At 36.9% G+C, this 131,499-nt stretch overlaps 4 protein-coding genes and 1 long non-coding RNA gene across 11 annotated transcripts; 2 read left to right on the top strand and 3 right to left on the bottom strand.

The window, feature by feature from the left end:
* Positions 1–13,251: 13,251 nt before the first annotated feature.
* Positions 13,252–23,152, bottom strand: LOC121326243 (ciliary-associated calcium-binding coiled-coil protein 1-like). Its single transcript, XM_041269471.1, has 3 exons — positions 23,016–23,152; positions 15,488–15,560; positions 13,252–13,458 (listed from the first exon to the last, which is right to left on the bottom strand). Exons 1-3 carry the CDS (start codon positions 23,111–23,113, stop codon positions 13,300–13,302), a joined length of 330 nt encoding a protein of 109 aa, XP_041125405.1. The 5' UTR covers positions 23,114–23,152; the 3' UTR covers positions 13,252–13,299.
* Positions 23,153–24,868: 1,716 nt separating this feature from the next.
* LOC121326244 lies at positions 24,869–25,850 on the bottom strand. Its single transcript, XR_005951439.1, has 2 exons — positions 25,626–25,850; positions 24,869–25,035 (listed from the first exon to the last, which is right to left on the bottom strand). It is a non-coding gene; the product is annotated as an uncharacterized LOC121326244 (long non-coding RNA).
* Positions 25,851–32,647: 6,797 nt separating this feature from the next.
* Positions 32,648–42,676, top strand: LOC121325466 (transmembrane protein 26-like). Its single transcript, XM_041267958.1, has 6 exons — positions 32,648–33,118; positions 37,954–38,062; positions 39,443–39,520; positions 40,405–40,616; positions 40,813–40,889; positions 41,856–42,676. Exons 1-6 carry the CDS (start codon positions 32,931–32,933, stop codon positions 42,116–42,118), a joined length of 927 nt encoding a protein of 308 aa, XP_041123892.1. The 5' UTR covers positions 32,648–32,930; the 3' UTR covers positions 42,119–42,676.
* A 23,527-nt stretch (positions 42,677–66,203) lies between these two features.
* On the top strand, positions 66,204–114,213 carry LOC121325978 (rho-related BTB domain-containing protein 1-like). 5 transcript variants are annotated; one of them, XM_041269086.1, is made up of 11 exons: positions 66,204–66,335; positions 76,106–76,190; positions 89,744–89,946; positions 90,720–90,823; positions 101,087–101,272; positions 101,707–102,671; positions 103,136–103,254; positions 106,389–106,539; positions 107,752–107,840; positions 108,370–108,475; positions 111,916–114,213. In XM_041269086.1, the coding sequence occupies exons 2-11, from the start codon at positions 76,127–76,129 to the stop codon at positions 112,083–112,085; spliced, it is 2,157 nt and encodes a 718-aa protein (XP_041125020.1). In that variant the 5' UTR covers positions 66,204–66,335; positions 76,106–76,126; the 3' UTR covers positions 112,086–114,213. The 5 variants fall into 5 exon arrangements, with proteins under 5 accessions (XP_041125020.1, XP_041125022.1, XP_041125021.1 ...); XM_041269087.1 differs by lacking the exon at positions 66,204–66,335 and adding an exon at positions 70,999–71,135; XM_041269088.1 differs by lacking the exon at positions 76,106–76,190.
* An 8,508-nt stretch (positions 114,214–122,721) lies between these two features.
* On the bottom strand, positions 122,722–128,870 carry LOC121325792 (cyclin-dependent kinase 1-B-like). Of its 3 annotated transcripts, none has more exons than XM_041268834.1 (8): positions 128,799–128,870; positions 127,962–128,015; positions 127,244–127,400; positions 126,798–126,921; positions 126,308–126,478; positions 125,766–125,929; positions 123,387–123,528; positions 122,722–123,154 (listed from the first exon to the last, which is right to left on the bottom strand). In XM_041268834.1, exons 2-8 carry the CDS (start codon positions 127,996–127,998, stop codon positions 123,038–123,040), a joined length of 912 nt encoding a protein of 303 aa, XP_041124768.1. In that variant the 5' UTR covers positions 127,999–128,015; positions 128,799–128,870; the 3' UTR covers positions 122,722–123,037. The 3 variants fall into 3 exon arrangements, with proteins under 3 accessions (XP_041124768.1, XP_041124770.1, XP_041124767.1); XM_041268836.1 differs by having other exon boundaries at positions 128,636–128,842; XM_041268833.1 differs by having other exon boundaries at positions 128,787–128,805.
* Positions 128,871–131,499: the final 2,629 nt, after the last annotated feature.

The raw sequence follows: 131,499 nt of genomic DNA, 5'->3' as shown, positions 1-131,499 counted from the left end.
GATTTAAATTCAACACTTTTCATTGTATATCCAAGTATCTTGTTGGCCTTTTTTATAGCTTCCCCACATTGTCTAGATGAAGACATTTCTGAGTCAACATAAACTCCTAGATCTTTTTCATAGATTCCTTCTTCAATTTCAGTATCTCCCATATAATATTTAAAATGCATATTTTTGTTTCCTGCATGCAGTACCTTACACTTTTCTCTATTAAATGTCATTTGCCATATGTCTGCCCATTTCTGAATGCTGTCTAGATCATTTTCAATGACCTTTGCTGCTGCAACTGTTTTTTCCACTCCTCCTATTTTTATGTCACCTGAAAATTTAACAAGTTTGCTTACTATACGAGAATCTAATAGGACTGTGATCATCTGTTCACCTTGAATAGTTTTCTTTTTTTTTTTTTTAACTTTGTTGTTCCCTTCCATTTTCTCAGGTGTTTGCAGTCAGTTTAAGTGTTTCTTATTGAATTACTCAGATATTGGGCTTCTTTTTATTTGTAAGTCTGTGTTAATGTGACTATCAGTTCAGGAGTTGGTCATCAGTATTAGTTGCCTGCAGTGAAAAGTAAAGTGTCTTCATATCAGTAAGCATAAGCACCTTCTTGTGCACCGCAGTGTATTGCTGATCTAGCCCTTGTTACTTTACTGTGGCAGAAAAGAAGAGCTTAAGAGCAGATCCTAAACTCAGACTTATTGAAAAAAATGTAAAAAATAAATAAAATCAGCTCAAATATATTTTTGTAAGCCTTTTTTTTTAAATTATAGAGTGGCGGTAATTACATCTGCCACAGATCATATTTTCCCTTTAATTAAATAAAATAAGAATTTGTTGTATCCATTCCTATTATATTATCACAGTCTCTAGTTTGTAACACATTGTGACAAAGTGGCTGAGTGTGGGTTAAGGGAATCTGCCAGTACCCCTTTGTCAGGTCCAGAGTAGAGATAAACTTTGCCTTTCCCAGTTTATCTAGAAGTTCGTCGACCCGAGGCATAGGGTATGCATTGTACTCGGCAATAGCGTCCAACTTCCAGAAGTCCACACAGAAGCGATTGGTGCCGTCTTTCTTGACACAATGACAATTGGACTGCACCACTCGCTCCTGGAAGGCTCAATCAAGTTCGAGCATGTCCCATACCTCTTTGCCACGGCCACTTCATCGACTTTCTGAGATCCGCTAAAGTCTCTCTTGTACTGTGACACTTGAGGGAGAGACTATGACAAAAACAGTGCTGAACTCCTCAATAAGCTTACGTGGTTTCCATTGCTGATCTAGAAACAAATTTTCCCCCATCAAATTGATTTTAGCGCTAGGAGTCTCTGGACAGGGGCCAAATCATCAAATCGTATATTGGCTGGGGCTATAAATAAGACCTCCCTTGCCTGCCAGGGCTTTATTACATTTATATGATAAATGTCACATTCATCACAGCGATCGGGTTGTCTAATTTCAAAATTCACCTTTCCTATAGCCCGAATCCCTTCATATGGCCCCTGCCATTTAGCACATAAGTACCACATGTCCGGTATATTGAGAGGGGCTGGAGCAGCATCTGCCCTGGCCCAGTAACCTCGCCCTCTCGGTCACACTGCATTCCAACTCCCTCTGACTGGCGTTTGTTACCACCTGAGCACTCTCCCACCAGACCCCAGTTTCAGTGATGCTCCCTCCCATTTTATGGTCCTTCTCTCTTTATTGGTTTTTCTAGGACGAAAATTAGGAGTAAACATTTCAGCTTGAAAAGGAAATCATCACCAATTTGTTTCTTTTTTTCTGCCACGTTTACATGTGCAGCTGAGACTGACATTATTTGCATTAATTCTTTGAATTTTGGCCAGTCTCGGCCTAGAATAACTGGGTCTGGCAACCTTTCCACCGCCCCGGCTACCAGGTAATGTTTTATCAGTCCTACCGATAAGTATACTTTTAGTGTGGGGTATGCCACCGTGAATCCATACATACAGGAGATGGCCATCTGACCTCATGGCCGCCACGACACACCTCCCAAGCGAGCTGCTTAGTGCCCTCACAGGTCGTGAGGGTGATTTACAACCAAGAATCATTGTATTTCTGTCACACACATGCATTTTAATGACCACTAACCTGTGGCAATGGACAGTCACTCTATCTCGGGATTCAGGTAATCTTTTATCAATAAGCCTGTTGGGTCCTTTTCCACTAACAAGATGAATGGACAGATACTTGCCTGAAAGTAAAGAGTACTCTAGAACTGGCAATGCATTGCCAAATAGTTATATATAAACACTGGGTAATAAATACACATGATTGCATAATTCATTTCAATAGATTTATTTTGTATATTTCCAAATGACAAAATATACACATTTTTTTTAAATTGCAAGAGTGGAAAAACAAGCAAGTCACAGAGCGCTGAAATTTGGTTAGTCATTAAAGCCCATAGAGGGCGCTATGTGTTTTTTTTTTTTTTTTTTTTTTTTTACTGCAAGTTGCATTAACTAGCACCTGCACAGTATAAAAGGCAGTTCTTTGTGCAAACCCCTTCCTGATGCAAACAAGAGCAATGCTGCTGCAGGTTTGAGAGCTTATTGCTGTGAATCAAGAATTCCACAAGACATGGCAGTGTGCTGATGCTCTGATCAACTGTTTGCAGCATCCTACCAAGAACAAATGCTGTAACTGAAGCAAATGGAATGGAAATGGATGGAAACCTGTGAATGATGGAAAACACCGCTCCCTACAGGCCAGAGGAAATACTGACAATGTGTAGCATGTAGACCTGACAGTGTCTATAATAAAGGGATAATAGATTCGCTGCAGCATGTTACAAGGTTTTAATGTAATTCTTGAGTCAATAAAGCCTGAGATTGGTGGTCCAGGGAACTATTTGTATGATGGAGTTTCATTATCACTAAGGAACATGCCATTATCACATGAGAGTAGGGCTTGTGAGTCCTTATGAAACTTTTAATCAATAAGCAGTGCTTTTATAACAGATTTAGTTAATCTGTGTCGTCTTTTCTGTTATCGAGTAATACAAGAATGGCTGACATCCATAGCAAACAATGGGAGAGCAGTGTCAGGTTGTTCTATAGAATCTGTTAAATACTATTAGATTAGCTCTGTGACAGATCCATTACTCTATATTCTTCTGCTTCTTCTAATATAGTCCACTACTAGATTATAATATGACCACAAACCTTGGTCACCATGGGTAGCCAGCAGCAGCTTTGATTCAGCATCATTTGGTGTTGGTCATGTATTATGTTACATAGAGCTGTTCTCTGTAGCAAGTCGGTTTCAGTCACTGTGGGGCAAGCAAGATAATCTGAACGCTGATGGTAGGGGGTTGTAAATTGCACCTAGATAGAGAAACATTTCCTCAATTATTACACTCCCTAATTCTTCCTCAAATTTTAAGTTAAGTGTGTACTCTCATGTTTATTAAGAAGCTCAATATAAAATCATACACGACCAATAGCAAATAAATAAGTCCTGTGAGGGACCTCAGTTACTCCAAAATGTGTGCTACATATGGCGAGGATTTCTAATTTTGTATCCAAGCCCCTGTCATTGAAAGCAATTGCATACAAGCATTAGGCATTAGAAATGTATTATGAATAAAGAATAGCTGATATACTGTGCATGTCTCACAAGGTTCTTCAGAGACTACAATGAACTTGCAAGGTCAAAGCAGCTGGTTTTAAGACTTGTTTTAAAGAGTCGGAGATCAACAATTCCCAGATGTTCTTGAAATATTTTACCATCTGTCTGCAAGAGATTTAAGACCGAGTATGTATAGCACAGATCTTTTCCATTATTTTAATTACGTTGTTGGGAGAGTGGATTGTTTCCACTGTGTGTTATAAAATCAAAGGTTAAATAAAGCATTGTTAATGTGATGTTTTGGCTACTATTGTACATTTTGTTTTTGTTTTTAACAAAGTAACATTATCATTTACCTAACATTTCACAAACTCTGATCAACGCTAATGACGGATATCCTAATGCTACCTTAGGTTAGTGCTATTCAAGTCTGTGAAACCACTCCATAATGTTGTTGCCCCATAGACCTATATTCACACACATTTCTTTTATTATTTATGATTTCAAACTCTTGATTAAAAATGTAAGGTCAATAATAAGATCATATAGACAAACATCTGTGGTAGTGGCTCATCAATATATATATATATATATATATATATATATATATATATATATATATATATATATATATATATGTGTGTGTGTGTGTGTGTGTGTGTGTGTATTACCAATGGTTTTATATAATGTGCTGTATATTAACACAGTTTTTTAAAAGGTTTCTGTAGTGTGTAGTGTACATTGCTTTTAATTGCACTTCGTCTTGGCTTTTATCCATGAGGAAGTCTGTTATCGCCTTTGTCTGTGTGATACGATAAGTAGTTATCTTTTAGGTATTGTAAAATATTTTATATGCCATCAGTAACTCATCCAGAACTTAAACACTTAGTCAAAAGCGTTTCTATATACTGTAACAATATTTGTCAATGTATACGGTATACCGGAATACATTGTGAAATATATTTACATACTGCATATACAGTATTTGGTAGGGTGATGTACCCTACCAATATGTAATGTAATGTATTAGCACACTATTGTTATGTTTTATATAATGAAAATAATATAAAACCATGATGTGAAACATATCATGCAATGTGTTAGTCATTATAAGCAATAGCTCTAGTCTATTAATAAAATTGACAGTTTTTAATAGTTGGAAAATATGCATGTAAACATATCAAATGCTGTTCACAAATGACCCAGCAGAGGGTGCTCCAGAGCAGGGTCTCCACTTGAGATTTTTCTGCAGACTCCAAAGAACATCTTCACAGCCCCATTCTGGCTAATTAAGTTGCTGACACTGACTTATAGATACAAAACTATTTCCGAAACAAAGCAAACGTGTCTAAATGACAAACTGTCCAGTAAAGTTTTAACCGGATACCGAATACATCTGCTAAAACAGTCCTTTGGGATAAACTTGTATCTTAACAAGTCTGTGGTTCTTCAGTAGTATTGCCACATTTTGTTAGGTCTTTATAGTGAGGTTTAACAATTATTTTCTAGTATACAGATCAAAGTTTTTAAATAAAATGACCTGGGTTATTATTTTGAGTTTACCAGTATGCTTCCCAGGGTTTTGCTTCTTCTTTCCTACTGGTTGGCTTTGTGTCAGCCACTTTCCCTTGGCACACCCTGATAGTCCAGGTGTTCATGGGATGTTTGAAGTGAATCATCAACAGCAGTACTGTAATTAAAGGATTAGATTGTATTACCCGTTTAAAATCAACTTTATCATACAGTTTTTGAGGTTTATAAAGCACACTGCTGTTTTTCAATAGACATAAAGGTTTTTCTGGTATATGGATGTTTCAGAGAATATACATATCTTTCAAGAGGAAGGTTATGTTTCATTTCTCACACAGTGTTTAAATAATCTGAACAAAGGCCAATGCATAATGGTGTTTAACGATTAGTTTTTTTTTCTTTTTAACTACCAGTATTTGTCCTTTATTGCTATATAATGATGTTCTGTTTTGCTCAATCCCAGGAACTTTTTTCTTTAGTTAGCATTATTTGGGAACATAGAGTGTTTTTTTTTCTGATCTGTAATTAACACCCATTATTTCAGAGGAAGGGAGTTCATTTCAATGTTTCAAAATGTGAATAAACAGACTGATAAAGACCATTATAATAACAGGACATGGCTTAGCACTGTGCATGCACACTGGAGGTGCCTGTGTATAATTAGATCACTGGTGCTGCTAGGGAGAGCTTTAAACAACTGATAGATGATCATTTACTGCACGAAAAAAGGGCATTCTGAAATGGACAAAAACATGCAAAACATACAATACATGCCCACTTTAAAAGGACTGATATTAACTTTATGGATATCCTAAAGTTTGCAGATTATTATGCTGATGAAGGCACTAATAGTTCAGTGTCTTTTAGTTTAACCTTTTCAAGTGTTTTGAAGGTATGGATGGTCCAAAACCATAACTATAGAGAGCAGGAGCTTTAAATAAAGGTATATTTTCAGGGAAGTGTACACTTTTTTTTCATGAATACCAATCTTTGGACCCTGTTTTGAAGCATGTGTTTTTCAGAGATGATTTTAAATCATTTCAAACCGAGGAATACTGCACTATCTTACACAATTTACACAAAGACCTTCCTGTGGCTAAGTTGTTTTTAGCAGCTATTTTTCATTTTCAATTGTTTTACTTCTTTGTGAAAACGTCTTTCTGTAATTGCTTCAGGACAGATCATTTTATTTTAATCCAGTAAACACATTAACACCTAAATTAAGTTATATAAGACTAGCAACAAGCACATTTAATCACTCAACAACAAACTATCTAAGCTTGTTAATAGTACTGTAACATTAACTGTTTGATTTGATCCTCACAAAATAGTCAACAGTCACCTTCTAGTGAGGTTGTTAAAAGCTGCTATAAATATAAAATCTGCTAATATTCAAAAAGAGAAGTTATTCATCTTTAGTTAGAGGTTGTTTAATGCTGGTTTCAACTCCTCTGACATAGATTGGAGACAGAAGCCAATTTCTTTGGAGCACTGCTTACTGTAAACAATATAAATGTACTGCAGTTTGCAGATGGCTAACTGATCAAAAAGCATACTTTGGTAAAACGTCTTACAGCCTAGGGAATGCAGCCTATTGTTCATGTTAATGGATTTAATGCACAAAGCATAAAATGCCTCCACTGGCAATGTTCTCAAAGACACTGAGTTATATAAATATCTCTGAATTACTGTACTTTAAACCAGTTAAAGCTGTAAATAGGTTAACTATATATTAAAAACAACATATAACAATAGTCAGATTTCCAGATAGCTTTAATTATAACTGAGCCCAAGCACTTTTTTCAATGTAGTCTGGCTGCTTGCCCTTTGTGAATATAGCCCCTGTGACCACGCTGAAAATGTTTTCACTAAGAACACTAGATGGCTCCAGTTCAAAGGGTTAGACTGTACTAAAAACACAAACACAAAAGACACTTGAAGTAGGACAACTTCACTGAGCCCACACAGCTCACAGCATTCTTGTCACATTTTTTAATGGTATAGTTTCGTTTAAATTATTAAGGTACCGTCAATTTCACTGTACAGCTTGTTTTTATGTCCAGTAATAACGTTTTTCAAAGTAAAAAAAAAAAAGCATAAAAGAACAGTAATTAACAAAAAATAAAAAAGCCAGTATGTTAGTTAAGATAACTGTTATGTGGCAGATCTTCCATTCCATGGCATAGACATATGTAACCCAGGCTAGATCAGCCCAGTGTCTTAAGAGCCAGCGCCATCTAGTGAACATGTATTAAGGATCACGTTTTTTTTTTTTTTTTTGCTGCTGAAAATACAGCGCTGTGCACCAGACAGTTCTGGCTCTTACATCTATAAAGACTTGGCCGATCTAGCCCTGGTTACATCATAAAAATAAATAAATAAATAAATAATGTATGTATTTGACTCATCGAATAAAAAACACTAAGGATAAAGGTAAACACCTTAAAAAATCAAGGGGACAGTAAAATACACTTTTCAAATGCAATTTGGAGCAGCATACTCTTAAAATTGCTGTGAGTTAGATATTTGTAAAGAAGAATCACAATAACAAAAAGACAAATATTTTTTACTAACAAATATGAACAGATTTTATTTTATACAGTATAAAAAAATGAGGGGAAAGAGCATTAACCCAAACGTTTGTTGTTTCGAGTGAACTCATAAAATATGATTGAGTATTTCAAGTTCTGTAACATCAGTGGCGTTTAATCACATTTTCACAGCTTGACTGTGAATTGTTTAACAAATGGCATTATGCCTCCTTTCAATTTCCTCAACAGTTAATTGGTTTAGGAATTCTTAAGTCTGTCCATTCTCACAATGTAGGTTTCCTCCTGCGCTCGGACCTTCTCACTGATCTCCGTCTGTCAAGAAAACAGAGGAAGGGTCAACAAAGTGAGATTACATCAGGCTACACAGTCTCTGTCTACTGCTCCTGACAGTCCTTAGAAGCTGGTCAGTATCCTACAGCACAATCATATCCTGTTAGCAGAGGTTTGGTGGCCTGCCCTCTCCACTCTTGATATCCTCTTATCACGTTACAGTGGCAGGACGGACGCATTCACAGGGTATTGTTTATGAACAGCAATGTTTCCTTAGGGTATTGTTTAGATGATATTGCTTTATTTATCTAACATACATGGGATTCAGCGATTGTTAATTTGTTTCAGGCAATGCAATCAGGGATGCTAGAATCTGTTTCATTTCCTAAACTTTATGTTTAAAAGTTTAAATTTGAACATACTGAGATTTTTAATATCCATGTAAAATATCTGATAGCCCTCCACTGGAGAGCTGTTTTTAAAGATATACTGTAGGCTACAACAACATTAATGTGGATTTGAATACATGTGTACAGGGAATAAATATTGAATAAATAAACATGCACTGTACACATACTACTGTGTACACACACTGCAGCTGACCTTTATTATTATTGTTGGCATGACAATGGTTAAACGTTTATGACTCTGAACTATTAACCTCCCTAAACAAGAATATAAAATAAATTATATACATTTATTATATTAAAATAGTACAATTGTACTGTATATTAATGCAAAATTGTACATTCATCCCAGATATGGGTTTTGTATTAGGTCACATTATCAGTGTGCTGATTGGAAATTTAACTATTAATTAATTTACAAGGTTTAACCTTTAGTATGAAGCTGCTTTGAAGATTACGTTTCCTACTTTTTATAATACCTGACCCATTCCAGTCAATACCCCTGGGGCCCTCAATTGGATTATGGAGTTTCATTATTAGATATTGTTGAACTTTAGCAGCTGTTGCATTGTATCATGCGTGGTATCCTAGTGATTAGTCACCAGAAATGTATAACACATGTCTCTCACAGTTCAAGCATATCCGCTAAAGTGGCTGTTTGATCAATGCCAATTCATTTTTAACCCACTGCATTTGAGCGTTTTGAACTTGGACACTGGAGTTTTATACAAGCCTCTTTCATTTACAACTGAAACCAAGTAACCAAAACACAGCTATTTTAAACTAATCTAATTTTAAACAGATTTGCAGTATATATTTGAAAACACACTGCATTTTAAGACAAGGCCAAATACAAAAAGTGCAAAGAATAATAGTTTTTATGCTGGAAATAGTCATTTGACTGCAGGTAGTACACCAGGAGTTAATATAAAATGACACTTATCCATGCAATTGCCAAAAGGCTGTGTACATTTATTTTACATGTTTTTGTTTTTTTGTTTTTTTAATTAAATACAAATCCCAAACCACTTATGACTTAAACAATCCAGTAACAAAAAAAAGGACAGCATTCCTAACCATACTGGCCTATACTGATCAAACCCACATGTGTTTCTGCTCCGCAGGCAGTTTTCACATCCAGGATATGCTTTGGGAAAGCTGATGTTAGTATTACAAGCATCTCTTACAGCAAAAAGACTAATTTCAGTGGTAGTACACATTTATTGCAGTATTTAATTTTTATTTTTTTCAAAGAAATTGTGTTATTTGTGAATCAGGATAAACCTATGGTAAGGTAAAAATGTAATATACACAAGAACATGAACAAAGAAATATAAATCGTGATTTGATAGATATCTGTAAAGCCTACGTTCTTGTTGTAGCCAACTCCCCCCTCATTTATTACAGTGCATTAATACTAATTGTTGTCATAACACCTTCACGTTTTGACCAAAATCAAATTTGTTTGACCAAAATCTAAATCCTACGATATGAACCCCATTTTTTTAAATCTCAAGAGGTCTGTTTTTTTTTTCTCCTTAACTCTTAACTTTAACCCTAAATTCACGAACATTAAATAAGGTCTGTTGTTTGTCAAGATTAGGGTACGCTCTCTGTGAACTGGGGAAAACAGCGTCACATATCCTGCTTCTGGTCCATGGAAAGCAGGATTTTTTTTTTTTAGCCAAGTCAACTGTATTGTGTTTCTGTTTTAACTGATTTAGGACTTCAACTGTACTCCATTTGGTCAAAGATTTCAGACAGCTAATTACAATGTACAAGAGTTTTGGGGGTCACTTTGTTGTTTTTTTTTAATTTTCTTACATATTTTTATTTAATTGTTTTATGCTATATAGCAATTCCTTCGTGTAAGTTGTCTAGAATTAGATATCTCATTTTGCACAGTCTAAGCAGCCAGAACAGCTTCACTTACCCAAACTGCAGAAGGTGAAAATGTTACTGTGACCCATACCCACTGTAAGCACTCAATATGTAAGTTTGACTTACAGACACATTGACACATACCTTACTATAAGTCCAGATTGTGATACTATAAATAGCTAAAGCATGTACAGACCAATTTTTATCACAATTCAATAAGCGACTCCCTAGATATATGTGGAAATATAAGTTTAATATACAGAGATGGAGAGACACCTTCATAGAACCCTAGACTCCGACACTCTCAGTAACTTAAGCTAAAGCGCGTACAGACCATTTTTTAAAACCACAATTCGATACACTCTTAATGTATATATTTGTGCTAAAGATATATGCAAAACTCTAAAGAGTTTGCCCTGGTAAGTAATTAATCCAATGTATTATTTTTATTTTTTTCTTAAAAGCAAGGTGTTAGCTTTTCATTTGGTAACTTCAACATGGAATTTTCTCATTAAATAAAAATTCTGTGTAAACACTTTGAAAATAATGCCCCATACACACCTTTTTTTTTTTTTTTTTTTTACTGATAAAGCTATGGTTTGGATACTTATTTAAGCAAATAAAAAAAAAACCTTTTCTTGTTCAGAAAAGGTTGAATGAAATCACACCTCTGAAGTACAATGGAAGGAAGGGGGGTAGAGATTGTTAACATACCTACAGGTTTTCAATGGTGTCTCTTGTGACAAGCCCCAACACTGACTTTACATCTTCCATGGTGTAGCCTTCCAGAGGATCTTTGACTTCTGCTTTAGTTACAGGTCTCTCATCATAATCCTGCTTACCCACATGTGAAAAGAAATAATACAGATTTTAACAAACATCACCCAGATAAAGAACTTTTTTTTTTGCACTATCAAGATCTATTTTATCTATTTTATTTTATTTTTTATTTTTATTTATATTTTTTTATTTTTTATTAACACCAGGACAGATATTTTGATTACAGTTTTTTATTTAACTTTTTGACTGCCACACAAATAGAATGCGAGTAGGAATTCAGAAATGGGTAGGAGCTGGGTGTCTTGTTTCAAAAACAGCACTTTTAAATCCTGATCCTTTAATGTACGCATCTGTACATAACAAATTGCACTGTGTGATTTCTAATACGAGTTTTATACTTTCAAATGGGATTTATTCATTGTTATTCATTTGTATCCATTGTAGACTCATAGCGTAATTACTATATTAAAAAGCACATTTTATTGTTTTTTTATATAATTTTACTAGCACAGTTTTGTGATCAAATTAAATAACTACTTGCAAAACATTATGATTATAATCACTGCAAGATATGTGTTTTGCAAGAAAGAAAATAAGGAAAGTATTTTTTTTTGTGCAATACTCTTCTGGCTTCACTGAACTATGCCGTTTAACAGTATGTATTTTAAATCATGTTTTTTTTTTTTTTTTTTTAATACCATGGTCAATTTGTTCCACTCTTTTACCATGTGATTCAACATCCCATCACATCTGTGCTTTTCTTTACTAAGCTTTTCCATGCTTTTCACTATGCTTTACAATGCACTTACTGTGCTACCATAGTGTACATCCATACTTTCACACTCTCAAAACACAGAGGCCAATTATGTATTCCTTCCATGTGAAGGTTGGTAAAATATTGCAACATTTTAAGTAGACCAACTAGTAAATTAAACTAACTCTAGAAAATAACCCCAAATCTCTCTTAGAAACAACTTTCATGAATACCAGCGTGAAGCACATACACACTCAGCATTTTTACCTCTATTCAGATATCAATCAAAAATAAAGCACACTACAATTTTAAATAATAATAAAAACGACACAGTAACCCCTCCCCCATGCACCACCATTAATCTGTTCTGTTCCATGCTGACATCTTCTAAACCAACATGAATATTTTCCAGGTTAAATAAATACAAGACAAGGTGGTTCTTATGCCACTTGACCAGTTCCTGGATATGTCTGAAAAAAAGCAAGTGCTGTACATCAATGAATCTGGTGTTGTATGTGTTTTGCTGGTGGTTGGCAGGGATGGATTAAATCCTGTCTCTGCCAAAAACAAGTGAGAATGTCACTGTTCCTAATGGAATAATTAGGAACAGCCACGTTCTATAAAAAGAGAGCCCACAGCTTTATTAGAGGGGACCAGGGACCAGTTCTTCTGTCCTGAGTCTCCTTTCTGCTTCCTGACCACCAGACACCCAACCGCTCTACCACAGGCAGACTATGGGGAATGGTGGTATAGTTGATAAGCAAAGTCTATACACCAATGTAATTGGTAACTTATGTTGTTTTACAAAATGAGTAACAAACAATTAAAGAGGTTGAGGTACCTGTCATGCGCTGCTATTTGCTGCATATAGTAGGTCTCAAATGTGCAGGGTTGAAAGAAACACATGTTCCAGCAAACAAATATTTTCAATTAAAATCATGCTATCTGGTACAACATGAGGTTCAAAAGAGTTCTAAGTTTCCATACCTCATTCTCAGGATACTGCACCTGTTACTGCTTCATTTCATTTCACTGGTCATTTTACAACAGTAGTGACTTCTGGGTCAAAGCATGTTACTGCCTTAAAGCATGTCAGTACACAAGGAAAGCACTTGGTTGGTAAAAGGCAAGAAGCTGCTCTAGGCCTGAAGCATGCCTTGCAAACAGTGATTTCTTTAACCTAGTGTAGTACCAGATATTGGGTTTTAAAAGACCAATTTAATAAATAAAAACATGTAAGATTGATATAATAATTGTGTTAGCTACAACCTCTTGCTGTATTCTGAATTAATTTATACTGTTTTGTTTTCATTGAAACCTGATCCTTAAATCAGCCCTAACATTTTTATATATGCTATTAATGCAAGTAAGCATCCTTCAATGGCTACTGCATGTGCAGTAATACACACTTTCAATATACAATAGTCGGCAGGATTGTCTGGCACAGTTAATACAAATTTCTGATGATTATTTTTTTTCTGCTCACTTGAAATTTGTCTTAACGAGAACTGACTGTAAGATAATGAACTGATCTCAAAGGACATCCATTCCTACTATTTCTAATAATACCTCATCGGCATTTTGTTCTGCTGGGGCCGGTGCTATAAACTGAGAGTAGATGTCAGAGGACAGGCCTTCCTCAAGTGGAGCTGGGAATGGGAACTCTGTTGACTTAATAACCTCAACGTTTTCCTTGCAAAAAAAAAAAAAAGAAAAAGATAAGATACAGTAAGTCATAAGAAAATTAATTGTAAAACATTGGTTATTCTTCCTTTAAAGGGACACTTTATAACACCTAAGGTACATGTTCCTACAATTCCCAACCTTATCCTCTTATTTCTTCCGTATGATTCTCTAGTGTTGTGTTTGCTAAATTCATTATTTACCAAGCTTGCTAACTTCCAACAACTCTTACTTCTGGAAAGACTGCTCAAGGAAGACTGTGAGGTAAAGTGGAGAAAAAATAACAGCGTGGAGACACAGACTTCAGTCCACAGCACAACACTTATATGCTTCCCCCATATAATCAGCCTGTTCCGAAGCAATATTTTGCTGGAATTGTTAGTATGCATGGTAAATAATGATCTAATCAAAAATAATATGATGTTAAACAGCAAAGAAATATTAGGAAAATGTAGATGATATAGAGTATGCTTTCAGATCTGAAAAGACCAAGCTGGTTGCCATGGCAGACTGTTTCTGTATCAATTTTCCTGGGAGGTTTGTTGTTGTCTTGGAAACCAACACATCACTTAGCTTAGCTAAAATTACAAATGTATACCGACTAGGAAATTAGGATGCAAATCCAACAATGAAGTTTGAGTACAGATTGCACGATCTGGCCTTAAATACTAATTTAGTACTACATTTTACTGTGGAAGGGGCCTTCCCTGTTTCACTGTTTTTTCAATATTTCATGTGTAAGTCTGATAGAGCAATAAGTGAGCACTGTACTGTATGTTCAATGTATTTACAACATTACTACAGTAAACTGCGGGGTGGTCTATTTTACGAGAATTGAGTGACTTTTTGGTATACTAAAATCCATCCATTATGGTTGGTACTTTTGGAGAATGTTCTGTGTTTATGTCTATTCTCTTTCCTTATTTTTGCTTTTGTTGTTGTTTGGATGCATGACTCATACAACATGTTATCTCTTTCTTTTACAGATCATTAAGCACAGATTCCTCTGTTGTGGCTTTTAAAAAAAAAAATGGAATACTCTATAATACAAACTTTTTTTCTCAATGTAATTATTTACATTTTTGTAAAGACAGTTATATAATTTTCTAGTTAGACATTTTATAAGAATTCTATTAGAGCAAAAATGTCTTTTTTCAAAAGATATGCATTTATAAAATATAAACTCTACTCTAACTTTGTTCTGGTCACATTTGTTATGCTTTTTATAATTTTGCCCTGATTAAGACCGACTTCTAAAGACAATTGGTTGCACCGGAGCTTATTTAGGTGTGTCATAGCAAAGGGGGTGAATACTTATGCAATCAATTATTTTCTGTTTTGTATTTGTAATTAACTTAGAACAATTTGTAGATTTTATTTTTTACTTTGACATGATGGACTTTTTTTGTGTTGATCAGTGGCAAAAACTCCTAATTAAATCCATTTTGATTCCATGTTGTAACACAATAAAATGTGGAAAAGTCCAAGGGGGGTGAATACTTTTGAGAGCCACTGTACACTGTAACAAACGCAGGAAAAGTCTGTCCTTTTTCAAAGATCACTGCCCTTCCTATAATTAAAAGACAGTTTCCTTTAAAAAAAACAGTGTTTCCGTGCCTCTATTTAAAACGACAAACTACCCAAAGCATAACTAAACTGTTGAATCTAAAACAAAGTATCTTGAAAACGAACCTTGTTTTTTTTCTGTCCTCTTCTCCTATAATAATGATTGCAGTAATTCAGAGTGGTTCGTAGTTGCAGGTATACTGTATTATTTTGACAAGCCTGTATGACAATACTTTTCATTTCAGGAGCTGCTCACCAGTTCTATTGCCTACCAACTATATCAATTGCAAAAATAAATCTAACAGAGCACCTATTGTCGGTTGTCTTTCAGTCTAGAATGCATGACTGTATATCAACCACAACGGACAGGCTGTTTACACAAAAGTTATTGCTGTCTATTACAATATTGCAGTTGTTAAACTGTGTGTGTTACTCCTGTATTGTTATAAAACAAGAGGAGAAAAACACTTACTTCCCGGTCTAGAACAAGCTTGTCTTTTGGTTGGCTGAAGAGAAATTCGTATAGTTTATAATGTTGAAATAAACTGAAAACAAAACAGTCAGGGTTAAAAAATATACAAGACTAGTCTTCAATGTACAGCAGTTGCATTTGACATTTCACCAAGATGAACACTTTTAACACACAGCTTTAATTATGATATATGAAACTGCTTAAGTTATGGCCCAAAGAACTTGATTGCACTGCTGTTCAGAACTGCTGTCCATGATATGAAATAGCCTGCATTTAAATTATTCCCACGTGTCCATGCACAGCTAACCAAATCTAATAGGCATCTGCATAGACTCTGTTTAGACTTGTGGCTCTTCCAGACCATTCCAATCCAGAGCTGTGTTCCAACCAGGTCCTCGCTAACCAGGCTCAATTTATACAATTAAACCACTGGAACAAGGCTGGACAGTTCATAATAAAGGACATTGTTTGAACAAAATGTTGACTGAATGCACTGGCAAATTCATAAGTGTGAAACACTGACTTAGACTATGAAGCTGGAAGAAAAATGAATAATGTATTTACTGGCACTATTTAAACTTATTTGTATTTACTTCTGCTTTATAGCCTAACACAATACACCACTGTTTGGTAATTTCCAGTACACTGCTGTCCCTGTTAGGAAGCATATTTTTGTTCATATGTAAGCATCAATTTTGGTCCAGCATTTCTAATATATTTAGCTTGACTGGGATTTTGTATTAGTTTACCAGATGTTAAGAAGTAGTGGCGACTGATTCATTTATACATACATACACACACACACACACACACACACACACACACACACACACACACACACACACACACACACATATATGTACCTGTATCTCCTGTATCACTTGTATCTCCTAGTATTGCCAAGTTGAAAGAATCTTAACACTAAATATTTATTGTGGTGAGCATTTTGTTAACCGTATCTTTAGCACAAGTAATAATCTCTCAAGGAGGATTGTGGATTATTTAAATGGAATAGTTCAAAGCTTTGCATTTTGTGTTAATAACCCTTGAAGTATTCTTGTTTAACTCTGTTTTAAAAGCATAATGCCAAAGAGGTTTGTGTCAAAGATTCCAATATTCTCAAGAATTTGCTAATGAACATCCATATTACTAGTTCTTCTGCTACCTGTATATCTACAAATGTATGAATGCATGTAGTAAAGTACTGTATGTGTAATCATTTGCTTAGCAGTACTAAACACTGACAATTTTGCCGAATGCATAACTACTGTCTGTTTCTTTTAATGTATAGCTTATGATTACGTGCTTAAAGTTATTGATGGAACAACCTGTAATACAAAAACTTGAGCTCAGAAAAAAAAAAAAAAATTATAGTTGGATAAGCACTGATCAATTTTAAGTAGTGTGATATATATACACACACACACACACACACACACACACACACACACACACACACACTACCGTTCAAAAGTTTGGGGTCACTTAGAAATTTCCTTGTTTTCGAAAGAAACGCAAATTTTTTGTCCATTAAAATAACATCAAATTGATCAGAAATACAGTGTAGACATTGTTAATGTTGTAAATGACTATTGTAGCTGGAAACGGCTGATTTGTAATGAAATATCTACATAGGTGTACAGAGGCCCATTATCAGCAACCACCAGTCCTGTGTTCCAATGGCACGTTATGTTTGCTAATCCAAATTTATCATTTTAAAAGGCTAATTGATCATTAGAAAACCCTTTTGCAATTACGTTACCACAGCTGAAAACTGTTGTGCTGATTAAAGAAGCAATAAAACTGTCCTTCTTTACACTAGTTGAGTATCTGGAGCATCAGCAATTGTGGGTTCAATTACAGGCTCAAAATGGCCAGAAACAAAGAATTTTCTTCTGAAACTCGTCAGTCTATTCTTGTTCTGAGAAATGAAGGATATTCCATGAGAGAAATTGCCAAGAAACTGAAGATCTCGTACAACGCTGTGTACTACTCCTTTCACAGAACAGCACAAACTGGCTCTAACCAGAACAGAAAGAGGAGTGGGAGGCCCCAGTGCACAACTGAGCAAGAGGACAAATACATTAGAGTAGTTTGAGAAACAGACGCCTCACAGGTCCTCCACTGGCAGCTTCATTAAATAGTACCCGCAAAACACCAGTCACAACGTCAACAGTGAAGAGGTGACTCCGGGATGCTGGCCTTCAAGACAGAGTTGCAAAGAAAAAGCCATATATCAGACTGGCCAATAAAAAGAAAAGATTAAGACGGGCAAAAGAACACAGACACTGGACAGAGGAAGATCGGAAAAAAATGTTATGGACAGACGAATCTAAGTTTGAGGTGCTTGGATCACAAAGAAGAACATCCGTGAGACGCAGACCAAATGAAAAGATGCTGGAGGAGTACTTGACGCCATCTGTCAAGCATGGTGGAGGCAATGTGATGGTCTGGGTGTGCTTTGGTGGTGGTAAAGTGGGAGATTTGTACAGGGTAAAAGGGATCTTGAAGAAGGAAGGCTATCACTCCATTTTGTAACGCCATGCCATACCCTGTGGACAGCGCTTGATTGGAGCCAATTTCCTCCTACAACAGGACAATGACCCAAAGCACAGCTCCAAACTATGCAAGAACTATTTAGGGAAGAAGCAGTCAGCTGGTATTCTATCTATAATGGAGTGGCCAGCACAGTCACTGGATCTCAACCCTATTGAGCTGTTGTGGGAGCAGCTTGACAGTATGGTACGTAAGAAGTGCCCATCAAGCCAATCCAACTTGTGGGAGGTGCTTCAGGAAGCATGGGGTGAAATCTTTTCAGATTACCTCAACAAATTGACAACTAGAATGCCAAAGGTTGCAACGCTGTAATTGCTGCAAATGGACGATTCTTTGACGAAAGCAAAGTTTGAAGGACACCATTATTATTTCACTTAAAAATCATTATTTCTAACCTTGTCAATGACTATATTTCCTATTCATTTTGCTATATTTCCTATTCAAACTCATTTCATGTATGTTTTCATGGAAAACAAGGAAATTTCTAAGTGACCCCAAACTTTTGAACGGTAGTGTATATACACAGTACCAATCAAAAGTTTGAGTACACCTGCTTGAAACCAGGTTTTTCATGATTATCTATGCTTTTAACTGTATAAACTTGTCTATAAACACTTAATATTTCATTATATGATACGTGTACTTACATAATCTGATAATCATAAGTGAATTGCATTCAAAAATTTAATTTTTAAATGAAACTGTAAATCTTGTCAATTTCAATGAAATGGTCACCCAAAACAAGGGGATTTCAGTCTGAAGCCCAAGTCAGTTAAAAGTTAGTTAGTTAGGTAGTTATAACTAGTTAGGTAGTTATAACTTTGTTAGATGTTTTCTGAGTTAACTAGCATATTACCTAATTAACCTTTTGTTACCAATTATTGTTAACAGGTGAGGGTCCATGATTACTATAAATATAGGTAGCATAGGCACAAGTTTGTCATTCCTGAATGTAAGGGAGCAGAAAATGGCAAAAAACGCTCAGTTAAGCAAAGAATTGAAGGTCAATCTTTAAGACAAATCGCAAGAACTTTGCAAGTGTCTGTAACTGCTGTGGCCAAGACCATCAAACAATTTGAAGAAACTGGCGCTCATGTGGACCGAACAAGGTCAGGCAGGCCAAGGGTGATCTCAGAATCAGAGAACAAGTTCATTCGAGTCACAAGTCTGTGAAACCGGCGATTAACTGCCCCTGAAATACAAGCTCAGCTAAATGCTACTAGAAGTACAGATGTTTCAACATCAGCTGTTCAGAGGAGATTGCATGAAGCTGGCCTAACTGGAAGAATTGCTGAAAAAAAAAACATTGTTAAGAGTGCAGAATAAGAGAAAGAGTCTTGCCTGGGCCATAAAACACAGAACCTGGACGTTTGAGGACTGGAAGTCAGTCTTATGGACCAGTGAGTCAAATTTTTTAATATTTGGGTCCAACCGCCGAGTATTTGTAAGACGCAGAGAGGGTGAGAGCATGAGTTCCGCATATGTGGATCCCACTGTCAAGCATGGAGGAGGCAGTGTCATGGTCTGGGTTGCTTTGCTGGTGACAGAGTTGGTGATCTTTACCAAGTCCATGGCAAGCTCAATCAGCATGGCTATCATAGCAAACTTCAGAGGCATGCCATTCAATCAGAATTACGGCTAGTTGGGCAGTCCTTCATTCTTCAGCAAGATAATGACCTATATATATATAGACACACACGCACACACACGCACACACACACACATATCTATTATAGCTGTCCAAGGAGACTATAAACCATGTATTTCTGGGATTTTTTTGGTTACAGACTCAGATTTGAAGATATTATATTCATGAATTACTAGAGGTCATTGTAGAGTAGGTCATATTGCCTTCACTAACATACAGACTAAGTAATGTAACTAATTAAATCAAGACTACACATTCAGAGATACTCTTCATGATCTATTCATGAACTAAATGACAACAGCACATAGCACTATACAGTAAACCTTCACTTCATTGAGAAGATCTCTTGACAAACTGGATAATGATCCAGACTCCCTGGTCCTCAAAGGTCTGGGAAAGGCTAAATATGTAACCACAGTAAATGGTAAAGATATTTTGGAAATTAAACGACTTCAAAACAAAATAGGTCATACAGAAAATCCATAGAAATTAAGAAAACAATGAGACTAAATAAAGCTATCCCAAAACAAACAGACCAGCAATAAATAACATTAAGAATAACTACTGTAAAATTAAGTAATTTAAAGCCTTGATCTGCCTGAAATGAACCCTGAGATGTTCTCTACCAAAGAAATGTACATTTTACAGGAATATATTAATAAGATCTAATATAAACTAGGAGTGATATGGCAAGTTGTATTGCCTTAAAGTAATAAGCACTTATTTTAAGAAAGATGATTCTTAAATTCACACAAAGGAGATGGTGCTTAACATCTTTACTGAAGGACGTGCCAACTCTGATATGAACTAGGCAACCAGAGACTTCTCCTAGCCCCCTTTGTTCAAGACCACATAAAATCAAGAGCTTTAACACACTAAATGTGCTTCCAAGCAGTTAAGTTGTACTATTGATCTAGGTCTTCAAAAACAGCTGTTAAGCATGATACTGTTGCACCAGTGTTCAAGCTGCTTCAAACAGGAAGAACCCAATCTTTTTGTAGTTCTTACTACTTTAGAGTAAAGTAGTTCTTACTACTTTAGTTCAAAGAATGCTAATTACACAAGGGAAACTTCACCAATGTATTACGCAAGGTTAATGCTTATTAAGGTTACCTAAGTCTATGCGTGCACATGTGATTAGATACCAAATATCTTACCGTATAAATGTTAGTTTAAAAAGCTGTTCTACAAATAATCAAGGTACTTATTTTATTAATTTGATTGCATTCAGTACAATATGATTGGTCCATGAGAAACCTCAAAAAGAGTTCCCATTGTAATTGCTGTAAAAGTACAAAGTCATTTTTCAGAGAATTCTTAAATACTATAAGAGTTGCTTCATCACATCCCAGTGGAAAATATCTTCGATACGGAATCAGATTTTCCAGGTATGAAGCATTTCCAAAACTTAACGTTTGTTTCTTTAATGGGGAACTGAGGAAGAGTCCTTGTTGTACTGCACGTAACTTACAGTTTTATTGCCAAGTGATTTGGAGAGAATATCTTATATTTAATACTAAAACAGTTGTTTTAACTTATTAGAATCCTGTTATTGTTTGTGTATGAAAAAAATCACTATTGTTTAAAGCAAATGGAGGAATCTTAATTGTAAACTTATATATTAACCTCAAGCTGGAACTTGAATCAAGGGTAACATACTACTATTAGTTACAGCTTTTAAATCTGACATTGTTTTCAGAGGATGACATCACAAAGGGATTATGTATTGTAATAAACACCATTTATTACATTTCCTAATAATTACAGTATGTATTTAATTTAGCTATATATCCTCATTGCATCATCCTGAAAAAAAAAACCCACTGTTGAGGATTATTTCAAATTAAACAGTAGTTATTTCTACCACAATCTGTTTATAAATTGATTTTGTGTTATTTTAGTGAAATCCTACAAAAAAAAAACCATTTGATCTATAACAAACTATTCTTGTTTTACACATTCTCCTATTCATTTAAACCAATAATTTTAAACTTGTATTTTCTGGGATAGATGCAACATGGACATCAGATGGCGAAACACCTCTACATCTTATAAATCCAGCCAGGATAGCAGATTCAACACGACAAAACTATAAAAGTGCTTATCTCGAGGGATGCAAGGCCATTCACAGATAACACTATGTAACACAATTTTTGTTCCTGGGTAATAAGTGTTATTTCCTAATTGCTTATGCCTCAAAAGTATAGAAAATGGCTATTATTCCCCACAAACTTTGCTTTTGTGACCAGGACAGTGATATTTCAAAATATCACTATTTCCAATGGGAAAATGGGAAAATGTGTGTCTTTTCGTTCACATAAAGTCAGAAAAAAACAACATATGAATCCAAATTAACATGTATTTATACTAAAGTAATACAAAGATGACCACAAAAGATTTAGATTTACAGTATAATTGTAAATCTCAAAAAACTACCCACTTGGATGGCTCCATTTTTTGGCAGAGACAAACAACTGCAGTGGGGTAGATTACTTATTTTTAAAGTGTTTCTATCTCAAAATGCTTTTGGTAAAAACTCTAGATGTGTTATAATCATTTGTAACACCTTTGGAGGTTTACTAAGTTATGTGAACTGTAGACATACATCTAACGACATATATCTTTTAATAGTTTTGCTGTATGTGCCAAAGTAAATCCATGGCGGATTTGCACAGGATACTCCAAGATTCCAAGTTCAGTCTCATTTGTTTAAATAAAAATTTCAGCTATAATTTTAACTATTCAAATCACAAAAAATACAGGAAGACAACATGTATTTCAGTGTATATTCAACTGCTCGTGAATCGCTGCTTGACTTTAATCACCTGACTTTCAACAAAATATTAAAACTGTACAAGGCGATGGCTGTGAATTGCCAAGTTAGGTAAAAAAGAACCTGACAACTGAAAAAGACAGTACAGCTGACACATCAGTGCCTGTCTTTTAATCACTACTTGACTCATCATACACAAAGTTTGTACTAAAGGTCTTTCATCTCTACGGTTACAATTGTATTGTGTCAGAAGATGAGATCACAAAGAGACCCATCCATTCTTATAGTGTACCTCTGACTGTAATACTCTTGTGGGTTTCAGCACAGCAGGATGGCAAGCTATTTCACACTGGGTTTCTGCCCAGTTAGATATACCAGGTGGCGAAGAAATAAACTGCAGCCACTAACGATTTTAGTATCTTTCTTCAGAAGACAATTTCAAGGGCTTTCCTATCAACAAATAAGAGATCCAAATCAACCAGATACCATTCCTCTCACAGTGGCAGAACAGCTACATCTCAGAAGATATTGAATCTTGAAAGTCACAGTACCTGGGCTTGAAATAGTCAATGATGGAGATGGCCTGGTCCACACTGAAGAATTCGATTCCACCTTTTCCCGTTGGACTGGACCGTTCAATTCCAGTCATTGTCTCTGCAGATTCTTTCGTTTTCCACAAGTGACATGTGTTTTTCTTTATTAAAATAAGTAAGCAATCATGTCAATAGTATTTATTGAAATAGTAGGTTAATGTTAATGGTTGAACAGGTTTATTATAATAATTAAATTCCACACAATAACTGATTCTCAAGAGATGCCAATATATTTAGTGAAGTCAGGGTAGAGTTGTGCACAGGCAATATTGTAGATTTTTTGCTACAGTTTTGCAACAAGCAAAGGGAGTGGGTGCATTTTTCCTATCTCTTTGCAGTTAAAACATTACTTGTGGCATGTCTGCTCTACTATACTGTAGTTTTGAATGACACATGAAGATTATTATTTCAGCAAAGGTATTCCAACAACATTATGCAACTGGCTTACTTGTGTGTAATATTCCAATTAAGACCTCAAGCTAGAGGAGATGTAAATACATTTTTAGCTCTGTTTCTGACAGATGGGATTAAACACGTAATATGTGTTATTTTACAACAGTTTATTGTTTGTATATGCCTCCTTTACATCCATGCGCCTTTCACAAGGGACATGTACTTTACTAGTGTGGGGTTACACATACAGCATGACTGCATGCAGAAATATGTGGGAAAGAGTTTACTGTAATTTGTGTTTACTACAAAAGTTAAAAAGTGTAAACCGGAAATTCCAGTCCACTGTTCTTGTCCTAAACCACTGAAATTAGGAGGTTCTATCAGTAAGTCACTTGATCTACTGTATACAGGAAGTTCTTATTTTCTAATTCACTTAATCTAGCCTTGTGATTTTATCATACATTTCCAGAGGCAGGAACCATAGCATTATTTATTAATTGAGTATTCATGTATAGTATGCATTACATTAAATCAGGATTTATTTATAAAATAAATTCAGAAATAAATAATAAATAGATAAATACTATGTACTTCATAAAATATTATTAAATACAGGAATGCAGAATCAATACAGAAAAGGTTAAAGAGTAAGTCAACAGAAAAGCCAGACCACTTTGTCATGTTTTTTTTTTTTTTTTAATCGCTCTTCCTGCAGTGATTTAGAGGACAGATCTCAAACCCCAAAACACTGCAGCAGACATTTTGAAAAGAGCTTTGAAACAGACTCTAAAGTTATAAGTGTAAAAAGTTGTCAAGATGTTAACAATGAAAAGAAAAATTACAGGTACATTATTTAAACAGTTGTAGCAACACGTGGGGACGTGTAACGCTATATTTTTCAGAACCTCGCTGTTTACTCTTTAAAGAAGAGTTACATTAATTTTGGAAGTTTATGAAGGGAATAAGTAACGGTATAACTCCACAAATAGAAGGTAGGAGAAGTTCATTTATTCTTCTGCTTGTTTCAGAAAACTGGGTCTATTCAATTGATCGAAATAATACTACTGCTTAGTAAATTACGATAGTAGATTATGATAACGTAACATCTAACATCACTGTAACATCATTATGTGCAGTTTGTGGAGAGAATCACAAAGCAAAGCTGAGCATTCTGGCAGCTCAATCAGCTCAAACTTTGCGAGAGGAGGTCTCTGGATACATCATACACACTATGTACAGTATTAACGTCAAACAACACTATTAACTAAATTGTACTCAGCAATTACTATTAATACGTTGTTGTTTTTTTTTTACTTTAGGAATTGAGATGTATGTTCTGTGCATGGGATGATGTCTTCACACGGGATAAGAAGGAATGTTGACGAATGTGTAAAAATTGAAATGGAAACTCTACTTACTGGCATTCTGCAACAGGATGTGTAAGACGGTCATGAAACCTGATATCTGCTGGCTTGTAAAGTTCATTTCTTTGGCCCACCAAAACCCAGAGACATAGCAATCCAATAAAGCTGTCTCTTTTAATTACGTCTGATGGTTTTTAAACTGGATGATGTCTTCCATTTTCCTATTAAAATAGTATATGTGTTATTTTAAAATATATAAGCAAAACAAAACAAAAAAAAAATGTTGGAAGAAAGTGGATTCTGCCCTCTTAAAGAGCAACTTTGTACATGTTTGAAATAATGTAATTATCTTAACCCATATTTAACAGACAATAAATTGTAATGCTTAACCTTCCCCCCGTGTTGTACAATCCAGTGAGACATAAGTGACTCTGCACTGATGCATAGCTCACACACCCTAGCCTCCTATCTTGTAAAGCGCTTTGTGATGGTGGTCCACTATGAAAGGCACAATATAAAAATAAAGATTACTATCATTACTAAGATGCCCCATACAGTGTATATAAAAAATTAAAAATCACTACTTTTTGGAGGTTTTTTGTATGTGTTTAAGTAATTCTGGCACATTTCTGCAAGAAAACAATGCAATTAAAAGTTTTTGTTTGTTATATATATATATATATATATATATATATATATATATATATATATATATATATATATATATATATATATTGCACACCCACACTGACACTGCTTTTAAGAAACTTTCACCAGCTATAAAAATACTGCCATACTTTTAAATACTTACTTTTGCACTTCTACGCTCAGTTCTGACAACATGCTAACTTGTGAATGCGATAGAAATGTCCGGGCAAACGTTTGCTCCTTTTCACCCGCTTCATTATCCTGATCTGTACATAAAAAAGAAACAAATACACAAAATACAAAAAATGCATGCATGTTAAATCTGCAGTTTAAAAAAAAAAAAATGTTAATAGTAGCACTGCTGTAACAACTTGTGTTGTATACAATATAAAAGTGTTCACATTTTTGTTTATACTGTAAAAAAAAAAAAAAATTACAACACTGTAGTCTGTACTAATTCATTACAGACACCAGAGATCAGGAGGTGACACAGAGTCACAATATACAACAATAATACTGTGGCGATCTCGCGATTCCCGCAAACAGCGGTATTTCACAGGCAAAAGTGGGATGCAAACCGGGGAGATTCCGCTGTGAATCATACAGCCGATACCGCTGAAGAGTAGGCTCCCTAGCAGGAGCTGGTAGATGGCTTATGTACTCATATTTGATTGCGTCACTTACCAGCCCTAACTCCTACCCCCGTGCACGCTACACTACAGCAGTTTAATCATTATACGTTTATGTTTGAAAATGTGTGAATCATAAAATATACCCATCAGTTGTCAAGACTAAGACGTTTTTATAAACTATAAGTGAATACAGTATACTGTAAGTGCTGCAATGCGCATTTCTGCATTGCAACATGCTTCTGTTGCAACAGATGTGTGTGTGTGTACAACACAACGAAAATAATGGCATTAATGGCACACACAGAACATAAATATGTTATAACAACAAAAAAAAGCAACTCATGAAAACCCTGCTGAAATGCTATTAATTTCAGTTACTTTTTGTCAATTTAACAGCTGACTTTAAAAGCACACAGACATGGTTATCCTTTTACTTAATGCTTATGGCTTAATTTGTTGGTTTTGAGAGGTAGCTGTATACCTTCTCTGTGACAAAAAAAAAAAAAAAAAAAAAAAGGATTTTAACAGATTTTTAAAAAAATGTGATTTCAGAAGAGGTTTCATTTTGTCTTTCCCAGCCATGTTTCAACTGTTTGGCTTTCTGTTGCTGTGGGAACCGAATACCTGCCAAATGTGTGGAGCCACATTAACATGAGTGATTTAGACTTGTCACTCTTCCAGGCCATAATACATTACAAAACGCACACTTGATTCGAAAGTGAAAAAGTCGAAAGCAACTTTAGCGTTTTACAATTGCAAACACATATGTAATTAAATACTGAATAAAATGCATGATTTCATGCGCTAACACAACATTAATTGAATGCATTCAGAGTTGGACTGAATCATTGATTATAATAAACAATGGTACAGTAGTTAAAGTCATCTCGCAATGTCTATTTGTTGATGAAAACAAAATACGAGAGACTTTTGCAAGGCATAAAAAAATGTGAAAAAATAAATTAAAATAAAATAAATCTTTGTGATTGAGTAATGGGACTGCTATGCCACACTGTGCCAGTGAGTTCAAAGAAAGTGTTTGATACACTGGCCATGTTAAATTAGCTAAAACACAGCCAGATTAGGATTTTAAGGGGCTTGTAACTCTTGCTTGTCCCACTAACTCAATTAACCACAAATATAAGTCATTCTTAAATTAAACAGTTTATGGTATAGGGCTAGGCAACAGTAACAAACAATAGGTATACTTAAAGGGATGAGATGAACATAAGACCATATGAAAGGTTACAAAGGAGAGGAGGCATTCAGCCCATCTTGCTTGTTTGGTTGTTAGCAGCTTATTATTAGTAGCTCATCAAGCAGCTTCTTGAAGGATCCCAGGGTGTCAGAAAAAGGGCCTCTTATTTTCTGTTCTGAATGCCCCTTTAGCTAATCTCCATTTGTGACCCCTGGTCCTTATTTCTTTTTTCAGGTTGAAAAAGTCCCCTGGGTCAACACTGTCAATACCTTTTAGAATTCTGAATGCTTGAATCAGATCACCATGTAGTCTTCTTTGTTGAAGACTGAATAGATAAAATTATTTTAGTGTCTGCATATGACATGCCTTTTAAGCCCGGAATAATTCTGGTCGCTCTTCTTTGCACTCTTTCTAGAGCAGCAATATCTTTTTTGTAGTGAGGTGACCTGAACTGAACACAATATTCTAGATGAGGTCTTACTAATGCATTGTAAAGTTTTAAAATTATTTCCATTGATTTAAATTCAACACTTTTCATTATATATATGAGCCTTTTTTTCATAGCTTCCACACATTGTCTAGATGAAGATGAAGTCAACATAAATTCTTAGATATTTTTCATAGATTCCTTCTTCAATTTCAGTATCTCCCATATGGTATTTATAATGGACATTTTTATTGACTGTGTGCGGTACCTTACACATTTTTATATTAAATATCATTTGCCATGTGTCTGCCCAGTTCTGAATGCTATCTAGATCATTTTGAATGACCTTTGCTGCTGCAACAGTGTTTGCCACTATTTTTGTGTTGTCTGCAAATTTAACAAGTTTGCTTACTATACCAGAATTTAAGGCATTAAATGAAGTTTATAACTTAGGTTCGGGGGGATGGACAAACCCTCATTCACCAAGTCATTCAATTATCACCTATTCATTCCCTACTGATTAATCATCACTATTATAAATACCCTGTGTACTCACTGACACTTTGTTTTTGTTTTGTTTTCGCAAACCCATCTCCCGTCCCTGTCATCCTCTTCCATTGCTCTTATTCTGAAAGAATCCCAGGATACTGTTGTCATAAAGGTAATTTTCCATTTGGGATCTTATTAAAGTTTCCATAAGTTTGCATATAATAGAAGTCGGGCTTATTGGTCTGTAGTTACCTGGTTTTGTTTTGTTTCCCTTTTTGTGGATCAATATTAAGTTTGCAATTCTTCAGTCTGTCAGTACAACCCCTGTCTCAAGAGACTGTTGCATGATCTTAGTTAGCGGCTTTCATTTCTTTGAGTACTATTGGAAGGATCTCATCCAGCCCAGGGGATTTGTTTATTTTAAGAGCTCCTAGTCCCTTTAACACTTCTGCCTCTGTTATGCTAAAGTTATTTAAAATTGAATAGGAACATGTGGACATGTGGTGCATGTTGTCTGTATCCCCCTTTGTAAAAACTTGGTCTCTCTCTCTTGGTCTTTCTAACTTCCTTTTTTATTTGTGTTTGCAGTTTTAAGTACTCTTTCTGTGTACTTTATTCTTGGTCCCTTTTAAACGCTCAGTAAAAAGCCTTTTTTCTCTGAATATTTTTTTAATTGATCTATTAAACCATTTGGCATTTTGTTTTAGATTTTGATTTGTCTACTTTTGGAAAGTAATTGTTTTGTGCCTCTGTGGATGTTTTCTCTATTTTACTCCAATCTACCTCTGTTAGTCTCTTTTTCATTCCTTCATAGGCAACCCCAGGCAATGCAGAGCTGGCAGCGACCCCAGGCGAAGTAAAGCCGGCAACCCCAGGTGAAGAAGAACTGGCAGCGACCCCAGGCGAAGCAGAACTGGCAGCGACCCCAGGTGAAGCAGAGCTGGCAGCGACCCCAGGCGAAGCAGTGCTGGCAGCGACCCCAGGTGAAGCAGTGCTGGCAGCGACCCCAGGAGAAGCAGTGCTGGCAGCAACCCCAGGCAAATCGAAGCTGGCAACAACACCAGTCGAAGCATCCAAAGCCCAGGATGGAGCTGCACCAGTATCCACCAGCAGAGGAAGATTGCCTGCTGTTTCCACCTCCACCAGCAGAGGAAGATTACCTGCAGCTCCCACTTCCACTACCATAGGGAGACTACTTGCAACTCCCACCTCCACTACAAGAGGATGACTGCCTACAGCTCTTACCTTCACCACAGGAGGAAGGATCAGGATGTGAGGCTGGCATTCCTCAGCAGCCATTGTATAGGCTGCTGAGGGGAGCACGAGGAAAAACAGCCTGGCTGCAGCAGCCTCAAAGAGGGCCAACAGAGCCACAGCCGCTCCCAGTGTGGCCAACCCCAGCAACATGACTAGTCCTGACTGCATCACCAAGGGGAGAAGCAGAGTCCCTCTGACGCCTTATAGGCCAGGGGCTCCCCTCCTGCCATCACCTCCCAAGGATCCACACCTGTTTTTACCTTATGAGGGTCTGCTGCTGCTGTCACCTTCAAAGGGCCTGCACCTGTCCCACACCGCCTGGGGTTGCCTGTCTCGCACCACCTGGGGTTGCCTGTCCTGCACCGCCTAGGGTTGACTCTCCCCAACGTCAAGGGCTGCTGAGTCTGCAACGTCTAGTGCTGTCGAGCCTGCAAAGCCTAGGGCTGCCAAACCTGCAAACCCTAGGGCCTGCACCTCACCACCCAGGGGTGTCTGCACTTCATCACCTGGGGATTCCTGCACGTAAATTCTAGGGCTGGAGCCCCAGAAAAGGGAGCTGCCAGCTACAGAGAAAGAGGGATAAGAGGAGCTCACACTGCCGCCTTCTTGGCCAGGGGCTCCCCTCCACAGTTCGAAGGGTCCAGAGCTGCTGCGGGTTGGGGATCCGGCATCGCCGTCCCCTGGGGTCACCAGCTCTGCCTCGCCCGGGTTGCCAGTTCTGTTTCGCCTGGGATCGCCAGCTTTGCTTCGACTAGTGTCGCCAGCTCTGCCTCGTCTGGGGTCGCCAGCTCTGGTTTGCTTAGGGTCGCCAGCTTACCGTCGCCTGGGGTCATCAGCTCGCCATCGCCCGGGGTCGCCTGCTCGCCATCACCTGGGGATGTCTCCGCACCGGGGTTGCCAGTGTGCCATGGCCCAAGTTGCAACTGGTGGGCCAGTGGAAGCCTCCGTTGTTTTGTGTGTTTTGGATCGGCAGGGAGGGGATTAAATTCCTCCCTGCCAAAATACATGTGAGAATGCGGCTGAAGCCTTAATTATGTAATTGTTAATTAATGATTAATTGGGCTCCAGCTACAGAATATAACTCAGAAGAAATCCCTTGTCAGAGAAGAGTGTCTAGAAACAGAGAACAGCAGCAAGGAGGTAAAGAAAAATAATTGAAACGAAACTATTGCTATGCATCCTGGCTCAAAACCAGCATGACACTTATTTGCTCTTATAGTTATTATTTGGCTGTTTTGTTTTGGCCAACGAGCCATTTTGTCTTTGGTAAAGTGTTTTGTTTTAGTTTAAATCTTAAATCTTAGTTTAAATGTGCAAGCAGCTCTTTGCATACCCCAGCACTGCCCTGCGTTTCTGTATCTTCTGGGTCTGTGACTTCATCTACCAGCCATCCTTGTGACAGGTATATACTGTAAACCCTGGTAATTCTATTCATCAGGTGCTGTTGCTAAATATTACAGTAAAGCCATTCTCAGTAGTTCAAGCCTGTTTATATCAGAGAGAGTGTAACTTGTTTCGAAAACTGACACATCAAGACTCATGTGTCTTTAAAGAGCATCTTAACAGATGTATTGTGTGAATTGACTACAGCGCTTAATTTATCACCCGGCTACAGTACATAAACACACACAAATATTGTTTTCACTGCCAGTAAAAACAAACTTATATTAGGTAATCAGGTTAGGTAATGCTTTGATAGTTGGTAAGGTTGAGTTGAAGTTTATGTTGTCTCTGTTTTTTAGTAGGGAACATCAAAGACGGTCATTGTACATTTAAATTGAAAATGTTCCAAAATGTGGGGTGTGCATAACGTCCATCTGCACCCTGAAACCAGACTGTGGAACTCAATGGCCTATGGATTCTGTTTTGTTATAATTGCTATTTATAAATTAATTCACCAACCTCCAATATTTCCCTGGCAGTTTAATATATTCACAGTCCTCTGGTTTTACCTTTATATGTTATTTTCTGCAGTCAGTTTTGTGAAGAAATGTAACTTCCATAATAAAACTAATTGTGGATACAAGTCCAGATTGGTCTTTGTCTTTTATCCATGCAGTATATCTATAAATATATTTTCTTTTTTGTTAATTAAAACTACCGAGTAAGTAGATTCAAAATCCTCTGGTACTGTCAAATTGTCTAAATAGTGTGTGTTTTTTTTTTTCCAAGGGGTATAAGTTAATCAAATCAACCACAAAGAGATCTACACAGAAGAAAGGCATCCTTACCAAATGATCTTCAATGGCAATGGATCTGTATCGCAATTGGCACAATGGCATCTAAAGTGGTATTAGTCAATGGTACAATGGCACTGGTAACATTCATATTTTGACATACAAATAGCATCACAATTGTATGTCAAGACAAACTAATAATACATTTCAGTACAGCACAATACCAGGATCATTGTGCAATATGCTTGTAATACTGTGGTCTGCTAATGGTTCACGAGAATCAGGTCATTACATATTGTATCATAATGGCATTTTTCATAGGTTTTCCTGCTTGACTAAAATGTTTCTTTAGTGTTGTTTATGTCTTATAAATAACAAAGTCGGCACCGTCCATTTTTTTTTTTTCACAGATTAAGCAAATTAGTACAAGTAGCTCATTTTTCAATAGTTTGTATTTTTCAATACTTTGAGATGGGAATTATGACAAAGGGAAGTTTTCCCTTACTCATTTTGTTTTTAAAGACACATCTAGTGCTGCAATTAAGCTGTATAACCTCCTTCTGCTGCAAGTCCTACCTTACAGCTAAAACATATACATTAATTTGACTTGCAATTTTCTGGAAGAATGTAGTATAAACAGATATATTTGTGTTAAATGTAGCTTATTCACTGTTTTCGAACAATTTAAAACAAGTACAAATTTAGTCTGAACAATGAAAACACTAAAGAATTAAACTGACAAATTGTAGTATTGTTGGTTTAGATGCTTCTTTTATGTACAGTACCCAAATATCTGTGAAAAAATCCAGATACTGTTATCATGGTAAACTGTCGGGAGACAGCTTGTGTCTCAAGGGACAACGTGACCTCAGAGACTAGCAGACTAAACGGGGCCCCAACACTGATGAGCTGGAAATCAGGGGCGTCGTCCTGGGTTTGGCAACAACTTTTCCAACTGTGTTACAACTTTCTTTGAGCCATGACATCACAACATTCAAATTCAACAATACAGTATTTGACAAACTGCTCTGCTGCAATCATACAGGACTGGGACTGTAAACGACAAGCCCTCCCTATTTGTTAGGAACTTTAAAAGGCGGCGCTTTGGTTAGCGGCATTATTACTTGAGAAGTCTGGGTGATGGTTCTTTGTGTTGTCAAGAAAGGAAGTTTAAGATACCCTGTTGATATTCCACAGTTTGAATCGCCTGCTGCTAAACATTCCGAAGACTGTTATTGATTGACATTTTTCATATCATAAACTTGAGTACTTTACACAATTCTAAACCATGACGTTTGTTCAGATTGTGTGCGCTCTTATTGCTAGACTGCTTTTCATTCTTCACTCTTTGATAGCAGTTGGCCGGGTTATTTTTGTTAAACATTCTTGGTATTCATTTCTCACCCTTCTAAATCTGCCGCTTGTAATTGAAATGGTCATAACTCTGAAAAGGAGGAGAGGCAAAGATTACAAATGGTAAGTTAATGTGAAATATAATTTGAAAACTCACCGTAGTATTTATTTATTTAAAGTTGTGAAAGGTTTAAAATCAGTTGTGCTTAAAACCTTTGTGGTAATGATCTATTTGAATTGGACACAATGTAGCATATCATAACATCAATGTAGCATTCATAACACCTATAATGCAAAAACATTATATTTTAATAGATCTCAGTAATAGCAATGTCATATAGTTCCAGTCACATATGCACTTAAAATGCTGACTTTTCATTTTTCAGTACATTTGGTTTGTAACATGTTGTCAAAGTGATTATGATGAATTGTCCACGTAGTTATAAAGTGATATATTAGCAGTCTGTACCAGGTTTTGTAAATGCCATATAGTGCCTAATTCAAATAAAGGATAACCTACGTAAACCTTTTGCAGATACATGTACAACCACTTCCAGGAACCAGGGTCAGTAATCTCGATACATTGTGTTTATGATACAGACTATCATCACTCAGCAGTTTGTTAGATATTTTGTACCCCATACAGTTTTAAAAGTGTATTACCAGCTTCTTCAGATGCTATAAAACGTATTCTGCAGTATTAAACAATATATTATATATATTATATATATATATATATATATATATATATATATATATATATATATATATATATATATATATATATAGATAGATAGATAGATAGATATAGACCACTTATGTTAAAATGCGTATGTTAATAACCAACAAATTAAATTACGGAATGAAACTACTTGTGGATTAAAGTAGTTAACAGACACTAGAATTCTTTTTTTTTCTCTTTTTTTATAAAACTGAACAGAATTGTGGGAGACTAAATATTTTTTTTTTTTTATAGTACTATAAAAAATTATAGTTATAAAAACTACAGCTTTCGTCACTTATATATCCACAAATATGTAGTATTTTTGACACAATAACTATAGTTAAATGCAGTACACCAACAGTTTTCTGCAGTGGTATTAGAAAATACTACAGTGCTTTTTTAAAAGGTGCTATTCCCTACTATTGTACAATTATACTGCTCTCCCATGCAGGTCGGCCGTTCCGTTAGTATTACTCAGTAATGGTCTCCACTGGGATGACACACATTAATGACACGGGCTCTAAAGCACCACTGCTTACTGATGAAACCCGTTACTGGGACACTCGAGTCTGCCTCTCAAAAAGTTAACTCTCAGTCAAACAAATGTAAATAAATAAATAATGACATTGTCATACCTGTCAACATTGAGTTTTCAAAATAAGGAAACTTTTGTAAACTGAAATCTTAGTGGCCTAACAAATGCATACAACTATTCCACTTTATTATTTGGTAGCATGATAGACTGTGATACGGTGCTCCTTCCAATTGTTTTTTATAAAGGAAAAATATCAAACAGAAAGACAACCATGACATGCTTCACAATCAGATTATGTGGTTCTCACTGTACTGTAGGTGGCTGTTTTGGCAGTAACCAATATATTGTAAACCAGTCCACTGTAGTTGATTTTGCACCACGGCAAAACATACTCAGTTGGCATTGTAACTTTCGTCACACAACAAACCTAAAGCTGAGTTTGGTACTGCACATTGACCTCGTCATCAAAGGATGAGCTATGGCACCTATTTTATAGCAAGAAAAAAACTCAAAATTATATATATATATATATATATATATATAAAACCAAAATACACAACCACGTGGTATTACAACGTTACTACACTGCACATTGTTATGTATATGTTTTGATGTTTAGTGCTGACTGCATTCTAGCCAGGCACTGTTGACTCTGTTTTGGTTTCACAGCAGTTGCTGTTGAGCTCCTGCTTTACTGCTGTTGTACTGCACTGTATGTTTTAACAGAGTCTAACTGCCATAAGTTGGGTGGATGTACAAGAGTCAGAGTGAGTGTAATAAATATGTTGTTGTTGAAAGAAGCATCGTCTGTGCATGTTTATATACATAACATCCGGCGACAAGGATGGCAGATTTTTCGCTTACCCAGCCACCTCTGTTTCTAGCACTGTCTGGAGACACACCGGTTCCTTGGAATCGTTGGATTAAATCTTTTGTGACTTACCTAATCACCACGGGTCTTGATGTGGTGGAAGACGCTCGAAAGTGGGCGAGCCTCACACTCTGCTTAGGAATGGAAGGTCAAAGGGTCTTTGCCACACTTGGCACAGTAACCACTTATGCTATCATCACACTCACGGCTCACTTTGGATCTACTCAAAGCATCTTCCTTAAGCGATTCCAGTTTAGACAGCGCTCGCAACAGCCGGGTGAGTTTGTTTCACAGTATATTCCCTCGCTATGTGAACTCGCAGCCCCATGCAAATTCTACACTGTATGAAGAAATGATCCGTGACCAACTGATTGAAAAGACCTCTAGTCTTCAGCGGAAATCCTTCAGGTCCTCTCATCGTGGCAGCAATGCTGGCCTGCCATTTTTGATCTAGTGGGCCTCCTCACTGACTTCATTCACCACCAAAAGTGGACCCCACTGTGACACTCTGTTGTGCAACCTCTGTGCCGTGGTCCTCTCTCCCTCTGGGACGATGTCTCTGCTGAGTTACAGCATCTACAGACAGCAGGTATTATTGAACCTCACAATGCCTCACCTTGGATATCAAACCTGATTATTATCTACAAGAAAACAAGTGGCCTGCACCTCTGTGTCAACCTTAGAGCTGTCAACAAGGCCATCATTCACAATAGATATCCCTTGCCAACACCAGAAGAATTAATGGCACATTTTTATGGTTCCACCATCTTCAGTAAGCTAGGCCTGGGTCAAGGGTCTCTTGAAGTCCCCCTCGCCCCAGTCAGCAGAGATTTGACAGACTTTGTGACACATTTCGCTACAGACGGATGTCATTCGGGCCCTGCTTTCAAAAAATAATGGCCTCCATCTTTGCTAGCATCCCTGGGGTTTGTATTTACCTTAATGAGAAACAGTCTCACAACTGGCCTCATTCCTGGGCATGACTACACACAACCTTCGGTTCCTTCCCCAGTTTTCGACCATTACCTCACCGCTATGCCTGCCAGCTACTAAAAAAGGATGCATACTGGGTCATGGCTGCCCCAACCCTTGTTATGTGTGATGCATCTGCAATGGCGCTGGTGGCTGTCTTTTCACAGGTTCAGGATGGCATTAAACGCCCTGTTGCTTTCTCATTTCGAGCACGGAGCCCAACTGAACAAAAGTACTCTGTTGGGGAGAGGGAAGCATTGGCATGTGTCTGGGCCTGTGAGAGATGGTATTTATATGGTTGAAAGCTCACATTAAAACAAATCATGAAGCCCTAACTGCTCTGTTGGCAACATCAGGAACTGGACACGAGCCCCTCAGACTATACAGGTGGGCAGACAGTCGACAGCAATATCATTTCCAACCAGAATTCACACCGGGGTACAACAATTCAGTAGCAGGTTACGGTCTGTCCTACCTTTGGAGCAGGAATCTAAGCCCAATGACACAGAGCAAGCAATAGTAAATATGCTCCAGGGGCCCATCACAGAAGTGCCAATGCAAGAATGGATGGCCACCTAAAGTGGATGAAGTCCTGGCACCATGCCATCGGGTGTGGAATGAGCTGTCCTGCTGGGGTGATGTCTGCGTGGCAAGGGGCCACATAACTGTAGTATCTACTGAGTTAAGAGCTCAGGTGCTACAGATTGCACATGAGGGCCACTTGGGAGTTGTAAAGCTGAAACAGCGATGCAGAGATCTGGTGTGGTGGCCTGGCATTGACAAAGAGATCGAGCACCTTGTCAAGGACTGCACAGCATGCTTTATTAGTGTGAAGTCCGGACAGCTGATTACAGCCCTGTTACATACTTAATGGCATGCCATCTCATCAGTGGTGGTCATATATGAACTCCTTGCATTCATATATATATATATATATATATATATATATATATATATATATATATATATATATATATATATATATATATATATATCTTTTAACAGGAAGGCTTCTCATACACAAACAAAGCCGTACACTGAATGCATGCCTGCTACAGCGGGCTCCGCTAGGTCCTAAACCCTGCTAGGTACAGACGTGGATTGTAGTAATCACTGGCTGTGACTTTTGCAGAAATGAAAGGTTTGCTGACATAAAGTGGTTTAACAGTAGTTTTTAGCAAAATAAAAAATCTGTCCCAGTGTCCAAAACAATGGGAGAGTCCCAGCAAATAAGGACGAGTTGACAGGTCCGCATTGCAGGTTCTTGTGTCTGGACTGGGGCTTTATTGAATGGGAAGTTCCATTATTACCCATAACCCACAACACCAATGCTACTATCCCTTAATTGTTTCACAGAATTGTATTTTTGAAGCAGTTAGACTAATGTAACTCGCTGTACTTCATTAATACACTCAGTGTGTCCATTAGCATTAATCACCCATTAGAAATCTGGAGGGGCTTGTACTCTCACTGCAAGCGATAAGTTTATGACTATCCTGGGACCCAAACATTACATTATATTATATTATGCTGTACTATATCAATTAGCATTTTCCAGCACAGTGCAATTTGTTTGTTATATATAAGTCCAATGCTTAACTACTAAGGTTTATATTTCTGTATATTTCGCCTGTATCAGTGTATGATATTGATGGAAGTTTAACATTAATTGCATTATGATTTTAGCAGATCATTTTGTATAGGCTTCCTTTTTTTTCGCTTTTTCATTAGAACACATTTCAACAGTTCAAATACAATTTCTAATGGTTAAATAAAGGCTTTTTTTTTTTTTTTACCTGATTTATTGATACCAACGTAATTGTTTGAATGATTAAAAAGACTTTCCTCTTAAAAAGGTTTTCTCCAGCAATCCTGCTTTATCTGATCAGTGTAATCCCATCCATTTGGATTTTGGAGGATCACTATTACCACCACGATATAAAAGACACTACAAATCTAACAAGGGTAAGTGTTTTCAGAAATATATTGAAAGCACAGTTTACACTCATGAAGACACGAGCAAAAACGTGTCTACTTGATTTGGTTTCTTAAAGGTTTTACCTTTGAACCATTTGTTATTGATACAAATATATCGAGCATCAAAAGAAATGTATCACAATTATAAAACATTTAGTTTGGAAAAAAAAGGTATATAAATGATGGACATTGACGAAATGATTTTGGTTTCTTTTTAATCATTCAATCATTCATCCTTGTCCACGACACGTTTGAGTGACTATGACTGAAGCATATGCACTTAATCACCTAATTAGTGAGACAGTTGAATGGACTCTGGATATGGAGTGATTTCAGCTGTTGAATTGCAAGCTTGAATAAAAGCAATAAAGAAAATTACAGAAAAAAACAAACCAATATGCCACATCTGTCAAGAGAGCAGCACCTTCGTGCAATCAGTATGTTGGTAGCTGGACTAGGGCAGCGTACTGTGGCTCGCGGTCTTGGGCGCTCACAGCCTGCAATTTCAAACCTGTTGAGGTGGTATAACCATACAGACTCTGTCAATGACAGGCCAAAAACTGGGAGAGCAAGAGTCACAACACCTGCCCAAGATCGACAGATCATTTTGTAGCATCTTTGTGATGTTAATTGTTAATCAACACAATAGAAAGTCATTGCACCTGCTCTAAAACAGAGTTTGTCATTTTTCAATCACATCTAGTGAATTGATCCAAATAGAAGTGATATATATATATATATATATATATATATATATATATATATATATATATATATATATATATTATATATATATATATATACGGCAAGCAGGGGTTAGACCAGGGCTAGTTGTAACAGGTAAGGGACAAGCAAAGGTACAAGACAAGTCACTGCCTAGCCCAGGTTATGTTTTTATGATTTTGAGCTACCTAATTCACCTTTTAGATTTTAGTTCAAGTTCTAGATTTTGCAATTTATATATAGAGGCATTCAGTATTGACGTTTAAACATTTTGGGTATTGACTTTAAACATGACTCTTTTATTGTTTACTAGTCGTGTTGTTTTCCAGTGCTAACCTCTGTTTGTATTCTCCTATTGTGTTTCGGGTCTATTAGACTTGAAAAAAGTTTCCAATTACAATTTCACAATTAAAGTGTTGTCATCTTCACATTTTATAACATTGTGTAATGAACATATCCACATACAGTCCTGCAATGTTTGATATTCCTCTGGACTAATTATCAGTATGAATACAACACATGTACATTTGTGGTCTGCATTGTATGTTAGGGAAGGTCTGATAGCAAGCTGAAAACACAAGTTTTGTGCACAGTTTTATGCACTTTTAAGTGTGTTTCTGAATTTCCTTTTTGACCTGTGTTTAGAAGTGTCAAGAACTGGATGAACCCAACATATCTACAAATCCAGGAAGTCAGACCGGAGGAATTCCACACCTTGACAAGGTACAACTATAAAACACCAAGGAGTGGTGTCAATAAAAAAAAAAAAAAAAAAACTTTGTCAAGGTGCTTCACTGCAAGAAATGCAATATAATCAAGATTTGCTGCAGCCGTTGCTATACTTTATGATGGCTACCATAGTTTTGGCAATGACTTGTTGTGTATATTGTTTATAAAGCCAGAAAATATGTATGTATGTATAATATGCATTGTCTAATACACCCATGAAACGTGACAAAAATATGTATTAGACATTTATTAGTTTAATTAGCCCAATGTGTCCTTTATCACAGGTTTAGTTATACTGCTAACACATAAGAATAGTTGTTTAGTTTGTCTGTAAATTGTAGTTAATTGTAATTATTTTTATGTATGTTATACAAAATTAGCTTTAAAATAAAATGAAATTACATTTGATTTAAAAAAAAGCAACATTTTTGGCTTGATTTATGATAGCAATTTAATAGACTGAATTATTAAGCATACTCAACCCATATAAATTTTTCATACCTTCTATATATTGGCCAAATGTTTTTTTTTTTTTTATTATGTTCAGGAATTAATGTTTGGTGTATAGTGGGTAGATGAAGTAATCTAAAGTGAAGTCCAATAATTGTATGTTTTAAACTTCTCATCAATAAGTGACTGATGAATAAAGAAGAATGCTTACCACTGGGGTGAAGAAGTCAAGAAGGAGACTTGTTTGAGTCTGTACCACTGCTGGTTGGCTCTCACGTTGACTGTGAAAGCAGGCTTTATTTATTTGTCACACCACTGTTTGTTTCCATACTGCCTGTTTCAGCATGTCTTGTTTGCAATGTTGATTTGTGTAGGCCCAGATTGGTTTATACTAGAATGCTGATAGTCCTTTTTCCTTTCGTGTGGAGGGTCTTCGTCTGTTGAACTCCACGTGCTCTGATGCTTGGAAATTAGGACTTCACCAGACTTTATTGCTGACACTGATCATCGGAAAGTGGCTTCTTCCAGTTGGAATTGGCATCTCCAAGGACCAGTTGTCACAGCTCCTGCTTATCTTTGTTGGGATTGCGGCGGATATACTTGAATTCACAAGTGAAACGCTTTCTGAGGACAAAGTCAAGTGAGTTACTTAATATGAGTTTGAGGTGTAATGCAAGAGTAATGTCTGTTATGCTTGTATGTGATTTAGCATCACTGTTGTATACAGTGTGAATCGACTTTGTGTCTATTTAAAAATCCCACATGTTAATGTCAAGTATATAATATATTGGCGGTGTGTGCATTGCTGAGTACTGTCTTCACTCCTTCCAACTTAGGACAAACACAGTTCTGGTGTATACGATTCTTGCTGTATGGACATGGAGTATGTTACAGTTTCCTCTTCATGTTGCAGGTGAGTTAGACTTGTATTTGATTTAAAAAATAATATATACTGTATAGGCTGGGTCACACTAATAAGGACAATTATGGATCAAATTCAAACAAAGTTATAAAGTTTAGAGTTTAGATTTATAATCAAGTAAAGCGCACCAAGAAAAAAATATATGACGTCTCTCATTTCCTCTGTCCTCCAAATTCAGTTATGTATCTTTGAAAACACAATATATAAATGCACATGTATATTCAATTAATTTTGCTCAACATATTAGTGATGTAAAAATAGGCCTTTTCCCTACCATTTAAAAACTATGCATATATTGGTTTTTATTGGCGCCTATGTCATCTGCTTTATAATAATAATCCATGACCGATAAATAACAAACAAGTGTACTTTTGAAAATTATTTATAAAGCCTTGATTATCACTTTGCAATGTTTACAAGAAGAACGTATTACATAACCTCTGCTGCCTCCCATGTTGTCCATTTATTTTGAAACATAATCCTGACACTGTTGATATTATCATTCCTACATCTTGGGTCATAAATCACCTGGGAAGTACTGTACATTTCTCAATTTTTACTCTGGAGAGAATTCCCCTTATGAACACAACTTATACGCAGTATATGTATCCAGATCATGCTCTTTTCTGCAATAACGATTATTTTCTGCAACTACAAAGAAACCACTCATTTCAATCAGAGCACCAACACTACTGCAGGATGGAGCTGGATTCGGATACAGTACGATTCTTATAAGAGAAAGTCTCTTTCTCCTGACAAAACCTCTCCCAACTACAAGCTGAGAAATGTAATCCCCCAAAAGACATTGCTCCGATTCAGTCAACGCAGGATACAGCGAAGGGAAAGTAATGCGTTTCTTGTAAACACTGCATGGGGTTCTGTAACACTTTCTGTTGAATGCACTGAACAAGTCGGTTACACAGTTTTAATTAACATGTTGTGTTGTTTTGTAAATAGTAATAAACACGGAGTCTTCAGATGCCTGCCAAAACCCACTATCTTCATCGCTGCTGTCCACCCACATGGCAGACATATGGAACATTATAATAAGCCTCTTTATACACGATGGTCCATTCTTTGTAGTGCGCATGGTGGTGATGTTCTCATACGGAGTCATACACCAGATGCTGGTGTTCTTCACTATTAAAAACTGCTTGGTGGTCACACTACAGCTGTACCGCCTATACGTGATTATTGAAGAGTACCGGACTTCTAACTAGAGCAGCATGAGTACCAGAGGAACAGAGCTTACTTGTTGTTCATTTCTTATTTCTATGTATATGTAACTGTAGGGAGGTGCACTTTTAATTGTATAATGCAATTTTTTAAGTGTTGTAAACTTTAATTTGTGCACTAGTGTATAGAAAACATGGCAATAGTAAATGCATGGAAAAAGCATGGCATAACTAAATGATGATGCATAACAATTAAACACAAACGTAGTTAAACTGGAGGTGTTTATACTTGGTGCCATCTACTAATTTCAATATTTTGATTCTAATTTCAATAAAGGCTGGTTATTATTAAATGTATTAACATTTGGCATGCATGGAATGCTGATTTCTCACTGGAGTGGAGACATCAAGGTTCTTGGTTCATATCTCCAGTTCTGAATCCAGTCGGGCGCTCCTGGATCAAGGTTAAGGGGAAAAGAAAACATCTTTGTGTACTGAGCACGAGTGTTCTATTGACATTGTACAGTCTGTGCTATGACAAGTCATGTAGAAGCTGTGATGAATTCAATGCAGGTCATAACCGGTTGTAATAAAGATACACTGAGTGGGTGTCTGCACTACTTTTCTTTATAAACGTATCATTGTTGATTGAATTTCTGAAACCACATGATATCAATACTTCTGGACACCATTGTAAGTAGCAATCTCTTGGGTAGCACTTTATCTTAAAGCACTTTGTTATTAAACCAGTAACTTAAGAGTAGCTAGTTTCAAATATCTTTCCCTTCCTATTTTATAGGGTTTGCATTCATTCTGAGTGGCTCTGGGTTCTGTTTCTCCAATATTGAGCTATTATCTTTTTGTCTAAATCTGCATTTCCCTTGCTTTGCACTTGATTGGAGAATCCTAAGTGGCAAGACCCTTCCTCAGTCCATTCAAATCATGTGACAATGTAGCCTTTTCTCTACATACTCTGCCTAGATTTGTATTTGTAAAGTTCCTAGAACTGGTTGAAAAGTGATTATGCAACATGGCAATGTTTATTTTTGTTCACTGATTAGTGCAATTTATATTATGTAATGTTTAAAGGGGACAGTCCTTCTTCTTGAATCTAAAGCCCCTTTTACAATGGCAGTGCTACCCGGGTCTGGACCCGGGTTCTTGCTACCCAGGTAACAATCCCAGGTAGTGTGAAACCACATACCTGGGTTTTAACTTGGGTCCTAGCGACTCACCTCAGGATGTGGGTTAACATGCTTTGACCCAGGTTGAGCGAGACAATATGCATGACTGACAACTAAATAATAAACAGCTACACCTGCGTGAAGGTTTCACTTCTGCAAGGGATGTTTTAGTTTTTTCTGTTTAGCTGTATTTTTTATTGATTGAGACACACCAGGAGTCAGATTGCAGCAGGGGTGAAGAAACATTTGCTCTAATCAACATTTGGGCCGACAGTTCAATCCAGAGAAGCTTGGGTGGAAGCGTCCGTAACAAGCTGCTTCCGGGGCATTGATGAGCGTACTGTTTACTTGCATCTGTCACCCAGGTCAACCCTGCTTTGTCAAAAGCAACGTAACATCATGTAGCCGACATGCATGACACCGGTTCCTGACCTGGGTAGTTTCCGACCTGAGTAGAGCATGCCAGTGTGAAAGGAGCTATAGTTTCAAATCTTTATTAAAAAAAAAAATTGTAACATGGAAAATACTTCATTATTAATCCCTCCCAGAAATAAAAATAGCATTCATTTGTTCAAATATGTATGCCTTTTCAGGCCAGGTACCACAAAACAATGCAGTTGTCATCTTTAATTGCATTTTCTGTCATCAGTGAAGTAGTTAAACAATGCTAAAGGTTAGTATTTCCTGGTCGCAGGGAATAGGATATTTTGAACTGATGCCAATCGCGTTCATTGAAACAATGATGTCTCTGCATAGGACAAGAGATAAGTGAATATCTGGACCTTCACGCTTTCATGAAGAAAAGATAAAAAGGTAATTGGATAACTGGCAAGAGATATAAAAACTAATTGTGGATACAGGCCAGATTGGTCTTTGTCTTTTATCCATGCAGTATGTCTATAAACATATTTTCTTTTTTGTTATTTAAAACTACTGAGTAAGTAGACTCAAAATCCTCTATTACTGTCAAATTGTCTAAATAGTGTGGTTTGTCCCAAGGGGTATAAATTAATCAAATCAACCACAAAGAGATCTACACAGAAGAAAGGCATCCTTACCAAATGATCTTCAATGGCAATGGATCTGTATCGCAGTTGGCACAATGGCATCTAAAGTGGTATTAGTCAATGGTACAATGACACTGGTAACATTCGTATTTTGACACAAAATCATGTAGGAACTGTACTGCTTTGACATCTTCCTAGATAACACTTTGATAAAGGTATGTCTAATTAATGTGGCCAATCCAAATCCAAGTCTATAAAGAAGACTGCATAAAATATGATGTAGTACATCAATCTGGACCACAATAGTTAAATTATGTAAAAAAAACATTCAAGCAATTACTGTACAGCACATAATAAATAATTCCAATTGTTCTGGATATAAATAACATTTCCTAATGACATTATAAATTCATTTATCAAAAACAAAATAAAGGAATCTGTTATGAATTCTGCTTGTTTTTTCATAATGAACCGAAGCAAATTAAATCCCACACGGAAAAAACTAAACAAAAGCTGAATGAAACCACTTCAAAGTACTCTCCAGCAGCAAGCACTTCACTCCCCAGCAGCTGCAATTCATTTGTCTCTCTCATTGTCCAGGTCAACTGTGTCACGGGAAGTGCGGAGGATTTGTCCCAGTTAGTTTCTAGGGTGGGATGCACACACACTAAGAGAGGAGTTCATTTTCTCTGAAATGTTTATCTGTGGATTCTCCAGGCATCCACTGGATCCACCTAATGGCTATTCTATAAAGGCTCGACTGAGCTATGGAAGGCAGGCACATTTTGCTCTCTTGAGATGGTCACACATTTAAATGAGATATCAGACAACAGGCAGGAAAGGGAGAGAGGGAGACAGATGAAAATCATAAGACACATCTATATTAGCCAAGTCATTATTACTCAGTGTGACTTTCGATGCATTAATAAAACTGTTGTGTTAGTGCTGACATAAACACTGCTGCCTGGCTACAAAGGCATTATTGCATGTCCTTTGTTTTTTATACAGCTCCCTTACCTTTAAGGATGTTTCCAATCATTCTGAGTGGTTTTTAATGTATGCAGCAACTGCTTTCAGCAGCTGCTCTTCATTCCTAGCTGCCATAGTTTTCTGTAATGTAAGCTAAATCAGCCAAAGTGTCTATCCCTATATTAGTAAGTGCAAGCTGCATCTAATGCACAGCAGTGTAGTGATAGATCACAAGATGGCGCTGGCTCTTATTTTAATAAAGCTGATCTTGCCTATGAGATCAGATGAAAGCACCTAAAAAGTAAATTCAAAACAACAGTATTTGAGTCTTTGCAATAAGAGCCACCCAGAATTACTGTAAACATCATAACTAGGTAAGGGACAGTAAGAAAAAAAGAAATCTGAAACTGCTTCTATTGCAATACGAACCATTGAACAAAAGAAAATTACACTTGAAGCCAATTACTATTATAGGGAGGACTTTTTTTGTACAGCTAACATTTTCCTCTTCATCTGATCTAATTCACCTACATGAGGTCTGAAGAAAGAGGAAATATTTGTATTGTATTGAATCTGAGGCATACATCGAATAAGTGAAAAGGACCAAAGTCATATGACACAGAGCTTCCTTTATTAGGGGGACAAGACAAAACCGAATGATCCATTGACAGTTGCATAACTAGTCTAATTTTATTAATTAATACATATTACAAACACAGTACCAGTTGTACATAGGTTCTGTAATAAGCAGTGACCAACTCACTCACATCGTGCCAAGACAGATTAACGCTTTTGGTTGCCGTGACTACCAAGATCCCATTGTCTGACAGAAAACAGAGAATGCAAATAGAGGCTTATAAGCTTTTATTGACTAAAATATTTTCTAGTTCAGTGGTTCTCAAACTGGGGTCCAAGGAAAGGTTGCCGAGGGGTCCCCTGGAAATCCCAGAGACTTTTCTTTTGTAAAGCATATTTAATGTACATATTTTTTTATTTCACTGTTGTGTTGAGATACAGGCCTTGTGCTTCTTACAGTACAATAGGCATAAAACATCACTGCAGTACAGTTTTGCTTTCTCATTTCTGGTTTGTTTTTTCCTCCTTATTCAATTTTTTTAACCTCAAACAAAAACATTTGAGAACCTCTCTTCTAGTCAGCAACATTTAAAATCTACAGTTTGACACTTACATATAATATCTTGGAGCCTGTTTACTACATTCTTCCATATTTTAGCCATCTGTACACCCTAACTTGTCAGAAAGTTGATGGCCCAGTTTTGTTTACAATCCCCAGTGGAACTTTAAGCTGTCATCAATTTCTCTTTGAGCCTAGGAAGCAAAACATTAATTAGAAAGGGGCGGGGGGGTTTGTTTGTTCTTCTTCTAGAATTAGAAAAATCTTGTATATACTTTTCTGCTCATCATTTCCTGGTGACTTTTGAAACACTCCTGTGGCCTCCATAGGCCACCCCTGCAACACTCTGCTGCCAGTGGTTGCACTAATACATTAATTAACAAAAGGGAGAGCATTGCTGCTAACAAACAGTTTAAAAATATATGTAAATTGGAAAAATAAAATCCCTTGGTGTAATACAATTCTCTCAATGACAGGAATTAAACTGCATTGAACAATATGTTCCAGAATACATTTTTGATCTAAGATTGTCATTCTAATTTCTCTTAAAGTTCTATTGCCTTCCTTCTAGTTGAAATGTTATACATATTTAATTTCGAGGTGTTATAGTAGAAATAGAGGATGATTTGTGGTATACAATTCTTATTAGCCGCAGGAGGATGTCCCAATCACGAGCTCCGACAGGGGCATCGTCCTGCAGCGAATAAATAAATCAAAGTATACCCCAAGCGATCATTTAATGTCCTCTGTATATTTAACCCAGTCTCTTAAGGTATAAGTGTGTCTTATTCTGAGTACTTTGGGTGGGCAAGAAGACTGCAACATGTTTACCTTCTTACAAATATTTAGTTTAGAAAACAACAACCTACCCAATGATCAAACTTTAATAATGGCTTTTAAAATAGACCAATAATAAAAGCTAGGATAACTGTATGCAATTATGAAGTGCTAACTCTGTATATAATGCTAAGACACAACAGTTATCTTTATCACAGTTGTTGTTTTTGCTATTTGACACTTTTAATAATATATAATTAAAATGTAATTATAGGGCTAGACTAGAGGGAGCGCTGTCTGCCATTACAACATTTGGCCTCCAGGTTGTGCTCATTAGAGAAATCACGTGGTTGAACATCTGCCATCTATGTACTTCTGTATCCTTTACCAACAGATTTTCAGACAGACAGACTCACAAAAGATAATGACGTACTGTCACTTTAAAACACACTATTTACACTTGACAGGTCCTGCAAAGAGAGCATATTTATAAGTCCTGATCCTTTAAATACCACAGTCCCGTGCTTGACCCGTCCTTGGCAGCCGAAAGGCAGGAAACAGCTCTGCTTAATCTGACGAAGAAACACACAGAAAGGTTAAGGCTTTTCACCAGCACCTGCACTCTCTCTCTCTCTCCCCTCTGTCCCAGGAACACTGTCCCGAATGGTGGAGAGGCTGCCCCTTTTGTACATATTGGCTCGTCCCGTATCGGATTGCCAGGGAATTCATTGGATTTTTAAACTTTTGGAAGCTTTTGACCATGAAGGCAGGGATGGGCAACTCTGGCCTTAAACAGCCATTCTACACCAGACTTCACAGGCATAATGAACCAATCAATTGGTTAAGGGCTTGGACAGAGTTTTTGTGGTTTAATGAAATGAGTGCACAGTTTTGAATCATTATTATTATTTTTTTTTTTTTAGTATCCCAATATATATTTCTTTCAATGATATTTGCAATAATTTTGAGTGGATCTTGCTGCAATTACTGAAATATGTTTTTAATAGTATTTCTGTGTGAGTCCAGGAGCTGCTCTTTAGTTGTAGTCTGCTCTAGATAAATGTAACACCATGGATGCGCACTAGGTGGTGCTGGCGCTTACTTATATAAAGACACATGCACCCCCTCACAATAGTTTTGCACTATATGCCTCAACTCCAGTTTGTATTTGTACATTATATAATTGAGCTCAGCACTTATGACGTCATTCCTTGCTTTGTACCCTTTGTACTCAATCTGCTCCGTGAACGTCCATACTGACTCCTGAACCTGAGTGCAGAGGGAGGAGAAGGCAAGAACAGTTTGCTCATGAATACTTTTGCTGTATGGCAGTGGAAATGTAGCTTTTGTCTGTATGATTCTCATGATGTATCAATGAACAACTGGATTCAGCTCGTTCTTTTATAGTGTGTTAAGCACTCCTCAAAAATACAAACCAAAGTCTCAGTTATAAATGTGTTTCATAATCATTTCAGCACAGATGATTGCATTTAATGCTGGCAGCTTCATAATGGAAATTCCATATGAGCATGCATTCCACTAATAGAACTATATGCAGAAAATGTCACTTTGTTAGTGTTCACATGCCTGTGCAACACATTGTATGTACATCAGTAGGGTGGTTACAAAGTCACATGGTAAACTAAACAGCAATAGTGGTGAAAAGGTTACAGAGAGAGCATTGAAATTTGGCTGAACTGCCACATTGTTACAACTTCCACTCAAGCCTTTAGAGGGCACTAATCAACCCTATTTTACAAAGATTCAAGTTGAAAATGTATAAATCATTCTACCACGACTACAGCGACTACAGCTACTTCTACTAAAAACATTTGAGATGCCAGCTTCATATTTTCAATATTATGGAAGCCCTTCATGGGATAATGTAACAGCATCCTTAATTTTGACTTGCGATCTAAGATGGCTTCTATATTGTGACATGTTTTTATTCTGGAAGAAAGAGATCTAACTCTTTGAGTTGTTGGCTTCATACTACATACACAAATGCATTTTATGATTCTCTAGTTCATGTCTGATTTTACTGTTCACCAGTCTGTAGCCAAATCCCATTTGTAAGGTTATATAAATCAGTGTATGCTGAATGTGTTGGTTACCATCACATTGACCTTATATCCTATTTCTGGTTCAATTTTAAATGGTTTCATTGTGAAAGCTCAGTGCCAGTTGATTGTTTAGTCCACAGAAAGTAAAGATTCCTAGGTCTCTTGTGACTCCAATTAGATTCAATGAACATTTTTTATTTTTTTTAAACTATGAGATTTAGCGGCCATTTATGTTGAAATATGTTTTTCTATTAAGTCTCTTTGTCTTCTGTGGTAAACATTGTGCAGTGTAATAACATTTTTAAATAGAGTGAAGGCTCTATTGATGATGAATAAAAGGGTTTTGTGGGTGGATTTTATGATTAAACTGATGCTTACTATAATTACATTTTAATTTAATTTTTAAAAAAAGCTGTAGTCATGTATATCTACATTTGAATTAACATATATTAACATATTAGTATAGTTTATTTACCAAGTATTTATAGACTACCTTATCAACCAGAGAATGTCTTTTGCTTCTTCTACTCAACACATTTTTTATTTCTAATATATGAGCACACCCTGCCATTTGCCATTACAATCAATATTATTCACTAAAAAAAAGTTTGCTGTCTCTTACTGCAGACGGCTGTGGCACTTTCAGAAAACAAGAGCGATAGTTTTGGCTGCTGTATGCCACAGAGCATACTTTTAATATTAAGTTAACATTTGGTGCGGAGGGTGTTTCTAATTGTATAAAAGATCTTGTGCAGTATTTTGCAAACTGTGCAAAATAATACCTCTCATAATAATGATGTGTCTTATAATAACTGGCAACACCTCCTTGGAAAACCATTCCAAGGAGGCGGTTGCAGTTCCCTTCAACTGTAAAGTCAATGCTATGCCAATGTGAATAGCCTGTCAAGACACATTGGCTTTCAACCTCCCTTCTGACAATTGCAGTGCTGGTGAGCTGGGGATCAGCTAAGAATTGGGCATTGGAAAAAATATATATTAACTCTTCCTGGGTACCCAGCAGGTATAGCATTTCCTACATGGGGGGGGGGGGGGGGGGGGGCATCGCTATCTGATTAATTTGAAGTATACTGTATCTATGGTAGCACCATTAACTTTGATTTAATTCAAGCCTGCATTTGTAAGGCTTCTTTAAAAAGCATTGCCACAAAAAAACCAAAACAACAAAGCACTGGACTCAATAGGATTCTAACAACTCAAAGAAACGTGTGTTTGGAATACTATATTTAATGAGAAACCAGGAAACTGAGCTCCAGATTTGAGTTCATGATGTGCTCAACTGGAACTTCCTTCTCTTGTGGAAACATGAGGTCATAATTATTTACTTCCTGCATGAGGTATAAAAAGCAGAAGACGGGCCCCATTCCAAAAGCTTTAACTCATATTTTAATATTTTTTTAGAGCCTGTTTTGAGGAATTAAATAAAGTTTCATATTCAGTGGAGGTTGCCAAGGAAACTTGCATCTTTGTACATTGATTGTGAATGCATTAATTATGAATTCTTTGAGCCAAGGTAAACAGGAAGGAGCAAAACATGTTTAATGGTATAAAACGTTTACTCAGAGCAACACTGCTTTAAAAGTAGTTTATTGGTAGTTTTGCACAGTGTTGTATTATTCCTCTTTGAAAATGTGCCATTGCTCTTGTTTCTGAATAGGGACCAGCAAGCAGTTGAAAACAAAAATACATGTTTTGTAAGTTTGTCAAGGGCTGTTGTTTGTACAGATTCAGGCTTGTTTAGAACTATTTCAGAAGTACAGGTTCAAGAGGTTCAGTGAAATACAAGCTGACACACTGCTTTAGGGCTGGAAGAGTCAGGATACTTACCTGAGATGATTAAAACTATTCTGTCAAAAATACACTTAAACATGTTGAAAAACATTCAGCCTGTACTTGCATGTACTGTTGAAAACTAAGTAAGCACACATGACCACTTAAGGCAACAAGGTGTAGGTACACAAAGAAGTACTTTGGAATGTTGTAAAACACTGTTCTATTATTACGCTCACAAAAATAGATGACTCAACTACTAAAAGGAAGAAAGGACACTTTCGAACCCATTATTGCTGCTCACACCCACATAATTGACTACAAAGCCAATTCAATTTTAATTGACTCCAAGGTTACTCCAATAGCTTTGCTTTCTTTATATTTTATCAGATGTGATATATCAAGGATGCTGCATGACTCTCCAAATACTGAGCTAAGGGATATTTACAGCCATTGTCCTGACTTAGGTTAACACAAGACAAGTGAAATTTATGATCAAACATCACATCTGCTTAGGAATGCACTGTCATGTAGTACACTGTAGTTTGCTCTGTTGGATTATAATAAATACAAAATATATCCAAAAAGAGATTCTACACTTCTAGACTGAGCGCTCAATTAGTAACAAAGACCTGAAGACAGCATGGTTCACATTTAGGCTGGAGATGTGGGTTTGTTTAAATGTAAGGCCTCTCATAAACCTATTAGTTATGATCTAGTGTATGGTTAAGGGCTAAAACACCTGTTGTACCGCACTTTCGGTGCCGATAAAAGATGTGGCTCAACTACTTTTGATGCCAGAATTCTGTGCTATAACCTATGTTGCTTGTTCAAATTTGAAAATATCCTCTTCCACATAAGTTCATCTCTGAACAACAAGAGAAGAGGATTATACAGAAAAACTCAACAGGCTTTAAAAATCAAGTGGAAGAGGCCTGCAGACTGTAACAAAATTTGACTAAAAAAGCTTGTCCTGTAGCTGGCTGATTTTGTCTGCAAAATAAAGACAGTTCAAAGCATGAACCAACAATCAGAGAACATAGGAAGCAACAGACTTCAAGAGTATGAGAAACTGAGAACTTCTTTTAATCTTGTGTATTACCCAATATCACCATTTAAAATGAAAATACATGTTTGCTATATTAGTTTTTTTTTTTTTAAACTGCACATTTGCATCCTTTGTAGTAGAAGTGCATGACAAGATTTATACAATTATTTTGTTAGCTACAAACTGTTTAACTACAATGTGTTTTCATTCATGAATAAGTTTGGCTGCCCAATCAATAACTGATTAGGAAATCAAAAAAAAAAAAGAAAGGGCATATTAAGAAATATTCTGATCCATGGCTTGCTTTCAGCCATTCAGTTTTCTGCATTGAGTCTTATGCTTCCCACAAGTTTAATTAGGGCTCTTATGATACTGCCTGATACACAAACAGAAACCTTTAATACAACAGGAATGTGGCTGTGTGGTTCAGTGGTTAAAGAAAAGGACGTATAATCAGGAGGTTCCCAGTTCAAATCCAAGCTCAGCCACTGACTCACTTGTGCATCATGTTGACTTGACATGTTGTGACTCTGCAGCTGATACATAGTTCACACACACCCTTGTCTCTGTAAGTTGCCTGCTAAATAAAAAAATAAAATAATGAATTAGCCTCTAACAATGTAGATAGGTGTACCATGATAGGACAAATACAACATGCTGCTTCCAGTTTTAACAAAGAAGCATGATCACATTACTCTTGCATTGCATTGGCTTCCTGTAAGGTTCAGGATTGATTTTAAGGTCCTGCTCCTAACTTAAAAAGCCTTAAATGGAGATTTGATGACATGTGTCCCTAGCTGGGATCACTGGATAAGGTTTGCTCAGTATTCCAGAGATACAGAGAAAGAAGGCAGGTGGTAGAGCATTCAGCGTTACAGCCTCTAAAATGTGGAATAACCTGCCATGATTTGTAAGGGAGGCACCATCTCTTGCTGCTTTTAACATAAGATTAAAACATATTTTATAATTTAGCTTATGTATTTTAAAAGGCAAAATATATCATCCTATTTTATACTATTTTTAATTTTTTTATAAATGATGTACTTTTGTTACTGCATTTTAAAAGTAAGATTAAAAACACATTGTAATAATTTAATGTATTTAAAAGGGGTATTTTATCATTTTATCTTTCAGTAATTAAAAAAAAGTGTCTACTATTAATTTTTTATATTATTAAGATTGATTGATTGATCATTTAAGAGGCTAATAATAATAAAATTCAACTTTTAGTTCAAGGGGTTATACTGTAGCTAATGAGACAATGTAATAATGTGTTACTGTGCTAACTTTTGATACCAAAAATGATAGCAAACACTTCACTCCCTCACTTTTGGGTGATTCCATTGGGTAGATGACTCCATCCAACCCTTCAATCTCCCCGAAAAAAAAAAAAAAAAACTTGAAGAAGACTGACTTGAGGAGGGGTGAGGATTGACTTCGAGAAGGGGTGACAACTGACTTGAAGAGGGACTGACTCGAGGAGAGGTTATGACTGAGGATGTCCTAAAATGGACACCGTATGCCATGCAGCTACCTCAGATCTATAGCGTCAGAGGACAGTGCAGCTCTGGGTAGCTTACAGGCAAACCTGCAGGCGCCCGGACAGTTTACAGGAGTCGCTGGGGCACAGTGAGCCGAGGACACATTGGATGACTAAGCCCTCCCCACCCAGGCGACGCCCCTTGGGAACTCTCATCCACTGTTGGCAGTGGAATAGTCTGTACTCAAACCAGCGACCTCCAGGCTATAGGGCGAATCCACAAGTTTGAGGAAAAACGATAATTTGTCTTTTCAATAAAGTCGCCTGGATTTCTATAACATTTTTCCTGTGTCATGAAACTTAATAGTACAACTTGCCAGGGACCGGCAGCACAACAATCAGAACATGTACAGAACTACACTGAGTAAAGAGAAATTGTATTTGCACTTTTAGAATTAACACATACCTGGACTGCCAGTGCCAACTTTACCCATCCCTAGTATGTACAGCATACAGTGATCACAGGTGACAGAAATTTTTGGGAACACAAATTGTTATAGTCTGTGTATTGTTAGTCAAATAGATACACATTTCAGCTAAAGCCTTGGTCATTTTACTTTCTTCTAAGTTTCTGATGCTGCATTTCTGAAAAGTAAAGCGGTCAGGAATGAAGAGACCTCTTTGTTCTTCATATCATAAGCATCTGCATGGTTGCAGTCTCAGACAGGCCTGAGACTGCATACTGATAACATTCCTGTCATTCGACACCAAGCAGAAGTGAAGGAAACATGTCTTTCAAGTTCCAGGTGTTAATTGTACGTTTCACATGCATGTTATATGATGTTGTTGATATAAATATACACACATGTGATTTGCTTTTGAAGTTTTACAGCTTTATTGATAGAGAGTTACTCAATGTAAGTTACCAAGGTTTAAAAGAAATCAGACCCCTAGTCTACCTGTGTGACAGTGACCTTCATGTCCTCCATTGTTACAAGGGCCTGAAGTTTCTTCTTTTCAGGGAAATTAAAACGATGAAATTAATACTACATCTATTTGAATTAAAATGAGCTGTAAACACATGACTATATATATATATATATATATATATATATATATATATATATATATATTATATTATATATATAAATATATATCATTAAAACTAATGCCACCACTGTTTGTTTTCCAACATGCTCCCTGAGTAAGGTGGTTACAGTGAAATGTTTAGCAGTTGGTTCCTCTGAGTAAAAGAGTAAAACTTAGGTAAACATTGCAGGCTGAGAACAAGGAATAAAACTACACTCAGCAAAATCATAATTAGTTAGTTAAGTATACCGAGGATCAAAAGAAACTTATCAGTATTATAACAACATTTAAAAAATAAAAAAAAGTATATAAATGATGGACATTGATTAAATGTTTTTGGTTTCTTTTTTTCCAAAGGTTTAGCTCAACTACTTTTGATGCCAGAATTCTGTGCTATAACCTATGTTGCTTGATCAAATTTGAAAATATCCTCTTCCACATAAGTTTATCTCTGAACAACAAGAGAAGAAGATTATACAGAAAAACTCAACAGGCTTTAAAAATCAAGTGGAAGAGGCCTGCAGACTGTAACAAAATTTGACTAAAAAAGCTTGTCCTGTAGCTGGCTGATTTTGTCTGCAAAATAAAGACAGTTCAAAGCATGAACCAACAATCAGAGAACATAAGAAGCAACAGACTTCAAGAGTATGAGAAACTGAGAACTTATTTTAATCTTGTGTATTACCCAATATCACCATTTAAAATGAAAATACATGTTTGCTATATTTGTTTTTTGTTTTTTTAAAACTGCACATTTGCGTCCTTTGTAGTAGAAGATGACAAGATTTATACAATTATTTTGTTAGCTACAAACTGTTTAACTCCAATATGTTTTCATTCATGAATAATTTTGGCTGCCCAATCAATAACCAGTTAGGAAATCTAAAAGAAAAAAGGGCATATTAAAAATATTCTGATCCATGTCTTCCTTCCACCCATTCAGTTTTCTGCACTCAGTCTTATGCTTCCCACAAGTTTAATTAGGGCTGTCTTATGATACTGCCTGATATATGGACAGAAGCCTTTAATATAACAGGAATGAGGCTGTGTGGTCCAGTGGTTAATGAAAAGGGTTTATAATCAGGAGGTCCCCAGTTTAAATCCCGGCTCAGCCACTGACTCACAGTGTGATTCCTTTTGCTCTGTTTTTTGGGTGAGATGTTGTTGTAAGTGACACTGCAGCTGATTCATAGTTCACACACCCTCGTCTTTGTAAGTCGCCTTGGACAAATAATGATTTAGCCTCTACAATGTAGATAGGTGTACCATGATAAGACAAATACAACATCCTGCTTCCAGTTTTAACAAAGAAACAAACACATTACATCTGTGCTAGTAGCCTTGCATTGGCTTCCTGTATGGTTCAGGATTGATTTTAAGGCCCTGCTTCTAACTTTAAAAGCTTTAAATGGCCTTGTTCCCCTGTATCTAGATCACTGAATAAGATTTGCTGAGTATTCCACGGAAACAGAGAAAGAAGGCAGGTGGGTTAGAGCCTCTAAACTGTGGAATAATCTGCCGTAATTTGTAAGGGAGGCACCATCTCTTGCTGCTTTTAAAGTAAGATTAAAAACACATTTTATAATTTGGCTTATGTATTTTAAAAGGCAAAATATATCATCCTATTTTATACTATTTATTTATTTTTTTTTTATAAATGATGTGCTTTTGTTACTGCATTTTAAAAGTAAGATTAAAAACACAGTTTAATAATTTAATGTGTGTAATTTAAAGTTTTATCATCTTATCTTTCAATATTTCAAAAAAGTGTTTTGTATACTATTCATTTTTTATACTATGAAGATTGATTGATTGATCATTTAAGGCTAATAATATATTATTCAACTTTTAGTTCAAGGGGTTATACTGTAGCTAATGAGACAATGTAATAATGTGTTACTGTGCTAACTTTTGATACCAAAAATGATAGCAAACACTTCACTACCTCATTTTTGGGTGATTCAGATGACTCCATCCAAACCCTCACTGTCCCCGAAAAAAAGGGAAGGGACTGACTCGAGAAGGTGTGATGACTGAGGAGGTCCTAAAATGGACATTGTATGCCATACAGCCACCTCAGAGCTACAGCATCGGAGGACAACGCAGCTCTGGGTAGCTTGCAGGCAAGCCTGCAGGCATCTGGCCAGTTTACAGGAGTCGCTGGGGCGCAGTGAGCCAAGGACACCCTGGATGACTAAGCCCTCCCCACCCGGGCGACGCCCCTTGAGAACTCTCATCCACGGTTGGCAGAAGAATAGCCTGGACTCAAACCAGCAATCTCCAGGCTATAGGGCGAATCCACAAGTTTGAGGAAAAACGATAATTTGTCTTTTCAATAAAGTCGCCTGGATTTCTATAACATTTTTCATGTGTCACGAAACTTAATAGTACAACTTGCCAGGGACCGGCATCACAACAATCAGAACATGTACAGAACTACACTGAGTAAAGAGAAATTGTATTTGCACTTTTAGAATTAACACATACCTGGACTGCAAGTGCCAACTTTACCCACCCCTGGTATGTACAGCATACAGCGATCACTTTGACGCAGGTGACAGAAATTTTTGGGAATACAAATTGTTATAGTCTTTGTATTGTTAGTCAAATAGATACACATTTCAGCTAAAGCCTTGGTCATTTTACTTTCTTCTAAGTTTCTGATGCTGCATTTCTGAAAAGTAAAGCGGTCAGGAATGAAGAGACCTCTTTTTCTTCATATCATAAGCATCTGCATGGTTGCAGTCTCAGACAGGCCTGAGACTGCATACTGATAACATTCCTGTCATTCAACACCAAGCAGAAGAGAAGGAAACCATGTCTTTCAAGTTCCAGGTGTTAATTGTACATTTCACATGCGTGTCATATGATGTTGTTGATATAAATTTAGCTTTATTGATAGAGATTTACTCAATGTAAGTTACCAAGGTTTAAAAGAAATCAGACCCCTAGTCTACCTGTGTGACTGTGACCTTCATGTCCTCCATTGTTACAAGGGCCTGAAGTTTCTTCTTTTCAGGGAAATTAAAACAATGAAATTAATATTACATCTATTTGAATTAAAATGAGCTGTAAAACATGACTATATATAATATATTATATATATATATATATATATATATATATATATATATATATATATATATATATATAATATATAAAGATATATAAGATATATCTATATTTAGTTATTCAATGAAACAAGTTCACGTCCGGCTCTTGTTCGTTATCTTTGATGCAAAATCGTTTTAGTAGTTAATTAATCGAATCAATAGAGGATCCTAGTTTTAATATACCGAGGATCCGTATTAAAGAAAGGTATATTTTTTATGACCTGAATGCCCATACTGTTTACAAAAAACCAAAGTTTGCCAATTACTGTTTATTAAATGTTTTTGGTTTCTTTTTTTCCAAACGTGTGGCTCAACTACTTTCTGATGCCAGAATTCTGTGCTATAACCTATGTTGCTTGTTCAAATTTGAAAATATCCTCTTCCACATAAGTTTATCTCTGAACAACAAGAGAAGAAGATTATACAGAAAAACTCAACAGGCTTTAAAAATCAAGTGGAAGAGGCCTGCAGACTGTAACAAAATTTGACTAAACAAGCTTGTCCTGTAGCTGGCTGATTTTGTCTGCAAAATAAAGACAGTTCAAAGCATGAACCTGGTGAGATGGTATAACTGGACACACTCTGTCAATGACAGCCCACAAACTGGGAGACCAAGAGTCACAACACCTGCCCAAGATCGACAAATCATTCTGCAGCATCTTCATTATTTTAACTGTTAATCAGCACAATAAAAAGTCACTGTACCTGCTCTAAAACCAGTTTGTCATTTTTTGATCACAGCTAGTAAATTTGATCCAAATACAAGTGATAAGTTTATTTTGATGCTCAGAGATAAGTGGTACATTTCTTTTGATGCTCAAATATAAGTGATAAGTTTCTTTTGATGCTCAGTATATTTGCAATTTTAATATTCAAAAGACAATTTTATAGTTACAATGTTCTTGCTTTCATCCAGTAATACATTGTTTCACATTCTTTAAGTTTTTCTTTTTTTTTCCCTAACTTGGTCATTTGTAGATAACCTCTTACTCCTGTTAGTCACAGTTAAACATTTCAGTTGCCATGGGAATTCCACCAAAAGCTTCCCCCACAGCTGTGGGAGCACACCTCAACCCTGACCTGAACACCCCCTGCATTTCAGTCTTCCTCACAAGCAGGACTGACAATTGTGCTGAATTGCATGGGGGGTTTGGTAATGTTTCATGAAATGTTTACTTGGGGCTATATCCATTTCACATGTGACCTGTGCCTTATTCAAACGATTTTATTATAGGACAGTGGACATACATTTAAATAATAATCCTAATACATGTGTTTTCATAATGGGTTATTTGTTTATAATAGGGTTTGCATTGTAATTTACAACACACAGACTCTTAGGACAAAAACACAGCCAAGAATGTATCATTCCAAAACAAGACATGTTGAGACAACTGGGCTGACACCTTTGAGAAGTAATTACTGAGTGCAACAAGCCAGCACTTCACCCTCAAGAAAAAGCTGTTTTTATAGCTCAGGTAGTTCCCTCCCCTGCAGAAAAGGACTAAAACTGAATACCTGTGCATGCCCCTGTAAATAATGTACTGTGTTATAGTTAGAAGATGACATTGATAGATAGACTGGATGCATCTTGTTTTTAAGTATGTACCTGGGGAATCTTTGCCGTCGTAGCAGACATTGAAAACATGTCAGCCAGATGAAAAACAGTGATTTCTTTCAGAACATGCGAGATCTATAAAGTGGTGGTAATATATGTTAGGTAAGATTCACCTTGTTAGCTCTATGTAGCTCTGTTTAATATATTTTCCCACAGAACTTTCTACTGGACAGTGCTCAATAACACAATGCTGGGACACAACACCTCTTCTCTATCCCCCCCCACAAGATCTTGCATGCATCATAGAGACAATAATGAAATCATTCTTCCACTTAAACACAGCATAGCTGCTATGGCTCCACTGCAGGAATCTGCACAGCGCTTGTTACCTTGCAGCTGTGAAATTAAGCAGACTGTTTGCAGCCACACTCTAATTACAAAAATAGATCTGAAGAGGACTTAGATCCAAGTTGTATTTGTTTGATTGCGAATGACAACAGCAAGGATGTTAAACAGGACAGAACAAATCCCACAGCAGTATGAAAACCATTAGCATCTCCTCATTAGCAACATATTGGGCTATTAAAAGATAATTCTGAATCACATTCGACTGATTGGAGAGCTAATATTGCAATGCTTAGTTTCGCTGGAAGGTCAGAACAGTTGAGCAGTTTCACAACAAGGTCTTGTATTTTACATACAGTATATTGACCAAAAAAAAAAAAAAAAGTGACTAAATGAATCTTTCCAAATTGTTTCTCATTTCACAATTGTTATTCCTAGACATGTATGCAAGTCTGCAGCGCTGAAAGGGTTAAGACTGACTTCAGTTGTACAAAGCTCTCTATTCACTTGCCATGCTCTCAGGGCTATGCTAAGACAGAGATCAGAACAGATGATACTGCCAGCATACTTGCTATTGGCTATCATTATCTTGGAACTGACTGGGATGATTATAGACAGGTCTGCACTATATATAAAACACAATGAAGTAAATGTTTCAAGACTTGTCATTTGTACAAGCAAAAATGTGTCAATTGTGACTTTTTAAGTAAAGAAAAACATATAATTAGTTTTACAGTACAGTGACAATTGACATTTACGTTTGATTGCTGCTTACTGCTTAGATAATCAACTCATCTAATACAGGACTTTTCTGTAACAGGCACCCCCAGTTATTTAAATATATAGATATTAAAAGGGCCAACTCTGTTATGTCCAATATGATATACGCGAGGAGTGCCAGGCTGTCGTATCTTAGACCTGGCTGAAGGCCAGGTCATTTTGTAATGTGTCACATTCTTGACCCCAGCAGCCTGTTTAAATAAAGGGATAATCAACATGCAAGCCTTCAAATGCAATCAATTGCAGACTGCAGTTAACAAACACCTGCTTAATCTTAAGACTTGATCTGATTGCAGAGTCTGGACGACAGGGACACGACATCTGCAATCAAAGTCAAACGGACCTGTATATTTAGTGGAAAGTGGCAAACCTTAATGACACCTAATCCGATTAGAATTGTTTGAGTAGCGCAGTGTAACTCAAATGCTTCTTCCTACTGTATAATGCTGTAATTGCCAAAGGAGCCAAGGAGGCTGGCAGCAAGGTAAACATCAGTCTTAGCTTTGCAGATGTGCCTGTTTATTTGCACGTACAGAATGTGCAGAGGGGTGAGGCGCAGCTGCCTATAAAATAATTTATAAAAAAAATGTGAAGGGAAAGGTTTATGAATCATAAAAAAACTAATCTCTTTATGAGTTTTGATAAAATCCCCAGCAAATGATACACTTTATTATTTTTTTTTTAAAGATAAAAAGATAAAGGTAGGAATAATACTCACTATTGTGTCTCCATAACAGAATATTTATTGTGTTTACTGGTGGTATTACTTGATGGTTACTGTTACGAGTAGGAATGCTACCTGCATACAAGTTAATTTTGTTCCATGCTTAAAAATTCACCTTGTTATATCATAAAGTCCATGTTTTTGCTTTGCCTTGCTTTACCATACTTCTCTGTTGTTTCTCATTCTGTTTCTCATGCTTTTTCTTTGCTTCCATTTGCTGTTTCTATACTTTGCCAGACATTTGGTATGGCAGCCTTAGATATTTCATTACTGCATCAATCCAACCCAGTGTTCCCTGTTGGTAATTTTTTTCAGGTTAGTGGAAAGCACTGGTCCTTTGGGAATTCCCTTCTGTGTATTTTATCTCATGGGGTCAAATACTTAGATTAAAATCAAATAAAGGCAATTTGAAAAAGACTGTACTCTAAATGTAAAGTGGAAGAAGCATTATTACTTGGTCATGTACGCTAGCAGTAGAATGACATGAGCTTTATCAAGTAGCAAATTTGCACAATTCACTTTATGGCTAACTGGGACCAAAAATGGTTTAATACAGAAATGTCCCACTGTCTTAGTGACCTTAGTGTGTGATATTTGATTGCATTCTATACCACTAGAACAGCCTAATATATTTTAAAGAGTTTAGGTGGACCATAATATTTAAATCAGTCGATTGTACAGCTATGGCCAAACGTTTTGCGTTACCTAGAATTTTAAAAGAAAAAACTACATGAACACAATTTCAATTTCTGTTAGTTTTTTTGTTAAGTATGGAAAACTACAAAGCAGTATGTAATTCAATATGTTAATGTAACATTATTCATCAGATTTCATTCGACTTTATGAAGCAAAATTTGTTAATTCTATAGGGTGATGCAAAGCTTTTGGCCATAGCTGTAAAATTTTTAAGTTAAAAAATTACAAAACCAAATTGTTATGGTCACCATATCATTTTGGAACTACACCTGCATAGTGCCTTATATTGCCTTATAGCCTGAAATTAAAATGCATTAAATAGTTTTTTTTTTCATTTATCTACCCATCCTACCCCAAAACACAAAAATATTCTAGAAATCTATAGAAAATTCATTAAAAATAAAAACTGAAATAGCTTTGTTGGATAAGTGTCAACCCCCCTATCCTAAATTAGCTCAGGTGTAACCAATCGCCTTCAAAATCACACACCAAGTTAAGTGGCCTCCACCGGTTTAAATTGGATTGATTCTCATGACTTCAGGATAAATTCAGCAGTTCCTGTAGGTTCCCTCTGCCGGGTAGTGCATTTCAAAGCAAAGACTCAACCATGAGCACCAAGGCATTTTCAAAAGAACTCCGGGACAAAGTTATTGAAAGGCACAAATCAGGGGATGGGTATAAAAAAAATATCAAAGGCCTTGAATATCCCTTGGAGCACGGTCAAGATGATTATTAAGAAGTGGAAGGTGTATGGCACCATCATGACCCTGCCTAGATCAGGCCGTCCCTCCAAACTGGATGACCGAGCAAGAAAGAGGCCAGTGACTTTGCAAGATCTATAGGCTTTTATGGCCAAGACTGGTCAAAGTGTGCATGTGACAACAATATCTCAAGCACTACACAAATCTGGCCTGTATGGTAGGGTGGCAAGAAGGAAGCCATTACTCAAGAAAGCCCACCTTGAATCCAGTTTGAAGTATGAAAAAAAACACTCAGGAGATTCTGTAGCCATGTGGCAAAAAGTTTTCTTGTCTGACGAAACTAAAATGGAACTTTTTGGCCTAAATGCAAAGCGTTATGTTTGGCGCAAACCCAACAGCGCATCAGCCAAAGAACACCATCCCTACTGTGAAGCATGGTGGTGGCAGCATCATGTTATGGGGATGTTTCTCATCGGCAGGGACTGGGGCACTTGTCAGGATAGAACTGAAAATGAATGGAGCAAAGTACAAAGAAGTCCTTGAGGAAAATCTGCTGCCCTGCAAGAAAGCTGAAACTGGGACGGAAGTTCACCTTTCAACATGACAACGGCCCAAAGCACACAGCCAAAGTTACACTGGAGAGGCTAAGGAACAAAAAGGTAAATGTCCTTGAGTGGCCAGACAGAGCCCCGACCTAAATCCAATCGAACATGTATGGCATTGTAACAGGACGAGAAGCCTTGTATATTTAGCTGTTTGTTTATTTTTAGAATGGGGGGTCTCCCCCTCCACCCGTGTTATTTTGTATTTTTGAATTATGATTTATTATTTATTTAAATGACGGCGAAAGCCATGTGTTTTTGTTGTATTGTTGTATTTGTATATATGATAGCAAAGCGTAGTGTGTTTTTGTTTTGTTTGTTTTAAATGTGTTTTGGCAGAGGCGAGGTTGGCAGCCCATCCTCTGCCAGTAGCTAATTAAACTTGTGCAGATTGTGGCCGAGGGGTAATGAGATAATTGATAGTGTGGGTGTTTGGAGGAGGAATGGGAGAGCGAGAGGAGAGATAAATTTTAAATTATATAGTTGAGTGAAGGCGATTGGCCAGCCTGAACGGTATTATTTGTGTTTGTGACTTTGGTTTGTTTATTATTTTATTTTGCTCTGTGAGCGGTATTTTTTGTTCAAATATATATATTTTTTATCTTTAATAAGCGGCGCACCACGTGTCTTTTTGCCCTGTAGTACCTTCTGCGTGTTATTCTTCCTGCATCTGGCCTGACTTCACCACACACGTCCATCCTGTCAAAGGCATGACTTGAAGATTGCTGTCCATCAACGCTCCCAAAGGAAATAGAGCTTGAACATTTTTGTAAAGAAGAATGGTCAAATATTGCCAAATCTAGGTGTGCAAAGTTGGTAGAGACCTATCCCAACAGACTCACAGCTGTAATTGCTGCCAAAGGTGCTTCCACCAAGTATTAACTCAGGGGGGGTGGAGACTTATCCAATTATGATCTTTCAGTTTTGTATTTTTAATATATAATTTTTTTTTCTCAATAAAACTTTTTTCCCCTTAACAGTGTGGAGTATGGTGTGTAGATAAGTGGAAAAAAATCATCATTTAAATGCATAAAACTGAGCCACTGACACAACAAAAAAAAAAGTCCAAGGGAGTGTAGACTTTGTATAGGCACTGTATGGTTGGCCACCCACTTCTTTTTGACACATTTGAAGTTATTTTGTGACACCCTCTGCAAAGATTAATTAGCACTTGTTTTAAACAGGGGCTCTTCTGTGCAGTAGTACATCTGAAATTCCTCTTTTAACAAAAATAATGCATGTGTGTTGTAAGAGGACTGCAATAGGGAGACTTTGTGTGACCCTTCGTTGTGTGAATGTGGAGACTGTGTGTGAACCTTCACTGCGTAAATGTGATGCCTATTTTCCCATTCTTGAAAAACAAGTTAGCCAGCTTCAAATCTTACCCTGTTAATTGTTAAACATTATATAGCAATTCAACAGTTTCAGTTACTGAAGACCTGGATGTTTCTATTATTTGTATGACCTCCCAATACTGGCAGTTCCAGACAAAAAAAAAAAAAAAAAACAGCTCTTCTTCAAAATCAGAATGTATCTCTTAATTACTTCGGAAACACATAATATAAATGCATGTTTACTTTCAAAAAAGTTTCATAACATAATTATTTTGTAACATTTTCACTGTTTTTTTATATACCAAAAATAAAAATGATGGAATTATTGGATCATCTGCTAAAGCAAATGCAAAGCTTATGACTAAACTGTACCAGTGTTTTTCTCTTAGTTTTGGTGAACTATCAACCCTTTAGTACAAATACACAAGAATGCCTTCTGTTGTATGTGGCAGTCATTTATTTAAAACAGTATATAAACGCCTGAACAGAATTGAATCAATATATGCAAAAAAAGCTAGAAGTCATTAGTTATCAAAACAAATAAATAATTGAAGGTGAATTGAATTTAAGCAGAAAATGTAGTTTAATATTCTTCAAACGTTCACAGATTGTCATTGAAGAAGCCAAACTGTATTTTATGTCTTATCACTTGATTTAAACACATTTGATTTGATCATTTTTTGTTTAATAATTATTATCCACTCTTGTACTATCAGTGACCACTGCTACCAAACTTTTGTGAACATTTGGAAAGCAGACAGAGAAAAAAAAGAAGGATTTAATGCAATTGTGATTATAGACTGATCTTTCAGCAAATTATTCATCTACAGTGCTTTAGTCAGAGTATTGGTACGGTTAACGTCACCCGCTATAAAAAAAAAAAAATAATAATAATAATAATCTGAGGTGCCACTTGGAGTTCCCTTCACTGGACAGGCAATACAAACTGGTGACAATTGGCTGCATAGCTCAGGCACTTAACTGTATTCTCTTTATCAACTTCTTTCCTGTTTTCATTGAGAATGACACATGGAAAAAGCATGGGACAGCTGACCCGTCCTTTTGAAATCAATACAAAGGAAAAGAAAAGTGTAGGTGGATTGCATGAGCCACTTTTCTGTGGTTGTCCTAGGATTATCTAGGATTGGTTGACAGGTGATTCAGCAGTGCTATAAAATATATGTAGGTTGATAAATTCAACCTCTGCGTTGTGCTTCAGATTCCACATATTCATTTATATATTTTTCACTGGGCTAGATATACCAATATTTAATACATAGCAGACAAGTCAGGTCTTACTTGTTTGGAGACATTTTTGGTACATTTATTTATTCAATTTTAGCACTCACTCCTAAAATAAAGGAAATGGAGTATTTCCAAATCTCTATTTTTTTTTTCATTTGGTTGTTCTGACCTTTTCTATACGCAAACTACTTTAACAAAAAAAAAAAAAAAAAAAACAGCATGTCATGTGCTTTTGCTAAGTTACAGTATAAAAGTATTACACTTCGTCAAAAAGGTCAGGGTGTGATGCAATCCTTGAAAAGTGCTTTGTTTTAACACTTAAGCTGGTACAGCATTTCTTTCCACAGTCCATCAAATACCATGCCTGCCATAAAATAAGGAGTGCTGTGCAGAGCTGTAGGAACAGCCCTCTGGGGGCCTTTCAGGGCTAACCTGCCCAGTCTGTTTGAAGTCACGAGTGCAGGCACACCTCTGCTGCAGCCTTACAAAAAGAGTCCTGCTGGGAGGTACAGCTTAGTGTGGTGCCTACACTGAACTGAGGCAGGCTGCTTACTAGCACTGAGATAGCTGCTTCAAGTCTGAGCAACATTCCACTTAAACTACTTACAAGAGCATTTGATCCAGGTAGGAACTTTTCTGCTCTTATATTAAACAAAACATGAAACAATTCAAGTGAATATAAAAAAAAAAACCTTTAGGCGGCATGCACAAAAGGAAAGAAGAACTAGGATGCTGTTCAGTGCAAATGTCATAATATTGGCATTTGGTTTGCAACTGGTTGGTTTTAATTCTTAAGAGACAAACAATGGTTTACAATGCTGTAATCCAACTAGGCAATAAAGCAATGGTTGCACATGAATTCCATGGTGTTTCCTTTCAAACTGCTCTGCTGTACATGTATTGAATCCTTGGGTATTCTGTGTAATGTCAGCATTGCTGATTTTTTTTGTTGTCTACATGTGTATTAAATATAAAAGAAAAACAGAATTGTGCTGAACCCAGAATTTGCAATACCACATAAAAGGGACAGATATCGAATTTTATTACTAAAATGAATGGCTGCATCCATTATCCGTGGAAACACATTTAACTGGCTGTATTAAATTATTGCTTTATCAACATTCCGATGTTCTAGTCTGGTATAGTCCTGTTTGCTGTGTTAGAACCTGAGGAGCTGTTTTACTTAAATTCATACCTGAACAAAACTACTGGTTTATACTTAAGGGATCTGCTGTGAAAGCAGCATCTGCCACATCTCTAAAGAAAGAAATATTTACAAAAGCCACAAGCAATGCGCCTGTACAGTATTCACAGTATATTGAGGCTGTTTGTCTGTCAGGTCTTTCTGAATGTCATTTCATCTATCTAGAGAATTGTATTCCAATTGTCACAAAACTTGCTGAGGACTTTGTGTAACACAATCTATACAATGTATAATAATCTCAGGGAGTGTGGAGGCTGTTAGCCTGTCTGTCCAACTGTGTTTCTGTCTGTAATTTTAGAGATCCACTTTCTTAGTTGGGAGGAACCTTGCTGAAGACCTTCTTTAGCACAATTTAAGTGTATCATAATGTCAGGTGATATGGAGGTTGTCTGTCCCTCTAACTGTCAGTTTGTCACACCTGTTCAATTGTGATGTCATTTTTTAAAGACATTCTTTTATCATAAGTATCAGAATCTAAGGGTATATGGAGGCATCCTGTTTGTCTGTCTGCTTGTCAAAATTACATTCTTACAAGTACCTACAGTAGATATAGAGCATAGTGGTCAAAGGCCATTTTACAATTTTTGTCACAATTTCCCTGAATGAATATTGGTCTCCTTTTGCCTATGACAGGGGTGGCTGAGGTGGTGACGTCAGGCCAGAAGCAGGAACAAGCACAGGCAGGCTGCGGCGCCGTTTATTTTAACACAAAAATGAAATAAAAATGGTTTTACAAAAACAATGCTGACAAAGCAAAACAAAAAGGCAGACAAAAACAAATCTAAACAATACCTCGGACAGGCTGAGCAATTGCCTTCACTCATCCTATATAGTATCTATATTTTTAGTTTCATTTTCTCCATTCTCTCACTCCCGTTCCTCCTCTCGAACACCCACAGGGTTTTCATATTAGTGACCATCTCCCGATAAGCAACAAATTAACCAATTCATTCACTTGGGAGATGGCCACCTTCTACACGCTGCCAAACAAAACAAAAACACATGGCCTTTTTGCTGTCATATATATATCCTAATATAAAATAATACAAATTAGACACAGGTGCAGAGGGGTAACCCGTTCTAAAATAAACAATACATTTCTTTTTAAATAACACACCAATACATTTTAAATCATTCAATAACCTGAGCTAAAATAAACAAACAATACATTTAAACAGCAGGGCTTTGGCCTACCCCCTTTTATATGTGCAGGGCTTTTCTACCGCCCTGCGACAGTACCGTATGTATTTTTATGTGCAGCTCTACGTAAAGATATGATCTGTTTTCTAGGGGCAATCCCTAGTATTGAAACTGTCATGTAAGGTTCATTCAGGGATCCTTTCCTAATCCATATAATTCCAACTACTACCTGTTAACTTTACTGAATGAAAAAAAAATACAGAAACGAAGGGAAGAACGAACCACTTAAGAGTTGTCAAAAATTCCAGTGCATCTTATCCTGTGTCTAGATGTCATCGGCATAGTTCTAAAGTAAAAAAAAAATACTTAAAACTAAATAATAATAGTTCATTACTATTACTGAGTAGCACTGCTATGCCTGTCCTGATAGTTATAACTGCAGAAACCAAGATTTTGGTTCTCTAACCCACAGGAAAGCTGGAACCAGTGTGATAGGAATGGACTGAAGGAGCCACAAGTGAGGATATGGTTCAACTGCGCTACACACACTGTACATTTGATTCAAAAAATGTAAAAACAAGTCAAAGAAAACTGAATTACAGTCTGTGTTTCGAAATATACCCAGCTTGCATAATCTCCTTTTGTATATGTGCCTCCTTCACAGACCAAGCTGTCTGGGATAACTTGTGGCTTGCCTTGCAGAAACTGTAAACACAGTGGTTACCATAGTAATATCAGTGATGATGTTGACAGAGAGAGGCTGTGCTGTGCTGTATATGTGTTTCTACATAGCCTGTTTATTATTTATTTATTTATTTATTAGCAGACTCCCTTATCCAGGCTAATTTACAGTTGTTACAAAATATCACAATACAAAGTATCGCGTTGCAAAATATCACATTACAGATAAGAGCAGCTATGAAGTACAGTAAAATCAGTAGAAAATAAGATCAAATTCAAATAACAGCAATTAAAGAATACAGTAAATAATTAAGATTTGAGAGCAAATTCGTCTTAGAGCAGTTAAGCTTATAGAAAAAATATTTGGTTATAAGAGAAAGTTCCATTAAGAGCACGTAAGTAAGTAGGATAAATGGATGAGAACGATTTCAAATAACAGCAATTACAAAAAGCGTGATACCTTTAAGAGTAAAAATCAAGTACAAGATACAGAAAATAGATATAATTAAGAGCAGTCGTAGAATAGGGCAAAATATGGAGCAGTTCATTGCAAGCAGGGGGAGCAGAAAGGTCGAGGCAGCGATAGGCGAGTACAGTTTTGAATTGGATGCGATCAGCGACAGGGAGCCAGTGAAGGGAGAGGAGCAGTGGTGTAGCGTGGGAGAAACGAGGAAGGGAAAGCAAAGGAAAAGATGAAGAGGCAGAGGGATCAGGTTAGAGAAGCTAGATTTGCAGCGGCAGGGAGAAGCCAGAGGAGAGGATTACGGGATATCAGAGTTATACATAGGGAGCAGTAGAGGAAAGGAAGTAGAAATGAGTACGGGAGAGGGTGGTGCAAACAGACACTGGCAGGGCCGGCACTAGGATTTTTGCCGCCCTCCGTTTTCACTCGTATTTTAAATTAAGAAACTAAAAACCATATTTTATATATATATATATATATATATATATATATATATATATATATATATATATATATATATATATATATATATTAAACTTTTTTTTCCTAACGTCACAAAACAATACAGCTATATACAATCATCACTCTGGTTACAAACGGTAGTGACATCTACTGTCATCTCTACAGTGACAATATTTATGATAAATTGATTCTACCACCATGTACGAGTTATAAATAACAATTGATGCAGGATACAAAGGTTATTTCAAACACGTTGTATTGTACCTTTTTTGTACAGTACCCTATTACGTTTCTTAACTGGTATGTAAGGTGCAGGTTAGTGATCACCGTGCACAGCAAATCCTTCGGGACTTTTTTTTCTACAGGCAAATCCTTAACTTAAGAATTAAAGAATCTTTACCGATGTGTTATGAAAATGCTTAAATGACAACAACCGCTCTAATTTCAACGCCTGGACACCGATGAAGCGATCTCTTTTCCTTGTTGTGTCAAGGCAATAATAAGCTTTGCGAAAATCTTTTTTTTTTCTTCTGCTCCTTCAAGCGGTTTTGCCAGTTTAGCGAATTTCTCACCAAATCTAGTGACTTTAAGGACTGACTTGGCTATATTTATCGTCACAAGCAACTAGTTAGAAATCCAACGATTGGAGAATTTCAGAGTTTCCTGCATTAGCAACGTCCTTTTACAAGAATCATAGTCAGGCTAATTAAATTAAATCTAATAATGTCTGCGTTCCTAAATTCAACGCTGAGAAGCAACAACTCTTAAAATCGTTCCTAAACTCACCGTTGACAGCTAGTGACGCGCACCGTTGGCTCAACTCAGACTCAACAAATTTACCGGCTCTCTGAGCTGGGGATCTGCTCAACAGAAAGATGGCGACACCCACAACCACGATTAAGCTGCTATATAAAAAATATGCATGTGATTTAAATGTAGATAATGATACCGTTGACCGATTTTAAAACGGTAATTGTTAATATACACACATAATTTATTTTATTGATGTATTACTGTATAACAAATAAGGCGCAGCAAGTGACAACGTAATGTTAACACAACGTATATTATATATATTATATATATATATATATATATATATATATATATATATATATATATTATATAAATTTACATTATATATATGATGTTTATATAACTCATATGGGTATAAGTAATACAACCCATATGATATATATATATATATATAAAGAAACTAAAAACCTCATTTTTGGGTCGTGTAAATATATTTTTTGAAGTAATTCTAAAAAAACATTATAAAAAAAAGCTAAGACTTCGTACCTCCAGGCTATTTCTTAAGCTAGAGTAAAAGGTCCGATATGCAGAATCGCTCATTTTAAATGGACTTTAGATCCACGAGCAGGTTCAGAAGCATTTAAACTAGAAAGGAAGAGGGGAGAAATCAACAAAAAAACAGAAGGGAGACCGCATCAAAACAAGAACAACAACTCAGGTAAGACAACCATTAAATGTATTTATCTAAATGCTAGAAGTATCAGAAACAAAATTCTAGAACTTGAAGCTACTGCACTAACAGGTAACTATGATGTGATAGGTGTTACAGAAGCGAGGTTGTCTGAGAGCGATGGGGACGAATATAATATTTGTGGGTGTACACTGTATAGGAAAGACAGGCAGGACAGAAGAGGAGGAGGGGTAGCGCTATACATAAGAAACAGTCTTGAAGCCCAGGTGTTAAACCTGGACAAAGAAAATAAAACCGAATCAATATGGGTCAGAATAACGGACAAAAATTCAAAGGGCATAATAATAGGAGCATGCTATAGACCGCCAGATTCAGACGGTGAGCACAATAATCTGTTATACAATGACATTAGAAATGCGTGTAGCAAAGGAGAAGCCATACTAATGGGGGATTTCAACTTCCCCCAAATAAAATGGGAAAACCCGGTGGGTAGCACGAAGGATGAAATAGAAATGGTGGAAATGACAAATGACTGCTTCCTAACACAATTTGTCAAGGCACCGACTAGAGGGGAGGCATGCCTTGATTTAGTCTTTTCAAATAACGAAGATAGAATAACTAAAACAGAGGTCAGAGAACCACTAGCAAACTCAGACCACAACATGGTCTCATTTGAAGTGTTTTTTAAAACCCCAAAAGTAATGACTAAAGCTAAGGTTTACAATTTTAGAAAAGCAAACTATGAAGGTATGAAACAGAGACTAACAGAAGTAGATTGGAGTAAAATAGAGAAAACACCCACAGAAGAAGGATGGTTGTTCTTCAAAAATGTAGTACTAGAGGCGCAAAACAATTACATCCCTAAAGTAGACAAATCTAAATGTAAAACTAAATTGCCAAAATGGTTTAATAGATCAATTAAAAAAAATATTCAGCGAAAAAAGGCACTTTACAGAGCATTAAAAAAGGACCAAAAAGAAAGTACGCAGAAAGAGTACACAGAACTGCAAACGCAAGTCAAAAAGGAAGTTAGAAAGGCCAAGAGAGAAATAGAAATGAACATTGCTAAGGGAGCTAAAACCAATTCCAAAATGTTTTTCCAATATTACAACAGCAAGCGAACATTCAAAGAGGAGATTAAATGTTTAAGAGATACAAATGGCAAAATCGTAGATGAAGAAAAAAAATAGCAAATATATTAAATGATTACTTTTCACAAGTTTTTACAAAGGAAGATACTGACAACATGCCCCACATGTCATCCAGTTCCTATCCAGTTTTAAATAACTTTAGCATAACTGAGGCAGAAGTGTTAAAGGGACTAGGAGCTCTTAAAATAAACAAATCCCCTGGGCCGGATGAGATCCTCCCAGTAGTACTCAAAGAAATGAAAGAAGTTATTTACAAACCGCTAACCAAGATCATGCAGCAGTCTCTTGACACAGGGGTGGTACCGACAGACTGGAAAATTGCAAACGTAATACCGATCCACAAAAAGGGAAACAAAACTGAACCAGGTAACTACAGACCAGTAAGCCTGACTTCTATTATATGCAAACTTATGGAAACTATAATAAGATCCAAAATGGAAAATTACCTATATGGTAACAGGGTCCTGGGAGACAGTCAACATGGTTTTAGGAAAGGGAGATCGTGTCTAACTAACTTGCTTGATTTTTTTGAGGATGCAACATCGATAATGGATAATTGCAAAGCATATGACATGGTTTATTTAGATTTCCAGAAAGCTTTTGACAAAGTCCCGCACAAAAGATTAATTCTCAAACTGAACGCAGTTGGGATTCAAGGAAACACATGTACATGGATTAGGGAGTGGTTAACATGTAGAAAACAGAAAGTACTGATTAGAGGAAAAACCTCAGAATGGAGTGTGGTAACCAGCGGTGTACCACAGGGATCAGTATTAGGTCCTCTGCTATTCCTAATCTACATTAATGATTTAGATTCTGGTATAGTAAGCAAACTTGTTAAATTTGCAGACGACACAAAAGTAGGAGGAGTGGCAAACACTGTTGCAGCAGCAAAGGTCATTCAAAATGATCTAGACAAGATTCAGAACTGGGCAGACACATGGCAAATGACATTTAATAGAGAAAAGTGTAAGGTACTGCACGCAGGAAATAAAAATGTACATTATAAATATCATATGGGAGATATTGAAATTGGAGAAGGAATCTATGAAAAAGACCTAGGAGTTTTTGTTGACTCAGAAATGTCTTCATCTAGGCAATGTGGGGAAGCTATAAAAAAGGCTAACAAGATGCTCGGATACATTGTGAAAAGTGTTGAATTTAAATCAAGGGAAGTAATGTTAAAACTGTACAATGCACTTGTAAGACCTCATCTTGAATATTGTGTGCAGTTCTGGTCACCTCGCTATAAAAAAGATATTGCTGCTCTAGAAAGAGTGCAAAGAAGAGCGACCAGAATTATTCCGGGCTTAAAAGGCATGTCATATGCAGACAGGCTAAAAGAATTGAATCTGTTCAGTCTTGAACAAAGAAGACCAAGTGGCGACCTAATTCAAGCATTCAAAATTCTAAAAGGTATTGACAGTGTCAACCCAAGGGACTTTTTCAGCCTGAAAAAAGAAACAAGGACCAAGGGTCACAAATGGAGATTAGACAAAGGGGCATTCAGAATAGAAAATAGGAGGCACTTTTTTACACAGAGAATTGTGAGGGTCTGGAATCAACTCCCCAGTAATGTTGTTGAAGCTGACACCCTGGGATCCTTCAAGAAGCTGCTTGATGAGATTTTGGGATCAATAAGCTACTAACAACCAAACGAGCAAGATGAGCCGAATGGCTTCCTCTCGTTTGTAAACTTTCTTATGTTCTTATGTTCTTAAATCTTACCGTGTAGTTTAGGAATGCAATGAAGTGTTCCCAAATACCCGGAAGGGTTGTGACAATAGTGATGTTTTTGTTGAGTCAGCGCTCAACAGTAACGTTGAATTTATGTACGCACACAATGCCCGCCTATTTGAATATGTAAGGAACTTCAATGCATTCTTTGCTTAGCAACGGGCTCAACAACCTCGAGCATGTTCCCAGGGCAGACCAGATTTCACTTGACACCGCAGCGGAGTGATCACTCCGCCCCCCCAGAGTTCCCGTACTTCCAGATTTAGGACTACACCTCTGCCCATGATATGGTTCCCTAACATCAGCAATAAGTTTTGCATAACAAGAAACAGTGATCTCAAATGTTGAACATTTTAGACTAAAGAAATGTGAAGTATAAAATGTAATTATGTACCGTTTTTGCCACCCTCGGCGACCGCCTGTTTTGCCTATATAGTTACCCTGGTAAATGTATGCAAACCTGGTCTGGAGCTGGAGCCTTCACGTTCGTTGATTGGAAAGTAAATGTTGTCCTTGTTTGGACTACCATAGTTTAGACTATGGGCCCTTTAATGATAGGGCCCTTCGGTGGGCTGGCGCTGAGTGCTGGAGCACTAGGTCAGCGTCAGTGCATATATAATGCCCTGGAGGTCAAGAGCTGGGTGTGCCTCAGACAATGGATTGAAAATTATTTGAAAATGGAATCAGCCACACCCTGCTGTTACTAAGCAAATTGTTAATTCAACACAGGTGGCTAATATCGTTCATGTTACAGCATCAAACTAGCAATAGCTCACTTTACAATTAAAACAAACCTATATTTATTTACTTACATGAGCATTCTGGTCCAATGTAAACTCCTACAGCTGTGGGGTATTTAAAGCTCCAATCTTCAAACAAAACAGTATAACGCTGATGCCTCAGACAATGGCTTGCAAATTACTTATATAAAGTAAATATAGGTTGTTAAATATGAAATAGCTTGCCACCATTCACAAGAAATAATGTTATTGTACAGTTAGAGCACAGGGAGTAGAAGTCTATTTTTCAGGCTGATTTATCGTCTTCTGATGTTGTACTTGCTGGTTGTCAAATTATCATGATGTATTGCTGTGCAGCTGTAGAATCTAATGGCTTTATAGGTGTCTATCACAAACATGCAAAGAATACAAGCTGCATAATCTACTTAGAGTTGATGTGTTTATAATGTGTTTACTCTATTTAGGACATGCAGATTTCTCATTTCAATATTGCTGGGATTGAATAGCATGCTGTAAATATGTTCTAATTATGTAACACATTGAAACAGTTTTTTGAAAATATATATACAGTGGTACCAACAATTTTTATTGTGAGTGTGACAGGATATTGCAGATGTTATTGGCAGGGACGGAGACTCAGAGGCAAGGAAGGCTGGAGTTTAAATGTTCTTGCACACTTTCAATAAACAAAACAAAAATAACATGAACAAAAAGGGCACAGGAACAAAGTAAAAAATAAACAGTTAAACAAAACCACTACTGTCAGACTGGGCATTCACCTTCACTGATCAGTATACATCTATAACAAACAACATTCACAGTGCAAACTCCCTTCTCTCCAAACAAAGCATTTTCCCCTTCTTAAATACCATGTGACTGGAGCTTAATTATCCATAATCATTCAATTTAGCTCCAGCCACATTCTCATATGTATTTTAGCAGGGATAGGAACTTCCATCCCTGCCAACCACCACCAAAACACCACAAAACTCTATTTACAGGCAGGGCCCTGCCCTGCCACAACGAGCTAAGTACTTTAATTCCTAAACAAACATTTTTTCTAATATTGAAGAACATTCAATTATTAAACACAATACAACACTGACACCTTGATAACTTTGATTAAAGTTGGATTTATTTATGAACTGTTTTGCATTACAAATACATTCTAAAGAATGAATTGATCTTGCCAGGACTTGCAGGCTTGTGTTTCTCATTGATGTGTAAAAAAGAAACCCAGACCACTTCAGTTCCACTTGCTGGAAACAATTATTAAATAGTAAAGGCATAGCATTGTCCCTGAGGTTTACATCATCCCCTTTTATAGCTGTGGAGAGAGTTACACTGGCCCTATTCATTTTCTTTACAGGCTAGTCATGAGGAGGAACATATGAGTCGTCATAAGACATTTTATCAATGGTTAAAATTGATGGGCCATTTATTGCATTTGTTTGGTGAGTAGTTCATCTTTAAATATTGAACTCCATTTTTTATTGTTGTTGGTTTAGACTACTAAATGAGTTTGTTTTTTCAAAGAAATATATTGTACGTATCCTCAAATTCCTGTTGGCATGATCTTGGATTTGATCCACCTGGACCCTTTTGCATAGAGTTTTCAGAGAAAATGTGGATCACTAGACTACAATTGATTATGATAATCAGTATCCACGTATAAAACTGATTTATTTGCCAAACCGAAAGTAAAATATACGGTAACTAGTGTGGCCTAGTAACCTAGTTGATGAAAAAAAGCATATTGGCATATTTTTAGTTGGCTTTTAAGTGTGACGTCATTTGTTAACCTAAGGAAAAATTGGGATTTTATTGCTCACTGATTAGATGAAAGTCGAACTAAGGTATGTATGTTAGTGATAAGGTATAAGCTAAAATCCTGTAGCTACAGATACAATCCTGTACAGTAAATATGATTAAATACATGCTGACTAGAGTAGCTGTCCTGCAGCCATGCTCAGTTGTACACTCCAATTGCACCGCAATATGAAATAATTTTCTCTAAAACATATTCTTACCACATTCTAGTTTTAACCTTCAGTTCACTCTTCTTTATCAGAAAGCAGAACTTCAAGGTCGTTTCAGCTGTTAGGTACACAAGTTTCTTCCCTTTTTGAAAACTGCTTGACACAACATCACTCATTCAGCCCAACAGACATGCTACAAATGATAGCATGTGTTATAAATGACTCCTTTAATCTCTCTTTCGCATTCATTCATTCATTCATTCACATGTATCATGACTGGGAGAATCCCACTGTTCCCAGTTTTGCTTCAGAGCTTGATCTAAGGCATGTTCCAAATGTAGCATTCAATTTAGGTTTAAACCTACTTTCTTTTCCTTACATTGTTATTGTTATTTACGCAGAATATATTCATTCGTGGAATGCTGGGTTTATTTCACTACTGAGGATGGTTGTGGTCAGTTGTTAAATCTGCAAATTTAGAGCATTACAGCATTATTATTATTTGTTTATTTAGCAGACACCTTTATCCAAGGTGACTTACAGAGACTAGGGTGTGTGAACTATGCATCAGCTGCAGAGTCACTTACAACAATGTCTCACCTGAAAGACGGAGCACAGGGAGGTTAAGTGACTTGCTCAAGGTCACACAGGGAGCGAGCTGGGATTTGAACCGGGGACCTGGTTACAAGCCCTTTTCTTTAACCACTGGACCACACAACCGCACATTTCTTTCGCCCAAAAAACACTTTGAAAGTGATGAAAGATTAACTAAAACCCCTTTCATGCACCTTTAATAACGTTGGGTTTAACACTGGTGGATAGGCATAACAAATTCCTCTATTCCTATTCTTAAAGGGGTCCGTCTCTACTGTATATCAAGTATCTTGAGGGATCCTCATGTAAAGCCATTTGTCTATTCTAATATACTAACAAACACTCTATTATAATGGTACACTTGCCATAACACTGTCAATGTGGCGTATGTTCACCTTGGAAAGCCAGCACTGCACTCTTTCAATATTCAGTTCGGCAAAAATATGTGCTACATATAGGAGGTATTGCACAGCTTGTCTATTTAAAGTGAATTATTCCCTGGCAAATGTAGTTATCTAGTTACCACCTTAACAACAATTACCTAAATTAATTCTGGTTCTTATCAGCTGGCAACTTAATAGATAAAGTAATTCTGCTTGGTTGTAACAGGAATTGTATTGCTGCCTGCAATGGTGCATAGATCACTGTGCCTTTCTGTTTCTCAAGGGCAGGCAATGCTCTGCTCCCAGCATTCTATTTGCTAAACAGGGAGCTCTGAAGAATTCTGAATGAAACTATAGGAGCGAGGAGGGAAAAAAAAACATCTTCGATATTCACCTCCAGTGTTTTTTTTTTTTTTTTTTTTTTTTTTTTTTTTTAATGTGGTCTACCATGTGGTTTCCAGCAAGGATTTATGTTTACCTTACCTACCTATCACAGGGTACTACGCACTGTGTTATCTTTTCAAACAGATTGTTTGAATGTTAGATGTGCCTGTGTGATGTTTCAATAGAATTAAAATAATTAAATAATTAAAATTGTCAAGTGGGGGGGGGGGGACCAGCTACACCAATCAAACATTAGTTTTGTAACCAGTGGAGAATAGCTATTGATGTCACTGCACAGGAAAAAAAAAAAACAGTCCCTAGAGCCTAGACCAAATGCTGAGCTGTGTGTCCTTATGATCCCAACAAAATATAAACAACAAACTGCATGCAGGTGGCATTCAGCCCGCAATGACTGTTGATGACAGATCATCAGAGTTTGCTTTTTCCCTCTGACATACTTATTTACACAGGCTTTGGTACATTTTAATTGAAGCTTCTGTAGTTTTATCAATGTATGTTTCACATGCAATAAATGTATTGGTGGCTTGGGGTGCCATGTAATTAAACAATAATATGATAATGCTATTATGGTTGTATTGAATTAATATCAGTTACCGCTATAGTAATGATAAAGACAGTGACACCAACAAGATATTCAGACTCTAAGTATTAATAGTGATATTTAAATACAATATATTATAGTATATTACAGATAGTAAATAAAGTTTCCTTTCTCTAGCTAGATTACATTTTATTGGCCTTTACTAGTACATTTCTAAAGCTCCTCTAGCACATATTTAATATAGAGATTTCTTAATGTATGATGGGTAATAACTGAATTGAAACTGATAACACAGGACCGGAGTGCTTCAGGCTTTTAAATGATTGCATTGCCAAATGAATGAGCATGCAGTTGTGGCCACAGAAAGGGCCAATCGGATCCCAGTGCTGAGGTACAGGAAGGCTGGCACTATTTGCCACATTATATCAGCCAGCAATTTGATTATATCCTGGAAGTTCTTCATATATCTGACTCGGCAGCAAGATTAAAAAGTCACTGGGTTTGGAACTTATTGCTGCTGGAGATGAAATAATCATATTGAATGTAGCTTCAAATTTCAAATATATTGCTTTTAATGTCCTCTTGCCTCCTTTGATAACATTTCCAGTCATCCTGAGAGTTTTCTCTTGCTTTTACTTAAATGCTTTATTCAATTTTTGATGTACTCTGTGTTAACTTTGACCCACAGTTAAGAGTAGCTCTCCAGGCAAGTCTTTCACAGGCTACAGCTATGGTTTTGCATCACTTTTAGGATTGAGACATAACAAAAAAAATTATAATACTACAAAACTATGTGAACATAATTTAGATATTTTGTTTAACATTGTGTGATCAAAGAAACTACAAAATGAAATCGCATAAATCTACCGGAAGCCATAATAGTAGTACAGTATTTCATGTTCGATTTAGAAATGTCACATTTTTCAATTGTTGTCACATTTGTGTTTAGTATACTGAAACCTATAAAGTGGCATGTAATGCAATATGTTAATGCTGCATTATTCAGAAGGTTTCATTTGACTTTAGGAAGCAAAATTTGATAATTCTATCAGGTGATGCAAAACTTTTGGCCACAGCTTGACGTCAGAAAAGTGTCTACATAGTTGTAAGGACCAGTGCCATCTAAGGAAGCGATGTTGTGTGCAAGTTCTGTGTATTGACAGCAATACAAAAAGACGTGATTCACTAGATGGCACTGGCTCTTACACCTGCATTGACACTTTGCTTATCTAGCTTGTTTAACTAGCTGGAAAGAAAATCTGGCAACTGCAACTCAAGAGCTGCTCCTGAACGAAACTTAACAGAGAGTAAATGAAAAATCGAATTAAACACAATAGTTGAGTAATTGCTGTCACTCAGAATGACTGTAAAATAAAATAACCTTGGAAGCTGCATCCTCTTTATTATTAGATCATTAAAGGGTCATGGTATGTTCTTTGTTTTTGCTCATGTAAAGTTTCTTTAAAGAATATCATATTACTATTGTGAATAACCAAAAAAAAAAGTGTACTGATTTGTACATAGATTCAAGTGACTGTCAGTGGAGTTTGTTCAGCAAGAACGCACATAAATAACAGTTTCTCTGTAAACAAAAACAGTGCCCCGTAGGACTCTGTAGATATGAAAATAAATAACTGCTTCTGTACTCCAGAGAGTTGTCCTTTCAGCTCTAGTACTGAGAAAACCCAATGGGGTCCTGTACGCTTCACTTGGCTGGTTCAGCACCATGGAGAGCAGTCACATAGAGCACCACTGTAACAACACATTGGCCTGTCTGTATCTGCCTGCTTGCTGAAAAGATCAAGTAAGGAGTTTCCAACAAGATAATCTGCTGTGTTCCACCCTACCTGCTTGAGAAATGAGAAAAATCAATTTAGCTACACGTCCCTCTCCATTAAACTAAGAATAATGACACAACAATATTGAGCAGTTTCAGAGAAATGCAAATAACTAATAGTGTAAATACAGATTTTTTTTTTTTTTTTTTTTTTTTTTTTAAAGAAACCCAAAGGTCTTTTGAGATAGGACTTTTCAGGGTTATATAAATACCTTGCCATCAATTGACCTTTGACCTGATATTTAAGACACAGGTTTTGAATGTGTGAGTGGCTGTATTGTGTGATTTACCCTGTGATATTACTTGATATCATCTACTTTAATAATATGTTTAATATACTATTATATTGCATTGGGCTTGTCTGGAGAATCCTAAGTGCTAGCACTGCTGACCAACCTTCATCCCATTCAAATCATGTGACTTGCTCTCTGTCTATAAAAATGTAGAGTAGGTATGGCAAGCACAGTTCAAAGGTTTCATTGTCATGTGATTTGAACGAGGAAGGCTGTTCAATGCCGGTATTTAGATTCAAAGCCAGGTAAAGGCAATGAAAAATATGAAACTCAATAATGGAGCAACATACCCCAGAACCAATCAGAATGCAACTACTATAGAAAAGCAATTAAAATTACATTAGAAGCCATTAACTGGATAATTTTTAGCAGCATTTGCCAGAACTATAGTACCATGACCATACTGTGCCTATGCTGCTCAATACATTTAATTGAAACCTTTTTAATTGAAAATGTTTTTGTACATTATACTGTATTTTAATATGGAGATATTTTTTCGTCAAATAAGTTTCTTCTGTCATTTAATTTCAAAAGGTATGCAAGGCCCTTCTTAAGTCTTGATCCTCAGGTCAGTCATGATAAAGAGGAACTCAGATGGGAAGACACATTTTAATCTTGTCATGCCTTTATGTGAAAGACACATATTTAAGATATCCACTGGCCTACAGCAGGCTTGATTGCTGATGATTCTTGGCATGGCTGCCTTGAGTTAAGCAGGGTGTCTAGCGTTTGACATCTTGAACACACCAGTGATATGAGAAAAAAATCCTTGCGTGTGCTTGTTTACAGATGAAACTGTGGGACAGCTTGTCACACTGAATTAATCTGTGTGTTAACTGTGTTTCCAGACTAGTTCTTTGACATCACTGCATTGAGTTGTGTTTTGGATTTTCCTAAAGATAGAAGTTGCCAAGGCTGTTGTTTGAATTTGGTTTCTTTTATACTGCCTGATTTTTTTTTAAAAAAAGAACTAGAGCATTTACAACAGCAAGACCAGACAGTCTTGATTCAGTATACTCCTCTGGTAGAAATGTATTTCTTTACCTTTATACTGTTCTACTAATTGTATCCCTGAGTGCCCATCACTAGGTAGCTTGAGTGGCATGGAGGAAGCAGCACACAAACACCCAGGAATACAGGGTTGAAACAGCCACAGCTGTAAGTTTATTAAATAATAAATAAAAGAGTTTATAAAACAAAACGGAAGGGCATGCAGGCCAAAACAAAAGGTTAACAAAACTAAATACAAAAAGATAATAATAATAATAAAAATAATAATAATAATAATAATAATAATAATAATAATAATAATAATAATAAACATTTATTTATAGAACAATTCATGTACAATACAATTCAAAGATCTTTACATACAGAACAAAATACAAAAATACAATATTAAACAGTAAGAAAGGAGTACAGTTATTAAAAACAGAAGTAACAATAAAACTCAGAATAAAACATAAAAATGTTATGGGAAAAGCTACATTAAAAAGATATGTTTTTAATCGAGATTTGAAGATTGCAATTGAAGGTGAATCTCTGATAAAAGGGGTTAAGGAGTTCCAGAGTGTGGGGGCATTAAAACAGAAAGCAGCCTCTCCCATCCTTTTAACAACTTCACACAAATAGTAGCAATCATCTGTTTGGCACACTGTCTCAGTGAATCTCTCTCCTTCTCCACCCAACCTCTTAATAAGTCCAGAATGGGTCATTTTATACTGTGGCTGGAACCTTAACTACCCATGAATCAAGCAATTACCTCTTTAAGACTCCAGCCACATTCTTCCCAAGGTTTTTATGGATGGGGGAATTAACCCCATCCTTGCCACAATACTTAAATCTAAAAAATAATACATAATGCAAATAAATACACACGACTATAATAACAACAATAATAATAAATACATACATAAATATATAAAAAAGACAGGCATTCTATCACAGTGGCTCATCTGGTATAGGCATGACTGCATAGTGTGCAGATATTTCACAGGGAGCGTTTAATTGGCTATAGTGCTCCTTTGGGTTAAGGTTTATTTCTTATTTAGGGACTTTTTCATAATATCTGTACATCCCAAATTAAACTATAAAAAACCAGCTAAAGAGCCAAAATATCTAAGGGGTAACGCAATGATAATGCTCCTAAGCAATGATAAGTGGTAAGAAAAGGGATTTAGAAAACTTTCCTGATCACTTCTTTAAACAAGCCTTGAAGTATAAATGGTGTAATTTTCAAATTACGATTTCATTTGTATTTTGAAAAAGACAACAAAATGCATTATGGATAACAAGGGTTATGTTTTTGCTGACAAAGTAGACTAAATATAAAGTAAAAGAGGTGGTTACTGCACCCTTCTCAAATTAATGCAACCCTTAATTTAATCTATTGCTGGTGTATTGTTAGATGCACAAACATGTATGTGCTAAAATAAGCACAGTCAGAAGTGGATTATGCAAACTTTTTCAGCTTTATAATAGTTGTTTGGAAAATATCTGAATACTAGATCAGTGTCCACAGCAAGATATTATTACTACATACAATACATGTTGCATTATCTTAACTCCTCTTTATCCAATCCAAACTGCAGGCATGTCCCCCAACATTTTCTACCAATTGCTGTTCATAGACTTCTATAATATAGGGTACTCTGTGAGATACATACTCAAGACCATAGCATCCAGAAATATTGATAGATAGATAGATAGATAGATAGATAGATAGATAGATAGATAGATATGTAAAACAACATGCATTTGGTGCTTGTGTAAATTTAGAATGACATTCTAATAAAAGGTGAGGGACAGAAATGATGCCAACAGGCCCAAAAAGGGAGCTTCCCTTTGAACACAGAAATCTGACACTGTCATTTTGATTTACATTGTACATTTATCATAGTTTACCATGGCTGATGATGTTTTTTAATATGCGCTACCATACCGCTGTGCTTTGCAATGCTCACCATGCTTTTGCTGTGCTTCCTTACTCTTTGCTGTGCTTTTACGATGGCAAACTTTTATAATATCCCTCACAGCTCTGCAAGCGAACGCACCAGAGCCTTTCATAAACAGACATAGTGTGTGCAGGTTTTGTGAAATTAATTTTACTTGTGACCCGAGCCAGATTAAATGCATTATGTGAATGCGCATCGACCACGGACCCTTTTAATGACGCACATCAACCACACCTCTTAAGAACCATCTACCATTAAATGCCTAGCTGTAATGTAAATAACAATGCTGAGATCTGAGAAATAGTTGCATGCTCTTTAATCCCTCTGGAGTGTCTTTGAACCTCATTCCCAGGAGCAAAATGTAACAAACCAGAGTGCAAGATCCTGACACGTTTACAAGGAACTCTTTTGGGATTTCATGCTAACGGTGCATCAAATGGGAAGCACAGTGGGTCTACTGCTCATCTGTTGTGAGATCCAAATTAAAATTAGTTCACTTGTTTGTAATTTGCATGGCTGGTTGCACTGATTTGACATGACCAGTCTGCAAAATGTGTAAATTGTTCTGGAGGGCTATCTGAACATGTTTCAGTGATTATTGACTCCAAGTCCTTCAAGCCAACCTGCAGCAAAGTCTTACCTCCAGAATAGTCCATAGGCATTACTTTTTTGCCATATGTCAGATCTGCTGTTTTGCCCATCATGACTGCAACTGATTTGGAACAGGGAGATCCAGCATATATATACTGTATTGCCTATAACTGGGATGAAATTTGCCAATCTAATTTTTCAGTCCGGTGACGATTCACAGTCTACATAGTACATTTTCTTTATTGACAAGGATATATGTAAATAAAGTTCAGTTTGGTATGAAAAGGATAGCTTAGTCTTATGAATGTATTATAGAAATACAACCGAATTGTGTTGAGGCATTCTATTTTTTTTTTAAGTTATAAAAGGAGGACTGTTTTAGAATCTTTAGATTATATATATATATATATATATATATATATTCATATATATATAATATTATAATATACACACACACACACACACACACACACACACACACACACACACACACACACACACACACAAAGTCTACACCCCCTTGAACTTTTTTTCACATTTTGTTGTGTCAGTGCCTCAGAGTTTCATGCATTTAAATGAGGATTTTTTTTTCCATTTATCTACACACCATACTCCACACTGTTAAGGGAAAAACAGTTTTTATTGAGAAAAAAATTATATATTAAAAATACAAAACTGAAAGATCATAATTGGATAAGTCTCCACCCCCCTGAGTTAATATTTGGTAGAAGCACCTTTGGCAGCAATTACAGCTGTGAGTCTGTTGGGATAGGTCTCTGCCAACTTTGCACACCTAGATTTGGCAATATTTGACCATTCTTCTTTACAAAACTGTTCAAGCTCTGTCCAGTTCCTTGGGGACCGTTGATGGATAGCAATCTTCAAGTCATGTCACAAATTTTTTATTGGATTTAGGTCTGGGCTCTGACTGGGCCACTCAAGGACATTTACCTTTTTGTTCCTTAGCCACTCCAGAGTAGCTTTGGCTGTGTGCTTTGGGTCATTGTCATAGTGAAAGGTGAACTTCCGTCCCAGTTTCAGCTTTCTTGCAGAGGGCAGCAGGTTTTCCTCAAGGACTTCTCTGTACTTTGCTCCATTCATTTTCTCTTCTATCCTGACAAGTGCCCCAGTCCTTGTTGATGAGAAACATCCCTATAACATGATGCTGCCACCACCATGCTTCACAGTAGGGATGGTGTTCTTTGGGTGATGCGCTGTGTTGGGTTTGCGCCAAACATAACTCTTTGCATTTAAGCCAGTCTTTTTTTTTTTTTTTGCATACTTCAAACGGGATTCAAGGTGGGCTTTCTTGAGTAATGGCTTCCTTCTTGCCACCCTACCTTACAGGCCAGATTTGTGGAGTGCTTGGGATATTGTTGTCACATGCACACTTTGACCAGTCTTGGCCATAAAAGTCTGTAGCTCTTGCAAAGTTGCCATTGGCCTCTTGGTAGCCTTTCTGATCAATCTCCTTCTTGCTCGGTCATCCAGTTTGGAGGGACGGCCTGATCTAGGCAGGGTCTTGGTGGTGCTTTACACCTTCCACTTTTTAATAATATTCTTTTCCTTTCAAAATCATGAACATTTTGAAAGGGTGAGTAGACTTTTTGTAGGCACTATATATATATATATATATATATATATATATATATATATATATATATATATATATATATGTCTAAGATAATGTTTCTAAACACAGTCCTTTAAAAATTTTTTTACAAAGTTTGTTTAGTAACTGAAATTGCATAATAACTGATTCCAATGTATATGGAACAGCCTGGATAACTACACTTAAATAAACAAAACAAAAACACGTTGCATAGAATGATGTAGTTTACCAGCTAAAAGTCAGGGAGTGGCATTGTCTGGTTGATTTAGTGCAATTATGTACCCTTTTTATAAATTGACGCGACTGTGTAGCAAGCTCTATTCCCCCCACGTAAAAGTAACTGTTCTTTTCTAGAGGCGTGTGTTGAATTGTTATATCATTGAACGTTACAAGACGCTTACGTCTATCCCTACTGGCACACCATGTCGGAGTTGTTATTATGCATATCTTTACCGTGTTCACGTGTGCACATCCTTGCCTCAGCAAAGGGGGAGGGAGGGAAGGAAGGTTGAATTGACACGATAAGAAATGTTCCCATCCTGTGTCTGCTATCTTGGCGTCTCGCTATAAACATACAAAACATGACCCATTAGAATATTGTTTTAAAAAAAAAAAAACTGGACGTTGTTTTTTTGCCACAGCGCTGAAAGTGCGAGCGTTGCATTATGTTGTCAGAACAGCGCAGCGCAGCATCAGCCAGCCCCGATGCAACATAGTCTGGACCACCTTGTTTTCTCAATGAAATCTAATGCCCCGCTATAAATAGAACAGGGGTCGTTGACGTCACAATGAAAGCTGCAACCGCGGTTCCATCCGCTTTGTTTCTGTGCTTGCAGTTGATCATCTCGTACAACATTTGGATGAAAAAGGGGGCATGCTGAATTTAGGAAAGAACTGGGTAGCATTAGACCGACACTATATTGTCGCGCTGGGAAACTGAAAAAAGGAATGTAACTTTTTTTTCACAGGCTGGTAGACAAAAACAATTACGAAATGATCTTGCAGCATTTGCCTAGTTAGCGCGGGGCTGTGTTGTACAGTACCTGAACGGCAATACATTTGCATTGTGTGCACTTCTCCTCTGAAGTCTGATTTTGGTTTCACTGGTAGTTTCGAGAGATCAAACAAAAACCTAAAAAAAACTCTCCCCCCCCCCCCCCCCCCCCCCCCCCCAAAAAAAAGACGGTAGGTGCATTTCTCCTAATAACAAATATACCGTACTTTGTCTTTATTGTAAGAGTGTTTAGTGGGGTTGATTTTAACTTTTATTTTTTAAATGTATTTTTTGCTATAGTTTTATTAATTGTCATTGATTGTGCTGTTCCTTGTAATTGTTGTTGTGTTTGTAGTTAGTGTTTTCTAAAGACGTTGGTGTGACCAAAGTGTTTTCTCGTTTGCACAAATTATAAATGAATTTAGCTTTCGGTCGTACAAAAACAGTCCTAAAAAAACATTTCGGTATACCTGTACGCAAAATCAAAACAGTAGACGAATGTTTGTTTTTTTTTTGTTTGTTTTGTTTTGTTTAGTTTTGTTTTTGTATGAGCACAGAAATTATGCTATTCTCAATAATGTAGGAATTTATTAAAATATGTGTTTTTAGTTTTTTGGGTTTTTATTATAATTCACTATATATTTTATTTTGTGAAATTCGCTGCAATGTGTACTTAAAAACAGATATAACCTCAATACTATGACAAGGTTACACATACATTACTTGCAGTGTACATGTTAAAAATAATGCATTAATATACTCGACAGTAGATGATTGTAAAGTTTATTTGATGCCGTTTTTTAAATGCCTTTAAACAGCCACCAATAACTATGATATAGCAGAAAAACGATCACGTTGTTATATAAAGGCGTTCATATAGATTGTTTACGCATTGCAATGCATGGGAGCACCTGTCATACTGTATGGAAAGTACACGGTTTAAATTACAGTGTGCTAGTTTTTACATTAGCATATTCATTGTGCTGCACGTCTCTGAATGAGGAACAATAGTTTTGAGGATATTGATATCCCACATTGATTTCAGATCCGGTAACATAATCTCACATTACAATATTATTGTTCATTATCATAGTGAGATTGACTCCAGGCTTTACTTGTGTGTGTGTGTGTGTGTGTGTGTGTGTGTGTGTTTTTTTTAATGGCTTCTTATAAATTGTGATAAAACTAATTAGGAGACATGCTTTGCAGAAGTCAAACAGAAGCATTGTGTGAAGTTGAGAAGTCCCTTCTGTAAACCTAAAAGGCAAGTTCCCTGTTTTATTGCTTTAAATGGGAAGTGAGTGTCTCAGAAAGAAGACTGAATAGCTCTGACATCCAGGTCCAGTTGTCATGTTTTCTAAACAGTAGATATATCCTATAGAACACGCCAGTGAAGTAAGCCAGCGTTGGTTTTCATTATGTTTTAATTTTTGTAATGTTTACTTAAAATTGTGTTTGTTTTCAACTAAAATGTAAATCTTCATATTAAATGTGTATTTGTTTCAACTGGCTGTGGAGATTGATCTGAACCTGTACAGACACCTTGAGTTTCCAGGTGTATTTGTTAGGTGGCATCCAGGCCGGACTGCCTCCTTCCCTGCTTTGTTTGATAAGTTAAGTATCTGCTGTCTTCACTTTATAGCAAGGAGAGAATGGAGACTTTGAATGCCTGTGGGTGTTATTTAGCCTAAATCAGGTTAAAATGAGTACATGGGTGACATGGGTTTTTGTTATGTTTGCATATTCTTTCAAAATGTAAACAGGTATTTGAATATTAGCTGGAAAACAAAAGTAAAAGGAGTACCATATTACAGTAAGAACAATCTCTGGGGACAAATAAACCCAGCACCCCATCATATGACGTATTGAAAGGAGAGTAACACTTAACGTTGAAGCTGTGGTTTTATTCCAGAAGTCATTTCTGCAATGGTTTCCCTTTGTGTAATGGTTTATAAAGTCATTTCATTCTGTTATGTGATAATACAAACATGGTCATTTTTGCCACCAAACACAGTGCACGCAGTCTTTTCTCAAATATTTAAATGTGTCCCTTATTTAAAACCTGAACTGCTTAAGAACACTGGGTTCAATTTGGAACCCTGCAGTACATTTTCAGAAATATTTAATGCTACATGTATTATATAGCACATATCTAGTATCTAATACATTGTTGTGTTGGAGTTCAGTGACATCACAGTGCAGAACTTGTACTAATGCCACAGTCACCACCAGGAAACCACTGACCTAATGCATTTTCCTTAATTTATAAAGACTTTCATTGGCTGCTGTCCCCATTACATAATCCAACCGAGTGATTAGGCAATTAGACCCCATTGCCAACATGCTACGATAAGGTGCCAGAGAAGTAAAAAGGCATGAGTACTGAGCAGCCTGACGTCCTCTGTCACCCTTTGAAACACATGGATAAAGAGCATGTCTCCTGGTTATCTGGGGAGCTCCAGTCAATTACTGGAGCTCCCCAGAATGCAAGGCTTCTGGTCCCCCTTTTCTTCAGTTTAAGATCTTGTGATTGTATTTTATACATCAGTTTGTAAACAAAATAAAGGCGAATGAGATGGACATTTAAAAGCTTTGGTTCTACTTCCAGAACCTTACAATCGTATTGTTACTTACAGTAAATATCCCGCTTTTCAAATGTCTTGTACTGTATCTGCTCAGTCACCCTGCACAGAAATATTTCCAGAACAGAGGTCATAAAACATGTCAATAGGAATAAATTACTGAAAACAAATGTACGTTGCAATGACAGCAGGGTATGCAGTATAAATCCAGCTGTGCACTGAATCTTCTCCTTTTTTAAAAGGGAACACGTCAATGGACAATAACATGGACTACGAAAGGCCAAACGTAGAAACCATCAAGTGCGTGGTAGTGGGAGACAATGCCGTTGGGAAGACTCGTCTCATCTGTGCACGGGCGTGCAACACCACCCTAACGCAGTACCAACTGCTGGCAACACACGTGCCTACAGTGTGGGCGATTGATCAGTACCGGGTTTGCCAAGAGGTAAGGATTAATGAAATGGAGTTTACAGGTACAGGACACCCCCTCAGCACAAATCACTCTGTCCCCTTACCTATACATGTAGCCTACCTTTACTTGAGTTCAGGTGTGTTCAAAATCAATTTCAGCTCTTAATTAAAAGGGAGTGGTTCATTGCCTCTTGCAATTTTTACAATAGTATCAAAAAGAAAGTGCTTTTTTACAAGTGAAATGTGTACATTTCACTTGTAAAAATGTGTATGAGTACATAAGCTGCTCTTCAGTTCTATTTGCCTTCCATAGATATGTGTAACAGCCAAATCGTCCTTATAGAAGTTAGAGCCAGTGCCATTTAGTGATCTGCCACTTTGGAACAAGTTTCCTTTTGTTTTACAGGGAATAAACTGCTGTGAACTAGATGATGCAGGCACTTGCCAATATAAAAGTTTATCTGCCTACATTACACCTGTCGCAGGCGACTACTGTAGAACTGAAGAGCACCCCTGGAAATACGAGGGGAAAGCAGCTGCCAGTATATGGGAAAGTGTGTTTAGTTAATGCAGTGACTTCAAGGCTTCAGTGAAAGACGCAGCTTGTGTGCATACAGCTGAAACGAACATTAGGCAATGCAGACAGACCGGAAAGCCAACAAGGAACATCGCACAGAAAGCTTACAACCAAGATAATGTGGAATACTTGTGGAGGGACACCTTATTTCACCTCTTAATTTTCATTTTGGTTGTTTTTATAGATTTTAAAAAATATGATACGTTTTTTCCCTTGTTTTCCTATTTAAGGTTCTAGAACGTTCTCGTGATGTAGTTGATGAAGTGAGTGTCTCACTAAGGCTATGGGATACATTTGGTGATCACCATAAGGACAGACGTTTTGCATATGGAAGGTAAAAATGCATTCTGTTTATGCAACAGCAATACTCTATGAAGCATATACTGCATTCTGCTTATGTCATCTTAATGATGGAGCCCCTTCCTGAGGCAAATGATACCAAAGGAGTAGTATTCTGTTTAGTGCAATTACAATTGTAGGTGTCAGCTACAGGTCTTGTTATGGGGCCTCCACCTGCTAAGTGGCAATGCTGTGCTGTGAATGTGTTTACAACGTGGCCTTCTTTAAAACTACCCTGTAATGAAAACTACCCAGTGTATTAGCAAGTGGACACTGTCTTGAGGATGGAACAGCTCTCTGCCTCATGATGCCAATTGTTAAATGTGGTTTGATTTCTAGTGGAAATGACCTGCATTCAGTAATATCAATAACAAGTAGGTTTTAATAAGGGGTCTTGTTTCACACTCCATTGGTCCAGTAAGATGCCCATGAACTCTTGGAAGAGGTTACTTAAAGCAGTTGAACATATATGAGGTTATTTGAGTTTCTTTTCTGTTTCAGACATTTCAAGCACTATTGATTTATATTCCATGTAACTGGAATAAACCTTGATGTATATAACATGACTTCTGGAGTGATGCAATATACATTGTGCCCATAGGGGTGCTGTTGGAGCCCATAGATGCATATCAAATGGACAATTACCTATTTGCAGCTATATCAGCTCTTTCACTTGGCATAGTGTCACTTGGTCAGGTTAATTAACGATATAGCCTTAAACTGCGCTTCCATATAGGCAATTTTTATTATTTGGTGTTTGTGTTATTCATGCCATGTTATGTGTCAGTACCATAATTTAGTCTTCTGTCAACTTGACTAGCCATGAGAATGTGTATCTAAACCCCCCACCCCACCCCCAGATATACTCTTTATGCCCATCCATGTGTGGATTTTTTTTTTTCACGTTTTCTTGTTTGGATGTTATAGTCACTGAACGGCTCGATTGGTTTGAAAATTTGGATGCACCTTCATTATGGTGATCAAATGAAATACAAACAGTTGGCTCTGGAGCTCCGGATTGTTAAGGAAGGACATTTGGAAGGGACTAGTTCTCCTCGATGCGCTATAGAGCCCCCTACTGGCCAGGGAGCTCAAGCCAACATCTGTAGGGATGATCTTGGGGCGGTTTTTCAAAACGTTTAATCTGGATCAGGGGTATTAAACTCCTAGAGGGCAGCAGTGTCTTCTGGCTTTTGTTCCACCCAAGCTCTCAATTACTTAATTGGTCTAATTATCTGATTAACTGGACACATTTAACACATTTAACACTTCACTACATATAATTCATGCAAATAATGGTTATTGTATTTATGCCTACTTAGCAGAAATTAAATAATTAAATCCTAAATTGAATAAAAATAAAACTTTTGAAAAAAGGATATGTGTTTTTAGACATCTTCCTCATCTTCCTCATCAGTCAGGAGTCCAGGCATTTTTATTAAAGCTATACCACTAAATACATGTTTTCCTTTTTGCTTGCATGGATACAAAACTTAAAGATGTAAATATTCTATTTTAACATTCTATTTGGACATATAGTGTGTGTTTGCTATGACAATTCAAAAAAATATTAATGTTCTATGGTCATATAAAACTAAATCCACCTCCGCAGTAGGATCACAATAATCCAGGTATTTTGGATCAAAGTAATCCTGATCTCCTGTTTTAAATTTTGGAAAACCCAATTGCAACATTTAATTGTGATTAAAAGTGCGATGGGATTATCAAAACAAAATCCGGATCACAGTAATCCCAATCACATTTCGATGTTTTGAAAAATCCAATTGCACAATATAATCCAGATCAAACGTGGAAATCCAATTACCAGAGTTTTGAAAAACTGGCCCCTGGGCAGTGGTTCTCAATCCTGATCCTCGGAGGTTGGGGCAACGGGACGACACACCACCACCCTGGTTTTCATTCTAACTGAGCTCTCATTTACTTAACTAAACCCTTAATTGAACAAGTATCTTACTTAGGCCTTTTTTAATTGTTCTCAGCTCCAAAAAAGTTGCAGATTTCATATTACTTAAAACATTTTCTAGCTATCTCCAATTGTTTAAGAGCAGAAAACAATTGAAAATGCCAAATTAAGCAAATTATTAGTTCAATGAAGGGTTTAGTTAAGTAATTGAGAGGTCAGTTGGAATGAAAACCAGAAGGCAGAGGCGTCCCCGAGGACCAGGATTGAGCTCTGCACCAGGGAACGGTAGCTTGCTGACATCCAATGTAGAGCTTCTGGGTGTAGCGAGCCAATTGGTTTGGCTGTGAGATCGTAAGACGCCCACTGACCTTCAGTTCTGTTAAACTATTGTACTGCAATGAGGGTACGTAATTGACAGTCTAATTTGAGAAGAAAAATGAGTGTAAAATAATTGAGGAAAAAAAAAAACAAGAGGGGGGGCTCTCGAGTGGCACATCCAGTAAAGGCACTCCATGTGGAGTGCAGGATGCACCCTATAGTCTGGAAGTCGCCGGTTTGAGTCCAGGCCATTTCACTGCTGACTGAATGGCACGCACCAGCAACCTCTGTAGACTGGCTGGGTGCCTGCGGGCCTGCCTCTAAGCTACCCGGAGCTGCGTGGTCCTCTGACACTGTAGCTCTGAGGTGGCTGCATGGCGGGCCTGCAGAGTGAAAAGAAGCGGACAGCTGACAGTAGACAGTAGACGTTCCGCAGCGGTGGAAGCAGTAAGCTTGAAAGAAATCCAAAAAATAATCTTCTGCAGTTTCCGTTGTTTCTACGGCTTATAAAAAATCCAATCCCACATTTGTCCCAAAGCTTCCCTCTTTCGTATGTAGAAATGCAAGAGAAAACAATGCCAGAGGTAAGAGATTATAACATCCGTTAGATAGGAATTCATACCTTAATGCAGTAGTTCAAAATATAAATGTGATTTTGAGTTGATTTTTGTAGCTTCAAGTTCAAGTTTTAAAATAAATGAGTGTTCTTTGTCCATTCAAATGGTAGCTGCTGAAGAGGCAAGTCTACAGGACAGTTCAGTTTATAACTGACTGGGGAATGCACTTTGCTGTCGAGTTTGAAGAGATTTCCAATATCAAGCTCATTGCTTAAAGGACTAAAAGCTAATGCAGCCTTTTTATAAATCGTACCTTGATTGAAATGCAGGGCTATGCTCAGTGCTTCTCAAATTTCTGTAAAGAGCAGAGTTTATGGGAAACCAGCATTTGATTTTTGAACATAATGTGATTTTAAGAGGAAATGTTGTAAGAGAAAGTAGCTGCATTACATTTGCTTTATTTATCTCTGTATCATTTGTTTGTTTTACTGTTTACCTTTTTATGGTGTTTCCAGTCATTCATAGTGTACTTGTTGAAATTTATTCAAATCCGTGGTGGCGGAAGGTTTTTATAATTGGGGGGCAAAGCAATTCATAAGTTGATATTGAAAATAATAAAGGCCCTATACATTGTGGCAAAATGCAGCTCAATTGTGGCCAAAACATGAAAAATTGCAGACATGTAGTTCTAGTGCAGGTCCTGGAGAGATCCTATCCTGCAGGTTTTATAAGTGTATTTACATCATCAGTGGCTAAAGATCTGGAACACCTGTTAATCTTGACTAATTAAGCCAATAATTGGTTCAATTAAGTAACTGAGAGATTGGTTGAAGCAAAAACCAGCAGCGACAGTAGCGCTCCAGGATCAGGGTTGGAGACCCCTGTTCTAGTGCCTTAATTATTAAGGTAATTAAAAGCCATGGAGCGTTTCATTTTCTTATGTCACAAATACCGATGTGAAATAAAACCCTGTTCACACTTGCCGTTTAGACCGGCCCCGGACAGCCTTATCACATGTGTGAATGCTCGAAAAATGAGAAGGTGGCCCTAGGCTGGGTGAAATTTAGACCAGCTTTTTGTTATGTGGCCTAAAGTACCAATGCTGCCTCAGGGCCGGCCTATCTGTATGTGCGAACCCAGCACAGACCCTGGGCCGGCCTTACCGCGTCAATGCAATGACGTAGCTCAAACCACTCCCCTACTAGGTCGAGCGTAGTAGATCAACAATGTCGGTTTTAAGAGGTAGCAGCTGGAATGATGCAGAAATTAACCCTTAGCGGTCCATTTATTCAGCACTTGTCAGACGTGTCGGGTCCAATTTATTTTCACACGCACTGTTAATTTTACACACGCTGTTTTCATTTTTTTTTTTTTTCTCAGAATAAAACAGATTTAAAATGTATTGAATTGCAAATGGACAGACAAGCCCCACCCCTTGTTTGCTGTATTTTTCACATACCTCTTTATAGATGTGCATACTGATAAATTCTCTCCTGATCACTCGTTTTATCACCAAACACCTCAATAATGTGATCCAAGTCATTATTTTATTACTATAACATCTCAAAAAGCTCTGCAAATGTCTGTGATGATATTCTTTGAGCGCTGAATGCAGAAGCAGCTATCCCTTTATGTCTGTGTTATCTCTGTGGTGCAAGGGGCTATCAAATACGCCCTTTTGAGTGGAGTTCAGATTAAAACCTGCAAGTTTTTCAGAGAACTCTCGGAAATACTGAGCAGCAGGCCAAAGATAAACCCACCACGGATCTTGGATTTTATGGGATCTCTCTCTCTCTATACAAAACACATACACAAATACATTTCAACTGTGAACAGAAATCTTTGAGTCGGCCCAAGGCCAGCTCAGTAAGTGTGAACGGACACTAAGTAGCATTACTTAATTTATGGCAATTTTATATACATAAATTGCTTACAAAAAAATCCAGTCTAAATAAAGTTGTAACACAAAAGCAAGCCTAGCCATACCTATATGTTTTACAGTTCACATTTCAAACAAAAATGAGCTTGCTACATTTCAGATACCGCAAAGCCTGGTCTTTACAGCACTGACAAACATACCTTTTTAAATCTGTTTCTTGAATTCTGCAGTAGCGGGAAGCATGTAGGTGCTAAAATGTATATGCGAAAGTAAAAAAAAAGTAATTTACAAATATCTAGTAGACTACATGTGCTGGTGCTGATCGTGCTATTTTTGTTCAGTAACTTGTTCACAGTGTGCTCATAAAGTTTATTTAAAGTAATCAGTCTGTATCCAGTTGTTTGATCTGTACACCTTTCAAACCGGAGACTAGATGCTATTCCTGTTGGGCTTACCGTAGTGCTGCTGACAATGACAGACAAGTAAGGTTTTGCAGTCACGTGACCTCAGCAGACCGCTGCAATACTGGTGGTTAAAACAACCATGACGTCTAAGGCAAATTTTCCACAGCAAAACATGGTGTATTTGCAACCATAGAGCACACTTCACACAATCACAGGAATTAGAAAGGTTGTCAGATACGTGCACCCTGATGCGTTTTGCTACCCTGAAAGGCCGCGATAAACTAGGTTCTTTTTTTCCTTTTAAGAAAACTTTACTTATACATTATCAATGAAGCAAATATACTTTTTCAATATTTTATTTAAATACGGTACTACTATGAATTACATACTATTTCTGTGTTTGTATGTAAATGTTTAACATCGTTCGTTTAAACAGACTCGCAATTAAAACAATTTCTATGACATTATTGGTATAGACTAGAGTATCATAACTTCTTTGTATGGGGATTTTATATCTCTCTCTCTCTCTCTCTCTCTCTCTCTCTCTCTCTCTCTCTCTCTCTCTCTCATTAAAACTACCTATATCTATATATAGTATATATAATAATATATATATGTACTGAGAAACGATAATGTAAGACCAGAATTAACTACCAGTGTTTATGAAGTGGCCCCTACGCAAACGTGTTTACTGAGTCCAGTCTGTCTTCTGTACATGGATCTCTTTTTGCTGCCCTGTTAATGGCTGAAATCCACTTGACCCTCCTGTTTGGATCAGGAGACAGGAGGGCAAAATTGTTCTCCTTCTGTTGGTGCACCAGGCAGCACAACAGACTCTGGCATTGTAAAATGGAAAGTTTAATGATGCGTTTAGTTAAGCTGCCTTTGCCCCGCCAATGCTTTTTGGAACACCAGTATGGCTGCGCCGTGCTCATTTCAGAGGGTGTGACTAAAACCGAGATTTTCTTTCATCAAACAGAAAAAGGTCAAGTACATAAAAGAATACTGCATTTACATATTTTTCAGGTGAAAGAAAATCTCAGATCCATTTTTTAAATATACAGATAACACTCTAGCATGCCATAAAGAGTTGCAGAAAAAAAAAAACCTCCCCCACCCCCACCCCTTTTCACTGGGGGGGTGAGCGCCCCCGTCTGCCCCTGCTGTTCCGCTGCCAGTGATTCAAATGATTTATTTTATGACGTGTTGTTTTTTTGTTTTGTTTTTTTAGCTATAAAATGCTTTGATTAGTTTAGGGACTTTTCTTGATTTGCTTACCATAAATACAAAAAACTGCATCTCCAAACGGAAGGGGGCTTGTTAAAAATGTAAACATTCTTTAGAAATCCTATACTCATCCAATTGGAAATATTTGATAACATTACTGCGATTATATTGTGTTTCTATTGCAGTGATACTGTATCCTGTGCTCAATTTGTGGTACTGGCATATAGTGTCTTGGGAAGGCGTATTGAATTCCCTGGACACCTTCCTCAAAACTGAGAGGGAAAACAGGGACGGGTGGCAATCCTAAATGTAGGCCCCTGTAGATCAGACAAAGTGACTGTCAGTAAGAGCCACACAAACGGAATTATGACAGCCCTACACAAGATGCCAAAAGACAAACAAAGTCAACATAATACACAGCCTTCATCTTGTTGTTGAGGCACTGAGTCTGCTTGGATGGTAGCCAAAGAGGCCAAACACATGAATCACTTTCAGCTTGTAGTAAACAAAGGCTAATTCAATTACTGTGCATTTGTCTCTTTGGTTAGGATCACCTGACTTGTCAATGTTTTCCTCGGAGTGGAACCTCTTTCTTGTTCTTTTTCTAGGTGATACCAAGGTTGCTTGCAAAGGCTGCTGGGAGATAGGCCCCAAGATTTTGCAGCAGCCGTTGGAACTTCCTAACAGCAACTCAATATCATACCAAAACATTCCTCTCAGTACAGAAAGTAAAAGACAACCCTGCAAAGTTGTCCACCACAGCCAGTTATCCATTTCTTTATTTGATTAATCATTTTCAATTTTGCTTAATTCACTGTTAACAGTAATTTGTACATGTGCTATACTGTGTAAGGACCATTCAATAATTAACTGGACTCAGTAGTTTACTATTTTTCTGTTGTGTACCAGTAATGCTTTTAAAAAAAACCTTCACTCCAATTCAACTGTCCTGGAGCTGTTTTGGCTGTGTCCTTGGACCAGTCTTCTTAATTTGTCGTTCAGTGAAATTATTGTTTTAGATTTTTTTTCATTGCTTGCTAAAAATAAAGTGTTCCATCCCTGCACTGGCAATAAGTTCTGGCATGTGACTCCGGTTTAGAGGTTTATTGGAAGCTTGCCTGAGAGGCACAGATATTAATATCCCAGCTGTCGAACCTATGCCCAGACTGCAGCGAGAGAAATGTGTGTCAAATAATCTGAAGGAAATAAGCTGCCCTGAAGGAACGGCTTTGTTAAGTGCGGATCAGGGTTCATCCCACTAAACACGGCAGATGCGGCCTGTACATGACTGTGCCCTTGATACACACACCAGCAAGCTGTCTATGGCTTAATCAGAATATTTCATCAGCAACCATTCCCAATCAGTTATCGGGGGGGGGGGTAATAATCAACCAACACGTTCTTATTCAAAAGCACAAAAAAGAAGCCATCAATTACAACAGAAAGCATGCATGTGCATTTAGTTATACATTGTACTATCATACATGCATTGAAAACTACTGCAACTATTCATTCTATTATTAAAAAAGCAATTAGACATGTTCATTTGATGCTGACATTTCTCATCACAAAGCAAATACAAAACTGAAGCACTGTAGTCTTTTGCTATGAATTATTTTTCTATACATTCCACCCTCCAACAAGTATTGGGAGCCGGGACACACACTATCTGTTTTACATTGACCTTTCACATACAACATTAAGCGCTACAGTCTGCATTGAGGTGTGAGTTGCCTGAACTGTCCCTAACTGCCCTAGTCTACATGGAGTCATATGTGGTGACCTGCAGTCCTTGAATTCTTGATTGTTCTGATTAACAGCACACTAACAGGACCTTAGTAGCTTAATTTAGAGGAACAGTGTCGCCAAGTCTAACTCGATTGCATTAGAAGTTGCTGTTGTACTGTAAAAGGCTATGGCTAGCACAGTTTCTAATACATGTTGAATCCCCAAAGCAATACTGTTGCTTCATACATTAAAAACAGAGTGGCACTGTAAGCTTCAAGGTATCCAAAGTTCTAGATTCGCTCAATTGTGTTCAAAAAATGGTTCCCCAAAAAGCTAAGTACATAACTTAAATTTCCACAATAAAACAAGGAAAAAAGTTCTATAAAAAGCAATATCAGTTATTTTAGAGGCGCTAAACCTACAAGCGTTAAAGGATGCATTTATGTTATGAAACTTAATAATCTATCAAACTAATTAGAAGGATATGTTAATAATGGCCAATTAAAGATATTAATGGTATAAAAATATATTTTTTAACATGGATAAAATCTTCTTGCCAAAACATTGATTACAGTAGTCCGAACTGGTCTATATAACCATATTATCATAATGAGGTGCATGCTGACAGCAGCACATGTACTGCAGCTGAAGAAAGTAAGCTTTGTTTTTTACACAACTGAACCTAACTAAGCTATAGTATGTCATATAAAAATGTGGATAATAAAACTTAAAATCTGCCAAAATATATTTTGGTGCCACTGAACCTAATGGTTCAGGATTAATTCCCAGTCACTGACATTTAAGTCTCAAATTTGCCCTGTGTTATTATCATATGTGTGGTAAATTGTGTCATGAAGGTTTTTTAAGAAAAAAAAAACATAGTATTGTACTGTACCTGTTTTTGTTTGTAGGGTTCCAATGATCTAAATACAAGACATGGCAAATGAAAGAAACTGTAAGTTCAGTAGTTCCGGTCCTGTTCATGACTTATGTTCTTTATGCATTCTTCTTATTTTTAGTCTGATTGCAAATGAATTCATATTTGTGTGAAGTGGTAGTAGCTTATGCTGTTGCTTGCAGAGCTGATGGTGCACGAATCCCTTTGTTATAAAGATAACCAAGTGACCATACATTGCTTTTAGTATTTTGTGTAGTGGAAACGTGTTTTAGCATAATTGGTGTACAGTACTAACCTTGTTCTGAGGGGTTTTGTTGGTATGCCATTGGTATGCCATTACGTCTGCATGCAGTGTACTACAGAGGTCTCAGAATGCATTGTCCAAGGGAAGATTACCGGGTGATATGAGAGCTGGAAATGAAGAAGGCAATCTTTTCACAATTCCTCAGTGATCAACATGTATAGTCACTCTTGAGCTCTCAATGTGGTGCAACATGTGCATGAACAAAGGCTATCTATTTAACTGTGGTGCTGTAGCACAGACAGATTGGCGTCTGTGATGTACAATGTTTTTCCGAAATATTTAGCATGCTATAAGTGGTGTGTTTTTTTTTTTATTTTATGTAGAGCATGTCTGTGATAAAGGTGCACCAATATTGTGCAGTTCTTTTTTTTTTTTTTTTTTTTTTTTAAGCATGCTGGCATCTACGCTATTGAAAAACAAGGGGAACGATAATGAACTTTTCTTGTTTTTTCAGGGTTTGCAGGATTTGCTGTATCCTAGATTTCTAAGGGGAATTACTGGAGGTCTTTTCTAGATTTTTAAAGAAACAGCACCTGTTTTAGTTTTATTGTTGCTGCAATGCAGGACTATATGTTTTAAAATATTTCTGAAATCAAATTGGAAATATGACATGTACAGGGATACTTTGTCATCTACATGTTCCTAATGTTAAATTTTTAATATCTTGTTATGTGTGTTGTCTAGCATACTATATTTCGGCTTCTATCATTATTTACCCAAAAGGTAAATGGTGATCTAAGTAGAAGCAGCAGTAGATAATTGTACAAAACACATATAATATTATATTAAACAGGCAAGAAATTCAGTATTAATACATTGTAGGTATCCCTTTTAAAAGAGTACTGAATATCATATGCTGGGTATGATGAAACACACCAACATAATTTTCCACATAATAATAAAGCTATGCAATTCAGAAAGACGTTTCCCATGGGCGGAACGTGCACCTTCATCACAGAGTGGTCTCTAAGCAGAGGACCTTGTTAAGACTTAATGTCTGTTGCTTCACCCTCTTGCAGGTCTGATGTAGTGGTGCTATGCTTTTCCATTGCTAACCCTAATTCCTTGAATCACGTGAAGACCATGTGGCACCTAGAAATCAAGCACTTCTGCCCACGGACACCTGTTATTCTGGTTGGATGCCAGCTGGACCTGCGTTATGCTGATTTGGAGGCTGTCAATCGGGCTCGCCGGCCGTTAGCAAGGTAGAGTAAAGCAGAAGGTTATGATTCTCCTACATCACATGTCTCCTTCACTGTAGATTGGTCACTATAAAACCAATGTAATGCATACTGTCTGATACCAGCAAAATGTTTAGAGGTTAAAGAGCAACTTATTGTTTAGATTTATTTTGAAAAATATTTTCAAGTTAAAAAAAAAATCACCCTGTCCTCTTGAAAGATCTATTCTCTTAGTAACCATTATACAACAGAGCCAGACCTGACAGCATTTGTGGGTATATCACTTTTAACCTCATCTCCTCTCACCTAGTTTTGAAAAAGGTGCTTTTGAAAATCTGACTTTTGATGTTTTATAGTTTAGGTTGCCGTGTATCTAAGTTGGGTTTGTTCTAATGAAGTTCACAGTTTAGTCTTATTTATCATTATTAATACAATAAACTTTCTTATAACCCAAACAGACCAATAAAACCTGCCGACATATTGCCTCCAGAAAGGGGCCGGGAAGTCGCTAAAGAACTTGGCATCCCTTACTACGAAACCAGCGTGTTCGATCAGTTCGGCATTAAGGACGTATTCGACAACGCTATCAGAGCTGCGCTGATTTCCAGGAGACCCCTCCAGTTCTGGAAATCCCATTTGAAGAAAGTGCAAAAGCCTCTTCTTCAGGCTCCCTTCCTGCCACCCAAAGCTCCCCCTCCACTTATAAAAATACCTGAATACCCTCCCACTAACACAAGAGGCCAGAGCCACCTGTTGGACAATCCCCTATGCGCGGACATCATGTTTGTCCTTCAGGACAACGTTCATATTTTTGCTCACAAGATTTACCTGTCAACCTCTTCCTCCAAGTTTTACGACCTGTTTTTGATGGACCTAAGTGAGGAATCCCGGCACTCGGAGGGCGCGAGGAAGAAGCCTAGCAGGGATCAGCTCATGAGAACTCTAAGCCTTAACACCGAGGAGGACATCAGCGTTTTAGCCACTCTGTCACCCTGCTCTCTGAGAGCCTCCAAAAGTGACGGCACTTTAAAGATGATGAACTTCAACAGCGGGGAGGGCAGGGGAGCTAAGCTGTCCCTGTCCTCTTGGAGTAAGGCCTTTGTTAGCATGCACAGAGAGACAGTGAGCAGCCTCCCGACACAAGCTGCATTTCCGATCACCGTGGTCCAGATGGACAGTTCCATTCAAGTGGCACCATTTAGAGCCGTGCTACGCTTTCTCTACACAGGGGAGCTGGATGAAAACGAGAAAGATTTGATGAAAATTGCACAAATCGCTGAAATTCTTGAAGTGTTCGACTTGAGAATGATGGTGGAGAACATCACAAACAAAGAAGGGTTCATGAATCAAGAGATCACCAAAGCATTTCATGTCAGGAAAGCTAACCGGATTAAAGAGTGTTTGGCTAAGGAGACGTTTTCAGGTAAGAACATTGAGCTCATTGCAATCCCATTTAAACCAGAAAACAATATGTTTGAACTCGATGGTAAATTACGTCTGCATGCACATCAGTTATCTTTTCACACACATATATTTAGGCTTTTCCAAAAAATACATTTTTCAAGACACCTGTGGACCTCTACACTTCTACACCTTCAGCATGTGAAGTCTGACCTGCTGGTTTTGGTTATTTGAGGAAACCATTCATGTCATTATTCACTTGTCATTATGAAAGTGCACTTTATAATTCCACTGCTGGCTACCAGCCAGAGTTAATGAGATAAATAAAAAAACATGTACAAAGCACGTGCATTTCCATGCTAATGTGTCACAGCCTGTTTACATTGCTGCTGATTGCGAAGCAGATCTGAACCTGTTTGTTAGACTTCAAATGAATGGCTGTGCCTAGGGTAATCATTCCCGCACTTTTCAATCTTTCTCTGGCAGATGTGACATTTAAGTTAGATGATGGAAGCATCAAAGCCCATAAGCCTTTGCTGATCTCCAGCTGTGATTGGATGGCTGCTCTGTTTGGGGGCTCATTTCTGGAGAGTTCAAACAATGAGGTAAGTGACCATCTGCCTGAATTCGAGGTCTAGTTTAATTGAAATGAAGAGCCATGCTCAGCTCTCTAATTGACCGAAGACAGGAAAAAACATGTCAATGTGGTATCAATCACTGGAGAAACCAATTTTGTGGGGGTGAATTGATGAATAATAAAGGTTTATCCATCTGTCGTAATATTTCTTGGAGCAGGTTAGCAGTATTTTTTTTTCTTTTTAGATTCATGCTAAATCAATTCTATTGGGCCGGCAGTTATATTAAGAATATGATATAGGGTGCTTTACAATACAAGCTAATACTCGCCCCACGAGAGGTCACAGAGGGGCTGCCCAGTAGTTTTCTTTCTTTCTCTCTGAATTTAGTGGGCCAAAAAAATAAGCTTGCATCTTACAGCACCCTATGCTATCTTTTTATGATATATAGTTAAATAACAAACATTAAACAGCATAGATTAGCTTAATGTGTTGCAATTTGTATCGGCTACAGCCTATCTGATGCAAATGCATTCCAGATGGCTATCACATCAATATAAAACTTCCTTGACTGAAGTTTCGACTATAAGTTTTTCAGTTATACTTCAGAGACATTGAAGAGGAAACGCTATTTTAGTATTAATATATACAAGCATTGAATGTTTAATAGTTATGGATGGATCCCATAAATATCAGCAGAGCTCAGATCTTGACCTTGATTTCTTCGCTTTTAAGCTTGCATTTTTAAGATGGGGGATGTGCTAGTAAAATATAATATAATATATAATTCTAAAAATCAGTTGCCTGTTGAAGCACACATTCCAAACTACTGCAGACTTGAAACAGACTGTGCTTGGATTCAGAAGACATTGTAATAATGAGATATTACCCAATCAGGACATCATCTGTATCAGTAAAATAGAAAATGTCTTTGCCTTTATTTTACAAAGAAAAGATCACGTTATTTAGTAATAGGTCACATTCTTCACATTCAAATCTTGAATGAGTTGCTTCTGTTTCAGATGTTGAGATATTGTGTGTGTGTGTGTGTGTGTGTGTGTGTGTGTGTGTGTGTGTATATATATATATATATATATATATATATATATATATATATATATATATATATATATATATATATATATATATAGTTTTAGTTTTATTTTAGCACAGATGCGTCCTACTTAAATCTGCAGAATGTAGTGCAATATCAGTGTGAGATCCAGAATAATGATTCTGAATGTAGTCTTCTCATGACCTCTGCGTGTTGTGCAGGCTGCAAGTCTGTGTCCTTACAAAGGATCACATGATGGAAAATGGATATCACTATCGAAATTGTAACTAAGCAATTGATAAACAGTGGCCAATTATAGGTACGCACTGACATGTCAGGAACATGCTGATGTTTGTTTATACATTGATCATTGCAAGATTTGCTTTTAACTTATTATTTTTAATTAATCTTTAACCATTATTTAAATGATTGTAGCTGCGTGATGTATTATTCATTTGAGACCAGGTACATTCAAAAGCAGCAACCTGACCATGTTTATATTCATTAATATAAGAGAATTAAAAAATGATAAAATAAAAGGTATTTATGCAATGGAAACCAATACAAAAATAATGCCTGAAATAAATAATGCACGTTCTACTGCGCAGAAGAGCGTTTCTCACATTTCTTTAATAGATCATTTGATTGGGTACCAGGGTTACCAGGAGATTTTGTTACTGTAATGTTGTACAAATCATACTTTTTGTTTTCCACCTAATCCATAGACTACAGTGCATACCATGTTGTTGATTTACAGTACCTACTAAGCATGTGCATCAACGTGATTCAACTTTCAGTCCTAAAATAACCTGGTAGATCTCAAAAGGAAACAAGATTAGAGCTTGTGAGTTAGATTTAATTTCCATGTGGCATTCTGTTGAAGCCAGTACAAGTGCTGTGCTTCCTGCATCCTGCAGAAGGGAACTATGACTTTCTGCTTTGTTCTTCCATAATTGTAGGTTGTTCATGCAAATGTCACAATATACAATCGCCACACATGACCTGCAAGAAAATTGTAGTCTGTTCACAACATAACAGTGACTTAAACCTATACCACCTTGAAGCCTGATCAAGCTTGGACCTGCTTAGTGCTGGCATCTCTTTGGCATCTTTCGATGAGCAGAAGTATTGGTTTAATGTGCCATCCAATCGTTATAAAGAGGGCAGGATGTCCTCAGATATAACCATATACAATATTATTATTATTATTATTATTATTATTATTATTATATTATATTAATAATAATAATAATAATAATAAATAATAATAATAATAATAATAATAATAATAATAATAATAATAAAATTAAAAGACTAACTTAATTTCAGCAATCTACATGTAAATGCATTTCTCTCTACAGAATGAAGTGTTGAGAATAATCCAGAAATAGATCTGAGAACAAACTGAGGACCCTTTAGCAATGCGTTTTCATTAACACCTCTCATCTCAGCACTTGTAAAACTGTTAATGAGATTCTCATCACACTCTTTATGCAGCCTGCAGAACTGCATAGTTGCAGATACATTGCCTTTCTGATTTTAGATTTTAACCGATTGTCACCCATAACAAAAAAACAACCAGAACCAGAAAGATTAGAAAGATCGGAACTTATTTTGTGTTCACCCACCCCCTTTGTAAATACACTGTACCTCTGTGCCCAAATACATACATACACTGTAAAGACAGACATCTCCACTATAACCCAACTCATCCCTAATATGCATCACTAGGGTAATAAGTAAAAGCATAGGAATGGCAGTTTCAAGAAACATATTTTATTTTTGGCGCAGGATAGTGAGATAAACTTTCATGCAGAAATTAACAGTAGAGTCCAATATGGATTGTTTGCTAAGAAAATGCAACATAAATACCTACCCTCATTTTTCTGGTCATGGTATTGCAATATTCTTTTAAACGGCTTAAATACAGATTCCATCTACTGTGCAAACACAGCTAACAGGAAAACACAACAAAATACCCTACAGTATATAGATGTATCTTTTGTGCATTGCCTGCCTGTGTTGGTCAGAATTTACAGTGCTGTTGTACAGTATTTCCTACATTGTATGGAATGGTTATCCTAATCATATCCCAATGTTTTCATTACAGGTTTACTTTCCCAACACAAGCAAGGCGTGCATACAGGCAGTCCTGGAGTATTTATACATGAATCAGCTGTCACCCGTCATGGACCTGGATCCAATAGAGTTAATTGCACTTGCAAACAGATTGTGCCTTCCACATTTGGTAGCTCTGACAGGTCAGTAGCAGCAGCTTGTCGGCAACCTACACCAGAGCACCTGGGGAGTTTTAAGGAATAGGCCTTTTTTTTTTTTTTTTTTTTAAAGGAGTTTTAAGTGTGGCTTGACGGTAGTACGTGTTCAGCATCTACACAAACTTGTCTGTGGTCTTCATCCCGCGCCATGGCTGTGAATTCAAAGTGAAAGCTATCGGTAACGTGAAAAATGTTTTGATTGAGATCCACTGTCGGCACGTGGAAGAATGTAAGGTTGACTTACACATAGACAGACAGCCTTTATACACTTCTAGATGCTGATGTAGTCAAAACTTCAAAGAGTGTCTTTTGCAATGTACCCGGAGATTATTATACACTCATTTACTTGTGCGAAACAAGGTCCTTACAATAGAACAGGTCTCTAGATTTACCCCTGCCTTGACCCTCAACCAGGGGTAATAAACTCTAGGCCTGTTCAATTTAATACATCTTCTCTTATTAAATATGTAACTTGGTAAACAATAATATTATTAACATTTGCCATTGCATTTGGAATTTGCTACATGTGTGGAAAGACACTATACTGTTTTCTAAGGGGTTAGTTCGGGCTTTTGTTATATACAAAGTTTAAAAAAAAATGTAAAAACACTTATCTGTTTCCGAATATTTTCTTTCTGTTGTAAAATAAATGTAAAAATGACATGTATAAAAATGTATGTGATACTGTGGCAAAGTGGTTAGCAGTGTACAGGTCTAGAGGTGATGCAGTGCTCAAACAACGACAATAACACAGCGTTCACGGTCCAAACAGTTCTTTTAATCATCACGGTTTGGCACCGTCAAATAATAATGCTGGCAACTACACAGCAATGTGTGATTGCACAGCTAAGCAAAACAGGGTTGCAGTCCCAAAATAATACAATAATGCAATAATACAAGCTCGGCTCATTGTCTCGTGGTGCTCCAATGCTGGTGGTGAATGCATAATTGTTGGTGACTGTGCAGTATTTGGAATCCCATTTTAATGCTGGCTGGAACAGTACGAGGCACACTGTTCCTGTTATACAGCGCCCTCACAGGTTGGGAGGGAGATTGTTGACTCGGATTCATTCGCTCTCTGTCACAGGTAGCCCTTTGATTTAATGGCTGTATTTATGAATAAGAAGGGAGATATAGCTGGTTCTATACATGTTATTGTGCGAGTGCTTTAACATTTACTTCTTTTTGTTCCTACAGAACAATATGCTGTGAACGACCTGATGAAAGCTCAAAGAGATGGAATAGATATAGATGGAGAAGTTCTCACTTACTTGGAACTGGCTCAGGTGTGTACAGGATGGGACTATTAATCACTGAGCATTAATACCCAACAGCTTCAATCCATTATTCTATTGAGTTTCAACAGATCCTCAAAACTATTTATAGATTCTTTGTGAGCACACATTGTTCTAATTCACAAATACCTTTTAAAATTTCTACTACATGATCTTTGCTTTAATGAATGCTTTGAGTTTCTCAATCCTGTTGGTTATTTTATCCTCATTGTCTACAGTTTTTATTATTCAGTCTCAGGTTAGGCAGGTACTGATGGCTATATGACCAAGTGCTGAGCAGTCCCTCTACATTATGTGCTTTGAAAGAATTTACTCTCAGGAAATGGTCTCAGAAAACTGTCACTGTTCTGTAAATAGCAGTTTTATGACCTGAAATTTCTAGGTCTTACCATTTTAGAATGGGAATGTAGCTATTTAAAGAGTCAAGAACTTGAAATACATTATATATGTTAACTTAGCTGCTGCTAACATATACAATTGCTATTTTATGGCTTAAGTCACCTATTTTTTCCCCACTTAGTTTCATAATGCTACTCAATTGGGAGCTTGGTGCTTGCATCACATCTGTACCCACTACAACCGTGTTTGTGCCAAGTTCCGAAAAGAAATCAAGTCAAAATCGACAGGTAAGCTTGTACACTTATTCAATCCTTAATCAATTCATTTCACAAATTCAGATTGAGCAAATATGGTTTATTATTGTTATTGTTATTGTTATTGTTATTATTATTATTATTGTTATTCTTATTGTTATTATTATTATTATTATTATTCTTTCTTTCTTTCTTTCTTTCTTTCTTTCTTTCTTTCTTTCTTTCTTTCTTTCTTTCTTTCTTAGCAGACGCCCTTATCCAGGGCAACTTACAGTTGTTACAAAGTATCACATTGCAAAATGCCACATTACAGATAACAGCAGTTATAAAATACAGTAAAATCAGTAGAAAATGAGATCACATTCAAATAAGAGCATCATAAAGAATACAGTAAATAATTAGATTAAGAGCGAATTTGACTAGGAGCAGTTAAACTTATAGTAAAAATATTTGATTATAAGAGTAAACTCCATTAAAAGCACGTAGTAAGTACGATAAATGCATGAGAATTATTTCAGATAAGAACAATTACAAAAAATGTGAATACAGATGCTTATAAGAATAAAACTACAAAATACAGGAAGTAGTTATAGTTAAGAGCAGTAGTAGAATAAGGTAAGGTATGGAGCAATTCAGTGCAAGTACAAGATGGTGCAAGTATTGGTACAATTGGGTGCCATCTAGTCCAGTATAGTCGAGAGTTGTGAGGTTTACAGATGCTGTCTGAAGAGGTGTGTCCTGAGGAGGCACTGGAAGGTGGTCAAGGACTGAGTAGTCCTGATATCTGTGGGTAAATCGTTCCACCACTGAGGGGCAAGGGTGGAGAAGGAGCAGGATCTGAAAGCGGTGGGTGGGGGACTAGAGGGGGTGTTGCGAGAAATAATATTCTGGATAGGGGGAGCAGAAAGGTCGAGGAAGTGATTACAACAGTTTTGAATTGGGTGCAAGCCGCGATACGGAGCCAGTGGAGGGAGTGGAGCAGCAGTGTAGTGTGGGAGAAACAAGGAAGGAAAAAGAGAATATTAAAATATCAAGACGGGCAGCAGAGTTTTGGATGAGCTGGAGCGGACAGATAACAGAGACAGGGAGGCCGGCCAAGAGGGAGTTGCAGTAGTCAAGGCGGGACAGTACCAGGGCCTGAACTATGATCTGCATGGAGTTGTTGGTGAGGAAGGGGCAAATTCTGCATATGTTGCGAGAAAGAAGCGACAGGAGCATCTCAGAGCAGAGATGTGCTGAGAGTAGGAGAGGGAGGGGTTGACGGTGACACAAAGGTTCTTGGTGAATGAGAGAAAGATGGTGGTGGATTAAAGAGGAATTGAAATAGAGAGATCAACAGTGGGGGAGGAAGCGGGGAGGAGAAAAGGTTTGATTTGGAGAGGTTGAGTTTAAGATGATCCAAGTACATCCAGGAAGAGATGGCCGACAGACGGGTAGAGATAAGGGGAAAGGAGAGGTCATCATCAGCATTGAAATTATATGAGGGAGGAGATGAGGGGACCCAGGAAGCGGATGTAGAAAGAAAACAAGAAGGGTCCCAGGACTGAGCCTTGGGGGACGCCTGTAAAAAGAGAGCAAAAGTTAGAGGGTGAGCCTTGCCAGTACACCCAGTACATGCGATCGGAGAGTTAGGAGCAAAACCGGGCAAAAGCAGTGCCGGACAGTCCCAGGTCAGCAAGGGAGGACAGGAGAATAGAGTGGTCAACTATTTCAAAGGCAGCATAGGGGTCGAGGAGAATTAGGACAGAGGAGAGGGAGGCGACATGGGCAGAGAGAGAGTTTGTGACAGAGAGAAGAGCAGTTTCATTGGAGTGTGCTGGGCAAAAACCTGATTGGAAGGGGTCGAGCAGAGAATGTTTTGACAGGAAAGCAGAGAGCTGGTGATGTGCCGCATCCTCAAGGGTTTTGGAGAAGAAAGGGAGAATGGAGACAGGATGGTAATTCTAGAAGGATGAGGGATCAAGGAGAGTGTTTTTTAAGATGGGGGTAATGCAGGCCTGTTTGAAGGGCCAGAGAGCAGAGAGGTGTTGAGAAGAATTGAAAGGGATCTTTGTTGGGGATTCCACAGGGAATCCTGAGCATTTTAGAAAGTAAAATTGGCAGGGACTGTTTCTCCTCACCACGCTGCAGCGGACCCTACTGCCCAGGCATAAAGCAGATATATGTTGGGCTGGCTGTCTTCAGGGGCAAGTAGCTCTGTACCACTCCTGAGTGTAAACAGGCAATTGATTTGGTCGTGGGAATCAAAGGACACCCACTCACTGCTGTGGTGAGAGAACAAAATTGGACATTCTAAATTGGGTAGAAATACAGGTAAAATACTCTATTACTTCAATTTGGCACCGCAGCTTTTATTTTAAATTGATCAAAGTGACTGCAGCCCTTAAACAAGGGTGGCCATTATACGAGGAAGACCTTTATAAATTATGCTATGATTTACAAACGCTGCAATATTTTATTACATGATGTAAGGCATTTTAGAAGCACCGCCATGAGAGGCTCCGATCTACAGCAATATATTGTGTGGTTTTGGGGATTGAATAAATTAGATTTACTGACAACGAGAGCCTATTAGGTGGGAGTTGGAAGGTCGTGGGAGTACTGTGTCAGCGAATAAGGAGAGTGTATTGGTTGCTATGGGGCGGGACAAGAAGAGGAGAGAGAACGGTAGTTGAGTGTGATGCAGTTGTTTTTCTTAACGAAAAATATTACCCCTGAATATCTGGTTTGATTTCTGTTAAAACTAAAATATATCCTACTCGGTTATTATAATTTTTTTCTCACTCTAATTTACCTGCTTGTTTGTAATTTCTCTGTAAGAGAACCCAAAACTAAAACTTCTCATAGATAGTAAGCAAGTTTATATATATATTTGTCCAGGACTGAGTAAAATACCAATTGAATAAAAAAACAAAACAACTAAACCCCTACAAGAATATATCTTCAGCCAGCTTTCAGATAGCGCTTAGAGTGACCGGCAAAGCTCTCCATCCAACCTGAGGATGAGGTAAGCTGACAGTCCTTGTTTTATCCCCTGCTGTGTTGGCACTGAACTCTGCTGGAAAAAAAGGGATGTGAAAGACTGCTTTGCTGCATAAAATCAAATTTGCTTACTAAGATGTGTGTACATTAGTTTGTATTACATGCAGGATTGAGGCTGCAGTCTCTTCAGGGGCATCACATGCACATAGCCAGAGTTGCAAGTTTCTTTATTTATTTTTTGAGTAGGGGTGGGGGAAAAAAAAAATACCTTTACGTTTCTTTATCGAGAACGGCTTTTATTCGAGGGCGGCATCTATTAAAAAGCTGATATCTGAGTGAGGCGTTAATTCGAGGGCAGCGTTACTTCGAAGAAATACGTTAATTGGGCAGTTCTCGCACTAATGGTCAAGGGTGTTGTGCACAACAGGAGCGTATTGAATTCTGGTCACTTTTTTACTCTTTTTTTTTTTTTTTTTTTCTCCACCACATAGAAAATCAAGAGTATTTCGAGAAGCACCGCTGGCCTCCTGTTTGGTACCTCAAGGAGGAAGACCACTATCAGCGAGTGAAGAAGGAGAGAGAGAAGGAAGATGTTGTGCTGAACAAGCATCATTCCCGACGCAAGTGGTGCTTCTGGAGCACTTCCTCTGCAGTTGCCTGAGCAGCAGCTGATGTTCAACAAGCCTCAATATTGTGTGCATTAATGACATTTCTACGACTTCTAGTATTTTTGTCTTAATATTTAAGAAGCAAAAAGAGAAACACATGTAGAGGCACTGAACTTAACACACATTGATTATTGACCTGGTTGGGGTTCAAAGCACAAATTTGAGTAAATACAATGCAAGCCAGAAAATAAATATAGACTACCCTCCAGGAAGTATTTGGACTCCCAATACTTGTTGGAAGAGGATTGTACAGGGGTTGGATTAAAAAAAAAAAAACCTGTAAGAAATACCCGCAGTTTGTAGCACACACTTTTGTGAGCTCTGAACAGGCTATTCCTCTTGCATGAATGGGTTTCCTGGTTTGCAGATGACGTCCAATACTTCTAGCTTTGTGATGCTCCAGTCATGCCTTCACCACTGCAATGGAATCCCATTCTGTAATAATGAAAATCTGCATCTCCTTCCTAGTAAGACTACATCTGTATTCAGAAAGGACATTGTCAAAAACAATCATCTTATTCTCTTAAATTCATTCAGCACTGACCTGGCTGCCCATTATTAGCCCCACGCTTTATTGACAATGTTATGACAGGTCTGTTATCTAACCCCTGTATGTGTTTGGCATATGGCATATCTTGCCATTATTATGAGGCATTGGTCTTCAGCAATTTTGTAAGTTTTGTTTTTTGAATGCTGCTGTTCTTGGGTGTTTTAAATTAATTTAACTCTGTTTGGGCAATAAATATCCAACCCAAATATTGGACCTTCTATCCATTAGAATGTATTTTAAAAGCAGACCTGGTAAAATGTTATGTCAGGTGTAGTTCTGAAGTTGGACTTTATCTTACCGCGTTACATCGTGTAATGGGTTAATCCCAGTTTCTGACTGTATTTGGCATAGGTGCTGCCAAACAAAATAAACTTGCTAAGTTTAAACATTTATTTAATATATAGCGTTGTTGGGCTTTGTTTTCATAAAGTGACACAATTTTTAAATGTCGTGTGGTTCTTTTAGGCGTAAAGTATAGAAAACATAATTGAAACTAATGCAAAATGTGGAAGTAGTGGCGTGTGTCCCTGCTGTATATGTGGAATTGCCGTAACAGTGATGTCGTTTATAGCAGTGGCAAATTTAAAAACAAATGTGACACCAATTACGAAACACTTACCGCAATAACAAGAAGATTCATCTGTTTGAAAATAGGGCCCATTGTCTCTGATACCATCATATTAGCCAAATATTAATACGTGTACATTTGAACTGGAGACAATAGTAATTTTAATGGAAAAGTTGAAAATTATTTTTGTACAAGTGTTACGATATTCTTTTTTGTAGCGCATTAGTAACTTATGTTGTCCAGCTTTTAAGAGACTCATCTCTAATAATTAGAAGGACTTTGTATATATTTGTTCAGAGTTAACTTAATATGCACCTAACCAGAAGAATATAACTTTAAACCTGCTCTTTGCAACTAATTTTAGCTATCACTTGGGTCAGGCTAGGTTTTCCTTGATAATCTTTGCTCATGTAATGTTGCAGTGTGCTCCATTTAGATTTAGTTTATGGCATAAGCTTAAAGTACTTTTAACTAGTACTTTCATATAAACATTTGCAGTGTATATGTAGAAAATATAAACTGAATTTCCAGTTGTGTGCTTTCAAGAAATATAAGCTTTTCAAAGTGCATTCCTGGCTATTTAATTGTAGGTCAACAAACAGTATAAAACAAGCAGTAGATGTTTGTGTCAGTCGTTCTGCAGTGTCCACTTCCAAAATGTAGTAATTTCCATTGCTAAGGAAAGCATATGGCTTGAAAACCCTAAAGGGAACTTAATGCTAAAATATGCTTTCATTTGTATGGTACATTGATTTTGTTAGTGAACCAAAGCTGTGCTTAGATTCTCATATTTACTAGAGACTATGTTATTGTTACTAATTGGTATACAGAGTAATAATGAAAAAGTATTGTCATTAGCTGCTAAAACCAAGTGGCTGGTTCATTTGGTTACTGCTGTCAAAGGCCTTTGATCTTGCTGGTCATTATCCTTTAAAAGCTGTTTTTGGTTTGTTTGTTTTTTATTTTTTGAAGAAAATGATGTTTAATAAATTTATTCATTTAACTTGAATGTGCTGTGTCTTATTTATTTAGGTATATTATCTGTTTTGAGTTTTCGACGCATTGCATTTTTCAGGCAGACTATCAAGTTAACTCTGGTTGCCATAACAACAGCCAAGAAAAACTGGTTCATGTGACATATGATGTCAGTAGGCCAGTAGCAGAACTACAAAAACTATTCTTAAAAAAACTAAGTTGGCAGATTGAGTACCAGAATACTAAATGAGCCAAATAGGAGCCTGTAACTGCTGCATATAAACTGCCTTGAATGATCCCCTTCACATTCATTTCAACATCAAAAATAGCAGAGTGGCCTATTTCTGGGCCATTCTCATCATATTTAGGTGCTTTAATGCTGAACAACCACGATGCAGGAAATAAAAGATGCATCATTTAGAAGCAACTGAGACAGCCCAAAATCCAATACATTTACATTGTTTTTTTTTTAGCACCTAACAGACTTCTCAAAAAGCACAGTATCTGAGTAACTCCAATAAGATTTTGAATAATCTCAAAAATCATGAAATGTATGGTAACATCAAAAAATTAAAAAAAAAAAAAAAAAAAAAAAAACATATGAAAATGTAATTTTAATGTACAGTATTTGCTCTTTAAAACACGGTACTTGCATTGAAGTCGTCATGTGGTGTCTCTAGGCATGAAAAGCTGATGAAATGCTAGTGAATTAGCCCACTGCTCTTCCTAGTGTCCCAACTCCATTATTTCTGTGCCTCAAATCCCCTGTCTACTTAAAAATAATAATGTCTGGAACTCAATACAGGACAGTCTCACATCCCAGCTATTTCTAGACACAAGTACTGTCAAACTAATAGATTTACTGCTACCCAATTAAGCTCCTGACCACTACAGCATAATCTCTGATTCTTAATAGATGATTAAGTGGCTTTCTGAGAATTCTGCTGGGATTTCAGTGGTATCTGTAAAATTATATCTTTTGCATTAAAGTAATAAACAGGTTATGTACCTGAGCAAGAGATTGGTTTAAAATAAATTCAACACTACTGAGGAAATTTCATTTTTTGAAATACATATTTAGAATTATGAATTCAAATAATAAGGCAATATCACTGATAGCTGCATTTAGTTTTAAAGTAAGTAGGAGGATGGGGCTTGGCACAGGCTGCAAAGAGAGTGGTTTAAATTGACCTGGATTGAAAACAATCAATCAATCCAATTATATTTTTACAGTTGTATTTAGAGTTTCCTAGCTGAAACTTCGGAAGATTTACATTACAGTAATTTGAACAGGGTATTAGATGATTGCAAAACATTTAAGTGTGCTTAAAGTGAGAAGATCATGAATATGGGTCAAGGCCTCAGGTTCAGAAAGATCCCCAGAAACCTAACCTGTCATAAGTAGCCTGGTTTGTGTTAGAGAAACAAGACCCATGAATACAAATAAGGTGTTCTGTTATAGATGAATACTTTTTAACTGAGATCAGCGTTAATAAGTATCTTATTCAGATATTTTTGGTCATGAAATACATACAGTCACTTGTTCTTTGTGTGTTGAACTTGTAAGGGATCATTATCATATGATTGATAATTATCCTTATTTACCTTCCCGTCTTAATCCAACTTGGTTAACGCTGCCCTGAAAGCACTCTTAAGAAACACTATGTTCTTCATATATTTTATTTGTGTAAGAGTTTGGCTTGCTTGGTATTCTCTTAAACAATCTCTTCCAGTTACACCACATTTAAAGTATACGCCTTCAATTGAAGAATCTGGCTGTTATTTAAAGGTTTGATACTGTTGCTATTCTAGACGCCTCTGATGGCCTGCTCTTCTTTTCACTAATGTTATGTCCCAATCGCTCTGTACCGCACTGTTCAATTACAGCTGCATCCCTCTATCAATGGGGTTAATGGCTATCATCTTGTGGTTGACCTCTCCCAGCTGTCAGGGTTCTCACTTCAGAAATAGGACAAGACTAATTCTGTCAATTTGTACTGTATTGAATCTTTCTTTTAGTGTCAGATTATTTTTCCCAATTATGTTCCCTAACCATAGGATGTCAAGAGATCTACCGCCCCCTGGAGGAAAGCCCCCCAGCCAAGATGGATAACTTGCCATGGCTAGGCAGCATGCTCGACTGCATGACTCGCCCTGCATATCCCACCTGATCATTTCATTACCAGGTGAGTCACTCAGGACCAGCAATGTTCATAATTATCATAAAAACAGATCTTTAGTACCCTAAATGAGGCCTTTTATTGTTATTGTGAAGTAATTTTCTCCAATATGTAAAAACACTGGGGGTCTGTTCAATTGATCTCAAGCATGGCGGATCTAAATACCTCCATCATTTAAATCATTAAAATATGGGGGACTTGAGAAAACCACCATCTCTAACAGTGTGTTTGAATCTGAAGTTAATCTTTGTCTTTTAAAAGTAAGTAAAATGATAGGTTTGGTCCTTATTTCTTATTTAAATGGCCACTGTGGCCACTATTGAGATCAATTGAATATACCCCATTATATATTCACTGTTATTTATTGCAACAATGTCCTTCTGGCTCAGATGTATGAGTAATCAGGACAGTTTTCAATCTCTTGTTATTCCCACAGTCTGGTGTATTTACTTAAATAATGCTCTTGCCTCACTTATTGAATGATCTTCAAAGGAACCCCCTTTGTGAGACAGAACTCAACTGTCAAGCAAACCACATTTTCCTCCCCAAAATTGACTTCTTTGGTGGTGACTGTCAATGCTGGTATTACATTCAATGTGACACTAGTCTTGGCAGTCACCATTTTCTGAGGTAAAATGATGAACAAATATTCCACCCAGTTCATTTGAAAACTGGGTATATATTGTAAAAAGATTTAGTAGGGTGTTACAAAATCCACAGTATTATAAATCAGAATATGCATGCATCACTGTTTGTATTGTTATAACACTAATAGCTTCACTGTTAGATTTTTTGTTGAATTGCAATCTCTATCATTCCAGGGGTGGACATTGCTGTGCCTCTCAGCTTCCGGACAGTAATGGCAGAGTGCCAAAAAAACACTATGTTCCCCTTAAACAATTACATTATAGTTAGATTATGCAATTTAAAGGTATAGCCCTAACAAAAGTTGTCAATTGTAAAAGCATAGCAATGTGTAATAAAGCATAGTGAAAGCCTGATAAAGCATAGGTGAGCATTCTAAAGCCCAGAGAGGTATGGTACATATGGTACAAACATAGCAAAGCATGGTCAGTTATGGTAAATGCATTGTGTAACTATTGAAAAAACATAGGAAAACTGCAAATAATACAGTGAAAACGTGGCAATTCCTTATAAGCACCCCATAGTTTAAAACATTTGTTTTATTATAAGCCTATATTGACAATACAAGCTTAATAGGTTAGGTGTCAGATTAAAATTGTATTGATATAGATCTGCTGCCAAAGGAAAATAACGAGGCATAAAACCTTTTGTAATGCTTCAGGGACTGAGTTTAAAGAGATTTGAAATCTGTCTTGTTCATTTCAGCAGGCCGAGATCAAACTAGTTTAAACTGCATCCCAGTTATGATTATGAACTGGCAGAAATTCTGCTCTTCAATTGCTTTACAAACACAACTGAAGGCTGTCTATTAACATAAATTAAAATACATTCTACATGCAGGTGCTATATTGGGATAAGGTGCAGTTTTGTGTTATACTCTGCATAATGAAGATGGAAACTTATTGGAATGGTTTTATCTGAATAAATTCCCAGAGGTTTAGGCCAGTTACCTGAGCGATGACAATGTGTGAGCAAATAAAAGCGTTCCATTATTTTACAGCATGCTTTGTTATAATTGTACTATTGTGCTTCAATATGTTCTTGTCAGCAACATTATACAGGCAGTAGGGTGTGCTATCACCTGTCCCCATGATGCTGCTGTATAAATTATATACTGAACAACATTTGTGCTTTTTGCATAAAGCCATGTTATGTAAACTGATTATTCTGTGAAGTGCTTAGCTTCATTTTCATCTTTCTCTTCCTTCCATTTCATGTTAGTTTATTTGATTTGTATTAGATATAATCTGTTTACTAAAGTTTGGGATTCAGAACTCCAACAATCAGCATCTCAAAATATACATCTGCATTTTAGCCCAGACTATACAGGAATTTAAAAGTTTAACTCCCTGATGATTTATGTCAGTGTACTGATAAAAATCGCTCATTTCCATTAATGTACAATATATTTTTGTTTTTTCTTAGTGGTTCTAGGTTTTGTTGCTCCAACATCAGGTATCAGTTTAGGGGTTTAGGTGGCTGCATCGTGAAGTGGTTGGCTGATGGCACACACTTTGGAGGACAGCATGTGTTTGTCTTCACCGCTCCCGAGTCAACGCAGGGGTGGTAGCGGTGAGCCAAGCTTAAAAATAATAATTGGAAATTGGGAGAAAATAATAAAAAATAATTGGCAACTACTAAATTTTTTTTAAAAAGTTATCAGTTTACCTTTACGTGGCTCTGAGCCTGTCTGGAAAAGTGTTAGTCTTCATTATTCCATTCAAATTACATGACACTGTGACCTTTCAGCTCTGGAAGGTGCATAGCTGGGGCAGGGTGGTCACAGTGTCACGTGATTTGAATAGAATGCTGAAGGCTGTTCAACCCTGCCACTTAGGATTCCCCAGACAAAGTGAAAGCAAGTTCAAAGCCAGGTAAAGGTAGGTTTTGAAAACAAAGATAACTCTATATTGGAGCAACAAAGCATGGAACGATTTAGAATGACGGTAAACAATAGGGGAAATGTAAAAAAGAAGTGAAAATAACATCTGAATTACTTACTCTTAAAGAAATAGAACATACCAGACTAGACGCAGACACTTCTTCCCAGTGTTATACTGCATATCGAAAACTGTTTTTTTCATTGCAATTAACCAGTTGTGATTAATGATTATTCACTGATTAATGCAAAAGTCATGATTGTATTTTAAATACAATCCCAGACCTCAAGATATGTACTTGAAAAAATATCTATAACTCTCAGAAGTGAATCTCATTCATTGTACACAGTTTGACTATTTGAATAATGGCAAGCACCAATCCAATCGATACACTATTGTCAACCACACAGCAGCTCTTGCCAACATAGTTCCAGAAACACAGAGTTACTGAGTACACAATTTCAAAAAAAGTTTTGTCCTTTATCACGTCATTTGAATAACAGGGCTCCTGCACTGGTACTGATACGCCACAAAATCAATGCTCTGTTTTAAAAATTCTGTAATCCATCCTTTTTCTTTCTTGAAGGTTACCGTTTTCTCAAACAGACTGTCTCGGCTTGTTTTTGCTGCTGTAAATAACTCTGTGGTGTAGTTTGTATCACGTTGAACAGTGCATAGCAGATGTCTCTTCATCTGTAGACTTTTGAAGGAGGGGGGGCAAACTTTTATGTGTTTAGCTAATATGATGACATATAAAACAATTTCTACAAGATTAAGAACTAGTGCAGACGTGGTTTATGAAGAGCTAAAACAGCCCTAATTGTTTTTTATTCAAAAACTGCATAACGTTCATTACAATCTCCAATATGAAAAAGGCACTTGCTTTTATTCCTAATTTTACATCAGCCTGGGGCTACATGTACAACAATATAGTTGTGCTACACTAAGGTTAGTACTTCCTGACATTTCAAATTTCCAGAATCACACAACACAAAATAAATACCAATAATATATATATATATATATATATATATATATATATATATATATATATATATATATATATATATATATATATATATATATATATAATACACACACACTGTAGATTTGTTTCTAGGTAGATAATTTCCACAGCTTCCCTCACATAATGTTTTATATTACTGAGACCTTTATAATATTTTGTAATGTTTTTATTCCTAAAATGCAATGTTTAACACATTTCCATGTATGATTACAGTAACTGTCTGCAGGTTATTATGTCATGTTTTAAAAGGAAGAAACCATTAAAACTTTTTTTTGCAGCAGAGCTACTGTCTGAGGTGTGAGAATTAAAAATGAAATAATGGAGAAAAAAAACTTGAATAAACTACTTTTTCAGTATTGCCTCTCTCTGCAGTATAGGAAAATAACTACCAACAGATGTCATATACATATACATAGATGGCATAACTGAATAATTTGTTACGCAAATTACTTTCTTGCAATGCACACATTTGACAAAGTGTTTGCTTTAAAACAAACAACCTATAGAACAGAGGGGTTTCAGCTGGGAATTAGAGGCAGTAAGCATTGAGGAACAGGTTAGTATTCCTACAGAATAGTTTGAACAGCATGCAGATTGTCAAGCAGCTCGAAGACGTTCTGCCGCTGTATGGTGGCGCTATATTACGCTATTGACAGTATTATGGTAGGTGTTTCTATAGCTTTTTCCCCAATTCTTGAAAGATAAACACATGTTGGGATCAATCTAAGATACTACCCTTTCTAAAATGTACACTTACAGGTTTATGTAAGGTTTCAGTTTCATGTTCAGTGTTATACAAAAATTGAATTGCTGTGTCTGACTGTCTGCTATATTCTTCCATAGTTCATCATTCAGTGCACTCTGCTTCACCGGCTTTGTTGGCTTGCCAGTTTGTTCACATTACCGAAATTCATGTTAGCAGCAGACGCAAGGCCCCTCCCTTCTTTCAGCTTCTTGGCCACTCTGTGACCGCGCTCCTTCTGCTACCGGCAGCAGGATGGGTATGAATGAGGTATATAAACTCAAGAGACGCATAACAGAAATGTAAACAAAGCAGCGACAATATATCTCCTTTTTTTTTTGATGACCTGTTTGGTGTTTTTTGTATATTTAATGCCATTTGTATTAAATATGTAAAACATATATCTTGCACATTGAAAGAGAAGAAACTTACATATTTTGTCCCACGTCATAATTTTCCTCATAAATTCCACTTGTGAGTACCTAGGACTATGATATATTAGCGCCATCTAGTGGTCAAGCAAAAGAACTGCAGTGTAACATAATTCCAAAATGTTGATCCGTGCATGCCGTGTGTATTATACATCTTTACATTAGTACAAACACAGCATTCCGTAATAATAAAAAAAGGAGTTTCACTAAACTGTGCTTTTATTTTAATTTTCCACAAAAATATAATAAATAGTAATACAATAAATATGCAACCATGTCTTTCATATTTTGTGCAATTGGTGAGACAGATTGTAGTGACAAGTGACATTCCAGTTTCTTCTAAATGTGTTCCATTGGATTGAGATTAGGGGATTATGGTGACCATAAAAGATATCTGAAGTCTCTATTGTGATGCTTTTACCACTGCTCAGAATTCTGGAACGGTGGATGCCTTGAAGGTAACTGTCACCATCAGGGTACAAGTGCAGCATTGTTGGGGGGACTTGACCTGCAACTTTGTTTAAATTGCGGCACTTGTTTGTGCTTTCAGAGTAATGCATGGACCCAGGGTAAACCAGAACAAGCCCCACACAACAGCAATGCCAAACCCAATCAGGTGGACAGGTCTTAATAAAGTGGTCAGTTGGTGTATATAATTACCACTTGAGATTAAATTTAGGTCATCCTATAGTACATACTAAAGAATACAGGAGGGGATGCATGCTACTGTTATAATCACAAATGCTGCACAGAAGCATGTGTGCTGATGGAAGATAAGGATGTATTGCTATATATCATATTGTAAGCACCCGTCAAAAGTTGAAATGTCCACAGGCTTCATCATTTGTCTGGATAAAAGAATCACTGAAGAAAGCAATATCTTAAACCTCTTAATTAAAGCAGTAATTCTTTAAACTGTTTATTTCATGTTCTCTGCAGGTTCCCTCAGCTCTGTTCTACTTTGTTGAAAAGCAGTTTAAGACTGGTAAACAACTGATTAATTTCCTTTAACATGTGACTGATCTGAAAAACTAAATTACACACATGATGAGGACACTTAGAGGTGTTGCATAACTGTACACAGGACACATGCAAAATCTGAGTCCCAATCAGTATATTAGGATCATTTTGAACTAATTGTAAATTATGGTCAAGTGTGCCAAGACTTATCTTGCAAAACACACAAACCAAATGACCATACAGCTTGTATAACTTGGAAAACCTACACAACTTGCTTAAATATTATCTTGATCAATTTTGAATAAAGCCCTTAATTATCCCAGCAAGCAAACACTACACATGATACGACCGGTTGAAAAAGCCTGAAATACCCAGGGCAGTTCATCTCATAATCCAGCCTTCTCATTTTCTACACTCCTGTTATCCCAACCACATCCTGACAGAAAAACCAGAGGTCAAATCCTTCAGTTTAATGAGCTGAACTCTGGTCCTGTTTACAGTATAAAAAAAATAGTGCTCAGGTATCAACTTTAACATTGTGACTCATTTTCCATGGTATCTTTTTACCATGTAGTTTTTCAGTCATTGAAATACCTGGGTTTGGTAACAGTATTTTATTACACAATTGTATGTTAAAGTATTAAATACATAAATAAATACAAAAACAGGTATCATTTTAATTGCATTTTAGTATTTTGGTAATTCAAAAGGTGCTCTTTATTATTGAAATTATATACACTGCTTTCCAGCAGTAGTACACATCACAATTTAATCTGAACACAAAAGTATTTACAGAAAGTGTTCAATTACACAAATTCACATACAATACTAACTCCACAACCCAAAAGGTTAACGTGCAGAGAAAGGAAAAATAAAACATTTATACAGACTGAAAGAAAAGTATCTAAAGTAAAACATAAATCCATTATTGTTAGATTTCACAAAAAGGAAATGGAAATTGATGCAGCTATCATTTTTCCAAGGCAATTAGACTTTCTTGATTGTGTTTGCAGGCAGGTTAGTTTTATCCAGGTCCTCAAAGTAAGGGTGATTAAGGGATTGCTTTGCAGAAATTCTTTTTGCAGGGTCGTAAATAAGCGTTTTCTGCAAAAAACATAACATAAGAAAATGCAACACACAGAGCCCCATTTCACAAACTTGGACAGTTAAGTATTTGTGCAAATGTTTGTGGAAAATTAATCCACTGGTATCTCTTTATGCACTGCTTGCCTGAGCAGATTTAAAAGCCCAAATAAACATGTATTTATTCTAGATCAAAATGTTTTAACCCCTTAAGTAAATAAAACAAACAATTGTAAAATGCATAGGCTCTTACCGCTAACAAGTCCAGGCCGTCTTCATCTAGATTTTTCACAAGGGATGACAGACTTCCCGATTTCCACTTGGGGAACGAGTTTTTGTAATCTGGCAAGGACTCCACGTCCGGCCAAACATCATTGTTTGGCGTTCCCAGGGTCCTGTCAAAGTGAAGGAAGAACTTGGGAAGCAGTATTCAAAGACAGTTTACCTGCACAAAACCAGGCTAAAAGTACCCAAGACGGGAAAAATAATATTAGGTGGAAACGTTACAAGTCTATCAGGTTAGGATTCCACTACATCGACATACAATGTCGCCCATTAACAATGGAACAGCCTCTCAATAACCCAGATAAAAAGGATATACCCATGAACTTTTGTACTCCATTGATGAAGTAACAAACTCATGCCCATTAATGGGTGATAATAAACCTGAAAACACAGTAAAGCGAGTTGCCTTATGAACTACAATGACAAGGCCTGAAAAAATACCTTAATCTTTGATTGCCGATTCATGGCTTAAATTTACCCCAGGCAACACATACTGCAATGTCAGTCAAATGACCGAATACAGAATTCTCTCATGGATGCAGTGTACGATATTGGTCCTTATTTCTATGCTGGGTGACAAGTGGAATCCCCACCATTAACTTTAACTGGGATTCAAAGTCATGTTATCCTGTGACAACAGCACACATGGGTAACAAAATGGCACAAAGATTCCCCCATTCATAGCACAGCAGTCTTCCACAGAATTACTGGTTCTGTTGAAATCAATCTCAAAGCAGAAGCAGCACACAGTGACACATGAAGTCTCCTTCGCTACTAAGAGTATAGATTGTACGAGTCAGTTCAATTATTGAGGCTGATGTGACTTTGTGGTGTTAATGGGATTTGAGATGCAAAATGAATACCAGGGCTCGCAAAAATCGCTATCCCGACGTTCTGGGACAACCAAAAAAATCTGGTCAGACAACAGTGGTTTTTTTTGGCTGCTTGCCCAACGGGCAACATGATTTTTTTACTCTAACAAGATAACGTTCTGTGCTTTAGTCAAACAGCGGTTTCTCACTTGAGATTCCGCTCACAGATCACCCCGGTAAAACAGGATTAGAGGAATCAATATTTTTCATTGGTAATGCTCGAGTGATTTCCGGGGTGACTTACACGTACACATTGCTTGTGACCAAATCCCACGAGGATTGCCCCGTGAAACACGCCTGACAACTCAAGCGATCCTATCTAGTCAGTGCACTGGCATGTATCACATGACTGTCTGCAGTGCTCCAGTGAAACGAAGGGTAAAATTGTACTGTGTTCTTCAACGAATAGGATATAGCCAGAATACTGGATGCAGCATGCCACAAATACTTTCTATTCACAATCTCATGGTATTATTATTAGCACTAGTAGTGACAAATACTACAATAAAGAAAGTCAAAGAATAAAACAGTACTATTATTAATAATTTAGCTAATGCCTTTATCCAAGGGGACTTCCTTAACTTACTCCAGCAGCTTATATTCGTTTTGGATTGTCCTTTTACTGTAGCGAACAAAGGCTTTGGACCCAAACAGGGTTGTTATAGTGTGGGTGTACTGTATTTAGTATTTGACTTGTATGTTTAATATACGACACCGTTATATTAATATATAATGTGTGCACATTTGTTATTTCATTTTTGTTATTTTTCACTTCCCATAGTGTTCAACACTTAACAGAGGGTATAAAGAAGTTTGGATCAGAATCCAGTATCATCCCTTACAAAAAAGTAATATACTGCAAGTATATTTGTGCCAAAATTGTCTGGTTTTAGTATACTATTGGTACCATTATACTAGCCTATTTTGGCACAGGTATGTTGACGTTGTCTCTTCCTAGATATGCACCTCCAGATTTCTGACAAATACTTCTAGAAAACCAGGAGCAACTTCTGCTCTGGATCAAAAAGCTATAATGCTCTGTGGCTGCCTGCCTATATGTATAACTATAAAAAAAACTAGTAGAAACTAACTAAAACACAAGTCTGGGAAAAAAACAAATGGAAGTCTGGAAAAAGTATGGAATTTTGATGTTGAAAGAGTGTATGAACCCTGAGTTACTGTACCTATATTGAGTATAGTGTACTTTGTACAAATCACAGTCCATAGGTCAAATTATGGGCAACTTAACATTTTTTTGGACAACCGAAAGTCTACAAATGGATTGCCTGAAGGGCAAGTACCATTACCAACATTTTGCGAGCCCTGACACCTCTGATTTTCATAACTGTAGCCCAGAGTAATTATGTAAACAGATTTCTGGTGTGCATATAAAGAGCCACAATCCCATTTCATAACAGCCACAAATCAAACCCAAATATTAGAATCTGATTTTTTGTGGTTAAATAAAATCATACCTGAATATTCTGAATAGCTGGTCTATTTCCGAGTCTCCATGGAAGAGGGGTTTCTTAGTGGCTAACTCTGCGAATATTGTTCCAACGCTCCATACATCTACTGGTGTAGAGTAACGAGCAGAACCAAGCAATACTTCAGGGGCTCTGTACCACAGCGTCACCACCTGAGTGGAGGCAGAAAACCTTTACTGCGAGCATTCGGAGTAAAGATAAGATCTCAGCACCAGTCACTACAATATGCACGTTACCATGGTACTGAAATGGAACATATGACAGTCAAGAAACCTGTGAACTTACTGTGTTACAGCTATTCACTCGATCGGACCGCTGTACTAGAAGTAACTGGCAACTTCTGCCCTTGAGCGCTCACGTTTCATGTGATATGACAATGCAGGTGTTACTTTGGGGTACCATGCGTATTATGAAGCGAACTCAAAACGAGACTAACATTATCTTCCAGTTGGATTCAAACAAACAAGGCACCAATATGGGGGTGGGGTGGTGGAGGATAGTAAGTAGCATAGATGCATAAAATCACTTGCCTCATGAGTATAAACTCGTACTGGAATTCCAAAGGCTCTGGCCAGTCCAAAATCTGCCAGCTTAATTACTCCTTTATTGTCTATCAACAAGTTTTGTGGCTTCAAGTCTCTGTGAAGAACCCTTCGAGAATGGCAAAACACTATCCCTTGCATAATCTGGTAAAGGTAGCTCTGTAGAAAATGAGAAAGACAAAATTAGCCAGATTGATTTGTCTTTAAACTGTTACTATTAAAATAAAACAAGAACTATACATGCAATGAATACTGGGGTAGGAAAGGAATAACTAAACCTACAGGTAAAAGGTAAGGTACGTAGGTTTAGATAACACATGGGTTAGCTTATTGGGCCATTTTACAAATAACCAATCTGAATTTTACTGCAAATCGGTGGCATATGCCCAGCTGTATAAGTTCATATGTACAGCCGACCCGATCTCTTATGGCATGTGTGGGTGGGTAACAGGGCCATGAATCAAAGCACTTCTCACACCTTTACAAGCATCCGATCCATGTACTGGCCAGAAGGTATAGAATCCAAGTATTTCTTTAAGTCCATAGAAAGAAATTCAAAGACAAGGTAGAGTCTTGATTCCTGCATGAGCACATCCTGAAGACTGAACAGAAATTAAATTTAGGATTTACCTATTGTTAGATAGCATTAGGGTCAGCATGGCTATGTTACAAATGTGGCTGCTCTATAGTGTTAAACTTCCAGCAACTTTTCAAAGAATATTTTTTTACTTATCCCACAGGAAATGTGTATTTAATGACTACACTGCTAAATCTAGTGTTAGGCTGCAATACTAAAGGCTACATTGTTTTAACAAACTGACAAATTTAAAGTCATTCTATACATAAATTAAGCCCATGTGCTTCACCCCACCACAAGCAACCCCTAGTCCCTTAACATGCTGTAGTAATTCAATTATAACTCACCAAACTATGTTGGGATGTTGTAGTTCTTTAAGTAGAGATATTTCTCTGATGGCTGTGCTGGGAACACCTTCTTCCTCACTTTCAAGTCGAATTTTTTTCATGGCCACCACCTGACCGGTTGCCTTATGCCGGCCTTTGTATACAACTCCATAGGTACCTATCCAAAGAGGAGAACATTAGCACTCTCAGCATGGATATCTACCACTAGCGAAATCATTTGCACAGATTAAACTCCAAAATCGTAACCATCATTCAACCTTAAACCTTCAAATGCTTGGATATACATATCAAAAACAAGCAAAATTATAGTGCTATTTTGGCAAAACAAGAGCAGAGCTACGATAACAATATTTCATAATGTATACCCTTAGCGTTTTATGTAAAATGTCAGTGTAACGTTCAACTATTTTGGTAGTCTGCAGTTTTGGCCCCAGCTTGTTAAAGATTCCGCTGCTAGTGATAGCTTGTCAAATGCAGTTAGCAGACCAAAGCAGCCAGTTTACACAATATTGGATGCGCTGAACCATATGTTTTCAAAACTAGCACTTTTTAACGTGTAATGAGGAGTTAGCAGACAGCTAGCTTTACTGTTTATTGAAACATTTTCATTAAATTTCGCATGAAGACAGTGATGCCGGTACCTTATTGGTCCTATGTCATTCGAGATATAAAACTTTTTTTGGAAACAGTAACTTGAACAACCATTGTAGATACTCACCCTCTCCAATTTTTTCTATCTTCACATAATCGTCCATGCTTCCTCTAATTAAACCTACACATAATAATAATAATAATAATAATAATAATAATAATAAATAAAATTAAATCCTGTCACAGAACTGTCATGCATCACGAAATGTTCGGTTTTGCTGCCTTGAGCTTAAAATCTTTTGCAAATTCAGTACTCCCTTCAACCCTATAAATATGACAGCACAAAAACATAACGCGCTGAAATCTAGATCATTACTAAAATATTAAATTTAGAATTGACAAACTGTGCCTATCAGCAATGGCTGGAGGACGACTTTAAACTTAGTTATTTTCAGCTGACCGCTAAAACATCGTGACAAAAAATAAGGGCAATAATTGTATTTGAATTTGGTAAGGTATTTGTTGGCCCATCAAGACTAGGCCTGGAATACTACCAGTGCACGACGTAACCGTGTCGTGATAAGTCATCAGACTATTTCAATTTGTTTTAAAACGACATCGGCTTTGTAATATACTGTGTTTATATTTTACCCTATTACGTGGCGTACCTCGTTTCAGATTATGTTGCAGTCTATACAACAGCTGTACAACTCTAAATACAACAATGTAACGATAAAACTAAACTAACTAAACATTTACAGTATAATGCATTACATGTTGAGGAAAAGGAAGCCTGCGTACCCAGAGTATAGACTTCAGTCCCAGAAGTAATCGTAACAAGTATTATTACCGGTAGATATAATTTTCAAGACAGATAACTATATAGATACGCCGAAAGCATAGTCCAATGACTTTAATATTTTACATTATAAACAATAAAAGGAATAGCTACATAAAAACATACGCTTATCCCACGGCTGCTTCTGAAATCTTCCGTCTCTCAACTGAATGAATGCCTTTCAAACTGACCGCGGCGCTGCTGCAGTTTAAATCCAAGCAATCATGGACCTCGATTACTTTCAAAGGGACCAATCAGAACGTAGCCGCCCAGGCGCGGGAGAGAGGCTTTAAAACGCGCCGATTAAAATAGACGCGTGCGGCGACGAAAATAAAAAAAAAACAACATTGGAGTACAATTTTAGGATCTCTCTGTAGAAGGATATTGTGCGGTCGGTTCCATAATTTGACTATTTCTAATTGAGTACTGTTTTATCCTTTCAACGCCACAAACAATACTTATCTGAAATATAGCTCCTGTAGATTTTTTTTATGTACAACTAGAACAAACATTTATTGTTTACATGGTGTAGCCTATACATCAACAAAGTTTAAAGCAAATGTATAATTTGTTTCTATATATATATATATATATATATATATATATATATATATATATATATATATATATATATATATATATATATATATATGTGTGTGTGTGTGTGTGTGTGTGTGTGTGTGTTTATTAATTCATTCAGTTCTAAACATGGCCTCTGAAAAACATTAAGCAATGTTGCAGCAATTGTTGATGGTGATTTAAAAATCTGTCTTTATGCAGGTAATGAACAACAGTTACTGAAAAAAGCCTGAACCAACAACACCTTCTCCAAGGTGAGAATTGCGATGGGAAATTGTTTTAATGCTTGTAACCGTGACCTGCAAGCAGTATCTTGCTGTGGGAGCAGGTCCCTGGAGTATGTTGCCCCACCGAAATAAAGCACTGGGGTACCTAAACAGAACTGACACTTTATGATATGAGGTTTCACCTATAACATGACACAGCAAGTTACAGGTACCCTTCTTTCTTCTTTAATCCCCTTGTAACAATGTTCTACAGCCATGGTATGGGTCCATAGCATGCTGTACTGTAAGTAACCAAGAAACCAATGCAGGTAATCCTCACTACTGATTCAATCAGTTGGGTGTAATTTAGAATGACAGTGTGTGAACTTTTGAAACATAACATGATCTTTTTCAACAATAACTTTATTCTTTCTTTTGTTGAAAGAATTCTTGCTTCAGATGTCCAGGGTCCCATGTGAAAGGCTGCAGTATTGTAGCAGCAGGTTAGTTCACTATCACATAAAAGCATGTCACATTCATAATAAAGGGATATGCTTGGTGTGTTATGAATAAAATAAAAAAAGGAGAATACTAAAGCCCGTCATTTTCAAATGCAGATTAATACTTCAGATTGCTTTAGTTTAAATGCTAAATTTATATTTGCAACAATACACTGGATGCTTGACATGTGTCTGCTTTTGGGCTCTGTCTGTCTTAAGTATTCATAGCATTGTTGTTGAAAGGAATGTATTGTTGGAAATAATTCCTGTCTGTACTAAAAATAAAATGTGTTTGTAGAGGTTGCTATTTTACAAGCAAATTGCTATTACAATAGCAGCCTGCAATTGTTCATGCATACCTCTCCTTTGTTTAACTTTTAAAAGCTGATGTCTACAGCAGGCAACAAGAACTGAAGAGCATCTTAAAAAAGCACAGTACAGTTCAACCTTGATATTAAGGCATCAAAGAAACTGAAGTCCAAATAAATAAATGTATTCAGGTTAATCCATGTTATCTGTTTACCAGCTTGCCGTTCTGAAGAATATATCAGAGGCTGAGAGCAAGTATGATCAGTAATACAATCATGAAGTCTTTAACTGTACAGAAATATTAGTACAGAACTGATATTTTCAGCATTCACCTAAAAATGCATTCCTTAGAACAGTATGTCAGACACTTCAAAAATCTGGTGCAGGATCACCCTCTTGAATTAGAGTTCCCTGTGCCTTTAGGGACTATTATTCCGACAGGTTCAGCACAGTGTTTGTATTGGATGTACTCCATCTAGTGGACAAATGTTGTATAAAACTCCTGGGAATCACTGACAATGTGCAAGTGCCTTGTACTTGGTGACATTTCATGGCTCGGATCCAGTGAAACCTGAATGCACTGTACTTAGTCTATCGTACAGTAAATTCAGCAATCATTGTATTTGTCAATATAGGTGAATGACAGTCATCTGGAATAAGCAGCCGTCTGTCTTAAGTAACCACCCTGTAACCTTCAGTTGCTTATGGTGACCAATAAATTATAGTTTCACTGTAATTGAGTTGCTTTTTTAAAGTTTTGTTAAGGCAATGTTCTCACTTGAATGTGACATTAAAATTCTTCACTGTGAACTACAGGTATTTAGGAGTTGAAAAAATACTTGCAGGTGGAATATATTTCTGATCTCCACAGTAAACCAACTCCACATAGGAAAGACAATGGTTGAAATAATTTTTTTTGTTGTCTTACTGTGGCCTTTGAACACCGTCATCTTTGCAGTCTCTCAACTGAACAGCCACTGGAAAGCCACTTATTAAAATTGCGATGAAACTTGGTACTAATATTATTTAGCATTAGTTATTGGGAGTATCACATTTGGGGTATATGTACACGTTTCTTTGTCTGCACATATGGCCATCGGTATGTCACATATAATTTTTACATATGTCAAACACAAGAAAGTATTTTTTATAGTGACAACTCATCTAGGTCCTAAACACATAAATATCACCTATCCAATGTTCATTAAACTATTCCTTGCCATTTCTTATTAT

The sequence above is a fragment of the Polyodon spathula genome, chromosome 13 (genome assembly GCF_017654505.1).
Source record: "Polyodon spathula isolate WHYD16114869_AA chromosome 13, ASM1765450v1, whole genome shotgun sequence".
Classification (NCBI taxonomy): Eukaryota; Metazoa; Chordata; class Actinopteri; order Acipenseriformes; family Polyodontidae; genus Polyodon; species Polyodon spathula.
The sequence above is the reverse complement of the archived record's forward strand: the minus strand, read 5'-3'. Positions and strand labels throughout refer to the sequence as shown.

Coding starts and splice junctions, on each gene's coding strand:
- LOC121326243 (XM_041269471.1), bottom strand. CDS start 23,113: ATGACTGGAATTGAACGGTCCAGTCCAACGGGAAAAGGTGGAATCGAA. Junction 15,561..23,015: donor ATTGACTATTTCAAGCCCAG/GTACTGTGACTT, acceptor TTTTGTTTTCAG/TTTATTTCAACATTATAAAC. Junction 13,459..15,487: donor AGCTTGTTCTAGACCGGGAA/GTAAGTGTTTTT, acceptor TTTTTTTGCAAG/GAAAACGTTGAGGTTATTAA.
- LOC121325466 (XM_041267958.1), top strand. CDS start 32,931: ATGACGTTTGTTCAGATTGTGTGCGCTCTTATTGCTAGACTGCTTTTC. Junction 38,063..39,442: donor ACACTACAAATCTAACAAGG/GTAAGTGTTTTC, acceptor ACCTGTGTTTAG/AAGTGTCAAGAACTGGATGA. Junction 40,617..40,812: donor CTTTCTGAGGACAAAGTCAA/GTGAGTTACTTA, acceptor CTTCCAACTTAG/GACAAACACAGTTCTGGTGT.
- LOC121325978 (XM_041269086.1), top strand. CDS start 76,127: ATGAGTCGTCATAAGACATTTTATCAATGGTTAAAATTGATGGGCCAT. Junction 101,273..101,706: donor GCTCGCCGGCCGTTAGCAAG/GTAGAGTAAAGC, acceptor TAACCCAAACAG/ACCAATAAAACCTGCCGACA. Junction 108,476..111,915: donor AATCAAGTCAAAATCGACAG/GTAAGCTTGTAC, acceptor TCCACCACATAG/AAAATCAAGAGTATTTCGAG.
- LOC121325792 (XM_041268833.1), bottom strand. Junction 126,922..127,243: donor CAACATCCCAACATAGTTTG/GTGAGTTATAAT, acceptor ATTTCTGTTCAG/TCTTCAGGATGTGCTCATGC. Junction 123,155..123,386: donor ACGGCCTGGACTTGTTAGCG/GTAAGAGCCTAT, acceptor TGTTTTTTGCAG/AAAACGCTTATTTACGACCC.